This window comes from Rosa chinensis, chromosome 6 (assembly GCF_002994745.2).
Source record: "Rosa chinensis cultivar Old Blush chromosome 6, RchiOBHm-V2, whole genome shotgun sequence".
Classification (NCBI taxonomy): Eukaryota; Viridiplantae; Streptophyta; class Magnoliopsida; order Rosales; family Rosaceae; genus Rosa; species Rosa chinensis.
Window position 1 is genome coordinate 11450607 of NC_037093.1, and position 144179 is coordinate 11594785.

The following is a 144179-nucleotide window of genomic DNA, read 5'->3' on the forward strand; positions in this document are numbered from 1 at the left end:
TCTGTTGTTTTTATCTTGATCAAAGACATGCACGTTGCCTCACTGGAAAACTTGCCTAGTGCCCTACCTAAGAAGGTCATGGCCAGTCGGCCCAAATCCTCAATGCCTTGTCCCTAATAATTCACTTCTTGCAAATCAAAATGCTAAATCCCACATAACTGAAACTTAAAAACATTAGTTCTTATAAATTCTACACCAAATTTAGTAATATACTGATCCTTTTTATTTTTTAAATCAAATAAACGATTCATATATAATGTTAATGTTTAAAGTTCAGCGGTAGCTAAACCTTTACTAACGCTGGTCCGATGGGCGGTCCGCCATCAATGATATTCAGAGTCCCCGCTACCTGTCAAGTAAAATATAGAGGGCGTCAGAGGGAGACCGCGCTAGGCGGTCTTCTCTTCTCCGATGCCTAAGTTAGTCAATGTATTTATGTTGACAAAGTAACAGTAGGTAAGTATTACATGCGTAATTAATGAGGAGAGAGGAGAGACCTTTTATAAGTGAAGAAGGAGCTGATCTTCTTCATGTTTTTGATGTGGGACTGATATGCTTCAGTCCCCAACTCTTGGATCTTCTGATGCTGTCTTGGCGCGGAGCGTGGCGGCGCGTCAACGGTGATCTGGGGGCAAGCCGGGGCTCAAGTGGTAGCCTGCTTGGATGTGTTCCCGTAGGTCACTCCTTTGGCAGGAGTTGGTACCGCTAGCGGTAGCATGAGCGTGGCTCATTATAGCTAATTATGCTTGTGAATGCCTATGTAAGTACAAGTCCCTCAAGTCCTCAGTCAAGGAGGGCAATCTTGGTTGGGGAGTTTCCTAGCGGTTCGAAGCGTTGCTTCCGCCAGTCTTACAAAAGCATAATTAGCGTTAGTGCGTTGTCAACCATGGAGTTACTGAGCAAACGCTTTATACCCTTCCGGGTGGGCCCCTGCTAAGCCCCCTAGGGAGTCCCCCATTCCCCTGCTAAGATAGACCTCCATTTGGCCTGTGTATTGTTTGTTGAGGGGAGCTGCACTGAGCAGAGAGTGTTGGGTAGCGAACCCAATCTTTGATACCCAAGTGGCGAGGGTCAACGTGCCTGATCAGGGTCGTCGGAGACTGTTGATGCATCCCCCTACCTGTCCCGGAGGGCCATGTTTTGACTGCAACGCCGCTTTGCGGTAGTTGTCAAAGTGAGGCGTTGCCTCGAGAATCGCTGCTGGCGGAAGTCCCTCCGCCAATGATAAGTGGTTGGCAATGTCGCGATAACCTGCCTAGCGGTATCCTGGTGTATGGCGTTGCGGTCAGTGGTGACTGTCTTCCCAGGTGTTTGAGGGAGAAGTCTCACTAGCGGTTGTCCTTATTGGAGACTATCTCACTTGTATGATGGAAGGAGAAGTTCCGCTAGCAGAGTTGAGCTTAGCGGAGACTATCTCGCTTGCAAGATGGAGGGAGAAGTTTCGCTAGCGCAGTTGTGCTTAGAGGAGACTATCTCGCTTGCAAGATGGAGGGAGAAGTTCTGCTAGCTGAGTTGCGCTTAGTGGAGACTATCTCGCTTGCAAGATGGAGGGAGAAGTTCCGCTAGCGGAGTTGCGCTTAGCGGAGACTATCTCGCTGAGTGCTTCGATGATTGGCGATTTTCCGTCTCGATGGTTACCTTGGACAGACGCTTCGTGCGCTTGGGTTTGACACGTGGCCTATATGTATTGGGTTAGCGTGTGTGATAATGTCTCTTCAGCATGCCCGTCACCTCGCTATTAATGTGGATAATTATTGATTTTGTAACCGAGACGACGCCTCGGTTAATCAGGAGAGTAAGTGCGCTTGTGAGGCACATGTACGGTTGTAGTGCGATGTCGTTTTTCAGCGGACGGCCTAGATTAGTTTGACATTGACATAAAAGAGAGGGAAACCTTGTGTTTTGGCACTTCGTACTTTTTACATTGTGTTGTCGTCTTCAAGCTTCGCTCTGCGTTTTGAGAAGAGTATTGCTGAGATTCCATGAAGATATCCAGTTTTTGGAAGCACGAAGATCTTCTGCCGTGAAGAGAAGTGTTTTCGATCGCACTCTAGTCTTCATCTTTGAGGTTGGTACTCTGAATCTCATCCCTGTTTTACTGGATTTTTTTGTTTGTTTTTTGTCGGTTTCTGGGTTTTTTTCCGATTTGGGGTACTGTGTTCCTCCCCGGTGTGCTCTGAGGGTGTAAAGCAAGTTTTGGTGATGGGTTTTGGTGTTTGGTAGAGGGTTGGGGTCTGGATGGTCGAATCTGGGTTTTTGAGTATATGGGTACTTTTTGTTCTTGTTTTGGTGTTTTCTGGGCAAGTGTTCTTGATGCTTCTGGATGTAACCGAGAAAGGACTAGCCTAGATCCTGGGCCAACTAATTGGTTTGAGTTTTAGGGTTTTGGGATGGCTAGCATCATAGAGATTTCAAGAGGTGAGGATTCTGGGTCTGACGAGTCGCTCAACGTGGCGGATAGGGTTTTTATTGACTCGTTGCGTCCGTCTACCCCTGCAGGAACTTCCTGGTCTGAACCACTAGACATTGCACCGCTACAAACCATACCTTGGGAAGTTGCCATGGGTCATGCTGGTCGTCCTGAGAGTTCCAGGGCAGGAGAGGATGCCATTACTCTTAAAAGGCAGGAGGATAGGCTGGCGAGTAACAGCGCAGCTAGCGGCTCCGCCGATGGGGTGAGAGAGGCTGGCAGTGAAGAGGTTGAGTCAGCCTGGGCTCTCCGCTACTGTACCGCGGTTGACGAGGCGAGAGGGCTGATGACGGTGGCTGCCGTTGTAACGCCCCAAACTGCACCTCGCCAGCTTGAGCATGTCACAGTGCCGCGAGACTCTAAAACATAAATCGAATGCTCGATTTACATTCTAGAGAATCGCAAGGCATTTTTGTTGATAAACTTTTTCGTAAATCGCACAGCGGAGACTTTAAAATACTTTTGAGGTGAAAGCTTCTTGAAATTACAAAATTCACTTTGTTCGTCTAGAACTTGTCATTTTTGACTGGTCGAGGACTAATAGACTTAACCACACAATGAACACTCAACAACAAGTTTCAGAATGGCGTGGATCAAGAAATAAAGATCAAGAGTACATCAGAAACTCGTTTACCGTCCGGAAAGGTTATCAAATTCCGCGCACCCAGCTCCGTCCGCTACAATCCCGTTACCAGTGCACAGTACCTGCACATACACTGTTGTAGGGGTGAGCTTTCGTCCTCGCTGCTCTATGGGACCTACTCCGGCTAAGTTTGAAAATCAACTAAAACTTTGTAATAATTTGGATTTGGGCCCAGTGTGAAAACAAAGCGAATATATATGTAAGAACGACAAACTTAAAATATCATTAATCTTAAAACTCGATGCATGATTAGAAAACTACGTGCGATTTACCTGATGGCCTGGTTCCGTAGAACCAACATCTGACCTTACCAGTCACAGAGCTCCAAACTTTAACACACTAGCTACACACACGGAACCGGGTCGTCATTGCGATTGCGCACCGTCCGACCGGTGTAGCTAACCCTCCGGAGGTTTAGGGGTGGCTAATCCCCGAGGAAGTCATCGACCACCTTTCCGCTCTCACAAACCGCCATCAACAATCTTATACGCACGTAACTTGAAAACATTTTAAATTTGAACTAACAATACACTTTCATCATGCATCACGTATATAAACAAATATGGAAAACCATTAGCCAATAGAGAGTCCCGAGTCCCCTACCTGGATTCCGATGCTTTCTCTCACGTACTCCGAGAGTCGCGAACCTTCCGTTCCTCGGGTATCTGGAGTCCTAAGTTTCGACATTTCGATAGTTAATATATTTTGAACAATTATTTAAATCTTGACGATTAATAAATCGTCCGACCAACTTTTCCTAGTTTGACTAGGAGTTGACCAGTTTGACCAACCGTAATAGGTTCGATAATTAACCCAAATTACCGAACATTTTACGTGAAATTACGATATCGACCAATTACGACTATGTCGAAGTAAATCAAGCAACGACTTAATTTCAAACATATTAGGTGTACCTGAAATTTGCTAAGGCCACCCAATACTTTCCAATTTTCATACAAGGTGAGCCCAAAACTACTAAGGGCACCCAACCCTAACTTTTCTCCTTAACTGAAATATAATTTCTTCCGATTCACATCAACGCAACCACTAACATAACAAATTGCCTTAGCAACCTTAACTAAATATCAAACTGATAAAACCAACTCCCTTACAAACAGTAAGTACCAACCAGAAACGAACCCATACCAATTCAATCCACCATTCTCAACACAACTTCACAGTAAACTTGTAAACACAGGCATTCAACTTCAGAAGCAAACTATACAAACAAGTTCCCAGAACTGTCAATGGATTCTAACTAACCTTGCCATCAAACTCGATCACAAACAAAATCTCAAATTGCAGGTCGGCTCTCTGTCGAAGAACACAGCAAACCGGAGTCAGCCTAGTCGATTCTGAGTTGATCAACTCAACCCAAGACTGCAGATTTATCTCGACCAAGACCCAAGTGGTGGTTAGGACGCAGAAGTTAAACCGAGGAAGCCAAAACAACCACCGGCAACGTCAATTTCGACGGCGTCCGAAGCATACCCAGAAGCACAATCCATTAATCTCAATCGAATTGAAAAACTAATTAGACTAAGGTGCAGAGCGTGATGAGAGTGAGTTTCATACCACAAGCGGCTCTGTCGGTGGCCCGAGTCGCCGGAGTTTGCAGAAATCGCCGGAGGAGACCCAAGGCTTTCAGTCGTCGAATCCCCGCTTCTAGTCGCTGCATGTATGATCTGGAACCACAGGGACGTAGACGACGCGGAGGTTAAGGGAATGGTGGGTGTGCGCCGTCGTGGGGTGGCCGGATGGTGGCGCAACGGCCGGGTTTCTTCTCGGGTCGTGGAGGCGTCTGGGTCAAAGAACTCTAGTTCTCTCTCTCTCTCTCTCGTGTTTTCTGATTCAATCTCTGTCCTTGATCTAATCAAGGGCCCTATATACCTCAACCAAAATAGAAATCAAGGGCCAGGATGAAGCGGTGATAGATCAACGGCCAGGATTGCCCCGCTGAAAATCTTATTTCTTTAATTTATTTTCTAAAATTCCACAACTTCGGAAAATAGCTATAAATGGCTCGGGTATCCGGAAAATTCCCCGAAAATTTCCACGAACTCGTTGTGACATGTACTTTATTATCCAACTCCTAAATTGAGGATTTCACTTTATGAAAATTTCTGAAAATTTCCTCGAGCATCTTAACCTTTATCGAGATCGTTGAAATTCGCGTACGATCTCCGTTAAGCTCGATACATTTTTCCGGGGCTCACAGCCGTCAACCGTGTGAAGCGGGTGTTCCTCCTGCCAGGCGTTGTGAACTGCGACCACCGCTGAAGGATGAGAGAGCATCGTTCCTGGAAGCGGGGCACGCCGCCATGCACGATGCGATCTTCTGCCAGGGAGTGACACTCCCGCTGTTGCCAAACTTCCAGATTTTGGTTTGTGAGTTTGGCATCGCTTTTGGGCAGATTTGCCCTAATATGTGGCGGTTGCTGATGGCGCTCAACTCACTTTGGCGTTTGTCCGGTTTTGAGGGTCTAACTGCGGCGGAGGTGCTGCACTTCTACGAGTTAGTGTACGTGAAGCGCCAAGGTTGCAGCGGACAAGTTGATCTGAGTCATCGCTAGGGGGCGGCCAAGCTAAACGAGAACTTGAAGGACTCCATGTCACCCTAGGAGGGGACCTTCTGTGTTGGCACCGATGGATGGGAGTACCAAGCGGGGTCGAATGCTGGGGAGCCGACATTCAGGATTAAGTTGGAATTCCAACCTAACCGAGGTTGTCGGTCTGTAGCCGTCTAGAGTTGATTTTTTGTTGCGTGGTTCTTCCTTGTTGTAATGACCGTTTCATTGGTTTTTTTTTTTTTGCAGCGGGCCTGCGGTATAGCCTGTCGCGCGACGAAGAGTGCCGCTTGGCGAGCATCCGCCGTTGCTGGCAGAACAGTAATTTGCTAGATCTCCACCTACTTACCGGCTAGGAGCTGTTGGTCAATCAGCAGTTGACACGAGCCCTTGGTAAGTACCTTCTGTTGATGTGTGCCTTTGTTCGATTGCCGTCAAGCTAACCCGTTGTTTTTGGACAGACTCTCCGCCAGGTAACAAAACGAACCGCGAGGCGTTCGATAAGGCTTTGGACCGTGCCGAGATCAACAACTTCCTGGAGAACATGTACGCCTCTGGACTAGAGGCCCAAAAGACCACCGTCGACCCTCAAACACTGGCGCTGAGCCCATCTGAGGTTCCTGTGGTGCTGCCGATGCCGCATCATTCACATCTCGGCCCTGACGGCTCACCCGTGGTGCAGGCGGGAACTGGCAGAGGCAATGTCCCTACTGCGCCAGTGCAGCAGAAAGAGAGGGTGCCCGCCATTAGGCGTGGGTTGAAGGAGAGGTAGGCTGCCGCAAAGGGGCCAGTGACCATTGCGGAGCTGGAGCCGCAGACGGGAGCGCTCCCCGTCGCCGCTGGTGTGACTCGGGTGGTACACCTAGGGAAGCGGCGACAAAACGATCCTGTCGACGAGGATGACGTGGAGACCATTGGGGTCCAGCAGCAGAAGACGGCAAGGCAGGCCCCCTCGAAGGCGACAGTGACCGTTGGGCCTGAGGTGCGGACGAGCGACCTTGACACGTTTTCCGCATATGCTGAATTTTTGACAGAGCCTGAGCGGGAGTTTATCTTCCACCTATGCGAGCGGCTCGGGTTTGGAAGCTTGGAGGGGATTGTGCGCTCAACCGCAGTTAAACAATCGTCCTTCAGCTCGGCCTTTGGACATCTCTCGGTTGGGCTGCACGAATTGTTCCTGGCGGAGTCGGCACAACCCAGGGTTGAGCGGGAGCTCAGGGAGGAGATCAAGGGCCTCCAGGGGGAGCTGGGGGAGACCAAGGACAGACTGGCGGATGTGGAGCGACGCCTGGCCAAAGTAGACTGTGATGCAGCGGATGCCAGTGGCAAATTGGTCGTCACCGTTGAGCGGGACCTAGAGCGGAAGGACCTCGTCTCCAAGCTAGAGCAAGATATAGCCTTGTTGAGGGATAGCGTGGCGGCAAAGGATAAGAAAGTTGAGATCCTTCAGCGGGAAACTGCCGCCAGGTCCGTTGAGGTGAAGAAGCTGGAGAGCGAGGTTGCTCACCTGGGTGCTGAGGGGGAACGTGCAGCGGCCGCCGCTATGGAAACGTTTAAACAGTCGGCAGAATACAAGAAGGCCATGACCGAGGCGGCGAAGGCCGGTGCCATGGCCAATGTGGAACTGTTGAATCAGAATGACGCTATCAATTGGGTCAAGGCATCCCGGCCCGCTGGGCCAGCAGGTCAAAATGCACCGCCCGCGAGGGATGTGGTTCCCGCTGCGGCTAAGGGTGCCCGCTCAGGTAGCGGCGAGAGCGGTATGCGTTCGGTGGACAATTCTCAGCGAACCCCACCGCCTACTCAGTCAGAGGTCTCCCGTGCTGGCTCTCTTGCTGCCCACACCTGAGAGGACGGTACCATTATAACGCTGAGCCTTACCGCTCGCGGGTCCGATCAGACAAGTCGTCAGTCCTTGCAACAACCGCTGCTGGAGGGCGAGACTTGCTGATGCTCCTCAGCCATGAAGATGACCCCAACCTGGAAGTAGTGCTGCTGATGTCCTTTTTTTTTTGCGCCGCTAAGGCCTATTGTAACTCAACGATATTCTTGGGCGGGAGTCCCAACCCCCAATATAAAGTTGGTATTTTATTTCTGAAATTTTTCCAAGTGTGGGTGCGTTTGCTGATTGCATTGTTTGCATTTTTTTTTTTGAACCGCCAGAGTTTTGACTGCTGTTTTGTGACTCAATGAAACATTAAAGGGATTAAAATTGTTCTAAGTGCACGATGTAGCGGACTTAGTCCGCCGAATATTGTTGGCGTTGCCAGTTGATTCTTGTGCTTGGACTTGGCGACAATGGTTTGAATAATTCCTCATTTCATTGATAACTGATATATCAGCGTTTACAAAAAGCGGGGTTGTACCCGTTGGGTAGCTTCCATTAGCTAAATATTGAGTCAAAAATTTAGCTAAGCCAAGATGCTCTAGGGTAGCGGTATGACTACTTGTAGTAATATCGAAGGTGTTCGGTATTCCAAGGGTGGGTCGTTGTGATGTCATCCTTGTCTATCAGGTAGAAGGTGCCGGGGCTAGCGACTTCCACAATTTTGTATGGACCCTCCCAAGTTGGGCGGAGTGCTGTTGGCGGTGGAATGACTTCTTTCAGTACCTAATCCCCAAGTTGGAGGTTCCAGGCCTTGACCCTGGCGTTGTAGAGACGCGATACCCGCTGCTTGTTTTACAAATTGTGCAAATGGGCCTTGTGTCGTTTTTCCTCTAGGAGGTCTCTGTCGAGGTTGACGCCCTCGCCGTTGGTCTCGGGGCAGTAGCCCTTGACCCTAGCGGTAGGTTTAGTTACCTCAATGGGTAGAACGGCCTCAGTTCCGAACATCATGCAAAATGGTGTTTCACCAGTAACGGAAGTTGGGGTAGTTCTGATGGCCCACAGTACTTCCGGAAGCTTCTCCGCCCACAAACCCTTGGCATTGTCGAGCTTCTTTTTAAGCAGCTTCTTGATTATCTTGTTTGCTGCTTCGACCTGGCCGTTGGTTTAGGGGTGAGCGACAGATGCAAAACTCATCTTGGTGCCCAGGTTAGCGGTGAAAGAAATGAGTTCCTTATTGTTGAACTGTGTGTCGTTGTCTGTGATGATTGTGTGGGGGACACCATAGCGGCAATAGATGTTCTTCTAGAGGAAGTGAGTTACCTTGGCGGTGGTGATTGCCGTCAGTGGCTCCGCCTCTATCCACTTGCTATTATAGTCGATTGCAACAATGATGTATTTGAACTGGCCCTTGGCGGTTTGAAATTGGCCCATGAAGTCCAAATACCACGTGGAGTGAATCCATGGGCCAATGATGATCGACAATGGTTCCGCCGGGGCATGTGGGAGATCAGCATATTGTTGACATTTGTGGCAAGATCTGGATATCCTCTTGGCATCATCGCCGAGCGTGGGCCAAAAGTAGCCTTGTCTCATTGTGCGATTGGCCAAGGACCTGGCGCCCAAGTGGTTGCCACATTCTCCGCCGTGTATCATTGTCAGAACAACCTTCCCCTCCTCTGGGGTTAGACATCGGAGGTTGGGGTGGGTGAATCCCTGGCAGTAAAGCTTGCCATTATGGATGTTGTAGCGGGTTGCTCTCTGTTTGAGTCGTCGTGCTTCGACCTTGTCCTCTGGCAACGTTCCATTGCACTTGTATTCCATGATCTCATTCATTCAACTGGGATTGACCTCAATGTTGAAGATCTCTGCTAGGGTTTTTGTAATGCTAGGTCTGTCAAGACACTCCACCCTTGTGTCCGCTGGACTTTGGTGTGGTTGAGAGGTTACTAGTCTTGCTAGTGAATCAGCTTTGGCGTTCCTTTCCCTGGGGATCTGTGTGATGGTGTGAAATTTGAATTTTTTTAGGAGCGTTTTTACGTACCCCAAGTATGCCGCCAAAACTGTCATTGACCTGGTTGACGACTAACTGGGAGTCGCTGAATATGTTGACGCTGTCAGCCCCCGAGTCGATGGCGAGGAGTAGGCCAGCAATGAGCGCTTCGTACTCTGCCATGTTGTTTAAGGCCTTGAAGTTGAATTTTAACGCGTATTCCACGTTCAATCCCCCTGGCCCTGTCAAGATGACTCTGGCGCTGCTGGCCTTGGCACAAGCGAAGCCGTCCATGTGTAGGTTCTAGTCTGATTGCTGGGGGACTGGTTCCTCGGTGGTTATCATTGCTGTGCTGGGCTCTGCCTCTATGTTAGGTTCATCCTGACGCTTAGTGAATTCAGCAATGAAGTGCGCCACCGCCTGGCCCTTCATGGAGGTTCTTGGTTTGTAGTCAATGTCGAACTAGATGAGCTCGATGGCCCACTTGCTGAGGTGCCTCGAGTGCTCAGGGTTCTGCATTACTTGCCTCAGCGGTTGATTCGTTTAGACATGAATTGTGTGGGCCTGAAAATACTGGTGGAGGCACCTAGCGGCGATGATGAGTACAAAAAACAAGCTGTTCCAGGGGTGGATATCTTATTTCGGCCCCGTTCATGCCTATGCCAGAGTAGAATACGGGGAGCTCATCCTGGCCTTCCCTCCGGACAATGGCGCAGCTTACCGCTGTCTGTGATACCGCTAGGTATATGTATAGTGTCTCCCCCTGTACAGGAATAGAGAGGAGTGGCACTGCCGCCAAGTACTCCTTTAAGCTTTGGAACGTTGCCTCACAGTCCGGGTTCCAGTCGATGACCTTCTTGTGGGTTGTCTTCAGGATTTTGAAAAATGGGAGACATCTGTCAGTGAGTCTGGAGATAAACCGATAGAGGGCGGTTAGTTTGCCCTGGAGACTCTGAACGTGTTTCTTCCATTCTGGAGCCTTCATGTTGAGGATGGCTTGTACCTTGTCAGGGTTGGCCTTTATGCCCCGCTCACTGACTATGTAACCTAGAAATTTGCTGGCGGTGATGCCGAAGAAGCATTTTTCTGGGTTGAGGCGCATACCGTAGGCCAAGAGAATGGCGAATATGATTATGAGGTTTGCTACGTGTCCACTGGCTTTTATGCTTTTTACCAACATATTGTCCACGTAGACCTCGATGATTTTGCCCAGATGTTCAGTAAACATAGCATTCATCAGCCGCTGGTAAGTTGCCCCGGCATTCTTCAAACCGAACGACATGACATTGTACCAGTATAGGCCTTTGTTAGTGGTGTAGGAGGTGCACTCTTGGTCACCAGGGTGCATCATGATCTGATTGTAGCCGGAAAAGGCATCCATCATGCTGAGTAGCTCGTGCCCAGCAGTTGCATCGACCAGTTGGTCTATGCGGGGTAGTGGGAAACTGTCCTTGGGGCATGCCTTGTTGAGGCCTTTGAAGTCGACACACATTCGCCACTTTCCGCTGGGTTTTTTTACCATGACCAAGTTGGAAATCCACTGAGGGTAATTTACCTGGCGGATGAATCCAATGCCCTGGAGCTTGGCAACCTCCTCTCCTATAGCACGGTATCTCTCCTCATCAAAGGCCCTTCGCCGCTGCTTGGTAGGGTAGGCGGATGGTTTGATACTTAATTTGTGAGTGATGATCTCGGGGGAGATGCCTGGCATGTCAGCGTAGGACCATGCAAAGACGGCGGCGTTATCAAGTAGAAACTGGGTGTGTTCAACCGCTACCTCTAGGTCTAGCTGAGCGCCGATGCGGACTGTCCGCTCAGGGTGCTTGTCAGAGATGCTGATAACCCTTAAGGATGTCTTCGGGTTGACAGGCTCCTTTTTGACATAGTTCTTCTCGTCATCTCTGGGGTCTTCGAAGATATCTGGTGCCGCTGCATGATTTCCCACTATTAGGATTTCATCGTGGTGCGTTGATCGTGCCACGGTTGTGGAATAGCACTCTCATGCCAGTTGTTGGCTTCCCCTCACACAGCCTGTTCCGTTAGGAGTGGGGAACTTCATGAGGACCATGTACCCGGCGATAATGCACTTGAGTTTGTTAAGTGCCGGTCGACCAATGATGGCATTTTATGAACTGAAACAGTCCACAATGATGAACTCCATATGGATCTCCGTCGTTCGTGGACTGGCGCTGATGACCAGTCGCATATAGTCAGAACCCAATGGTTGTGTGACATCACCGGAGAAGCTAAGCAATGGCTCATGATCCTGTAGTAGTTTTATGTTCCGCCGGAGTTTGTCGTAGCACCTGTTGAAGATGACATTTTCAGCGGACCCACTGTCGACAAGGATCCTTCCCACTAACCATTTATCAAGTATAGTGTCAATCAAGAATGGATCGTCGTGAGGCATATGTACTCTGCGCTCCTCCTCCTCTAAGAAGGTAATGGGCTCCCAACCTGATTTTGAGAGTTTAGTGGACCTCTTATAACGGATATTGCACAACTCTTTGGGGTGGTTGGCACGCACATAGCTCTTTTTTGCCCTGTGAGACATGTTGGTGATAGGAGCACCACCGTCGATGGTGTTGATGCGACCCAAGGGCTCAATGTTAGCGATCACAGGTGGTGGTTGGTGTATCTTGAATTGGTCCATTTTACCGTCTCGGTACAAGGTTTCAATGGTTGTTTTAAGGGCGTTGCAATTGTTAGTGTTGTGGCCACTGTCTTCGTGATATTTGCACCACTTGCCAGTGTTTCTGGGTTTTCCCACCCTCGGGTATTTCCTTGGGGGTGGTGGCGGTATCTGGTCCTTGCACTAGTCGTATATTTCTTCATACGAGGCTGTGAGGACTATAAACACTGCGTACCGCTGGGATGACTCCTCCTTCTTACAGTTATCCCCATGAGATTAGCGGTTGCCCCTATTGTATTGTTGGTCTTTTTGCCGCATGCTCTGGTAGTTGCCCTGCTGCCACTCTCTCTTTTTATCAGTTGGAGGAGTGGCGGAGGCTTTGCTAGTAGTATCCTGATGGCTGGAGGAGGGTTGGGTGGACTTTACAGGTGTTTGTGGTGGTGGGGGGGGGGGTTTCTCCGTAAGTAATGAATTTTTCCTGTGCATGGATGACAACCTCGCTCATGACATGGTCGTAAGCGGCATTTGGATGGTTGTAATTGAGGTGATAGAGAAATGGTCCTTTGAGGAGTCCCTGCTTGAAAGCTGCGAGAGCTATTATTTTATCAAGATCGCGACACTGGGACGCTGCCGCTCGCCACCTGGTGACAAACGCCTTTAATGTCTCCTCCGCCCCCTGCTTGAGGTTGAATAGCTGAGATGTATTGTGGTGTCCGGCAGCCAATAGGATAAACCTAGAGAGGAAGGCATTTGATAGTGCATTGAACGAGTCGATGGACCCTGGCGGACTCTCAAAAAACCAACTCATTGCCTCAGTATCCAACGTTTCGCTGAACAAGTGGCAGAGAGTAGCGTCATCGAAGCCCTTGTTATTGGTGACTTTTTTGAAGGTGTCCATATGGACAAAGGGGTCAGTCATGCCATTGTAATGTGACATCTTTGGTGTTTTTGCCTGCGCCGAGCGGATGGCATGCAGGATCCTGGCGGTGAGTGGTCCCGGTCTGGACGCAAAGAGTGGATTTGGTATTGGCACCTGCCTCGGCCCGGATTAGCCTTTGCTCTAATTGTTGCATCCACTCTAGTATTAGGGCGGTTGTGTCTCCATCGGGTCCTGCCAGGATGTTCCGCTGAACCAGCTCTCGCCTCGGGACAGGTATATTACCCTCGGTTCTGGCCCTGATTGTTGAGTGGCTGGTGTGTGGCTGTGACTCCGCCTCCTGCTCCAACAATAGTCGGGGTTCTGGCGATGGTCTATTCCTCGTAGCTCTGGTAGGTTCAACGGTACCTGCATCTGTATGATTGGTCCAGGTACCAGTCCGCCTCTGTTGGGCTGATTACTCCTGGTGCTCCCCGATAGCTAGCTTTGCGCTGGGTTGGCGTTTGCTTCCAGCGCCTTCTTTAGCTTGTCAAATCTTGACATCAGTATGGCCACCTGCTTTTGTGCCTCAGCCTTTTCTCTTCGCTCCAGTTCGCGCTCTCGATTTGCCTTGTGAAGGTCCGCTAGTGCCAGCTCATACATAGCAGCGAGGTCCTGCACAGGAGGACAGCTGCAGCTAGGCTGAGCCTCCGCTGTAGTTTGAGTTGGGATCTGCTAGGGTTGATCGGCGTGTTGAATAGTGCACGGTTAACTGCTGGATTGACGTTGATCGTGGGGTTGGTGGGGTGGGGATTGGCGGACTGATCCACTTGCTCCTCAGCATTTCCCCCGCTACCGTTAGTCATAGTGGATGTGGTGGGCTGGCCTTTGTTCAAGGGTTCTCACAGACGGCGTCAATGTTAATGTTTAAAGTTCAGCGGTAGCTAAACCTTTACTAATGCTGGTCCGATGGGCGGACCGCCTTCAATGATATTCATAGTCCCCGCTAACTGTCAAGTAAAATACAGAGGGCGTCAGAGGGAGACCGCGTTGGGCGGTCTTTTCTTCTCTGATGCCTAAGTTAGTTAATGTATTTATGTTGACAAAGTAACAGTAGGTAAGTATTAAATGCGTAATTAATGAGGAGAGAGGAGAGAACCTTTTATAGGTGAAGAAGGAGCTGATCTTCTTCATGTTTGAGATGTGGGACTGATATGCTTCAGTCCCCAGCTCTTGGAGCTTCTGATGCTGTCTTGGTGCGGCGCATGGCGGCGCGTCAGCGGTGATCTGGGGCAAATCGGGGCTCAGGTGGTAGCCTGGTTGGCTGTGTTCCCGTAGGTCACTCATTTGGCGGGAGTTGGTACCGCTAGCGGTAGCATGAGCGTGGTTCATTATAGCTAATTATGCTTGTGAATGCCTATGTAAGTACATATAACAACTAGTATATTGTGAGTTGAACTCACGACCTTCCACTTATAAAAGGGAGACTTATATCACTAAATTAAATAGTACTGAACATCTACCAGTCATTTAGTGTGAGCTTGTAATTGAGTTAGAAAAACATACAAACTATTTTAGAGAATGGGAATTGAGAGAAAATCGCTGTGTATTCTCATTGATAATAGGGGCCTCTTTATATAGAGGATTACAACGCATAGAATCTAAATTGTACAGGAAAAAGGTAATTATACATTGAATAGGAATCTCTAAGATTCTCTAAGATTATCTAATTAAACCCTATAATCACTAGGTCAAGAAACCTAGAGTTTGGGCCAAACACAAAATAGAGATTTACTTGAACACTCCCCCTTGTGTCACCCAAACGTGGTGCTCCTCTCGTTGTCTTGTCAAAAACCTTGCCAAGTAACAAAAACCTTGTGGGACAAAAATAACCTCGGTCGAATGAGAAAAAGAGTACAACACACCATTCACGTTTTGAGATGAACATGTAGACATCTCCCCTGATGTCTACGCCTCCCCTTGATGACTATGATCATGGGAGTTCAGATAACTTCCGCAAGCCAATGTTTGCCACATGTTTCTCGAACGTGGATTTAGGCAATGACTTAGTGAACAAATCTGCCACATTATCCTCAGATCGAACCTGGTTCACTTTGATCTTGAGGAGCTTCTGTTATTGCTAATTGTAGAAGAATTTAGGCGATATGTGCTTGGTGTTGTCGCCTTTGATGTAGCCTTGCTTCATTTGTTCAATGCAAGCAGCATTATCCTCATAAATGCTCGTTGCCTCATCTGTGGTAGACTTCAGACCACAATTACTTCGAACATGCGTGGATCGAAGCCATATACATTCACGAATAGCTTCGTGAAGAGCAATATTCTCTGCATGATTCGAAGTGGTAGAGACTAAGGTCTGCTTTGAAGACCTCCAAGATATCGCGGTCTTTCCCATGGCGAATACATAACCAGTTTGGGAACGACCTTTGTGTGAGTCAGCGAGGTACCTAGTATTAGTAAAACCTTCCAAAACACTTATATCGTTTTGGGATGGGGATAGGGGACGTGAACCACTGTGTATGGCGTCCCTGACATTTGATGGTTCTGAATCCATCATCTCTCTGTAGGGATAGAACAAGCCCATATCAATCGTACCACTTAGGTATCGAAAGATATCTTTAACACCAGTCCAATGGTGTCGTGTTGGCTCAGAGCTATATCTAGCTAACAAGTTCATAGCGAATGAGATGTCCGGTCTTGTGCATTGTGCTAAGTACAATAATGCGCCTATTGCACTTAGGTAGGGCACTTCTACCTCTAGCACTTCTTCATCATCTTCTTTTGGATGAAATAAATCCTTCTTTGGATTAAGACTACAGACGACCATTGGGGTGCTTGAAGGCTTAATTTTGTCAGTATTGAAACGCCTAAGCAGCTTTTGGGTATAAGCTGATTGATGAATCAAGATACCATCTTCACAGTGCTTAAGTTCCAAACCGAGGCAAAACTGTGTTTTCCCAAGATCTTTCATCTCAAACTAAGATTTCAAATATTCAACGGTTTCCCTTAACTCTTTAAGGGTGCCAATTATGTTTATGTCATCGACATAAACCGCTACTATCACAAATCCATAACTTGTCCTTTTTATGAACACACACGGGCATAGTTCATTATTGAGATACCCCTTACCAATCAAGTAGTAACTTAGACGGTTGTACCACATCCGTCCGGATTGTTTTAATCCATATAGTGAGCTTTTCAACCTTATAGCAAATGCGCTCCGTGGTTTAGAGCCACTTGATTTGGGTAACTGAAGTCCATCTAGAACCTTCATGTATATCTCAGTATCTAGATCCCCATATAGATACGCAGTACCCACATCCATAAGCTGCATGTTCAGTTTTTCATAAACTACCAAACTGACAAGGTAGCGGAACGTAATGACGTTGTGAAAAGCCTTGCACCACAAGGCGAGCTTTGTACCTTACAATCTCATTTCTCACATTACTTTTTCTAACGAATACCCATTTATGACCAACTGGTTTGGTGTTGGGTGGTATTGGCACAACCTTTCCAAATACCTTTCTTGTCACTAGAGAATCAAGTTCTGCCTGGATCGCATCTTTCCATTTTGGCCAATCAGCTCTACGTTGACATTCATCAACAGAGCGTGTTTCGATGTCATTGACCTCAATAATCTCATGCGCTACAGAATACGTGAATATATCATCAATGATGATGGAGCTTCTTTCCCATGTCTCATGTACATTAGTGTAATTTACAGAGATCTCTACGTTCTCAAGGATAGGTTCTGACACTGAGGCGTCCCCCAATGATGTCTCTTGGACATAACCATAATCCGGAACATTCTTATGGGATGGATTTTGAGTATCGATGATCAAAGGATTTGTTTGTGCCTCATTCGCTCTCTTCCTAGGGCGAGTATCCTTCGAACCAATCGGTCTACCACACTTCCTTGAGGGACTTGAGGCCGTAGACGCCACATCACTGCCAATATGGACAGTGACGCCATCTCCTGGTACCTCAGGAGAGGCGCTACGTCCAGTATTTGGGACGTCAATCCTTGCAGGCATGTTTGCAGCAGGTATGTGTGATCTCGTCAGAAAACGCATCAGGCAAAGTGTCTGCTACGTTCTGGAGCTCGATAATTCGTCGCACTTCAAGTTCAGACTGTGCGGTACAGGGATCGAGATGAGACATAGTGGGGAAAAATCACGACAATTCCTATCGTTCTTGTTGAACATCAGTGTTCTTATCTCCCCCTAACGATGGGAAAACTGTCTAATCAAAGTGACAATCCACAAATCTAGCAGTAAAGAGATCGCTTGTCAAGGGTTCAAGATAGCGGACGATGGTTGGAGATTAATATCCAACATAGACACCTATTCGTCGTTGTGGACCCATCTTAGTACGTTGTGGAGGCGTAATAGGCACAAAAGTAGCACACCTAAAAATGCGTGAGTGCGAGATATCAGGCTTGTATCCAGTCACTAGCTATAACGCAAAATAAGATTGGGTTGCAGTGGGTCGTAGACCAATTAGCGTCACTGCATGCAATATTGCATATCCCCAAGCAGAAATAGGGAGATTGGTGTGCATCACCAATGTCCGTGCTATCATCTGTAATCATTTAATAGCGGCTTCCACAAGACCATTTTGGGTATGAATATGAGGAACTGGATGCTCTACATCAATCCCCAGTGACATGCAATAGTCATCGAATGTTTTCGATGTAAACTCCCCAATATTATCAAGTCGAATTGACTTAATTGGATGGTCAAGGTAGTGAGCCCGTAGACGGATAATCTAGGCGAGGAGTTTAGCATAAGCAGTATTTCGAGTGGACAACAGTGCGACATGTGACCAGCGTGTCGATGCATCAACCAATACCATAAACTATTTAAAAGGTCTGCATGATGGTTGAATTGGTCCACATATATCCCCTTGGATTCTCTGTAAGAACATAATGAGTATTTTGGGATCCTTTGCGTAGGACGGTCTCGGTCCTAATTTCCTTAAGGAACAGGCTTTGAAAAATGAGCGAGGGGCCTTAGAAGCAACCAATGAGAATTTTGGTTGGGCCTGAGCGTCTGTAGCGCTATTAGAAGCAAAATGTGTGACTACATCACCCATCATGGCGTTGGGGCCATGGAAAGTGGCATCAATGGCGACATGGCCATAGGGAGGAACATCCATGGTGTCATGGCCATGGTTGGCGCCATTTATGGAGGCGTCACAAGGGACGTTTGCAGCCCTACGGTAGCATAAGACTGCGGCAGCGCCAGATGTGGCTGCAGCAGCGATCACACTAAGTCCGGGAATCAATTTTTTATTCTTGCTTTATCCCACTCTAAAGAATGGATGTCCGTGTGAAGTCTTTAGTATACGGATCAACATATCATGACCAGGATGTCCTAGTCGGTCATGTTAAAGCTAGTATGTGTCTGAATCCAAGAGATCTTCTCTTATTAAATTATTGGATTCAATTGGTTGAATTGTAGTGACGAACTAGATTGACACATAAGTTTCTCTAAGATGTGCTTCCGTCCGCAATCATTAGAGGTAATGCAAATGAACTCTTTTCCGTTCTCAGTATGCATTTCCGCATGGAATCCGTTGGCTCTTATATCTTTAAAGCTCAATAAGGTTCGATTTGCCTTTGGAGAGTAGAGAGCTTCTGCAACTTTAATCAAGGTGCCATTTGGCAATAGGAATTGGGCAATTCCATGTCCTTGAACTAAACCTGGTGGCCCAGCCATCGTAGTCACAGAGGAGTATGTAGGCAACATCTCTAAGAATAATTGCCTATGGCGTAGAATGGTGTGCGTAGTCGCACTATCCGCAAGACATTGTGGTTCTCCAGAATCCATTCCTAAAAGAAAAGCTCGTAATTAAAAAGGAGTCATAGAGAAAAGAAATCAACTTTTATTAATAAGTCAAACGAAATTACATCATTGTTTCTTTAGCCAAAGAAAATCTAATCCAATAAACTAGCTAATGCAAAGAAATGGCATTCGTCTAACTTCTTTCAGTAATTCGAACGCAAATGTGACGAAGTGAGTAGAGAGATGTCGGTGGAGCGAGGCTTACTTAAGTACCACTAATCTCAAAACCTTCCTAGACATCACATTTATATTGAGTACGCCTACTTTGAAGAAAGACTAAACCATTGGCATCTACTACAAAAATAATATGGCAATTGCCTACATCTCTTGGAAAATATAAGGACTTAATCAAAATCGCCAGTTTCTTGGCCCTTGAAGTCATCCACCCTAAGAGCGAGATCGTCCTCTTGATCTTCCTGCTACATGTAGTGCGCCTCCCTTGCTTCACGATACGCCTTGTATGTGTCTGTAACATTCTGGGATACTCTATATGTTTTGGCCCAATGTCCGGTTGATCCACATCAAAGACAAACATCATGGTGCTCAGGCTCCCTTTATCGAGGCGCCTTTGGGGCGCATTTTGGATGACCATTACTCTTGGTGGCGTCATCACCATGGCCAGAGGCTCCGCCTCTCTCTCTCTCTCTTCACACGTTGACCACCACGGTTCCATGCACGCCTTTCTTGGCGGTTTCCTTCCTCTTTAGGGTGAGTATATGGACCAGAACATACAAAATTGTCCCTATTCCTAGGGTTTCGCTCGTTGCGTGCTCCCTTGGGGGCGCGACTTTAGACTCCAGAATAGACTTGGTTCCCATAGGTCTAGAGTTATAGTTTTTCACAAGGATATTGTCATGCTTCTCAGCTACATTCATGGCACCAATAAGCTCATAAAACCTTGTGATTCATCCTGCATTCACATCAATCCGATAATTATTAAAAATCATCAGTGCAGAGATGGGGAAGGTAGAGAGAGTCTTCTTAATCAACATCGTATCAATGATGTTCTTTCCACAGAACTCCATCAAAGACTTAATACGAAGGGATTCCGAGTTGTAGTCAAGTACAAACTTAAAATCACAGAAGCGGAGGCTATGCCATCTCACTTCTAAATCAGGAAGCAGGGAGTCACGAACGTTGCCAAATCGTTTCTCAAGTTCCACCCATAGTTTTCTAGGGTCCTCTTTATTAAGGTATTCACTCTGGAGCGCGTCATTCATGTGGCTTGTCATGAGAATTATGGCTTTAGCTTGATTCACTTCAAAAGCGGCAGCTTGCTCAATAGTGAGTATGTTCTGACTTGGCTCTTAGATGGTTTCCAGAAGTTCATCAGCCTTAAGGTGTTGGCGCACATCGTGGACCCACCTACGGTATCCTGCGCCTGTTGTCTCCAGTGGAACAAAGTTCAACTTGTTCAGGTTACTCATCTTGAAAAACAACGAAAAATTAGGGTTAGTTTCTGAGCGAAAAAGGTTACCACGAAAACAATAAAATTTCTGAGCATAGTCACTTCCAAGAAAATAGGGATTTCTGAGCGTAGTCGCTTCCAAGAAATCTGATTCCAAGAGGGGTTTGGATTAGATCGAAACAACAATATATGTGGTCGATCGTTTTCTTCTCAACAAACTCTAAGTTTGTATGACTCTACAAGCTCCAAGCTTGGAGTAAGCACGAACCCCCACAGTTCGGCTATTGGTCTCCCCTATGAAGAAGAAAGGGGGGTAGAAGAAGGGAGCTTGCAAGTCCCCGAGAAAAAGAAGAGAAAAGAATTAAAAAAACTTCAAAAACGGGAACTTTTAGAAAAATTTACCTTGAAAAGTTGCCGGAAATCTTGACCCAAAAAAAGGTTGCTGAAGATGGCCATAAAACGGTCGCCGGAGGAGTGGCCGAAATCTGGTGGCCGGAGCGAGGCTAGGCTGTGCAGGAGCTGCACAGGGGCTGTGCGGGGCTGGCAGGCGGCAGGTGCTCGCCAGGGCTGCGCAGGGGTCTCGGCAAGTGCTCGGCAGGTGTCAGCAGGGGCTTCGTAGGGTTCTCAACAGATGTCGACAGGGGCAGGAACAGGGGTGCATAGGTCTCTGCAGATGTGTGCAGGGCTATCGGCAGGTCTCGACAGCTACTCGACAGATGTCTGCAGGTGTTGTGCAGGGTTCTCGGCAGGGCTCGGCAACTTCTCTGCAAATATGCAGGGGGCAGGCACAAGGTAGGCTCAGGGCAGGCACAAGGCAGGGGTCAGTCTGAATTTTCCTATGGCTGGTTCAAGTGAATTCCGGCCGGTTCTGCCGGTTCTGCCGCCGGTTCTGGGCAACTTGAGGCTGAGGCTTCGATATGTGAGGCGGTGGATGCTGGGATTTGAGGGCTACGAAATTAGGGTTTCAGGGTTAGGGCTTCGTGTTGATAACGTGTTTTAGAGAAACGGGAATTGAGATAAAATTACTGTGTATTCTCATTGATAATATGGGCCTCTTTATATAGATGATTACAAGGGATAGAATCTGAATTGTACAAGAAAATGTAATCATACATTGAATAAGAATCTGTAAGATTCTCTGAGATTATCTAATTAAACCCTATTATCACTAGGTCAAGTAACCTAGAGTTTGGGCCAGACACAAAATAGAGATTTACTTGAACACAAACCACATTATTGGATAAAACCATTTCTAATCTCTCATTTTATTATAAGTTACGGTTAAGGAGAGGGGGACGTACAACCCTTTCTAAACTAAAGAAATTGGAACGTTGTCATAAAAAAAAAATTTAAATAAATAAAAAAATAAAAAATAGAGGTCTTAGACTCTTAGCAAGTAAATTGAATTTTATACAAAAATAGCCTTAAAATGTAAATACCAATTCTAAGGAGTTCCAATTGCAAATAACAAAAATAAATGGAGTCGTTAAGAAAATATGTCACTCTTGATGCCACTCTGTTTACGCGACTTCACTAAATGCGTTTCTAATCCCACCGTGAGAATGATTTACTAAACGCTCATTAAAAGTAACAATTAGGAGAAGGGGGGGAGGACATAGAGCCTTCCAAACTAAAGAAATTGAAATATTGTTATAAACAAAAAAAAAAAACAAACAAACAAGCAACAAAAAAATTAGAGGTCTAAGTAAATTGAATTTTATACAAAATTGGCATTAAAAATGTAAATACCAATTGTAAGTAGTTCCCATTGCAAATAATAAAAAGAAATGGGGTCGGCAGGAAATATTTCACTCTGTTTACGCGTTTCCTAGTCCCATACACTCGGCACTCGCCTCGGTTATATAACCTCCTCTTTCCTTCTGTCCTCACTCTTCTCTGCATTTCTAATTTCTTTTCTACCAGAAAACCCCCAATTTTTTCCGGCGGCGGAGCCCTAATCCCATCGTCCTTGGTTCGCTGTGCTCTTTCAATTCGCCGTATTCTCATCATCGGAATACAATTGACGACGATCTCAAGCCGCGCAGAACCGAACGAAGAAGATCAATCAGAGACTACGACGACGACGGCACAAGGCTTCTTCTTTCCTTGTTTTCTTTCACATTCACTGTGTATGTATTTGATTCAGTTTTCTCTGCTCTCTTGTGTAATATTGAAACCCTAATTTCCATTTGTCACTATTCTTTATCGATTGTTCTTGATTCAATTCTGAAGAATTTGCCGTAAATAAATTCAATTTTTCTTGAATATCATGATGAGTGTGGCTACTGTGTCTCCGATTTTGCATAATATTGATAACCTTGTTGGGTATCTTAAGAGGGGACGAGGGTTAGATTCTGATTACAGTGACCTAGGGTTGATAGATCAGAGGGCAAAGAGGCTTAAGGTAGAGACTGATGTGGGTATTTCAGAAGAGGCTGGATTTGCTTTTGATGAAAAACCCAGGTTTTCTAAAGTGAGATATGGGTATATACCCAAAGGGTTAGCGCTTGGGGATGATGAGATTGATCGATTACGCAACGAAAACACTAGGAATCTATTGTTGAACCATAAGAAACTTCATCTGGTTCTTGATCTAGACCACACCCTGCTGAATACCACTTTCCTTGATGAGATGTCACCCGAAGAAGAATATCTGAAGACCCAAACCCAGTCTGATCATTCTCTGCAGTATGTTCACGTTGTTGACACTCCCAGTAGGCAATTGATGACCAAGTTGAGGCCTTATATTAGGACGTTTTTAGTGCAAGCCAGTCAAATGTTTGAGCTGTCCATATACACAATGGGTAATCGAGATTATGCGCTAGAAATGGCCAAGCTGCTTGATCCAGGAAATCTTATCTTTGGTGGTAGAGTCATGTCGCGTGATGATAGCCCAGAAACAAATAGAAAGAGTCTAGATGTCCTGCTTGCCCGAGATTCTGCTGTTGTGATCCTTGATGATAGGAAAAATGTATGGACAAATGACAACAGGGACAATGTAATAGTGATGCCTAGGTATCATTTCTTTAGATCTAGTTATCAAAAGTCTGGCCTCAGTAAGGGTAAGCCTTATTCTGAGTTGAAGACTGATGAATGTGATCGTTATGGAGGAGCTTATCTTGCAAATGTACTTCAACTTCTTGGATATATTCACACCATATTCTTTAATGAAGTTGAGATACAGGGGTGGGATCTTATGGACAGAGATGTGAGGCTTGTCTTGAAAATCCTGAAGAAGGAAGTCTTGAAAGGCTGTAAAATTGTTTTCAGCCATGTATTCCCCTCAAATGTCGAAGCTAATACTCATCCTTTGTGGAAGATGGCGGAGCAGCTGGGCGCTACTTGTTCAACACAAGTCGATCCATCAGTCACGCATGTAGTTGCAGCAAATGCTCGAACACAGAAATCGTGTTGGGCAGTTAAAGAAGGAAAGTTTTTGGTGAATCCCCAATGGATTCATTCTGCAAATTTTATGTGGCAAAAGCAACCTGAAGATAATTTTCCCTGTCATTAGTTCATTACTAACACTGAGCAACTCTTAATTGGACTGATAATAGTTGCAACTAAACTCTCCAGTTTGCTACACCCTACAAGCAAAAGCCGGTTCCTACAAATGAACATAAAATAGAGAATGAATTGCAAGACCAACACTAGTGGAAGTCTGAGAGAATTTTTGAGTGAAAAAAATTGTAAAATTTCAATCTTATAAAAATCCTTCTCTAGGTTGTAAATTTTGTCTGCTTTGTTCTTGCCTCAACTTTATATTCTCGCCTTAAGAACTTGGTGTACCTATTCATTTCTTTCCAATTTATAAAATCATTTACAAGAACCATGAAAATTGACGTGATAGAAATTATCAAATGACCAGAAATTTTTATTTACTATCTTGAGCCAATTAAAAATTCAATGAAAGGAAATATATGAAAAAAAAAAAAGGAGAAAGAAAAACAAACAACAACAATAAGGGCAATGTCCCATCGCAATAAAATTTGTCGGGACAGGTGCATGCTCCACTATTTTTTTTTTTTTTGTATTTTTGTATTTTTTTTTTTTGAGATCTTTTGTTAAGTTTATCAAATGAATTCCATTTCCCACGCGAATCAATTAGTATGTTGAAAATTGAGTGGGAGCAGGTTATGGCATATTTGTGTGATGTAAAAAAAGATTCAACTGCTGTGTATAGCATAATCAAAAAAGGAAACTCAGACATTATTGAGAATTTGAACAAACAAATCACGTCAATTTTATTTACTTACTTAAGTGAATAAAGATAGAAAATGAACAAAAAATATATGGAAAAAAATAATAATGGAGGAATGACCTATTGTTAGATATCAAAGTAAATTTCATTTCCGTATATTGGTAAATTCTTTGGATTCTAAATGAGTAGGAGCCAGTTATGACATGATTTGTATTATGCAACTAAAAGTTCTTTATCATATCACATATGAATCATTAAAAGTTATAACTAGCTTGAACTTTATCAAGAATATGAACACCTAAACCACCAATGGTGTCAATTTTATAGACCAAGCAATTGTAAGTTTGTTTACCTTTTTTAGTGGAAAAAAAAAAAAACCATAGGGATATGTCAGAGGTGGTGCAATGCTCCATTCAATTTCAGTTTCTTGATTTCTTGTACTGAGAAGAGGTTCAGAAACAGCACACACTAGCACTGAGAAGTCTAGCTTGAACAAATGTTAGCAATACATAAAGGCAGGGAAATTTGTTCCATGGAAAACAAATCTTTAAATTCCAAATTTTGTAGCAACATAAGTATAGGTCTTGCCACTTAACACATGTGATTGATACGTATTTGAAAGAACATGAATTATTGATTTCCGGTTTTGGATCTTCTCAACTCGTAGTGACTGATGGAGAGGTTGTTAATTTTGTTGTTTATTTATATGCTCTGGCAATTTGTGTAACACCACCTGGTGCATTGAGTAAAATATGTCGTTTCCATGCTAATTTCTCATGCAACGAAGTTTGTTTCATATCTTGCACGATTTCTTGATTTGTCTAGTGCCGTCTCGGCTCACTTCTTGTTGAAGGAAAGGCTACAACAATCAGGAGCATGCACTTTGGTTGTACATTTTGAACCTCGCTATGGGCTAACAAACATACTAGTCTACTTGGAATATGTCATTATGGAAAATATACTTCTCTTGTTTCCCAACTACATCTAGTGATCTAGGGACTCTGTTTCTTTATGTATAATCTATTTACATGATTAGCTGTGTGTAGCTATGTTCTGCTACTTAAGGTTGTAGGCATAAAAGCCATTGGAATTCCAATAAAGCTTACTCTTATACTGTAAGAAGGATATGTGAGATTGACTGGCTTGACTCAAAGAACTAGTTGATAGAGTTGGTTGTTGGCCTGCTGTTTTCGATAGGATATAATAGTTTAACCAGTCAATTTTTAACATCATTCAAAATTTATGTTTGCTAAGGTTCTTTACTTCAATAAATTTTTTGAACAAAAGCTTTCGGGAAATGATACTAATTCTTACTTCAATTGGCATCATTTTCTCCCCATTATTATTGTTGTCGTTTGGTTGAAGATTATCACCGTTACATTTATGCTGCCTATACCTCAATGTTGGATTATGATTGCATTGCCTTGTTATTTTATGACTTATAAGACGTTAAATCATAGTCTTTACTCTTTTGCATTGATTTGAACTATACAGATTCATGTAGGATGCCAACAATTTAAATTTCTGGTTGATACAACTTTTGCTTCTCAAAGACCAAAATGTTGGCATTTTGGCTAGAATCAGGTCCCAAGGAACCTCAACTCTTCAATAAGAGCAGTTAAATCGGAAAACGATGAACTGCCTTCTTCAACAGCCTTGCTTCCTATCTCTCCAAGCTCTTTAACTCTGCTTCTCATTTCCTTTGCTTCATCACCCACCATGATTTCAATCACAGCATTCTCTATGGCCTCCATCTTCACGTTGGCTTCGCTCTTCAGACTATCGTCCTCAAATGTATCCCATTTTTCAGCCCCAACAGCAACCCCAATCTCAAGCAACTGAATCACCAACTTCTCATTGTAAAACTGCTCTGCAGACACAGGCCAGGTGATCATTGGCACCCCAGCGGCCACTCCTTCAAGGATAGAGTTCCACCCACAATGAGTCATAAAGGCCCCAACTGCTTCATGTTCAAGAATTAGTAGTTGGGGAGCCCAGCCTCTTATTATCAGTCCCTTATCTTCTAACCTTTGCTCAAATTCTTCATTAGGCAACCACTCTCCTTTAGCATTCTTTTCTTTCCTGACAACCCAAATGAATTGCTGATGAGAAGACTCAAGAGCCAAGGCAATTTCTACAAGCTGAGCGTCACTGAAATTGGTAAGGCTTCCAAAACATATATAAACAACCGAATTGAGTTCCTTAGTATTAAGCCAATCAAAGCATTCATGAACTCCATCAGCAGAGCCTTCCTCTCCCCTCGCTGATTTATCTTCTTCTGCCTTGTTGCATAAAGAAACCTAGTCGATATGCCATGACTTCCTCCCAAACACCTTCCTATAGTGATCTGCATATTCTGGTTCAAGTTTGTAGAAGCTGTTAACAAGAATCCCAAAGCTCCTTTCGTCAACCTCCATAGATGCTTTGACCAGCTTGAAGAGTTCTGTTTTGGAATCCACATTAAGAAAAGCCGGTACTTGGTTTCTTGTGCTCTTGATCTCATGTGGGAGATTAGGAATAACAAAAGATTCTGAATTAGATGAAACATTCATGTGAGGTTGGTACAACATCACACTTAATGAAGCACACAATGGGAAAAAACCAGCTCCATGAAAGACGAGCCTCGGAATCCCAAACTTGGCAGCAACATCTGTAGCCCAATGAAATACAGCATCTGCAACAAGGCAATGAGGACGATGTTGGTCTAGAATTTGATCAACCTTTGGTTCAAGCATAGTGGTAGCTTCCACGAGTTTTCCCTTCATTTCTCGGGTTGTTGCTGAGTTCGAAGTTTCAATACCTTATGGCAACCCTACTTCAGCCGATGGGAATTTGATGACAAGAAATTCAATTCCAGAACCCAAACTTTTGCTTGTTCGGTGTTGTTTGGAGAGAAGTGCAGCACTGACAGGGGTGGTTATTATGGAGGATTTTACACCACGTGACGCAAATATTTTGGCAATGTCTAAGAGGGGTAAACTGTGGCCTGGACCCATAAATGGAAGAAAGAAAATGTGAGGCCGCGTATGAGCTTTCGTTTCCATGGGATTGCAAAAGAGGAGTTGTAATGCACACAGCAAACACTGATAATGATGATGATGAACAACTAGAAATGGAAATGAGAGATCGATCTAAGAGGGATTGAGTATGTGGGTATAAATAATGTAAAGTAGTGATTTCCCTAGCAAAGAAAATAGCAAGATAGAGACTTGGGTGGCAAGACTTTGTTGTTGGGTTCGAACTGAAACAAGATTGCGCTCAATAAATTATTGAAAACGTGAAGATTATTCAGTAATTTATATAGCATAAACGTGAAGATCAAACGGCAGGTTCTGTCTTCGATTAGATAGCTTGCAAATGTCTGCATTACAAAGATATACCAAATTACATATTGCATGCTTCACATGGAATATGCAATTTGGTATTTAGCATAACTCTCTACAACTTGGTCGCATCTTTATGTCATTTAATTTACTAAATTACCCGTAATACTAAAGACGAACCATACATGTCATGATATTTATACTAATCAAACTAGACATCTATTTATAGTTAACGAAACATGCATATCCGAAAGTCTTCTGATCCAAGGGTTGAGTGGCAGCTCATGCACCAAGCTCCTTGAACTTATTTGATCCTCCTCCTTGATTGATTCGGTCATGGAACTCTAATATTTTTATGTGTTGAAAGTGAAATATTTCAAATAATAAAATCTTTACGAATATAAATTACATCTCGTTCTATGTTCTTATCTAGCTCTCAATTATATATATTGCCTAATTATTTTTGAATCTCCTGTTTATAATGGCAACAACTTTTTAATCGGGTGAGCTTATGCGCGTGAAGCAAATAGTTTTGCTATATCTATGAGGGGTAATGTGTGGCCTTGGCCCATAAATGGATCGAAGGATAAAAAATGTGAAGCTGCTGATGAGTTTTGGTTTCCATGGATTAGTTTGGAAGAGAGTATACAGCTCTTATGCACAGAGCTTTGAAAATATGAGATTATAACATGGAAAGACTGGATATTAATAGTGTAATCTTCAGCCATTGCCGTAGCGAAGAAAAATTGCAAGATAAAGACTTGGACTTTATTGTCGGGTATGAAACTTTAGACTTTTTTTTTTCAAACAAACTTAGACATGTTTGTCTTTCATAAATTTAGTGGAAAAGTTGGCCATTATTTAAGTGATTGATTTAGCACAAACGCATCTTGTTTTTTCATAATTGGCAGGTGCATGTTCCAAATAGAATATAAAATTTAGATTTCAGTGACCATGCAATCATAGCCGAAAGAACACAGTGGAAGTTTGAATTTGTTATATGTTATTTAACTTAAAAGATTTACCAATAACATGCAAAAGAGTACAGACAAACCACAAGGTTGCATACAGAATTAAAATAGAGACATAAGTGACTGCAACCCCTATCCGAAAGTCCTGAACTCATCCAACAGTTCCAACTGTCCAGGGTTGACTGGCCAGCTCATGCTCCAATAAATCGAGAAGGATCAATTATTTGGACAGAGACCTCTTACGTGCGTGCTTCAATAGTCGGAGGGAGACTTCCGTAGGGCACCCGCACCACGTGACGCCCCAGCGTCACGTGGTGCGGGTCAATTAGTGTCCAAATAAGGAGGTATTTAATTTTAATTAAAAATCAGAGATAGTTTCAGAAAAAAAAAATTTAAAGGTTTTTGATTGGAGGGCCTGCGGCCCCAACACGTGGCAGCCCCAAGGAAGATTTTTTTCCAATAGTCTTTGAATCTCTTCATTCTAATTGGTCGATCAACTTCGTTTTCCAATGAATGTTTTTGGTGTAGAGATCTGAAAAATATCTTGGTAGGGACGTAAAGGAGGAAAAATTCTTCCAAAAGCAGTTATCCTCTTTATCCTATAAATAACGACCCGTTCCCAATTAACTTCACGACATAAGCAGCTACTAATAGCAAACATGACATGCTCATTTCGACTATGAAATCACAGGGGGCAGAACCCAGAATATGCAAAACATTAAGGTGAGTATTCGAGATCCCTAATATAGCTACTCGCGAAATGCTCAAAACTAATGAAGGTGGGAGCCGAACTTTCCCACACCATTGCCTTTGTTAATCTAAAAGCTAAACTAATTCTTTAAAGAAGGATTATAATTAACTTTAGCACGACCCTCTAAGCTAGAATTAACACTCACAATCCAACTTTTACAGAATGCAACTTTAGATTAATCCAACTTGTACGAAAAAGAATTTTAGAAAATTTGAATCTTAAAACAGAAAGTTTGCATATCTATCGATTGGTTTTTGTAGTGGAAACTGGACTTATGTTTGTTTTACAAAATGACAATTGCAATGTCAGACTGTCTATTTGCTTATATATGTTATTATTAAGAGAATAGACTGAAATTTTTTACTTTTATACTCTCAAAATATTAAATAACTTTATATATCTATCTAATTGTCAGGAATAAAAAAGTTAAAATTTAAATAAATAAATTTAAAAAATATATATTATTTTTCAGAAATTAACTACCTACTTCTAAACATGTAACTACGCATTTCTCCACACTGATAGGGTGTGAGCAGTTTCTAGTGAAATTAAGGGCAAATCTTCACTTTAAAAAGTTGGTTGATAGATTTGACAAAGGATAACAACAACTAATACGTAACATATGCTGCTTGCTATATTCCATGGAGTATAATAGATTAATTAATTTATTAGTCATGAGAATTTGAAACATATAATAGTGTCTTTTTTTTCTTTTTGGTCAAGTAACACTTTCATTAGATGAAACACATATTACAAAGATAATACAGAGAAAATAAGAGGCCTAGGCCCAAAGACCTGATAGACAAACCCAAACCCAAACTGAAACCAAAACCCAAAAGCTCAAAATATCAAAAAAATCTAGACCTAACACCAGACCCTTCACTGCAACACAGAGGCTTGCCACCATCGTAGTACTGGGACCAAAAGAATCCCGACAGAAGCTTGATTTCCAGAGGCCAAGTACTCGCAACCATCATTCTCCACACCGAAATTGCATGCACAGGAAGAACAACAAGAACAAAACAAAGAACTTAGTAAAGGTAGTCATGGAGGTTGAGACCACCATGCATCAATACACCACTGGTCCGGCGATGTCAACAATCTCCGGTGGTTTGCCGGTACTGTTACAATCCTCAAGTGTGAAGTTAAGTGAACAGGTCTCTATCGAGACTCCAAGGGTTGAGTGAAGATGAGGTTGTGGAAAAAGAGAAAATTCGGATGAAGATGAGAGGGTGAGGTGTTTGAGATGGAGGAGAATGGGAGGTTTGATAGTAGATCTCGAAATTTGATGAAAAATTGGGCTAGAACAAGGAGAGATAGAAAGAAAAAAAGACATAAAAAGATCTAAAACTGAGACCAAGTTCAAGAAAACTCACCACAAAAGGGTGGAGACGCACCACAGAGTGTGGAGAAACCAGAGTCTTGCCGACTCTCAAAATGGCAGAGAGGAGGAACTCAATTCCTTCCTAACTAAATATCTTTTGAAAAACAAGTATAGTGTTTATAAGAATGAATACATAAAAGCTTTGGTATATAGGTTGGAATATAGGTCTGATTCTTAATTCAGTTGGCATTATGCTGCTGAAACTAACTTCTTGCATGTTGTCTTTCAGTGGAAATAAAATTGGCACTACCTTGCATGGATGATATTCACCGCATGTTGTCTTTCAGTGGAAATAAAATTGGCACTACCTTGCATGGATGATATTCATGAGGAAAAACCTCTTCTCTTCGATGGGTTCGATCGAAAAATGTAGGTGTGCTAACAATTTAGATTTGTAATAGATGGAGGTTTTTCATAGAGCAGAAAATGTTGCCATTTGTGCTTCTTCAAGACCCAAGGGACCTCAACTCTTCAATTAGAGCAGTTAAATCAGAAAACGATGAACCACCTTCCTCAACTGCCCTCCTTGCCGTCTCTCCAAGCGCAAAAGCTTTTCGTCTCATTCCATCAGCTTCATAACCCTCCATGATTTCAGTTATAGCCATCTTTATAGCCTCCCTCTTCACACTGGCCCTGGCTTCACTTTTTACACCACCATCCTCTGACTTTTGAGAACCCACAGCAACCGCAATCCCAAGTATTTGAGTTACCAACTTCTCATTGTAAAACTGATCTGCAAACACCGGCCAGGTGATCATTAGCACCCCGGCAGTCACTCCTTCAAGGATTGAGTTCCACCCACAATGAGTAAGAAACGCCCCAACTGCTTCATGTTGAAGAATCAGTAGTTGGGGAGCCCAGCCTCTTACAATAAGTCCCCTTCCCTCCATTCTCTGCTCACATCCTTCAGGCAACCACTCTTCTTTATCATTATTTTCCTTCTTGACAACCCAAATGAATTGCTGTTGTGAAGCCTCAAGACCCAAGGCAATTTCTAAGAGCTGACAGTCACTGAAACTGTTTAGGCTGCCAAAGCATACATAAACAACCGAACGGGGTTTCTTGGAATTGAGCCATTGCAAGCATTCCTGTACATCATCAACTGAGCCTTCTCTTCCCCTAGCTGATATATCTTTTTCTGCCTTGTTGCATAATGAAACTGGGCCGATATGCCATGACTTCCTCCCAAACGCTTTTCTATAGTGATCCGCATAATCTGGTTCAAGTTCATAGAAGCTATTAATGACAATCCCATAGCTCCTTTTTTCAGTCTCATTACATTCTCTGAGCAACTTCATGAGCTCTGTCTCACCATTTTGTTTAACAAAATATGGTAGTTTGTTTCTCGTCATCTTGATCTCATGTGGGAGATTAGGAAGAACAAAAGATTCTGAATCAGATGCAACCTTCATGTGAGGTTGGTACCGCGTCACACTCATTGCAGCACACAAGGAGAAAAAACCAGGTCCTTGAAAGATGAGCCTTGGAATCCCAAACTTTGCAGCAACATCCGTAGCCCAATGAAACAAAGAGCTTGCAACAAGACACTGAGGATGATATTGGTCTAAAAGCTGCTCTACCTGTTGTTCAAGCAGTGTTAGAGCTTTGAAGAACTTTTCTGCCATCTCTGCGGTTTTACTACCCCAGTTAGTACTTTCAATCCCTTCAGGCAACCCAACTTCAGTAGATGGGAATTTGATGAGAAGAAGTTCAATTTCTAAACCCGAACTTCTACTTGTTTGGATTGCTTTGGTGAAGAGTGGTGCATTGGCTGGGGTGGTTATTATGGTTGATTTTTCACCACGTGAAGCAAATAGTTTTGCTATGTCTATGAGGGGTACAGTGTGGCCTTGGCCCATAAATGGAAGGAAGAAAATGTGAAGCTGCTGATGAGTTTGGGTTTCCATGGATAAAATTGAAAGAGAGTATATTGCTATTATGCTCACAGCTTTGAAAATATGAGATTAAAAGATGGGAAGATTGGGTATTAATAGTGTAAGGTGCAGCAACTGCTGTAGCTAAGAAAGTTCTTAAGATAAAGACTTGGGCAGCAAGACTTTGTTGTTGTATACGAACTTAGACAATTTTGGTTTGAATCAATATTTTAGTGGGAAAGATGAATATTAATGACTGATTGATAAGCATAAACGCATTTTGTTGTATCATAATTGACACCTGCCTGTTCCAAATAGGGTATGTAATTTAGGATTCACCCTTACCATGGAATCACATATAGCCGAAAGAACACATGCAACGTACTAGAAGTTTAACTTTGTTAAATGGTTTAGTCTTTAACGGACTTCATTTAACTTAATACATTACCAATAACATGCTAAAGAGTACAGACAAACCACAAGGTGTGATAGAGAATTAAAAACAAAAAATTGTGATTAAAACCCCTATCCGAAAGTCTTGAACTCATCCAACTGTCCAGGGGTTGACTAGCTCATAGCCTCATACTCCGATCAATCAAGAAGGTGGATCAAATATTTGAATAGAGAGCTTCAAGTAAAGGATCCAGCCATAATTCAAAATCTAATTAACACCTAGCTAGGTTTACCTACTTACGTGCTTCAATTGTCTTCATTCTAATTGGTCGATTAACTTCGTCTTCCAATGAATGTTTTTGGTGTAGATGTCTGAAAAATATCTTCTTTAAGAATAATAGAAGAATACAGAGGTAGGGACGCAAAGGCAGGACAAAGTTCTTCCCAAAGCATTTTTTGGTTTCCTTTTCCTCTATTTTTTTTTAGCAAAAAAGTTTACGAATTATTGTCCATTCCCAAGGTCACGACAGAAAGCAGCTACTAATAGCAAAAATGACATGCTCATTTCGATTATGAAATCACAGGGGGCAGGAACCCAGAATATGGGTAAAGTAAAGAACTCGAGATCCCTAATTAATCCAGCTACTTACCTACTGCTCAAGATGAAGGTGGAAGCCAAACTTTGGTTAATCTAAAACGCAAAGTAAATCCTTAAGAAATTAAGGACTAGAATTAACTGGAAACTTAGCACAACCTGGAGCCAGAAGTAACTAGAATCTCAAGCAAAAAGTGATGGCTAGCTCTTCCATTGTTTGGACCTTGTGAGATTGGCCGGCCGGGTTTGCTCTCCATATCGCATATGAAATTGAATGGTAATTAAGTCTTGACTCAAAAAAGTTACTTGATAGACTGGTATAAAGAATAATAATATATAGGAACATATGTACGTTGCTTGCTATATTTCATGTAGTACAAATACAATAGATTAATCAGTCATCAGTCAGTTTGAAACATGAACTTCAACCAAAACAAGTATAGTGTTTACGAGAATATATATTTAACACAAAATCTTTGGTACATAGGTCTACTTCTTAATTCGATTTGCATTATGATGCTGAAACTTCTTGAATGTGGCCTTTTGCTGGAAGTAAAATTGGCACTACCTTGCATGGATTATATGTAGTACGTGCACATATATAGGATTATTAATTAAGTTATTAGTGATCATAAGGAAAAAATATTCCGTCTTCGATCTCCAATTTATTTGAAAGTTTAAAGATACATGTAGGTGCGCCAACAATTTAGATTTGTAATAGATGGAATTTTTTCATAGAGCAGAAAATGTTGCCATTTGTGCTTCTTCAAGACCCAAGGGACCTCAACTCTTCAATTAGAGCAGTTAAATCGGAAAACGACGAACCACCTTCCTCAACTGCCCTCTTTGCCGTCTCTCCAAGAGCAAAAGCTTTGCTTCTCATTCCGTCAGCTTCATCACCCTCCATTATTTCAGTTACAGCCTTCTTAATAGCCTCACTCTTCACACTGGCTTCGGTCTTCACACTACCATCCTCCGACTTTTGAGCACCAATAGCAACTCCAATCCTAAGTATCTGAGTCACCAACTTCTCATTGTTAAACTGGTCAGCGAACACCGGCCAGGTGATCATTGGCACCCCGGCTGACACTCCTTCAAGGATAGAGTTCCACCCACAATGAGTGAGAAAGGCCCCAACTGCTTCATGTTGAAGAATCAGTAGTTGGGGAGCCCAACCTCTTATAATAAGTCCCTTTCCCTCCATTCTCTGCTCAAACCCTTCAGGCAACCACTCTTCTTCATCATTCTTTTCTTTCTTAACAACCCAAATGAACTGTTTTCCAGAAGCCTCGAGACCTATAGCAATTTCTACGAGCTGAAAATCACTGAAACTGCTAAGGCTTCCAAAGCATATGTAAACAACCGAATTCGGTTTCTTAGAATTAAGCCAGTTCAAGCACTCATGAACTTCATCAACCGAGCCTTCCCTTCCCCTTCCTGATATATCCTTTTCTGCCTTGTTGCATAAAGAAACTGGGCCGATATGCCATGACTTCCTCCTAAATACCTTCCTATAGTGATCTGCATAATCTGGTTCAAGTTCATAGAAGCTATTAATAATAATCCCGAAGCTCCTTTCTTCAGCCTTTCTACATACTTCGAGCATCTTGTTGAGTCCTGTCTCACCATTTTGAGTAAGAAAAGTTGGTAGTTCGTTTCTTGTCGTCTTGATCTCATGCGGGAGATTAGGAATAACAAAAGATTCTGAATCAGATGAAACCTTCATGTGAGGTTGGTACAACGTCATACTCATTGCAGCACACAAGGGGAAGAAACCAGGTCCATGAAAGATGAGCCTCGGAATTCCAAACTTGGCAGCAACATCCGTAGCCCAATGAAATAATGTGCTTGCAACGAGACAGTGGGGACGATGTTGGTCTAAAAGCTGCTCTACCTGTTTTTGAAGGGCAGTTATCGCTTTATAGAACTTTTCCTTCGTCTCTTGGGTTTTTACCAACTTTGTTCTTTCAATTCCTTCAGGCAACCCAACTTCAGTAGATGGGAACTTGATTACGAGAAGTTCGATTTCTAAACCCAAACTTTTGCTGGTTTCGATTGAGTTGGAGAAGAGTGGTGCATTGACAGGGGTGGTTATTATGGTGGATTTAACACCACGTGAAGCAAATAGTTTGGCTATGTCTAGGAGGGGTAAAGTGTGGCCTTGAACCATATATGGAAGGAAGAAAATGTGAAGCTGTTGATGAGTTTTGGTTTCCATGAGGACTTGCGAGAGAATATCAGTAATGCACACTATGATGTTGGCGAAGATCTAGAAATGGAAATGAGAGATTATACCATGTATGGGATTAAAATTGAGTTTTAATATATCGTCTAATTCCTTATTTGATTAAAAAAAAAACCAAAAACGGGTTTTAATAGTCTAAGGTATCCGCTTCTCTGGCTAAAAAGAAAAATAGCATGACAGAGACTTGGGTGGCAAGATCTGTCTTGTTTCATTTGGAAAAGGTGAATCTGCTGCTTGTCGTTGATTGAGAAGTCTCTTGCGAACATATGTGATCAAAACCTATCCGAAAGTCTTCAACTCATGCAAGGGTTGATTGGCAGCTCATCAGGCTGCAAGTTGGCTCCGAACTTCAAATATCTGATCATCTCTGTGATTGATTCGATCATGGAACTCAAACAACGAACTAGGCTTCAAGAATAAAATTCCAAAATTGAAGAACTCGACCCCACATGTACTTAATTATGTGCTTCACTTTTCCTTAAATCACCGCATTGTTTGACCATTTCACCTTCAGAGTATTCATAGAGATTTGTTGGATACATGCATTTAGAAATACTTCATTAAAAACTATACAAAAATCGGTGGAGATCCAAATAGTAAATGGAAAAGATATTTAATATCCAAAATAGTTGCATTCATTCAGCATGTTTCATAATCTAAACCGTTTGTCTTTTAAATTTAAAGATCTTATATGTAAAAAAAAAAAGAATAAAAAAAAATTATCAATTGTAGGTGAGTAACTCATCTAATTATATCAAACAATTGGACGGTTTTGATGAAAGTCAATATTCCAATGACTAATTTTTAAGCCTTTGAGGTTAACCCAAATGGTAAAGGAGAGTAGATAATTTGATTAGAATTGGAGGAGTGAATTGAAACTGTCCACTTCTTTTCAAGAGAATATCCATGCACCATCAAGAACGAAATAATCTGTAATGAAACCCTCCAAATGATCTGCAATGTAATCTTTCAAGAGATTATATCTAAATTATCCTCCTTGCTTTACATTTGCAGTTGTGCTGGGTTTTCTTTAAACGGGTGAACTCAATACTACTATAAGGCTCTTGAACACCTTACAAGTTAAAACACGTACGTATAAACATGAAGTTGTAAAACACAGAATTGTTCAAAAGTTAAATAAACATATAAATCAAAACAAAAACCACGGACTTATCGTTCCCATCTCGAAAATGATCAAATTTAACTTCAATATTGTAGGTATTGATTTGATTTGCTTTTGTTTTTTTTGGGTAAAACCTTTAGCTTTTTAACTGCTTCTCAGCAGCATATATACGTTACCATCTCACACCCTCTCTCGTATGTCTCTGTCTATCTTCTCTCCCTCTTAATTTCTCTGTAAAATTTACGACTTCTGTACCAGGAAGAATTTTTCTTGTTAAATTGGCCAGTGATGCGACGACTTCGTAGAGAAAGAGTCAGAAAATTAAACTGAGAGACGACACAGCCTACTCTCGTTTTGGCTGATAGAGAGTAAAGCAATGAGGGTAATTTTGGTCTTTTACACTAGAAAAAGTGGAGAGGGGTGTCGTCTGGGTCTAGGTTTGGGCCTACTTGAGGCACCACTCTTACTCTTAGTTTAGTTTAATTTATTTTTGTTTTCTGTAGCTTGAAACAGAGTTGACTTGTGTGATTGTGATGCGTCTCTCACGATATTATACATCGACTATTTGTGATGATGGTTAATCTGCAGCTTATCATGAACATTCACTAGTCGAGAGGTAGAGGTTTGACTCATAACCCAAATGTCATGCCGGTGTTTATGGCATGTTGCCAATTGAGTAGCTATCTTTGTTATCTTATAGTGTACTGGAAATTTGTAGCTAGTTTTTTTTTATTTTTTATTAGACTTAGGATGAATGTCCGGGTCCGCTGATCTGACTTGAGTCAGAAGTAGACCATTATGGCTCCTGCTTTTCATTGTGATCCCGATCGTAACTTTTTTCCTTTACATGAATGTAATTGTCTCCATTTAATCAAAAGAAAGATACTAACAGTTCAATATGTGTTACCCCTAGAACGCAATGGTTGTCCATTTGATTTTTTTTTTTTTTTTGATATAGAAAATAAAAACTACAAAACAAAACCCTTAACACAATCCCCTTCCAACCGATTCAAGCGGACTGCTAGGACACAGAAATGGGGAGGCAATTGAGCCAAACAAAACTAATTCCAGCAGTGAGGCCTAAATCAACAATATAGTCAACAACAAATTTACTTCTTCGTAAATATGCCTCAAGAAGATGAAGAAAATTAAGAGGACACGATTCTGACATCAACTACAAGAGTTTGAATTCTACCGGAAACATCAATTTCCCGTTAATACAGTTCATTCGATTGTTAATTAACACTTTTTTTTTCAACCTCTATGGCTTTCTCTCTTTAGTTTTGTATTCCCCCTTATCTTCTTTTCGTTCTGCATAAGCCTTTCTCTTCTATTCCCAGAGAAGACATGATGGTTGCTTTTTATCTATTAAACAAATAACCAAATTTCTTGCAATTCACCAAATTAGCAAACCACTATAAATCTCAAATTGTATGACTGCATCGTGAAAGACTATTCATATTTGACAAGAGAAGATAGGAAGAGACTTGATATTTTAGATATACATTTTGGTTTATTTTAACCAACCAACGGCTGCAGGTTTGTTTTCTTTTTCATTGAGAATTCCACATCTGGAATTGGAACAATCCATTGTCAGGAAAAGCGGTCAGGTTTAATATTTTGAAAGAAAGAAATTATAGTAAGAAGTTGGTTGTTTTCGCTGTTAGCTTAAAAACTTACGCGGAAAAAAAAAAAAAAAGTACAACAGAAAAATAAGAGTAAGAAAGGCCCTTTCTGTCCCATTGATGTGTTTATAAGTTGTTTGATCTCTTTAAGGATTTTCAAAATGGAATGCTCTCATGTTGTATGACATACTGCAAGTCTTTGATATGTTCCAACGGTCTAAAATTAGAGAGTAATATATAAGGCAAGTAATCACAGGAGAACAATTAACAGATTAAATCTGGAAATAACAAAGCTTGGCAAGAAAACATACCGAGCATCAAGCTCTTCCTTAGACGAGCACAACTCTGTCTCTCCTACTTTCTTATTGGCTTTGAAAATTTATATATCAATCAAAAATTAGGAATGGCTGTCAAATAAAGAGTTGAAGGAAAGGAGACAGCCTGACTGCAAATAAAATCACAGACCTTCAACATAGAAATTGACCTCCACCAGTAATAAGTAAACCTGCAAGAAGAATGAATCAGAACAAATTGCACATCAAAAAAGAAAAATATCATAAGATCGAATGCAAAATCAAACAGACCATGTACATATACCTGATGCCATAGATAGGATTTCAGATTCTCATGGCCTTGACTCTACATCATCTGCAAAGCTTGTAGTACCCAGAGATTCAGATTAAGAAAAGTCTAGTCATCCATTTAGTTTCGCTATTTTATCTGTTTTGGTCTCAGTTGTGTGATTGTGAATCCTTTTAGGTACAGTAGTATAAATGTGTAATATTTGTTGTTCTTTTGACAGATTTGGCTATCATCAAAGCCCTGCAGGCTTGGATTAAACTCAAGATTAACATTAAAATGTTTGAAGTTAATTTATTTTATGCATTTCTTTATTTTCCAAGGCCTTGGAGTGCGTACTTCAGACTCCATTTTCATTGCATGCATTTAGGGGAAAAGATAACAATACAGGAGTGCGTACTAACAAAGAAATCCAGTTCCAACCTTTCTGTAATCCACAGAAAATCTCCGTGAAGAAATTATCAATATCAAAACCCAATAACCAAATTTGCAAACCACCAAAGACAAAGCCCAGATAGCGTATCCCAAATTAAAGCCCCAAACACCCAAAACAAATGGAACCCAGATGAGATTCCAGGTGCAAGCAAGAAACACTTATCAGCAATCAATCGGTACTGGGTTAAATAGCGAGCAAGTAAAGATTTCAAATTGAAGAACAAAGACTCGAAGAGAGTGGCTTCTTACAGTGTATAGAAGCCAACATAATAAAACAATAGGCTGATAGTGAACAGTTGGTGCTCCCATAGAACTCGATCGGAAAAGTTATGGATAGTTGTTGCTCGCTGTGCTGTTGTGAAAATGGGACTCGATATACAGTGATTTCGATGAAGACTGAAGTGTTTGATGAGTTTGGCTTGGTCTGTAGAAGAAATTGATAGTGACAGAGTGAAGCGGTGGATCAGCATATCAATTTTCTTCTTCCCCTGTCGTCTCCCCTCCCTCTTCTTCAGTCCAAACCCACTCCACTCCTTACACACCTCTTCTAGCTAGCTTCATGCCTCCACTGGTTTGGTTTGCAAACAACTATTTTACCTTTTAATAATACTTGTGGGATGGATGAATCTAAACAAGGATCTGGATACTTGGACAGGCCTCTCCCCCATAAGTACGTTCACCACATGTTTTAGTTATTTCTATGGGTATGTAACAGGTATTATGTTTTTTGAGAATGGACTAAATATAATTGAATATATAGCATATATTCATAGTTGAAAACTTGTAATATAAACTAGCAATGGTACCCACGCTTTGCAGCATGGATTTGTTTTTGGTAAAAATTTACAATAATGAAAGATATAATTGAAAAATGGCTTTATTATTGATCAAACTTATAAAATATCATATATTACATTAATAGGAATAATATTTTTGTGAAGAGACGCAAACCGTTCCCGATTGAACTGCTCTAAAAAGTACTTCCATATCATATGATTCCTTCAAGCATTTGATTTCCATCACCACAAACTGTTCTTTGAAAGCAAGGACATGAAATCAAAGTTTGCACCTTCAAAGAAAATAGTTGACAATAAAAGCCATAGTTTCTGGTAAAGCAATAATAAACGATTAGGGTCTGCATCTTCACATTGAAATTTAAACACAAAATGGGATTCAAATTTGCTCACCACCAAAAATATTGGTGGTGATACCACCACTCAATATAAAACTGTCATGTGTTATAAAACACTAGCATTTATCCATACATGCTCTGCAAGTTATTATTATTATTATTATTTTTTCTGAAATAAAAAAGAAAAGAGTTGATTATTACAGAGAAAATATAATGGGAGAGAGAAAAGTAGGTTGTGGGTATTTTTAAATTTTTTTTTTAATAAAAGTACATTTTGTAAATGTCTCAATTATCCTTGTGATTTAATTCATTCTCAATTTATTAATTTTCTAGGTCAATTTTGTCAAAATTTTCGATTTTGACTGACAAATGCTCTTCTCTTAATAATAGTATAGATATAGATAATTATGTTGTAAATATTATTATCTATAAGGATGTCCATGTAATTACTCATTAGTTATGTACTTTGATGTAAACTCTATCTCTATATAAAGGAGGCTAATGAGACTGAATGAGAACACTTCTACTTCCTCCCTACTATTCTCTCTCCATATTCTCTCTACTTTATAACACGTTATCAGCACGCTTTACTCTCATTTTTTTTTCCTGAAAACTCTATGATGATCTACGAGTTTTATTGTGCAACATTGTTGCTCTTAACTATAACTCATGATCTATGATTTTATTTATAATCTATGTCAATTAGGTATATCAGGGTTTATGAAGATATACAACATCATATATATCTAGCCGATGTTTGTTAATTACTAAATTGCACGGACACTATTCCTTATATATGCTATATATGCGTTTTCTTTCACTGGATTCCATTATGAGATAATAGGAATCGCAGCCCACTTTGCCCTTAATCAAATCTTATAATCATAAATGGGTGCCATTGATTCCTGTTTATATATGTTATTTATCTCTAGCACCATGACATTTCGTTTCTTTTGTTTTTGTTTTCAAGTCTGATACGTCTTCTATGAGTATTATCATGTTTATTTTTATATAATATATAACTTGATAATCATGCAGAACAGACTTGTTCTCTCTATCACATATATATATATTTCAATACTACAGCATATCAATTATTTAATTTTTTTTGTTTTTGTTACCCACATGATCATTATCTTTCTTTCTTTCGCACTGGTTAATGATCACGATTAGGACTTGGGATGTTTGATACCATTAAGATTCTGTTTGTTGACCTCCATAATGTCTCTAACTCATGTTAATTGGTTACATAAGTATGCATCAGTTTTCTTTTGCCTATTTCGTTCTCTATTTTTTTTACTGGGCCATTCAATATGAAATAAAATCTCTATTTTTTTCTTCCTTTCGTATTGGATAATTATGCCATGCATGAGTTCAGTTCTACATATAGAAGGAATCGCAGCTTTTATATGGCCACATCCCTTAGTGGTTGCACAATCTCAACTCCTCTTCTGGGTAGAGAAAATATGACATTAACACTGCAGATATCATATAGCCCGGCTACGGTAAGACCATTCCAGACCAAGGTATGTCAATCTCTAAGGAAGAAGGGAAGAGAGGAAATATGAAAGTAACGTTCCTCGTTGAGTTCCCTACTTCTCTAACACAGGAGCAAGATTGGATGTTGTTACTATTTTAGAAGACTCTTAAATGAAAAAGTGCCTCTGTCAGAAGCTCTCATGGCACAATGGATAGAACCCAATACCTCATTGTAAAATGAAATCAGAGTATGTGTTTTTTTAGTTTTTTCTTACGTTTAAGTTCTGGAGTTTGATTTTCTCTTTTTACCATCTATTAGACAATTGAATATAATTAATCCATATTTACATGTGGTTTGAATTTAAAGAGCCAGAAGGAATTTACATGTGAAATGAAGCTCTTTAGAGTTTATACAATTACGAGGGCCAGAAGATCCTCAGAGCTATACAATCGAATTTATAAACTCATCTTAATCCCCAATTATAAGAGGGCCTGAAGTTCCTCTAATTTTTTTTTTCAATAATGGGGTTCAAACCACCTCTAGAAGTTGTAGTTCGAGGATGGACACTAAGTCAATGCCAGAAGCCTCTTGACTATACATTTTTTTATAAAAAGAATTTGTCCAGAAGACAATATTGCTTTCTTGTGCAATTTGAAGAGAGATAGAAGATTTTCATGAACCAGACCAGAAGTTCTGTGTATTCTCTTCATTACTGGAACAAGAAGTTTCCATTATTATTTTATTTATTTTCTTGCATTCTATTAATTTCTTTTCTTTCGTTAAGTATTTTTTTTGTTAATCATACGGACCAACAGTCCTATACCTCGAACATATGAATTTTGAGTGTAATATTTTTGAACCAGAAGTTCAAAATTTCATAGCAGAACTTGAAGTTCTAATAGTAAAACTCAAACTCGAAGCTTTGAGTATAAAATATAAATTAGTTAAAACTGAACTTGAAGCTTCACTTTAGTCACCTCGAGCCTAAAGTTTCGAGCACTAAATTTATTTGAACCCGAAGTTCAAATTATGAAATCTTAGAACTTGCAGTTCATAGAAAAAATATTCGAACCAGAAGCTTCGATTACACATATAATTCATTATAGTTTATTTGACTTTATGTTAACTCAACTAGAAGTTTCGAGTAAATTTTCAGATGTCAATTGATACATTCTTCTTTATGCTTGCTTAAAGCATTCCACCTTAGAACCTGAAGTTCTAATTGTGCAGACTCAAGCCTTAAGTTTCGAATGGATATATAGACAATTTATCATAAAGTTTTAATCTGGGTCAACCTCAAGCCTGAAGATTTGAGGGGATTATTTTGACACCAATTTAAAAGTAAGCAGATATTTAACCGTTGGTTTATGACAAATGAGTATGAGTATACCCCAAATTTGTGATCGTGAATTTTTGTACTTAAAAGAGATTAGAACATGTAGTTCCTTGATCCTTAATTACATGTGGACTTGAAGTTCCTCAATGATCATACTGACTGGATGAGCACCTGAAGTTTCTCACTTATAAGTTATGGTCATGAAGCTTAAACTTGACATTTCGAATATATCATTTTGGCTAGAAGTTCGAAATGCATTTGATGTTAATCTACATCAAACAATAATACAATAATTGAACTCATGTTTTAACTGTAGAACACAGACCAGAAGCTTCGTGTATAACCTATGAGATCCACCGTTCAATTCTTACAAATTTGTTTTGTGTCATCTTCAAACTTATGTTTTGAATGACTTTCAAGCAATGCAATTTTATCCATGGTGTCCAGAAAACATTATTAAGGCTTATGCTTATGAGACTAATATAACAATCATCTCAGATCTTACATATCTGATTGATGGCTCTAGAAGAGCACATATTATTGTCTCTTTGCATCCTGCGTCTCCAATATTACCAGGATGTATAACCTCTCCCTCTCATGGATCTCATTGATAAGAAAGCTGATTGACATGACTATTCCATGAAATGCCACTAGAAGTGGATCATGGGAAGAGAGAAACCATGAGTCAATGTAAATACTGCCCTAACATCCACACATGTGAGAAAATTGTAAATTAGGCTTGTGTCGCGGTACACTATATGGTGGATGATTATCAAACCACTTTTGAAAGGGCACTGGTCAAATTAAAGTGCATTGACTAATAAGAATATTGAGATTCATTTCACATGCCTGATGTCTTTTGCTTACAATAAGCAAGTTGTAAGCATTATTATTGTCTCTTTGCATCCTGCTTCAGCATCTAGCTTGGAAAAAATTGGGATTTCTTGTTATCTTGATTTCATCTGGGGATTAGGAATCACGAAAGATTCTGAGTCAGTTGACAACTTCCTGTGAGGTTGATATATCATCACACTCAATGAAGCACACAAGGGGAAGAAACCAGTTCCATGAAAATATAGCCTTGGAATTCCAAACTTAGCAGCAACATCGGTAGCAACTAGCAAAATGAAAGAAAGCATCAGCAACAAGGCAATGAGGACGATGTCCGTCTAAAATTTGCTCGAGCTGTGGTTCAAGCAAACTGGCGGCAGTGAAGAACTTTCCTTCCATCTCTGGTGTTGTAACTAACTCAGCCTTCTCACATTCTCGTGGCAACCCTACTTCGACAAATGGGAACTTGATGAGAACAAGTTCAATTTCATGATCAAACTCCGAACTTTTGGTTCTTTGAGTTGCTTTGGAAAAGAATGGTGCATTCAGTGGAGTGGTTATTATGGTGGATTTGACACCATGAGAAGAAAATAGTTTGGCTATATTTGCAAGGGGTATGCTATGGCCTTGAGCGTTGTATGGAAAGGAAAAGATGTCAAGCTGCTTACAGGATTTAGTTTCCAAGGGGCTGCTCTACACTAACTGTGATAAAGGCGGCAAAGAATTGAAGATGATAATGAAGAAAAACAAGTAGTGTCGGCTAAGGGCTTAATTGCTACACCGAATACATAATTAGAGCATAGTCTCATCTGGAGGCAATGCAGAATGGTAGGTTTGCATCCTACTGACATATCTAACGTCTTGTACACTTTACAGTTTTTATTTTAATATGTTCAGCATTCTATTGGCTTTGTTAGTTTAGTGCAGTATAACATTATGTTAAGTGGAGCGAATATGATCATGAGCAAGAATAGTTTAATATAACTAATTCTGTTAAGTGAGCAAAATTGTTCTTACCTTCAATGAGTTTCAGGTCCCGAAACAATGCCATTCTCACACAACCACAGTGAGAAGGACTTTGTCAATAATATATGTGTCTAGTGTGTCCTGTACTTCATGTTCAGTTTGATGCTCGTATATATACATATAGAAATAATGCATGGTTGTCTTTTTGCTTAGTTGGAAATTAACTAAACAAAACATCGGTTTATGGTATACTGTGAGCTCGATTATGTTACTTTCTAAAGAAGCAGTTACATGTAGATATGAAATCTTTTCAGAAGACAAATATAATGGCAAGAAACTAATGTAGACAGCTAGGTTGTCGATCTATATGTCTAGCTTTGGCTTGGACATTGAGCTCTTGCATAGGCACGATGAAAGTACTAGTGTTGTTGAAGGAGAAGCAGTAGGGAACTTCTTGTGCTCCTGGCAGGCCATGCTATAAGTTTTATAATGAGCCAATTCTTTATAAGCTGCCTGTACTTCATCGACATCTTCACCTCCACCATTACTCTTTAAGTCTTTATCTGTCTTTGAAGAGGTCGAACTGATCGAGTAGCAGGACTTGTACTATTCTTGAGATTGAAATATTGTGGATGAGGGTAGAGGAAATCATTGGGAAAGTAGTATTGGAGGCCAGACATGTAAAGGCCCTTTACTTCTGTTATTAGTTTGCCTTTATGCATGAGTGATATGAGGCTATTTAGTTGCTTCTCAAATATTTTGCTTCTCCATCTTATGCATCTTTAGGTGTTTATTAGTTAACACCATCAAATTAGCTAGAAAACATAAACCATCAAGTAGTAATAGGAAACACAATCAACATAGTCACTGGAAACATAATCAAACTAGGAAACGTAATATTATCACAGGATAATGTTTCTCAAGAACATCACAGTGGTTTTCCGAGCAAACTGAAATTGGAATAAAACTTCACAGGACCTGAAATCTTCAATTACAGCATTTATATCCTAGAAAGATGAGCCACCTTCTTGAACAGCCCTTGTTGCCATCTCACCATGCGCTTTGGCTTTGCTTCTGATTTTTTCAGCTTCACCATCCACCATGATTCTAGTCAAAGCCTTTTCTATGGCTTTCCTTTTCACACTAGCTTCTCTCTTCACACTATCCTCCTCAAATGTCGACCACTTTTGAGCACCAACAACAACCCCAATCCCAAGTATCTGAGTCACCAACTTCTCATTGTAAAACTACTTCGCAGACACCAGCCAAGTGATCACTGGCACCCCAGCAGACACTGCTTCAAAGATAGAGTTCCATCCACAATGAGTCACAAACCCTCCAATAGCTGCGCGCTCAAGAATCGCTACTTGGGGAGACCAACCTCTTATAATCACTCCCTTACCTTCCGTTCTCTGCTCAAACCTTTTTGGCAACCACTCTTCTTTTTCTTTCTTTTCTTTCTTCACAACCCAAATGAACTCCTGCCCACAGTCAGATATCACAAGATTCAGAGAATGAATTTTCTGATATATTATTACACCCATTCTGTGGTGTATATAAACCAATTACAATCGTACTACAACTATTGTGTACTACTGTACTACACAATATATACAAGGTAAGTAGTTATAACAATATATTCCCTTGTAATCTATTCCTAATAGGGATAGATGACTCACAATAACACTTCCCCTCAAGTTGGCGCATATACAACAACCATGCCCAACTTGCTTAGTGAATCATAAAAGGCCTTCCTGGAAACTCCTTTGGTAAGTACATTTGCAAGTTGCTCTTCGGTTGGAACAAAAGGAAAGCTAATGATTTTGGCATCTAGCTTCTCCTTTATAAAGTGACGATCATGCTGTACTGGATTTTGTGATATGTCAATAGCTGCCTTGTTGTCACAATACAATTGCATGGAATTTTTGAGTATGAAACCCAGATCACGTAACAGATTTCTCAGCCACAACAATTCACACACTCCATGAGCCATACCTCTATACTCGGCCTCAGCACTAGAACATGCCACAACTTTCTGTTTCTTACTCTTCCATGTAACCAAATTACATCCCACAAAGGTAAAGTAACCTGATGTCGACCTCCTGTCTATGATATTTCCAGCCCAATCTGCATCTGTGAAGCCACAAACCTCAAGAATGTTGTTCTGTTTAGAAAATAGTACTCCCCTTCCTGGAGCTGACTTCAAGTACTTCAGAATTCGCATAACAGCATCCATGTGACTCTCACTCGGATTATGCATGAACTGACTCACCACGCTTACTGCATAAGCAACATCTGGTCTGGTATGAGCCAAATAAATCAAGCGCCCAACTAACCTCTGCTAGCGAGCTCGATCAATAGGTACCTGATCTAGATACTCAGCTAAACCATGGTTCTGCTCAATAGGAGTGTCAATAGGTCTGCAATCCAACAAACCTGTCTCTGTCAGCAAGTCAAGAACATACTTTCTCTAGCACAAATAGATTCCTTCTCTCCCCCTGGCTACCTCAATTCCTAAGAAGTACTTAAGCTCACCCAAGTCCTTCATCTCAAACTCAGAGGCTAGCTGTCTCTGCAGTCTATCCATCTCAACAGTGTCATTACCAGTGATTACCATATCATCCACATGGATAATTAGAGCTGTTACCTTCCCCTGTTGATGCTTGGGAAACAAGGTATGGTCCGAGTTGCTCTGCCTGTAACCAACCATCCGCATGAACTGTGAAAATCTTCCAAACTAAGCACGAGGTGACTGTTTGAGACCATACAGAGACTTTCTCAATTTACATACAAACTCACCAGGAGAAGCAACTACATACCCTGGTGGAAGGCTCATGTATACTTCCTCGGCTAACTCTCTATGAAGAAATGCATTCTTGTCATCAAATTGTCGGAGTGGCTAGTTTAAACTAGCAGCGAACGAGAGCAGAACCCGAATAATATTCATCTTGGCAATAGGAGCAAAAGTTTCATCATAGTCTATACCATACGTCTGAGTAAATCCCTTTGCTACAAGACGTGCTTTGTATCGATTCACTGATCCATCTGCATTATGCTTCACGGTAAACACCCAACGACAGCCTACAGCCTTCTTGCCTTGTGGTGGAGGCACAAGTTGCCAAGTACTGTTCTTCTGCAACGCCTCCATCTCTTCATCCATAGCCTTCCTCCACTTTGGATCCCCCAACGCATCTGCACTTTGTTAGGTACTGATACAACAGATATTTGATTCACAAATGATTCATATGACTTAGACAACCTCCTAGTGGACATATAATTGGCTACTGGCCGGATATGTTGATTTGGCAGTAAGAGTAGGTTCATATCTTTTGGCTGATTGACCTCGAGTGGTCCTATGTGGTAACACATATTGCTCAACATTAGACTGACTACTATTAGTATCAGTGGATGGACATACCTCAAATAGATGATCTTCAGTACCAAGAAGCTCTGGGTCAGGGGTAGAAGCGATGGCAGGAGGGGCAGTTGTGTCTTCAACCTCATTTGGGACTATGGGAACTGATGCTTCTGCTGCTGGAGGCGGCGAGCTAATAGTTTCAACCGGATCCGTCAAAATACCTCCAGGTTGTGTGGCTTTTCCTTTTCCCTCTGATTCCTTCCCCTCTCCATGATATAGCTCTTCAAAATATGAATTCTCCCCATGAAGAGCGGTATCTGAAGAGGAGAAATAACTCATGTCTTCAAAGAAAGTAACATCCATAGTGACATAATACTTTCTGGTGGTTGGATGATAGCACTTGTACCCCTTCTGATGACCTCCGTAGCCAACAAACACACACTTAAGGGCCTGGGCATCTAACTTAGACCTCTGATTTTGGGGTACATGGACAAAGGCAACACAACCAAAAACACGAGCTGGAAGATTGTGAAAGGATGGTAAGGAGACATGAGAGGCGAGAACCTCAAATGGAATTTTGCCCTGAAGGACACTGGATGGAAGACGATTGATAAGATGAGAGGAAGCATGGATAGCATCGCCCCAAAGATACTTAGGCATATGAGCACTAAAAAGAAGGGCACGAGCCATATCAAGTAAATGACGGTTTTTCTGTTCGGACACTCCATTCTGTTCTGGTGTTTGTGGACACGTGGTTTGGTGAACAATCCCATGGAGTTTAAAAAACTCTTGGAACACATGATTAACATACTCCCCCCCCCCCCCCCCAATTGTCAGAATGAAGGACTTTAATGGTGCTATGATATTGTGTTTGAACAAGATTACGAAAGGTTTGAAAAGCGGGGAAGACTTCATCTTTGGTTTTAAGAAGAGCAACCCATGACAATCTCGTATAATCATCAATAAATAACACAAAATATCGCATACCCGATACAGTAGGCTCTCTAGAAGGTCCCCAAACATTAGAATGAATCAACTCAAAAGGAATAACACTTTTATGAGAAATACTAGGAGAATAAGTAGCACGATGACTCTTGGCCAAAACACATGTTTCACAATGTAAAACTGACTCATTCATACCAATAAACAGAGTAGGCATGGTTTTCTTCATAAGACTAAAAGATGGATGCCCTAAACGGCGATGCCACAACCAAATCTCACTTAGCTTATCAGAAGTCAAAGTCAAAGCGGTTCGGGATTGTGCTCCTGGTTTCTCTCCTGCGTATGTCTGATCCAGATGGAACAACCTGCCCCTCAGATACCCCTGACCGACTATCTCCCTGGTGAGAAGATCCTGAAAAATCACATACATAGGATAAAAGGTTACAGAGCATTTAGACTCAGTGTTCAATTGTGGGACAGATATCAAGTGATGAGATAAGTCAGGCACATATAACACATTATGAAGTTCTAAAGTGGGAGTAATACGCACGGACCCTAACCCTAACACAGGAAAAGCCTCACCATTGGCATTGGTGACATAGGACACTGATGGGGAAGACAATTCAGTAAAATATGATTTGTCATAAGTCATATGATCGGAGGCACCAGGATCAATAATCCATGTATCAGAACCAACAAAGTTAGAAACTTTTAAAGCCATACCAATTTTACCTCGACCAGCTATAGAGGCTGTAGGGGTAGCTCCACCTGTTGTATGATGATCTTGGCCAGCTACTCCATAGAAATCCGGTTCTTGGACCAAGTGAACCGCAACTGCTTTCCCCTTAGGGCGATAACCTTGCTTTTTAGGTTTAAGGTGTGGGTTCAACTTCCAACAAGTCTCCCGAACATGCCCAAGATCGTTGCAATAAGAACATTGAGGACGAGGACGGTTGGTGAAGCCTTGTGGGAAACCTTGCTGATGAAGCGGGGCTGAACTCTGTTGCTGAAGGAAAGGTGCAGGTGACTTGGCTTGAATGGCTAGGCTAGATACTTCAACCTGTACATGTTTGACACTTTCCTATTGAGACTCATCCTTGCGGATGTATGTAAAAGCTGTGTTTAAACTAGGAGGGTCTGTCATTCTAAGCAATTCTCCCTTGGCACTGCTATGCTTCTCATCAAGCCCTCTCAGGAAGACATGAATCCTTTCTAGTTCCTTCTCCTTCTGGTACCACACAAGATCTTCCTGATTCTTGATCTTGCAAGGACGCTTCTGATCAATTTCTGCCCATACATTCTTCAGCTTGGTAAAATACACAGCTACTGGTTGCCCATTTTGTTGCATACTAGTAGCCTTACACATCAATTCATGAACCTGTATAAAATCAGACTCATTGGTATACAGATCTCCCAATGTCTTCCATATTGTTTCAGCAGTTTCACACTGTTCTACCAACTGTAAAACATCTTCAGTCATGGCTTTGAACAGGAGAGCCATCACAGATCCATCATCATCCTCCCACTTAGCATAGGCATCCACATCTTCCTCACTAGGAGTTTTGATTGTTCCATTCACATGCCCCATCTTGTGTATGCCACGAAGATGGACAGACATAATCTTCTTCCATGTTCGGAAATTGGTACCATTGAGTTTTGGACCACCAAAAGAACCACCATCTGAACTTCGAACAGAAACCTCAATCTTTTGGATCTCATTCATCTTAGAACTCTGTGCTTCACTATCATCTCCACCCATTGCAACAAGACAGCAGGAAAATCACACAATCACAAAGTATGCAGCAGAATAAAAGGGACAAGAAGATTCCAAAAAATAATTAACGTGCAGATTTGAATTTATTTTTTTTATTTTTTTTTGGAACCTGTTACGGGTTGACTTGTTGCTGGTAATCAAGGGAGACTGAAGGACGCCGGAGACTGAAGGATCGAATAGAGGAAGCCGGAGACTAAAGAATCGAATAGACAACCGGACTGGGTTGTTCTCAGAGGTTCGGCGGACAGAAGCAGTCGGCTAGGACGACGGGCTGGTGATCCGGGCGACGGAAGCACGGGACGGGTCGGGTTGCGCGAACTGGGTGGCGCCACAAACTGGTATGAACGGAGCGACCAGCATTCGGGAAGCAGCCCCGAAACTGGAGATCTAGAGAGCTGGGTCTTCGGACGACGGCGTCTTCAGACGCGAAGTCCATCTGGGCAGCTGGGTATTCGGACGCGAAATCGATTTGGCTGAGTTAAAGCTCGTCTGATTCCGCTTTGACTGTTTTGACGTCCGAGTTGAAGCCTTGGTCTGATAGAAGTCGGTCCCTCAAAAGGAGACAAAGACTAGGCTCGGCTTAAAGGCAGAAAACGACAAAACAACCCTAGGGGTTTGGTTTTGTATCAACTCAACTCCTCGGATTGAGGAAAAATTGGACAGCTAAAGAGACAAAGTCCTCTCTGATCTTTGCTCTGATACCAAGTCAGATATCACAAGATTCAGAGAATGAATTTTCTGATATATTATTACAATCGTAAATGAATCTTTGCTCTGTGGTGTATATAAACCAATTACAATCGTACTACAACTATTGTGTACTACTGTACTACACAATATATACAAGGTAAGTAGTTATAACAATATATTCCCTTGTAGTCTATTCCTAATAGGGATAGATGACTCACACTAACACCCACTAGCCTCAAGCCCTACTGCAATTTCTAGAAGCTGAGAATCACTGAAATTGGTCATGCTGCCAAAACATATGTAAATGACTGAACTGGGTTTCTTAGAATTTAGCCAATTGAAGCAGTCATTTTCTTCATCAACTGCTGCCTTGTTGAACAAGGAAACTGGGCCAATATGCCACGCTTCCCTTCCAAAAATATTCCTGTAATGATCTGCATAATTTGATTCGAGTTCATAGAAGCTGTTAACAATAACACCATAGCTCTTTTTTTCACTCTCTATGGATGCTTTGACCAATTTGGTGAATTATGTCTCAACATTTTGATTGAAGAAAGCTGGTAATTGGTTTCTTGTCATCTTGATCTTATCTGGTAAATTAGGAATGACAAAAGATTCTGAATCGATGAAACCTTCTTGTGAGGTTGATACAATAACAGGTTTAGTGAAGCACACATTGGGAAAAAAACAGTTCCATGAAAGATCAGCCTCGGAATACCTAACTTGGCAGCAACATCAGTAGCCCAAGCAAAGAAAGTATCTGTAACAAGGCAGTGAGGTCGATGTTGGTCCGGAATTTTCTCAATTTGTGGTTGAAGCAGAGTGGTAGCTTTAAAGAACTTCTCCTTCATTTCTGGGGTTGTGGTCAAATTTGGCCTTTCAATTCCCTCAGGCAATCCAACCTCAATAGATGGGAATTTGATGATAAGAAGTTTGATATCAAAACCAGAACTTTGGATTGGTTTAGAAAATAGTGGTGCATTGAGGGAGGTGGTTATTATGGTGGTTCTTACGCATGTGAAGCAAATAGCTTGGATATGTTTATGAGGGGTATAGTATGGCCTTGACTCATATATGGAAAGAAAAAAATTTGAAGCTGTTGATGGGATTTAGTTTCCATTGGGTCAACTATCAGGAGCAAACGCAGTGGTGATGGAGAAGAAGGTTAGAAGTGACTTCAATAATGCAAAGATTAGTTATTGTAAAGGTATACTTGGGTGGCAAGGCATTGTTGTTGTTGGCTACGAAATAAACGAGTTTAGTATGCAGTGAAATATTAGAAAAGACCAAGATTGATGAGTGATTGACAAGCATAAACGCGTATTAAGGAAAGGCAAATTGGCATGATGGCATCTTCTCTTCAATTTCATATAGGCTCACGAGTCAGGTCATTTGCTCACAATAACAGATATTTTAGTATTTTGCTAAGGAATGATTTTGAGTTATTTTTGACAGGTTCAATTGTCCCAAAATTGTTTATTTTTGGATTCGTTGAAGACCGGATAATTCTATGTAAGAAAAGTGATAAAGAATGATATAATTCATAAGTGATAGTTTACCACTAATTGCATTGAGCCGTTTTAAATAAAATCTAACACCTAATAAGTGATTAACTTTAGACAATATCGGTGAGGTATTAATCATGTAATGATTCTTTTCACATGCAACATCCAATTTTCACCTCAATAGGTATTAATTTTTGTTTGTTGTGGCTTTTTGAATGTTCAAATTTAATACAACACATTCAAACCATTTGTGATATTTTTACTATTGATTAACCGATCTAGTTATTTTATACTATCTTTGTGCTATATGTAAATCATAAAACTCATCTTTGTTGTTTTTATCTTAATCAAAGACATGTACGTTGCCTCACTGTGAAACTTGCCTAGTGATCTACCTAACAAGGTCATGGCCAATCTGCCCAATCCTTTGTCCCAAATAATTCACTTCTTGCAAATCAAGATGCTAAAATCTCACATTACTAAAACTTAAAAAATACATTAGTTCTTATAAACTCTACGCCAAATTTTGTAATCGAGAAATCTTTGTGTGAGTTTGTAATTGAGTAAGAATAACAGCCAGAATATGATGTTCATAAAGCTAAGTTCTGTTGGGGTGATTTGGAAAATGAAGAACCTTTTGGTAATCATACATATGCTCAGGTTGAGTTAAGTCCTCTGTGTTCCTGGTTTGATGAGGGTGAAGCAACTGTGGAAGATGAGAATCTTCTTAAGTCTCTCCCAAAATCTCACAATAAAAAATTGAAGTCCAAAAGAGATTCACGAGACCCTTACCCTACCCGCAATCGGACGCCTGTTGTGCGTCTTGATCTTTGATTCAACCGGCTTTGCTTAATCATGCTTATGTTTTGGTTGTCTTTCCGTTTTGTTATTTCTTCTAAAGGGTATTGGCTTCATGTCCCCCCCTTTGGTACTATTTTTTTTATTTAATAAATTATTTTAATTGCCAAAAAAAAAGAAAGTAAGAATAACAGCCACAATGTAATGCATCAACTATAAGTTAAAAAAAACATACAGCGTTATTTGATAAAATCATTTCTAATCTCTCATTTTGTTAAAAGTTCCAGTTAAGAAGAGGGGGAAGAAAATTTGGAATATTGTCATAAAAAAGAAAAAAGAAAAAAAAGAAATACAGGTGTAAGTAAATTGCAAAAATGGCCTTAAAAATATAAATACCAATTGTAAGTAGTTCCAGTTGCAAATAATAAAAAGAAATGGGGTCAGTAGTAAAATACGCGACGCGTTCCTAGTCCCAATATGACAAGGATTTACTCTGGCCTCGCCTATATAACTACCTCTTTCCTTTTCTCCTCACTCCTCTGCAATCCTAATTTCTCATTTCCCCAGAAAACCCCTAATTTTTCCCCGCGGCGGAACCCTAACCCATCGTCCTTGGTTCGCTCTACTCTTTCAATTCGCCGTATTCTCATCTTCGGAATACAATTGACGACGATCTCAAGCCGCGCTGAACCGAACGAAGAAGATCAGAGACTACGACGACGGCGGCGGCACAAGGCTTCTTCTTTCCTTGTTTTCTTTCACATTCACTGTGTATGTATTTGATTCAATTTTCTCTGCTCTCTTGTGAAATAGTGAACCCCTGATTTCCATTTGCCATAAATAAATTCAATTTTTCTTGAATATCATGATGAGTGTGGCTACTGTGTCTCCGATTTTACATAATATTGATAACCTTGTTGGGTATCTTAAGAGGGGACGAGGGTTAGATTCTGATTACAGTGACCTAGGGTTGATAGATCAGAGGGCAAAGAGGCTTAAGGTAGAGACTGATGTGGGTATTTCAGAAGAGGCTGGATTTGCTTTTGATGAAAAACCCAGGTTTTCTAAAGTGAGATATGGGTATATACCCAAAGGGTTAGCGCTTGGGGATGATGAGATTGATCGATTACGCAACGAAAACACTAGGAATCTATTGTTGAACCATAAGAAACTTCATCTGGTTCTTGATCTAGACCACACCCTGCTGAATACCACTTTCCTTGATGAGATGTCACCCGAAGAAGAATATCTGAAGACCCAAACCCAGTCTGATCATTCTCTGCAGTATGTTCACGTTGTTGACACTCCCAGTAGGCAATTGATGACCAAGTTGAGGCCTTATATTAGGACGTTTTTAGTGCAAGCCAGTCAAATGTTTGAGCTGTCCATATACACAATGGGTAATCGAGATTATGCGCTAGAAATGGCCAAGCTGCTTGATCCAGGAAATCTTATCTTTGGTGGTAGAGTCATGTCGCGTGATGATAGCCCAGAAACAAATAGAAAGAGTCTAGATGTCCTGCTTGCCCGAGATTCTGCTGTTGTGATCCTTGATGATAGGAAAAATGTATGGACAAATGACAACAGGGACAATGTAATAGTGATGCCTAGGTATCATTTCTTTAGATCTAGTTATCAAAAGTCTGGCCTCAGTAAGGGTAAGCCTTATTCTGAGTTGAAGACTGATGAATGTGATCGTTATGGAGGAGCTTATCTTGCAAATGTACTTCAACTTCTTGGATATATTCACACCATATTCTTTAATGAAGTTGAGATACAGGGGTGGGATCTTATGTACAGAGATGTGAGGCTTGTCTTGAAAATCCTGAAGAAGGAAGTCTTGAAAGGCTGTAAAATTGTTTTCAGCCATGTATTCCCCTCAAATGTCGAAGCTAATACTCATCCTTTGTGGAAGATGGCGGAGCAGCTGGGCGCTACTTGTTCAACACAAGTCGATCCATCAGTCACGCATGTAGTTGCAGCAAATGCTCAACACAGAAATCGTGTTGGGCAGTTAAAGAAGGAAAGTTTTTGGTGAATCCCCAATGGATTCATTCTGCAAATTTTATGTGGCAAAAGCAACCTGAAGATAATTTTCCCTGTCATTAGTTCATTACTAACACTGAGCAACTCTTAATTGGACTGTTGCAACTAAACTCTCCAGTTTGCTACACCCTACAAGCAAAAGCCGGTTCCTACAAATGAACATAAAATAGAGAATGAATTGCAAGACCAACACTTGTGGAAGTCTGAGAGAATTTTTGAGTGAAAAAAATTGTAAAATTTCAATCTTATAAAAATCCTTCTCTAGGTTGTAAATTTTGTCTGCTTTGTTCTTGCCTCAACTTTATATTCTCGCCTTAAGAACTTGGTGTACCTATTCATTTCTTTCCAATTTAAAAATCATTTACAAGAACCATGAAAATTGACGTGATAGAAATTATCAAATGACCAGAAATTTTTATTTACTATCTTGAGCCAATTAAAAATTCAATGAAAGGAAATATATGAAAAAAAAAGGAGAAAGAAAAACAAACAACAACAATAAGGGCAATGTCCCATCGCAATAAAATTTGTCGGGACAGGTGCATGCTCCACTATTTTTTTTTTTTTTGTATTTTTGTATTTTTTTTTTTTGAGATCTTTTGTTAAGTTTATCAAATGAATTCCATTTCCTACGCGAATCAATTAGTATGTTGAAAATTGAGTGGGAGCAGGTTATGGCATATTTGTGTGATGTAAAAAAAGATTCAACTGCTGTGTATAGCATAATCAAAAAAGGAAACTCAGACATTATTGAGAATTTGAACAAACAAATCACGTCAATTTTATTTACTTACTTAAGTGAATAAAGATAGAAAATGAACAAAAAATATATGGAAAAAAATAATAATGGAGGAATGACCTATTGTTAGATATCAAAGTAAATTTCATTTCCGTATATTGGTAAATTCTTTGGATTCTAAATGAGTAGGAGCCAGTTATGACATGATTTGTATTATGCAACTAAAAGTTCTTTATCATATCACATATGAATCATTAAAAGTTATAACTAGCTTGAACTTTATCAAGAATATGAACACCTAAACACCAATGGTGTCAATTTTATAGACCAAGCAATTGTAAGTTTGTTTACCTTTTTAGTGGAAAAAAAAAAAAACCATAGGGATATGTCAGAGGTGGTGCAATGCTCCATTCAATTTCAGTTTCTTGATTTCTTGTACTGAGAAGAGGTTCAGAAACAGCACACACTAGCACTGAGAAGTCTAGCTTGAACAAATGTTAGCAATACATAAAGGCAGGGAAATTTGTTCCATGGAAAACAAATCTTTAAATTCCAAATTTTGTAGCAACATAAGTATAGGTCTTGCCACTTAACACATGTGATTGATACGTATTTGAAAGAACATGAATTATTGATTTCCGGTTTTGGATCTTCTCAACTCGTAGTGACTGATGGAGAGGTTGTTAATTTTGTTGTTTATTTATATGCTCTGGCAATTTGTGTAACACCACCTGGTGCATTGAGTAAAATATGTCATTTCCATGCTAATTTCTCATGCAACGAAGTTTGTTTCATATCTTGCACGATTTCTTGATTTGTCTAGTGCCGTCTCGGCTCACTTCTTGTTGAAGGAAAGGCTACAACAATCAGGAGCATGCACTTTGGTTGTACATTTTGAACCTCGCTATGGGCTAACAAACATACTAGTCTACTTGGAATATGTCATTATGGAAAATATACTTCTCTTGTTTCCCAACTACATCTAGTGATCTAGGGACTCTGTTTCTTTATGTATAATCTATTTACATGATTAGCTGTGTGTAGCTATGTTCTGCTACTTAAGGTTGTAGGCATAAAAGCCATTGGAATTCCAATAAAGCTTACTCTTATACTGTAAGAAGGATATGTGAGATTGACTGGCTTGACTCAAAGAACTAGTTGATAGAGTTGGTTGTTGGCCTGCTGTTTTCGATAGGATATAATAGTTTAACCAGTCAATTTTTAACATCATTCAAAATTTATGTTTGCTAAGGTTCTTTACTTCAATAAATTTTTTGAACAAAAGCTTTCGGAAATGATACTAATTCTTACTTCAATTGGCATCATTTCTCCCCATTATTATTGTTGTCGTTTGGTTGAAGATTATCACCGTTACATTTATGCTGCCTATACCTCAATGTTGGATTATGATTGCATTGCCTTGTTATTTTATGACTTATAAGACGTTAAATCATAGTCTTTACTCTTTTGCATTGATTTGAACTATACAATTCATGTAGGATGCCAACAATTTAAATTTCTGGTTGATACAACTTTTGCTTCTCAAAGACCAAAATGTTGGCATTTTGGCTAGAATCAGGTCCCAAGGAACCTCAACTCTTCAATAAGAGCAGTTAAATCGAAAACGATGAACTGCCTTCTTCAACAGCCTTGCTTCCTATCTCTCCAAGCTCTTTAACTCTGCTTCTCATTTCCTTTGCTTCATCACCCACCATGATTTCAATCACAGCATTCTCTATGGCCTCCATCTTCACGTTGGCTTCGCTCTTCAACTATCGTCCTCAAATGTATCCCATTTTTCAGCCCCAACAGCAACCCCAATCTCAAGCAACTGAATCACCAACTTCTCATTGTAAAACTGCTCTGCAGACACAGGCCAGGTGATCATTGGCACCCCAGCGGCCACTCCTTCAAGGATAGAGTTCCACCCACAATGAGTCATAAAGGCCCCAACTGCTTCATGTTCAAGAATTAGTAGTTGGGGAGCCCAGCCTCTTATTATCAGTCCCTTATCTTCTAACCTCTGCTCAAATTCTTCATTAGGCAACCACTCTCCTTTAGCATTCTTTTCTTTCCTGACAACCCAAATGAATTGCTGATGAGAAGACTCAAGAGCCAAGGCAATTTCTACAAGCTGAGCATCACTGAAATTGGTAAGGCTTCCAAAACATATATAAACAACCGAATTGAGTTCCTTAGTATTAAGCCAATCAAAGCATTCATGAACTCCATCAGCAGAGCCTTCCTCTCCCCTCGCTGATTTATCTTCTTCTGCCTTGTTGCATAAAGAAACCTAGCCGATATGCCATGACTTCCTCCCAAACACCTTCCTATAGTGATCTGCATATTCTGGTTCAAGTTTGTAGAAGCTGTTAACAAGAATCCCAAAGCTCCTTTCGTCAACCTCCATAGATGCTTTGACCAGCTTGAAGAGTTCTGTTTTGGAATCCACATTAAGAAAAGCCGGTACTTGGTTTCTTGTGCTCTTGATCTCATGTGGGAGATTAGGAATAACAAAAGATTCTGAATTAGATGAAACATTCATGTGAGGTTGTACAACATCACACTTAATGAAGCACACAATGGGAAAAAACCAGCTCCATGAAAGACGAGCCTCGGAATCCCAAACTTGGCAGCAACATCTGTAGCCCAATGAAATACAGCATCTGCAACAAGGCAATGAGGACGATGTTGGTCTAGAATTTGATCAACCTTTGGTTCAAGCATAGTGGTAGCTTCCACGAGTTTTCCCTTCATTTCTCGGGTTGTTGCTGAGTTCGAAGTTTCAATACCTTATGGCAACCCTACTTAGCCGATGGGAATTTGATGACAAGAAATTCAATTCCAGAACCCAAACTTTTGCTTGTTCGGTGTTGTTTGGAGAGAAGTGCAGCACTGACAGGGGTGGTTATTATGGAGGATTTTACACCACGTGACGCAAATATTTTGGCAATGTCTAAGAGGGGTAAACTGTGGCCTGGACCCATAAATGGAAGAAAGAAAATGTGAAGCCGCGTATGAGCTTTCGTTTCCATGGGATTGCAAAAGAGGAGTTGTAATGCACACAGCAAACACAATGATAATGATGATGATGAACAACTAGAAATGGAAATGAGAGATCGATCTAAGAGGGATTGAGTATGTGGGTATAAATAATGTAAAGTAGTGATTTCCCTAGCAAAGAAAATAGCAAGATAGAGACTTGGGTGGCAAGACTTTGTTGTTGGGTTCGAACTGAAACAAGATTGCGCTCAATAAATTATTGAAAACGTGAAGATTATTCAGTAATTTATATAGCATAAACGTGAAGATCAAACGGCAGGTTTTGTCTTCGATTAGATAGCTTGCAAATGTCTGCATTACAAAGATATACCAAATTACATATTGCATGCTTCACATGGAATATGCAATTTGGTATTTAGCATAACTCTCTACAACTTGGTCGCATCTTTATGTCATTTAATTTACTAAATTACCCGTAATACTAAAGACGAACCATACATGTCATGATATTTATACTAATCAAACTAGACATCTATTTATAGTTAACAAAACATGCATATCCGAAAGTCTTCTGATCCAAGGGTTGAGTGGCAGCTCATGCACCAAGCTCCTTGAACTTATTTGATCCTCCTCCTTGATTGATTCGGTCATGGAACTCTAATATTTTTATGTGTTGAAAGTGAAATATTTCAAATAATAAAATCTTTACGAATATAAATTACATCTCGTTCTATGTTCTTATCTAGCTCTCAATTATATATATTGCCTAATTATTTTTGAATCTCCTGTTTATAATGGCAACAACTTTTTAATCGGGTGAGCTTATGCGCGTGAAGCGAATAGTTTTGCTATATCTATGAGGGGTAATGTGTGGCCTTGGCCCATAAATGGATCGAAGGATAAAAAATGTGAAGCTGCTGATGAGTTTTGCTTTCCATGGATTAGTTTGGAAGAGAGTATACAGCTCTTATGCACAGAGCTTTGAAAATATGAGATTATAACATGGAAAGACTGGATATTAATAGTGTAATCTTCAGCAATTGCCGTAGCGAAGAAAAATTGCAAGATAAAGACTTGGACTTTATTGTCGGGTATGAAACTTTAGACTTCTTTTTTTCAAACAAACTTAGACATGTTTGTCTTTCATAAATTTAGTGGAAAAGTTGGCCATTATTTAAGTGATTGATTTAGCACAAACGCATCTTGTTTTTTCATAATTGGCAGGTGCATGTTCCAAATAGAATATAAAATTTAGATTTCAGTGACCATGCAATCATAGCCGAAAGAACACAAGTGGAAGTTTGAATTTGTTATATGTTATTTAACTTAAAAGATTTACCAATAACATGCAAAAGAGTACAGACAAACCACAAGGTTGCATACAGAATTAAAATAGAGACATAAGTGACTGCAACCCCTATCCGAAAGTCCTGAACTCATCCAACAGTTCCAACTGTCCAGGGGTTGACTGGCCAGCTCATGCTCCAATAAATCGAGAAGGATCAATTATTTGGACAGAGACCTCTTACGTGCGTGCTTCAATAGTCGGAGGGAGACTTCCGTAGGGCACCCGCACCACATGACGCCCCAGCGTCACGTGGTGCGGGTCAATTAGTGTCCAAATAAGGAGGTATTTTAGATATTTTACATTAAAAATCAGAGATAGTTTCAGAAAAAAAAAATTTCAAAGGTTTTTGATTGGAGGGCCGTGCGGCCCCAACACGTGGCAGCCCCAAGGAAGATTTTTTTCCAATAGTCTTTGAATCTCTTCATTCTAATTGGTCGATCAACTTCGTTTTCCAATGAATGTTTTTGGTGTAGAGATCTGAAAAATATCTTGGTAGGGACGTAAAGGTAGGAAAAAATTCTTCCAAAAGCAGTTATCCTCTTTATCCTATAAATAACGACCCGTTCCCAATTAACTTCACGACATAAGCAGCTACTAATAGCAAACATGACATGCTCATTTCGACTATGAAATCACAGGGGGCAGGAACCCAGAATATGCAAAACATTAAGGTGAGTATTCGAGATCCCTAATATAGCTACTCGCGAAATGCTCAAAACTAATGAAGGTGGGAGCCGAACTTTCCCACACCATTGCCTTTGTTAATCTAAAAGCTAAACTAAATTCTTTAAAGAAGGATTATAATTAACTTTAGCACGACCCTCTAAGCTAGAATTAACACTCACAATCCAACTTTTACAGAATGCAACTTTAGATTAATCCAACTTGTACGAAAAAGAATTTTAGAAAATTTGAATCTTAAAACAGAAAGTTTGCATATCTATCGATTGGTTTTTGTAGTGGAAACTGGACTTATGTTTGTTTTACAAAATGACAATTGCAATGTCAGACTGTCTATTTCGCTTATATATGTTATTATTAAGAGAATAGACTGAAATTTTTTACTTTTATACTCTCAAAATATTAAATAACTTTATATATCTATCTAATTGTCAGGAATAAAAAAGTTAAAATTTAAATAAATAAATTTAAAAAATATATATTATTTTTCAGAAATTAACTACCTACTTCTAAACATGTAACTACGCATTTCTCCACACTGATAGGGTGTGAGCAGTTTCTAGTGAAATTAAGGGCAAATCTTTACTTTAAAAAGTTGGTTGATAGATTTGACAAAGGATAACAACAACTAATGCGTAACATATGTTGCTTGCTATATTCCATGGAGTATAATAGATTAATTAATTTATTAGTCATGAGAATTTGAAACATATAATAGTGTCTTTTTTTTCTTTTTGGTCAAATAACACTTTCATTAGATGAAACACATATTACAAAGATAATACAGAGAAAATAAGAGGCCTAGGCCCAAAGACCCGATAGACAAACCCAAACCCAAACTGAAACCAAAACCCAAAAGCTCAAAATATCAAAAAAATCTAGACCTAACACCAGACCCTTCACTGCAACACAGAGGCTTGCCACCATCGTAGTACTGGGACCAAAAGAATCCCGACAGAAGCTTGATTTCCAGAGGCCAAGTACTCGCAACTATCATTCTCCACACCGAAATTGCATGCACAGGAAGAACAACAAGAAAAAAACAAAGAACTTAGTAAAGGTAGTCATGGAGGTTGAGACCACCATGCATCAATACACCACTGGTCCGGCGATGTCAACAATCTCCGGTGGTTTGCCGGTACTGTTACAATCCTCAAGTGTGAAGTTAAGTGAACAGGTCTCTATCGAGACTCCAAGGGTTGAGTGAAGATGAGGTTGTGGAAAAAGAGAAAATTCGGATGAAGATGAGAGGGTGAGGTGTTTGAGATGGAGGAGAATGGGAGGTTTGATAGTAGATCTCGAAATTTGATGAAAAATTGGGCTAGAACAAGGAGAGATAGAAAGAAAAAAAGACATAAAAAGATCTAAAACTGAGACCAAGTTCAAGAAAACTCACCACAAAAGGGTGGAGACGCACCACAGAGTGTGGAGAAACCAGAGTCTTGCCGACTCTCAAAATGGCAGAGAGGAGGAACTCAATTCCTTCCTAACTAAATATCTTTTGAAAAACAAGTATAGTGTTTGTTTGGCTCCAAAACCAGCTGGTGTGCAAACAGTCTCTTTGAGCGAGTGGTTGCGCAGGCGTGCCAGCACCGCGGGTGCAGTCGTTGGGTAGTCCGTGACCTGACTTCTTTTCAAGCGCTGTGGACGAGGAGAGCACCAACCTCGTCACAGGGTTCTTTTCTTGCCTTTCGGAAAAGGACTTCTTGCCTTACGCGGTAAGGGCTTTGGTTGTGGTCTCTTTGCGTTCACTGAATCGATACTCAACTTGAAAGCCGAGCAGAGCAATCACTGGGAAGTTTGAGAGGAACACGGGTTCGCTAAAGCGTGACTTTAGCTTCGCTGGGTGCGAGGGCGTTACCCTTGCTTCGCTGGAAGTAACAGTGGCGGTTGTGCTCGCAGTCGGCTCCTGGGGAGACTGGGACTGGAAGTACGGTCGCCGGGTTGAACTGGTGAGGCTGACAGTCGGCTCGCGAGGAGACTAGGACTGGCGGACGGTCACCGGGTTTCAACGAGGTTGGGGGTTTGCTCCGGGGAGGCTTTGTAATCGCTGGGATTGATTGATTCGAGAGAGGTCTTTCCTGTATCGTTTTTAGCCTCTATATATAGGCTACTGCAGATTCACTTTCCAAATAGGAATGGAATACTATATTTTAAGCCACAGTTATTGGCCTTGAATCAAATCAAAACTCTTAATAGTTTTGATATTATCGTAGGCGATAATTAATAATTATCCTCCTCCGTCGCTGCTAGAATGTAGGCAAGGATACGCACAGCGATAATTAATAATTATCCTCCTGCATCCAGCCAACTGTACCGGCCACTAGAATGTAGTAAGTATCGCCAGAGAAACATTTGCCTCTTAGAATCCTAGATGTGATCGCTGGATGCGAGCAGTAGGATACGCACGTATTAATTGCAAATATATCCTCACGCCTTCTGAGCGCTCAAATCTTCATGCAATTAATGATGATATCTCCTTATGAGACACGGGATAAGCAGCATCACGACCCAAGTCCATGTAATCCCATTTTGGGCCGCAAGTATCGGCCCACTGGCTCAGACCCACTAAAGGATTTCGCCAAACTTACTTTTGGGCTCAAACAGTGTTTATAAGAATGAATACATAAAAGCTTTGGTATATAGGTTGGAATATAGGTCTGATTCTTAATTCAGTTGGCATTATGCTGCTGAAACTAACTTCTTGCATGTTGTCTTTCAGTGGAAATAAAATTGGCACTACCTTGCATGGATGATATTCACCGCATGTTGTCTTTCAGTGGAAATAAAATTGGCACTACCTTGCATGGATGATATTCATGAGGAAAAACCTCTTCTCTTCGATGGGTTCGATCGAAAAATGTAGGTGTGCTAACAATTTAGATTTGTAATAGATGGAGGTTTTTCATAGAGCAGAAAATGTTGCCATTTGTGCTTCTTCAAGACCCAAGGGACCTCAACTCTTCAATTAGAGCAGTTAAATCAGAAAACGATGAACCACCTTCCTCAACTGCCCTCCTTGCCGTCTCTCCAAGCGCAAAAGCTTTTCGTCTCATTCCATCAGCTTCATAACCCTCCATGATTTCAGTTATAGCCATCTTTATAGCCTCCCTCTTCACACTGGCCCTGGCTTCACTTTTTACACCACCATCCTCTGACTTTTGAGAACCCACAGCAACCGCAATCCCAAGTATTTGAGTTACCAACTTCTCATTGTAAAACTGATCTGCAAACACCGGCCAGGTGATCATTAGCACCCCGGCAGTCACTCCTTCAAGGATTGAGTTCCACCCACAATGAGTAAGAAACGCCCCAACTGCTTCATGTTGAAGAATCAGTAGTTGGGGAGCCCAGCCTCTTACAATAAGTCCCCTTCCCTCCATTCTCTGCTCACATCCTTCAGGCAACCACTCTTCTTTATCATTATTTTCCTTCTTGACAACCCAAATGAATTGCTGTTGTGAAGCCTCAAGACCCAAGGCAATTTCTAAGAGCTGACAGTCACTGAAACTGAGCCTTCTCTTCCCCTAGCTGATAAACAACCGAACGGGGTTTCTTGGAATTGAGCCATTGCAAGCATTCCTGTACATCATCAACTGAGCCTTCTCTTCCCCTAGCTGATATATCTTTTTTTGCCTTGTTGCATAATGAAACTGGGCCGATATGCCATGACTTCCTCCCAAACGCTTTTCTATAGTGATCCGCATAATCTGGTTCAAGTTCATAGAAGCTATTAATGACAATCCCATAGCTCCTTTTTTCAGTCTCATTACATTCTCTGAGCAACTTCATGAGCTCTGTCTCACCATTTTGTTTAACAAAATATGGTAGTTTGTTTCTCGTCATCTTGATCTCATGTGGGAGATTAGGAAGAACAAAAGATTCTGAATCAGATACAACCTTCATGTGAGGTTGGTACCGCGTCACACTCATTGCAGCACACAAGGAGAAAAAACCAGGTCCTTGAAAGATGAGCCTTGGAATCCCAAACTTTGCAGCAACATCCGTAGCCCAATGAAACAAAGAGCTTGCAACAAGACACTGAGGATGATATTGGTCTAAAAGCTGCTCTACCTGTTGTTCAAGCAGTGTTAGAGCTTTGAAGAACTTTTCTGCCATCTCTGCGGTTTTACTACCCCAGTTAGTACTTTCAATCCCTTCAGGCAACCCAACTTCAGTAGATGGGAATTTGATGAGAAGAAGTTCAATTTCTAAACCCGAACTTCTACTTGTTTGGATTGCTTTGGTGAAGAGTGGTGCATTGGCTGGGGTGGTTATTATGGTTGATTTTTCACCACGTGAAGCAAATAGTTTTGCTATGTCTATGAGGGGTACAGTGTGGCCTTGGCCCATAAATGGAAGGAAGAAAATGTGAAGCTGCTGATGAGTATGGGTTTCCATGGATAAAATTGAAAGAGAGTATATTGCTATTATGCTCACAGCTTTGAAAATATGAGATTAAAAGATGGGAAGATTGGGTATTAATAGTGTAAGGTGCAGCAACTGCTGTAGCTAAGAAAGTTCTTAAGATAAAGACTTGGGCGGCAAGACTTTGTTGTTGTATACGAACTTAGACAATTTTGGTTTGAATCAATATTTTAGTGGGAAAGATGAATATTAATGACTGATTGATAAGCATAAACGCATTTTGTTGTATCATAATTGACACCTGCCTGTTCCAAATAGGGTATGTAATTTAGGATTCACCCTTACCATGGAATCACATATAGCCGAAAGAACACATGCAACGTACTAGAAGTTTAACTTTGTTAAATGGTTTAGTCTTTAACGGACTTCATTTAACTTAATACATTACCAATAACATGCTAAAGAGTACAGACAAACCACAAGGTGTGATAGAGAATTAAAAACAAAAAATTGTGATTAAAACCCCTATCCGAAAGTCTTGAACTCATCCAACTGTCCAGGGGTTGACTAGCTCATAGCCTCATACTCCGATCAATCAAGAAGGTGGATCAAATATTTGAATAGAGAGCTTCAAGTAAAGGATCCAGCCATAATTCAAAATCTAATTAACACCTAGCTAGGTTTACCTACTTACGTGCTTCAATTGTCTTCATTCTAATTGGTCGATTAACTTCGTCTTCCAATGAATGTTTTTGGTGTAGATGTCTGAAAAATATCTTCTTTAAGAATAATAGAAGAATACAGAGGTAGGGACGCAAAGGCAGGACAAAGTTCTTCCCAAAGCATTTTTTGGTTTCCTTTTCCTCTATTTTTTTTTAGCAAAAAAGTTTACGAATTATTGTCCATTCCCAAGGTCACGACAGAAAGCAGCTACTAATAGCAAAAATGACATGCTCATTTCGATTATGAAATCACAGGGGGCAGGAACCCAGAATATGGGTAAAGTAAAGAACTCGAGATCCCTAATTAATCCAGCTACTTACCTACTGCTCAAGATGAAGGTGGAAGCCAAACTTTGGTTAATCTAAAACGCAAAGTAAATCCTTAAGAAATTAAGGACTAGAATTAACTGGAAACTTAGCACAACCTGGAGCCAGAAGTAACTAGAATCTCAAGCAAAAAGTGATGGCTAGCTCTTCCATTGTTTGGACCTTGTGAGATTGGCCGGCCGGGTTTGCTCTCCATATCGCATATGAAATTGAATGGTAATTAAGTCTTGACTCAAAAAAGTTACTTGATAGACTGGTATAAAGAATAATAATATATAGGAACATATGTACGTTGCTTGCTATATTTCATGTAGTACAAATACAATAGATTAATCAGTCATCAGTCAGTTTGAAACATGAACTTCAACCAAAACAAGTATAGTGTTTACGAGAATATATATTTAACACAAATTCTTTGGTACATAGGTCCACTTCTTAATTCGATTTGCATTATGATGCTGAAACTTCTTGAATGTGGCCTTTTGCTGGAAGTAAAATTGGCACTACCTTGCATGGATTATATGTAGTACGTGCACATATATAGGATTATTAATTAAGTTATTAGTGATCATAAGGAAAAAATATTCCGTCTTCGATCTCCAATTTATTTGAAAGTTTAAAGATACATGTAGGTGCGCCAACAATTTAGATTTGTAATAGATGGAATTTTTTCATAGAGCAGAAAATGTTGCCATTTGTGCTTCTTCAAGACCCAAGGGACCTCAACTCTTCAATTAGAGCAGTTAAATCGGAAAACGACGAACCACCTTCCTCAACTGCCCTCTTTGCCGTCTCTCCAAGAGCAAAAGCTTTGCTTCTCATTCCGTCAGCTTCATCACCCTCCATTATTTCAGTTACAGCCTTCTTAATAGCCTCACTCTTCACACTGGCTTCGGTCTTCACACTACCATCCTCCGACTTTTGAGCACCAATAGCAACTCCAATCCTAAGTATCTGAGTCACCAACTTCTCATTGTTAAACTGGTCAGCGAACACCGGCCAGGTGATCATTGGCACCCCGGCTGACACTCCTTCAAGGATAGAGTTCCACCCACAATGAGTGAGAAAGGCCCCAACTGCTTCATGTTGAAGAATCAGTAGTTGGGGAGCCCAACCTCTTATAATAAGTCCCTTTCCCTCCATTCTCTGCTCAAACCCTTCAGGCAACCACTCTTCTTCATCATTCTTTTCTTTCTTAACAACCCAAATGAACTGTTTTCCAGAAGCCTCGAGACCTATAGCAATTTCTACGAGCTGAAAATCACTGAAACTGCTAAGGCTTCCAAAGCATATGTAAACAACCGAATTCGGTTTCTTAGAATTAAGCCAGTTCAAGCACTCATGAACTTCATCAACCGAGCCTTCCCTTCCCCTTCCTGATATATCCTTTTCTGCCTTGTTGCATAAAGAAACTGGGCCGATATGCCATGACTTCCTCCTAAATACCTTCCTATAGTGATCTGCATAATCTGGTTCAAGTTCATAGAAGCTATTAATAATAATCCCGAAGCTCCTTTCTTCAGCCTTTCTACATACTTCGAGCATCTTGTTGAGTCCTGTCTCACCATTTTGAGTAAGAAAAGTTGGTAGTTCGTTTCTTGTCGTCTTGATCTCATGCGGGAGATTAGGAATAACAAAAGATTCTGAATCAGATGAAACCTTCATGTGAGGTTGGTACAACGTCATACTCATTGCAGCACACAAGGGGAAGAAACCAGGTCCATGAAAGATGAGCCTCGGAATTCCAAATTTGGCAGCAACATCCGTAGCCCAATGAAATAATGTGCTTGCAACGAGACAGTGGGGACGATGTTGGTCTAAAAGCTGCTCTACCTGTTTTTGAAGGGCAGTTATCGCTTTATAGAACTTTTCCTTCGTCTCTTGGGTTTTTACCAACTTTGTTCTTTCAATTCCTTCAGGCAACCCAACTTCAGTAGATGGGAACTTGATTACGAGAAGTTCGATTTCTAAACCCAAACTTTTGCTGGTTTCGATTGAGTTGGAGAAGAGTGGTGCATTGACAGGGGTGGTTATTATGGTGGATTTAACACCACGTGAAGCAAATAGTTTGGCTATGTCTAGGAGGGGTAAAGTGTGGCCTTGAACCATATATGGAAGGAAGAAAATGTGAAGCTGTTGATGAGTTTTGGTTTCCATGAGGACTTGCGAGAGAATATCAGTAATGCACACTATGATGTTGGCGAAGATCTAGAAATGGAAATGAGAGATTATACCATGTATGGGATTAAAATTGAGTTTTAATATATCGTCTAATTCCTTATTTGATTAAAAAAAAAACCAAAAACGGGTTTTAATAGTCTAAGGTATCCCGTATCCGCTTCTCTGGCTAAAAAGAAAAATAGCATGACAGAGACTTGGGTGGCAAGATCTGTCTTGTTTCATTTGGAAAAGGTGAATCTGCTGCTTGTCGTTGATTGAGAAGTCTCTTGCGAACATATGTGATCAAAACCTATCCGAAAGTCTTCAACTCATGCAAGGGTTGATTGGCAGCTCATCAGGCTGCAAGTTGGCTCCGAACTTCAAATATCTGATCATCTCTGTGATTGATTCGATCATGGAACTCAAACAACGAACTAGGCTTCAAGAATAAAATTCCAAAATTGAAGAACTCGACCCCACATGTACTTAATTATGTGCTTCACTTTTCCTTAAATCACCGCATTGTTTGACCATTTCACCTTCAGAGTATTCATAGAGATTTGTTGGATACATGCATTTAGAAATACTTCATTAAAAACTATACAAAAATCGGTGGAGATCCAAATAGTAAATGGAAAAGATATTTAATATCCAAAATAGTTGCATTCATTCAGCATGTTTCATAATCTAAACCGTTTGTCTTTTAAATTTAAAGATCTTATATGTAAAAAAAAAAAAAAGAATAAAAAAAAATTATCAATTGTAGGTGAGTAACTCATCTAATTATATCAAACAAATGGACGGTTTTGATGAAAGTCAATATTCCAATGACTAATTTTTAAGCCTTTGAGGTTAACCCAAATGGTAAAGGAGAGTAGATAATTTGATTAGAATTGGAGGAGTGAATTGAAACTGTCCACTTCTTTTCAAGAGAATATCCATGCACCATCAAGAACGAAATAATCTGTAATGAAACCCTCCAAATGATCTGCAATGTAATCTTTCAAGAGTAATTATCCTCCTTGCTTTACATTTGCAGTTGTGCTGGGTTTTCTTTAAACGGGTGAACTCAATACTACTATAAGGCTCTTGAACACCTTACAAGTTAAAACACGTACGTATAAACATGAAGTTGTAAAACACAGAATTGTTCAAAAGTTAAAATAAACATATAAATCAAAACAAAAACCACGGACTTATCGTTCCCATCTCGAAAATGATCAAATTTAACTTCAATATTGTAGGTATTGATTTGATTTGCTTTTGTTTTTTTGGGTAAAACCTTTAGCTTTTTAACTGCTTCTCAGCAGCATATATACGTTACCATCTCACACCCTCTCTCGCATGTCTCTGTCTATCTTCTCTCCCTCTTAATTTCTCTGTAAAATTTACGACTTCTGTACCAGGAAGAATTTTTCTTGTTAAATTGGCCAGTGATGCGACGACTTCGTAGAGAAAGAGTCAGAAAATTAAACTGAGAGACGACACAGCCTACTCTCGTTTTGGCTGATAGAGAGTAAAGCAATGAGGGTAATTTTGGTCTTTTACACTAGAAAAAGTGGAGAGGGGTGTCGTCTGGATCTAGGTTTGGGCCTACTTGAGGCACCACTCTTACTCTTAGTTTAGTTTAATTTATTTTTGTTTTCTGTAGCTTGAAACAGAGTTGACTTGTCGTGATTGTGATGCGTCTCTCACGATATTATACCATCGACTATTTGTGATGATGGGTTAATCTGCAACTTATCATGAACATTCACTAGTCGAGAGGTAGAGGTTTGACTCATAACCCAAATGTCATGCCGGTGTTTATGGCATGTTGCCAATTGAGTAGCTATCTTTGTTATCTTATAGTGTACTGGAAATTTGTAGCTAGTTTTTTTTTATTTTTTATTAGACTTAGGATGAATGTCCGGGTCCGCTGATCTGACTTGAGTCAGAAGTAGACCATTATGGCTCCTGCTTTTCATTGTGATCCCGATCGTAACTTTTTTCTTTTACATGAATGTAATTGTCTCCATTTAATCAAAAGAAAGATACTAACAGTTCAATATGTGTTACCCCTAGAACGCAATGGTTGTCCATTTGATTTTTTTTTTTTTTTTTTGATATAGAAAATAAAAACTACAAAACAAAACCCTTAACACAATCCCCTTCCAACCGATTCAAGCGGACTGCTAGGACACAGAAATGGGGAGGCAATTGAGCCAAACAAAACTAATTCCAGCAGTGAGGCCTAAATCAACAATATAGTCAACAACAAAATTTACTTCTTCGTAAATATGCCTCAAGAAGATCGAAGAAAATTAAGAGGACACGATTCTGACATCAACTACAAGAGTTTGAATTCTACCGGAAACATCAATTTTCCTGTTAATACAGTTCATTCGATTGTTAATTAACACTTCTTCTTTTTTCAACCTCTATGGCTTTCTCTCTTTTAGTTTTGTATTCCCCCCTGTATCTTCTTTTCGTTCTGCATAAGCCCTTTCTCTTCTATTCCCCAGAGAAGACATGATGGTTGCTTTTTATCTATTAAACAAATAACCAAATTTCTTGCAATTCACCAAATTAGCAAACCACTATAAATCTCAAATTGTATGACTGCATCGTGAAAGACTATTCATATTTGACAAGAGAAGATAGGAAGAGACTTGATATTTTAGATATACATTTTTGGTTTATTTTAACCAACCAACGGCTGCAGGTTTGTTTTCTTTTTTCATTGAGAATTCCACATCTGGAATTGGAACAATCCATTGTCAGGAAAAGCGGTCAGGTTTAATATTTTGAAAGAAAGAAATTATAGTAAGAAGTTGGTTGTTTTCGCTGTTAGCTTAAAAACTTACGCGGAAAAAAAAAAAAAAAAGTACAACAGAAAAATAAGAGTAAGAAAGGCCCTTTCTGTCCCATTGATGTGTTTATAAGTTGTTTGATCTCTTTAAGGATTTTCAAAATGGAATGCTCTCATGTTGTATGACATACTGCAAGTCTTTGATATGTTCCAACGGTCTAAAATTAGAGAGTAATATATAAGGCAAGTAATCACAGGAGAACAATTAACAGATTAAATCTGGAAATAACAAAGCTTGGCAAGAAAACATACCCGAGCATCAAGCTCTTCCTTAGACGAGCACAACTCTGTCTCTCCTACTTTCTTATTGGCTTTGAAAATTTATATATCAATCAAAAATTAGGAATGGCTGTCAAATAAAGAGTTGAAGGAAAAGGAGACAGCCTGACTGCAAATAAAATCACAGACCTTCAACATAGAAATTGACCTCCACCAGTAATAAGTAAAACCTGCAAGAAGAATGAATCAGAACAAATTGCACATCAAAAAAAGAAAAATATCATAAGATCGAATGCAAAATCAAACAGACCATGTAACATATACCTGATGCCATAGATAGGATTTCAGATTCTCATGGCCTTGACTCTACATCATCTGCAAAGCTTGTAGTACCCAGAGATTCAGATTAAGAAAAGTCTAGTCATCCATTTAGTTTCGCTATTTTTTCTGTTTTGGTCTCAGTTGTGTGATTGTGAATCCTTTTAGGTACAGTAGTATAAATGTGTAATATTTGTTGTTCTTTTGACAGATTTGGCTATCATCAAAGCCCTGCAGGCTTGGATTAAACTCAAGATTAACATTAAAATGTTTGAAGTTAATTTATTTTATGCATTTCTTTATTTTCCAAGGCCTTGGAGTGCGTACTTCAGACTCCATTTTCATTGCATGCATTTAGGGGAAAAGATAACAATACAGGAGTGCGTACTAACAAAGAAATCCAGTTCCAACCTTTCTGTAATCCACAGAAAATCTCCGTGAAGAAATTATCAATATCAAAACCCAATAACCAAATTTGCAAACCACCAAAGACAAAGCCCAGATAGCGTATCCCAAATTAAAGCCCCAAACACCCAAAACAAATGGAACCCAGATGAGATTCCAGGTGCAAGCAAGAAACACTTGTCAGCAATCAATCGGTACTGGGTTAAATAGCGAGCAAGTAAAGATTTCAAATTGAAGAACAAAGACTCGAAGAGAGTGGCTTCTTACAGTGTATAGAAGCCAACATAATAAAACAATAGGCTGATAGTGAACAGTTGGTGCTCCCATAGAACTCGATCGGAAAAGTTATGGATAGTTGTTGCTCGCTGTGCTGTTGTGAAAATGGGACTCGATATACAGTGATTTCGATGAAGAGTGAAGTGTTTGATGAGTTTGGCTTGGTCTGTAGAAGAAATTGATAGTGACAGAGTGAAGCGGTGGATCAGCATATCAATTTTCTTCTTCCCCTGTCGTCTCCCCTCCCTCTTCTTCAGTCCAAACCCACTCCACTCCTTACACACCTCTTCTAGCTAGCTTCATGCCTCCACTGGTTTGGTTTGCAAACAACTATTTTACCTTTTAATAATACTTGTGGGATGGATGAATCTAAACAAGGATCTGGATACTTGGACAGGCCTCTCCCCCATAAGTACGTTCACCACATGTTTTAGTTATTTCTATGGGTATGTAACAGGTATTATGTTTTTTGAGAATGGACTAAATATAATTGAATATAGGGTTAATGCTCATACACCCCAAATTTGGGAAAATACTTCTCATACACCCCAGTGTATTATTTTTGTTCTCTTTTACACAACTTTTTCTCACTTTCTTTCCTACCTACCCGTCTTTTCAAATTCTCTACCATTAGTACCCCTTTGTTGTTTTGGTCTGTTAGAGTCTGCATCTGCATATGTCTCTTTCATAAATCTATATATGTTGTTTTAGAAACGTGGTGGGCCCATCAGAGTTTGTTTCATTTGAATATATGTATGAAGCTGACAGTCATCCTCTAATTCGAAAGGTAAACAGAACAATTTACTATTCATAATTTCAATTGTAGACAGACTTGAGCTTATTGCTATATGCAAACATACTACTAAAGAACTGCAGAAAGAGAGAGAAAAACTGAGAAAATTAAAAACCTATCGGGACAGCCTTGATAGAGAATCTCCCAATTACTGGGATATTATTTATAGACTTCAGACTAGAATCTATAAAATAGAAGAAGAGATAGAAAATCTCCTATATGTTCTGGAAGAGGAACAAAAACCTCTTGATTATTTGAGCATTGGTTAGATCCGCACATCACTGGTATCAGAGCTTGTAAAAGGCTCAAAGGAGAACCCCTCCTTAATGGGGACAATGTCCGAATTGTTACTAGAGAAAATAAATTCTCTACTAAAAGCTTCTGATGAGAAATATCAGAAGATGTTACTAGAAATATCTAGATGTCAGTCGACACTAGAAACAATACCTGCTATAATCCACCAATTAGAGAGATTGGAAAACAAACTGGATTATATCAAAGAACTTCCAAAAACGGAAGAAGAAAGACTGACAAGTGTCAGTAGAAAAATCAAAGAACAGCAAAAAACGCTGGAATCTATACTGAAGGACAAGAAATTGCCTACAGTAAAAAAGAAGACTAATGGGTTCAAACCATTAGAGAAACCAGACTCAAATCGTGTTCCTAACATGATTTTTCTGGAACCATCTACTAGTCATTCTAGTATCCGGTATGAAAACCCGGAAAATACAGAAAAAAGAGAAATGAAGATGTTAAGCATCTTTGGAAAAAAGAAAGGAGTTCAACTCCTAAATTCTGAAGAATTTGAATACAATGAAATCGAGCATGAGGTAAAAAACTCCTCAATTCCAAAGCTAGATTTCAAACAGATCTACCGACGGGGAACATTTGACCTGATGGACAGCCATCATTTCAAAATACTTGAATTCACAACCCCCTCAACAACAGGAGAAACAGATCTCTTGATGATCACCCCTGCTGAAGTTGCCAGAGCACAAGCAAAGCAGTATCAATTTATGCACATTGGAGCAGTCCAAGTCGGCATAAAACTGTTGGCAAGAGAAGGCATCAACTGTTCAGTCCTATGTGTCCTGCAAGACAACAGATTGACAGACTTCCAAGCTAGTCTGTTGGGAACTCTAGAAGCATCACTATGCAACCAAGTAGCATATTTCAACTGCTTCCCCAACTTTTCAACCAGCTTGAAGGATGCAGCCCACTGCCTCAGACTGAGAGTCAAGACAGACGGGATCTCAATGAAAGAAGAAATGCAAGAATTGGCAATAGTATACAGAGTGTACTATAAACTGATGAGCACCACAGTGGAACCAAAGACAAGGATCTCCAACATCCCTGGTCTCACTACTGGATTCCTCACCAGCCAGAAAAACCATTCACAGCAGATTCATAAGGTTGCTTGGAATGAAGTAACTTTTCCTCTTGAATGGAAACTGTCCGGTCCAAAAAAGCTGCCGGAAAGAGCAAAAGCAAAGATCTACGAGAGTAGACGCACTGGAGAAATCAGCCTCAACTTTGAAGATCACAGGAAAAGTGATGTCTGTCCTGAAAACATCAGGATAAACAGCAGTCTTCTAAGAAGAAGCTACAGCACCAGAGAAGCCGGTGTCAGTGGTACAAAACCCACTATTGAAGAACCAATATCAGAAGAAGATCTGGAAGCTGATCTATGCAGACCAGTCCATATGCTCAGAGCTGAGAAGCTCTATGATCTTTACAAAGAAGCTGAGAATTGTGAAAGTCCTGAACGATTAGAAAAACTAATCGAGGAAATGAAAGAATTCAAATGCAGAGAGACAAGAAAAGTTTTTCCTTACCAAGATGTTGAAATGGAAGAAGGAGGAAGCTCCAGAACTTTCATAAAAAAAGAAACAAGGGAAATGAAACTCCCAGTTCAGAAAGCCCCCACGGGTAAAAAAGGAGAAAGAAATTCTCAAAGATTCGTCCCCGAGGACAATCTGCCAAGAGTTCCGATCACGAACTACGGCATCTGGTTGAATCTAGACAAGAGTCTAGACAAAAGAAAAACCATTGACCAATGGGTAGATAGCCTGATGATGGCTTCTGCACTGACCCTTGGCAAATTTGAAGCACCAGATTTGCAGGTGTACTATGAAACTACTCTCACTGGAGTGGCAAAAAAGTACTACCTATCTTTCAAGGAAACTACCAGAGGAAGAGACTGGCTTGAAGAGATAAAAAATTCAAAGTCTCCGTATGATTTTGCAGTACCCCTGTACGATCAATTCTGTGGAGATCTCTCAAATCTGAGTGAGAAAGCCAAAGAAACGGCAAAGTCGAATATCTATGCTCTCAAGATCTGTGACATGAGATATTTCGAAGAATACCTGAATGAATTTCAGGAATATTACTGTACAATTGGTGAACTAGAGAATACTGATCTAGTTAATCTGTTGCACAGAAAGCTCCCTGAACCATGGAGAACAGCTGTGAGAGAAAGCATAGCTGAAAAACCAATTGAAAGATTTTCAGTTGGAGGAATTGCCGACAGAATCCGGCAACTACTGAAGGAGCAATGCAAAGCCAATCTTAGAGCTAAGATGGCCAAGAAGCAACTCAAAGGAGTTGAAAATTTCTGTTACGGAATACTGGATATGCCCACAAACTGGGGATGTCATGAATCCAAATTCCACAGAAAGAAGAAAAAAGAAAAATATTACTCGAAAAAATTCAAAAAGAGTAATCAGAAAAAGAATTGGAGATTCAAGAAAAGCTCCAATAAGCAACAGGATGAAGATCCAAAAAAGAAATTCTTCAAGAAAAAGAAGAATACTCAGCAGCATAAACAACCTAGCAAGAAAGCTTGCAGATGTTGGTTGTGTAAAGCTGAAGGGCACTATGCCAATGAATGCCCGGAAAAGGGTAACAGATCTACTAAAGCTCTCTTTGAAGAATATGAGCAAATAGTAGAGGTAGCAAACATGAAAGGCTACGAAATAGCCTATTCTGATGATGAAGATGACGACAGGTCAGTCTATTCTGCCTGGTCCGAAGAAGAAGAAAGTTCATCAGAAGAGTCTGAGATAGATTCTGAAGTAGAGTACTTCGAATCCAGACAAATGAACGTTTTGAAAGTCAAAAACTGGGAAGAAAGCAAGACAGAATCCTTCATGTCTTCTTATCAGGTCAACCCTGGTTCGTTCGTCTGTGACTACTGTTTATGTCACGAGAAGAATGGTCTCCCTATGTTCTGCGAAGAGTCTAAGAAGACTTATCACAAAGAATGCTTCATAGCTGAAGCAAGAAGAAAAACCAAGAATGGTCTTGTCAGCCAATGGGTTGAGCAAGAATATGAAGAGTATTTTGCTGAGAAAAAAGCGAAAGAAGTTGAAACTCTGTTCCAGGAAACCATGGAACAAACAAAGAATGTTGCAGCAACTGTAGTCCAAGAAACGACTATGGAACAACCATCTTCCTCAGAAATAAAGGAAGAAATCATCGGTGAAGAAACAATCGATGAAGATATTGAACTGGTTGAAATACCAGAAAATGTTCATCTCTTAGAAAGACAAGAGATAGCTGCGGATACTGATACATGGGATCTACTTGGCCAACCTTCCGGCAAGTTTGATTACAAAGTCAGATATGATCCTCCCCCTGGTTCAGTAATCCAGACAGCAAGGAAATAACTCCTACAGATTGGGATGATGATGACAAATCACCCACTCAGGAAAATGTTCCAGAAGAATGTAAACCTTTCATTCCAACGGAACAAGCTCAAGAAAATGAGCCTCACCAATCGAAAGTCGTCTCTACAAGTAGATACAGCAACTACATAGAGATCGGACTCAAGTTCCCTGATCACAGGAAATATCATCTACATGCTTTTGTAGATAATGGATCAGGTTTTACTGTTGCAAAGAGATTTGCAATTCCAGAAGAACTCTGGAACGAAGACAAGAAAAAGTCAGCTACTGGTGTTACATTCGATGGAAGCCATCTCACCATGAAGAAAGTAGCAAAAAATGTTCATATCACCATTGGTGGAGGAACATTTGTCATCCAGAATGTTTGGCAATCTGAAGGCCAAGGATCTGATTTCTTGTTGGGCAATGATTTTATTCTCCAACAACGATTCATTCAGGATGAAGAAGCAATAGGCTTCAGAAAAGGAGAACGGGTGTTCTGGGCTGACCGCCTCCCACATGCATTCAGTGTGACCGGTCCCGGTTTTACTACTCAGTATCAGAGATCGCAACAGAATAGTGGTGATCTTACCCCCTACAAACCCAAATTTCAACCCATACTCCAAATCAAACAACAAGAAGAACTGCTTGTTGAAGAATCTTCAGAAGAAGAAGAAGAAGCTAGTAAAGATGAAGAAGCTAGTTTCATCCACGAGCACAACCTCAAGCACTTTCAGAACAAGCTTGAGTCTCAACAAACTCCCACTCTTGACAAAATCAAGAAACTACTCGAGCAGAATGTGGATACAAATCCTCAGAAGTTTTGGGAAAAAGACCCAGTGGTCTGTGAATTGAGATTGCATGACATGAATGCTATCTGCCATGTCAAAGCCATTCCTCAGTACAAAGAGGAAGATCAAAAAGAATTCAGAAGTGATATTGAAGATCTCCTGAAGAAGAGATTAATTCAACCTTCCACTAGCCCTCATCATGCTCCAGCATTCTACGTGAGAAATCATGCAGAGAATCTAAGAGGAAAAGCTAGAATGGTTATTGACTATAGAGATGTCAATAAGAAGACTGTCAAAGACGGATATCAGATCGCTCAAGTCAGAGTCCTGATCAACCAGCTCAGAGGAGCTAAAGTCTTTTCGAAATTCGATGCAAAGTCGGGTTTCTGGCAGGTCAAGATGCATCCTGAGAGTGTACCTCTCACTGCATTTGGAACACCACAAGGTCATTACGAGTGGCTAGTAATGCCTTTTGGTCTCAAGCAAGCTCCCTCAATCTTTCAAAGAAAGATGGACAACATCTTCAAGCATGTAGCGGAGTTCTGCGTCGTCTACATAGATGACATCCTGGTCTTCTCCAAAAACAGAGAAGAACACATGAAGCACCTCCACGAGGTAGCAAAGCTGATAGTCCAGCATGGAATTATCCTAGGTGAGAAGAAAATCTTCTTTATCCTCGATGAAGTTGATTTCCTAGGAATAAACATCAAGAATGGAGTCATAAAGCTCCAACCTCACATCCTTGAAAAGATCTGGAAGTTCCCAGACAAAATTCCTGATGCTAAGAGTCTAGAGAGATTCCTTGGTGTCATAAATTATGGGAGAGATTTCATCCCTAGAATCTCAGGGTTAACAGCAATGTTATCTCCCAAGACAAGTTCCAAAAGGAAATGGAACTTCACAGAAGACGATGAAAAGATCGTGAAGCAGATAAAAAACCTCTGCAAGAACCTCCCTCCTCTTCAACAACCAGAAGAGAATGATGAAATTATCCTCCAAACAGATGCGAGTGATAATTACTGGTCCGGTGTTGTTCTGGCGAGAGCGCCTGGAACTAACATTGAAAAGATCTGCAAATTTTGTAGTGGCAAGTTCAGCCCTGCAGAACTGAATTATCCCACAGGGGAAAAAGAAATTTTAGCTGTCAAGAAAACAATTTTAAATTCTCCAGCTTATCTGGGAAAAACCTTTACTGTCCGCACCGATTGTGCTAGAGTAAAGAATTTTAAAAATTTTAAACTTGACAAAGCTGCTGATAGAGGAAGATTAGCCAACTGGCAATTGTTTCTTAACCAATATGATTACACTGTTGAATTAATTGCAGGAAACAAGAACTATCTTCCAGACGCATTGACCAGAGAACTGGCAATGTTCAGCCAAAGAGAAGACGACGAAGGTCGTAATCCCAGAAGCAGAAGGACTGGGAAAGAACAGGAATCTGAAGAAGATCCAAAAGAAACCAAGGAGAAAATCCTTAAAAGGTTTCTGCTAAGCTCAAAAGGCTTGGCCTCAACTGATCAATCCCAGGGTAAAGGATTGGCTAGCCCGTCTCAAACGGCAGACGGTAAAGGCACATCAAGACCGTTGACGGCTGCTGCTTTGCCAAAAAGCAGACCAACTCCTAGTGGAGTTATAAATGTTTTTAATTATGAATTAAGAACTTTTGATACTCCTGTGTTCAGAACTGGCAGGAGACTAGCGTATCACCAGAAGGCAATCCTGGACAATCTCTTATTTGCCTTTCAAGAAAGAAGCAGTGGATTAATGTTCCCAGCTTTGTTTGCATTAGCTGAAGAACTCTACGAGAATGGTAGACCACAAGGTGAAGAGCTTCATACACAGCAGAGTGCTGTAAGGAAAGAAAAACTATCCTTCCTTGAAAGTCCAGAAAGTGCTAGGGTCCCTATCATAGCACTCAATGAATCAGATTGGTATGAATTCCATAATCTGATAGGAAGGCACAATCCTGAAAACCTAGTTCCTCCAACCCTCTTTATTGTCTCAGGACCATATGTTGGAAGATACCTGGTAAATGTTCAGAGTGAACATCCTCAAGAACACAAGCTATGGCTTGTTGAAAATGGTTTTGTCCATAATTTATGGACCAAAACTAATGATGATCTAAGAGGCTTGCCGCCTATTATTGTCAACACGGTCAAGAACATCAGAAAAGACAACTGTATGCTTCGTCTGAAGTTCAGATCCACACCTCCTGAATGGATCCAGAAGACAGATGGTGAAGTTGAATATATTCCTCCATATCATTATGTGAGAATTATTCAAAGAAGATATCTTCAACCAGCCTGTGTAGCATACAACGGCCAACCAAATTCTAGCATTCCCTGGATGAAGGCCATGGCTCTTGACTACATCAAAAAGATCATCTCTGAAGACATCAACAACACATTCCTGGCAGCAGGAGAAAAGACAATTATCACTGCTTACGATCATCCTGACGTAGTCAGCAGCGATATATTCCTATCTCTAACCAAGAAAGAGATAGACTCGACAATGGCATGCATGCGTTGGGTGGAAAAACTTGAAAATGACAACCACTACAAGATGTATGTTGATACAGACGTCGAGGATAATGCAACAACAACTCGCATGGCCCAGACAGACAACAACTCCTTTGTCTTTGGCCACCATTCTGAAACGGACGAGAACATGTGAAGCTACAGGTGAAGAATCAGCACCAAAATAGCAACTGTAGAACTTTAGACTTTTCTAAAGCTACTTTTGCTTTTTCCTTTTCAAAAAGAAAAGGTTAAGTGAAAAACATTTCACTTTTTCCTTTTGCTTTTCCCTGACCGACCTCCACCAGCAGGAGCACTACGAAAAGCAGAAGTCACGGAGTTGTCCTGTACATTTTTGTATTTTGAATTCTAGTTTGAGTTCCGCTCCCTATATAAGGAGCTTCAGCTTCTCTTAGAAGGCATTTGAAAATTTCGATATTAGTCTAGATTCGAAGTTTAGATCAGAAAAAACTCCTCTGATAATAAAATAGTAGAATAGCAGTGTGCTTCCTTTCCTGTTTAGGTGTGAAGTAGTGTGCTTCCAATACAAGTAAGTAACTGTTCTCATTCTTATGGATAGCTAAACAGCTTTTGCTGTTTACCTGAGAATGAGGCTCTGATTGTTTAAAGTTTTATATGTATATTTGAATAAATAAATTCAGATGGATGTTCACCCACTTCTTTAATTTATAAAATGTTTATGTCATTATCTTTACATATTGTAATCATCTTTATCATGCATAGTTTACTATGTCAAAGTTTGAACATTCGAATGCATGCATCCCATGGAAAGCTAAAGTTCTAAAGCCTTACTGTTCAGCCAAAAGAATCAGTTTTAAAACAGAAAAATTAGGACAAGCAGCAGTGATTCCGCCCTGTGAGTAGCCGTTTAGACAGGAAGTCGTTAGGCGAAATGTGGCATGTTGAAGGCTAGTCTTGTTTTTGTTTTAATGTTTTTTGTTGTTTCCTTTTGACTGAATAGAACGGTAGAAGAATCTAAGGTCAACATAGGATACAGATGGCATTTGTTTGTTAAAACTATCCCTGTTAGTCTTTGTCTTTCATCAATAGTGAAATACCAAAGTGTTGGGCAGTTGGGAAAAATACCAAGGATTTTTGGGTATGCGGGAATTACCCCTGAATATATAGCATATATTCATAGTTGAAAACTTGTAATATAAACTAGCAATGGTACCCACGCTTTGCAGCATGGATTTGTTTTTGGTAAAAATTTACAATAATGAAAGATATAATTGAAAAATGGCTTTATTATTGATCAAACTTATAAAATATCATATATTACATTAATAGGAATAATATTTTTGTGAAGAGACGCAAACCGTTCCCGATTGAACTGCTCTAAAAAGTACTTCCATATCATATGATTCCTTCAAGCATTTGATTTCCATCACCACAAACTGTTCTTTGAAAGCAAGGACATGAAATCAAAGTTTGCACCTTCAAAGAAAATAGTTGACAATAAAAGCCATAGTTTCTGGTAAAGCAATAATAAACGATTAGGGTCTGCATCTTCACATTGAAATTTAAACACAAAATGGGATTCAAATTTGCTCACCACCAAAAATATTGGTGGTGATACCACCACTCAATATAAAACTGTCATGTGTTATAAAACACTAGCATTTATCCATACATGCTCTGCATGTGCAAGTTATTATTATTATTATTATTTTTTCTGAAATAAAAAAGAAAAGAGTTGATTATTACAGAGAAAATATAATGGGAGAGAGAAAAGTAGGTTGTGGGTATTTTTAAATTTTTTTTTTAATAAAAGTACATTTTGTAAATGTCTCAATTATCCTTGTGATTTAATTCATTCTCAATTTATTAATTTTCTAGGTCAATTTTGTCAAAATTTTCAATTTTGACTGACAAATGCTCTTCTCTTAATAATAGTATAGATATAGATAATTATGTTGTAAATATTATTATCTATAAGGATGTCCATGTAATTACTCATTAGTTATGTACTTTGATGTAAACTCTATCTCTATATAAAGGAGGCTAATGAGACTGAATGAGAACACTTCTACTTCCTCCCTACTATTCTCTCTCCATATTCTCTCTACTTTATAACACGTTATCAGCACGCTTTACTCTCTTTTTTTTTTCCTGAAAACTCTATGATGATCTACGAGTTTTATTGTGCAACATTGTTGCTCTTAACTATAACTCATGATCTATGATTTTATTTATAATCTATGTCAATTAGGTATATCAGGGTTTATGAAGATATACAACATCATATATATCTAGCCGATGTTTGTTAATTACTAAATTGCACGGACACTATTCCTTATATATGCTATATATGCGTTTTCTTTCACTGGATTCCATTATGAGATAATAGGAATCGCAGCCCACTTTGCCCTTAATCAAATCTTATAATCATAAATGGGTGCCATTGATTCCTGTTTCATATATGTTATTTATCTCTAGCACCATGACATTTCGTTTCTTTTGTTTTTGTTTTCAAGTCTGATACGTCTTCTATGAGTATTATCATGTTTATTTTTATATAATATATAACTTGATAATCATGCAGAACAGACTTGTTCTCTCTATCACATATATATATATTTCAATACTACAGCATATCAATTATTTAATTTTTTTTGTTTTTGTTACCCACATGATCATTATCTTTCTTTCTTTCGCACTGGTTAATGATCACGATTAGGACTTGGGATGTTTGATACCATTAAGATTCTGTTTGTTGACCTCCATAATGTCTCTAACTCATGTTAATTGGTTACATAAGTATGCATCAGTTTTCTTTTGCCTATTTCGTTCTCTATTTTTTTTACTGGGCCATTCAATATGAAATAAAATCTCTATTTTTTTCTTCCTTTCGTATTGGATAATTATGCCATGCATGAGTTCAGTTCTACATATAGAAGGAATCGCAGCTTTTATATGGCCACATCCCTTAGTGGTTGCACAATCTCAACTCCTCTTCTGGGTAGAGAAAATATGACATTAACACTGCAGATATCATATAGCCCGGCTACGGTAAGACCATTCCAGACCAAGGTATGTCAATCTCTAAGGAAGAAGGGAAGAGAGGAAATATGAAAGTAACGTTCCTCGTTGAGTTCCCTACTTCTCTAACACAGGAGCAAAGATTGGATGTTGTTACTATTTTAGAAGACTCTTAAATGAAAAAGTGCCTCTGTCAGAAGCTCTCATGGCACAATGGATAGAACCCAATACCTCATTGTAAAATGAAATCAGAGTATGTGTTTTTTTAGTTTTTTCTTACGTTTAAGTTCTGGAGTTTGATTTTCTCTTCTTACCATCTATTAGACAATTGAATATAATTAATCCATATTTACATGTGGTTTGAATTTAAAGAGCCAGAAGGAATTTACATGTGAAATGAAGCTCTTTAGAGTTTATACAATTACGAGGGCCAGAAGATCCTCAGAGCTATACAATCGAATTTATAAACTCATCTTAATCCCCAATTATAAGAGGGCCTGAAGTTCCTCTAATTTTTTTTTCAATAATGGGGTTCAAACCACCTCTAGAAGTTGTAGTTCGAGGATGGACACTAAGTCAATGCCAGAAGCCTCTTGACTATACATTTTTTTATAAAAAGAATTTGTCCAGAAGACAATATTGCTTTCTTGTGCAATTTGAAGAGAGATAGAAGATTTTCATGAACCAGACCAGAAGTTCTGTGTATTCTCTTCATTACTGGAACAAGAAGTTTCCATTATTATTTTATTTATTTTCTTGCATTCTATTAATTTCTTTTCTTTCGTTAAGTATTTTTTTTGTTAATCATACGGACCAACAGTCCTATACCTCGAACATATGAATTTTGAGTGTAATATTTTTGAACCAGAAGTTCAAAATTTCATAGCAGAACTTGAAGTTCTAATAGTAAAACTCAAACTCGAAGCTTTGAGTATAAAATATAAATTAGTTAAAACTGAACTTGAAGCTTCACTTTAGTCACCTCGAGCCTAAAGTTTCGAGCACTAAATTTATTTGAACCCGAAGTTTAAATTATGAAATCTTAGAACTTGCAGTTCATAGAAAAAATATTCGAACCAGAAGCTTCGATTACACATATAATTCATTCATAGTTTATTTGACTTTATGTTAACTCGAACTAGAAGTTTCGAGTAAATTTTCAGATGTCAATTGATACATTCTTCTTTATGCTTGCTTAAAGCATTCCACCTTAGAACCTGAAGTTCTAATTGTGCAGACTCAAGCCTTAAGTTTCGAATGGATATATAGACAATTTATCATAAAGTTTTAATCTGGGTCAACCTCAAGCCTGAAGATTTGAGGGGATTATTTTGACACCAATTTAAAAGTAAGCAGATATTTAACCGTTGGTTTATGACAAATGAGTATGAGTATACCCCAAATTTGTGATCGTGAATTTTTGTACTTAAAAGAGATTAGAACATGTAGTTCCTTGATCCTTAATTACATGTGGACTTGAAGTTCCTCAATGATCATACTGACTGGATGAGCACCTGAAGTTTCTCACTTATAAGTTATGGTCATGAAGCTTAAACTTGACATTTCGAATATATCATTTTGGCTAGAAGTTCGAAATGCATTTGATGTTAATCTACATCAAACAATAATACAATAATTGAACGTCATGTTTTAACTGTAGAACACAGACCAGAAGCTTCGTGTATAACCTATGAGATCCACCGTTCAATTCTTACAAATTTGTTTTGTGTCATCTTCAAACTTATGTTTTGAATGACTTTCAAGCAATGCAATTTTATCCATGGTGTCCAGAAAACATTATTAAGGCTTATGCTTATGAGACTAATATAACAATCATCTCAGATCTTACATATCTGATTGATGGCTCCAGAAGAGCACATATTATTGTCTCTTTGCATCCTGCGTCTCCAATATTACCAGGATGTATAACCTCTCCCTCTCATGGATCTCATTGATAAGAAAGCTGATTGACATGACTATTCCATGAAATGCCACCAGAAGTGGATCATGGGAAGAGAGAAACCATGAGTCAATGTAAATACTGCCCTAACATCCACACATGTGAGAAAATTGTAAATTAGGCTTGTGTCGCGGTACACTATATGGTGGATGATTATCAAACCACTTTTGAAAGGGCACTGGTCAAATTAAAGTGCATTGACTAATAAGAATATTGAGATTCATTTCACATGCCTGATGTCTTTTGCTTACAATAAGCAAGTTGTAAGCATTATTATTCTCTCTTTGCATCCTGCTTCAGCATCTAGCTTGGAAAAAATTGGGATTTCTTGTTATCTTGATTTCATCTGGGGATTAGGAATCACGAAAGATTCTGAGTCAGTTGACAACTTCCTGTGAGGTTGATATATCATCACACTCAATGAAGCACACAAGGGGAAGAAACCAGTTCCATGAAAATATAGCCTTGGAATTCCAAACTTAGCAGCAACATCGGTAGCAACTAGCAAAATGAAAGAAAGCATCAGCAACAAGGCAATGAGGACGATGTCCGTCTAAAATTTGCTCGAGCTGTGGTTCAAGCAAACTGGCGGCAGTGAAGAACTTTCCTTCCATCTCTGGTGTTGTAACTAACTCAGCCTTCTCACATTCTCGTGGCAACCCTACTTCGACAAATGGGAACTTGATGAGAACAAGTTCAATTTCATGATCAAACTCCGAACTTTTGGTTCTTTGAGTTGCTTTGGAAAAGAATGGTGCATTCAGTGGAGTGGTTATTATGGTGGATTTGACACCATGAGAAGAAAATAGTTTGGCTATATTTGCAAGGGGTATGCTATGGCCTTGAGCGTTGTATGGAAAGGAAAAGATGTCAAGCTGCTTACAGGATTTAGTTTCCAAGGGGCTGCTCTACACTAACTGTGATAAAGGCGGCAAAGAATTGAAGATGATAATGAAGAAAAACAAGTAGTGTCGGCTAAGGGCTTAATTGCTACACCGAATACATAATTAGAGGCATAGTCTCATCTGGAGGCAATGCAGAATGGTAGGTTTGCATCCTACTGACATATCTAACGTCTTGTACACTTTACAGTTTTTATTTTAATATGTTCAGCATTCTATTGGCTTTGTTAGTTTAGTGCAGTATAACATTATGTTAAGTGGAGCGAATATGATCATGAGCAAGAATAGTTTAATATAACTAATTCTGTTAAGTGAGCAAAATTGTTCTTACCTTCAATGAGTTTCAGGTCCCGAAACAATGCCATTCTCACACAACCACAGTGAGAAGGACTTTGTCAATAATATATGTGTCTAGTGTGTCCTGTACTTCATGTTCAGTTTGATGCTCGTATATATACATATAGAAATAATGCATGGTTGTCTTTTTGCTTAGTTGGAAATTAACTAAACAAAACATCGGTTTATGGTATACTGTGAGCTCGATTATGTTACTTTCTAAAGAAGCAGTTACATGTAGATATGAAATCTTTTCAGAAGACAAATATAATGGCAAGAAACTAATGCAGACAGCTAGGTTGTCGATCTATATGTCTAGCTTTGGCTTGGACATTGAGCTCTTGCATAGGCATGATGAAAGTACTAGTGTTGTTGAAGGAGAAGCAGTAGGGAACTTCTTGTGCTCCTGGCAGGCCATGCTATAAGTTTTATAATGAGCCAATTCTTTATAAGCTGCCTGTACTTCATCGACATCTTCACCTCCACCATTACTCTTTAAGTCTTTATCTGTCTTTGAAGAGGTCGAACTGATCGAGTAGCAGGACTTGTACTATTCTTGAGATTGAAATATTGTGGATGAGGGTAGAGGAAATCATTGGGAAAGTAGTATTGGAGGCCAGACATGTAAAGGCCCTTTACTTCTGTTATTAGTTTGCCTTTATGCATGAGTGATATGAGGCTATTCAGTTGCTTCTCAAATATTTTGCTTCTCCATCTTATGCATCTTTAGGTGTTTATTAGTTAACACCATCAAATTAGCTAGAAAACATAAACCATCAAGTAGTAATAGGAAACACAATCAACATAGTCACTGGAAACATAATCAAACTAGGAAACGTAATATTATCACAGGATAATGTTTCTCAAGAACATCACAGTGGTTTTCCGAGCAAACTGAAATTGGAATAAAACTTCACAGGACCTGAAATCTTCAATTACAGCATTTATATCCTAGAAAAGATGAGCCACCTTCTTGAACAGCCCTTGTTGCCATCTCACCATGCGCTTTGGCTTTGCTTCTGATTTTTTCAGCTTCACCATCCACCATGATTCTAGTCAAAGCCTTTTCTATGGCTTTCCTTTTCACACTAGCTTCTCTCTTCACACTATCCTCCTCAAATGTCGACCACTTTTGAGCACCAACAACAACCCCAATCCCAAGTATCTGAGTCACCAACTTCTCATTGTAAAACTACTTCGCAGACACCAGCCAAGTGATCACTGGCACCCCAGCAGACACTGCTTCAAAGATAGAGTTCCATCCACAATGAGTCACAAACCCTCCAATAGCTGCGCGCTCAAGAATCGCTACTTGGGGAGACCAACCTCTTATAATCACTCCCTTACCTTCCGTTCTCTGCTCAAACCTTTTTGGCAACCACTCTTCTTTTTCTTTCTTTTCTTTCTTCACAACCCAAATGAACTCCTGCCCACAGTTAGATATCACAAGATTCAGAGAATGAATTTTCTGATATATTATTACACCCATTCTGTGGTGTATATAAACCAATTACAATCGTACTACAACTATTGTGTACTACTGTACTACACAATATATACAAGGTAAGTAGTTATAACAATATATTCCCTTGTAATCTATTCCTAATAGGGATAGATGACTCACAATAACACTTCCCCTCAAGTTGGCGCATATACAACAACCATGCCCAACTTGCTTAGTGAATCATAAAAGGCCTTCCTGGAAACTCCTTTGGTAAGTACATTTGCAAGTTGCTCTTCGGTTGGAACAAAAGGAAAGCTAATGATTTTGGCATCTAGCTTCTCCTTTATAAAGTGACGATCATGCTGTACTGGATTTTGTGATATGTCAATAGCTGCCTTGTTGTCACAATACAATTGCATGGAATTTTTTAGTATGAAACCCAGATCACGTAACAGATTTCTCAGCCACAACAATTCACACACTCCATGAGCCATACCTCTATACTCGGCCTCAGCACTAGAACATGCCACAACTTTCTGTTTCTTACTCTTCCATGTAACCAAATTACATCCCACAAAGGTAAAGTAACCTGATGTCGACCTCCTGTCTATGATATTTCCAGCCCAATCTGCATCTGTGAAGCCACAAACCTCAAGAATATTGTTCTGTTTAGAAAATAGTACTCCCCTTCCTGGAGCTGACTTCAAGTACTTCAGAATTCGCATAACAGCATCCATGTGACTCTCACTCGGATTATGCATGAACTGACTCACCACGCTTACTGCATACGCAACATCTGGTCTGGTATGAGCCAAATAAATCAAGCGCCCAACTAACCTCTGCTAGCGAGCTCGATCAATAGGTACCTGATCTAGATACTCAGCTAAACCATGGTTCTGCTCAATAGGAGTGTCAATAGGTCTGCAATCCAACAAACCTGTCTCTGTCAGCAAGTCAAGAACATACTTTCTCTAGCACAAATAGATTCCTTCTCTCCCCCTAGCTACCTCAATTCCTAAGAAGTACTTAAGTTCATCTCAAACTCAGAGGCTAGCTGTCTCTGCAGTCTATCCATCTCAACAGTGTCATTACCAGTGATTACCATATCATCCACATGGATAATTAGAGCTGTTACCTTCCCCTGTTGATGCTTGGGAAACAAGGTATGGTCCGAGTTGCTCTGCCTGTAACCAACCATCCGCATGAACTGTGAAAATCTTCCAAACTAAGCACGAGGTGACTGTTTGAGACCATACAGAGACTTTCTCAATTTACATACAAACTCACCAGGAGAAGCAACTACATACCCTGGTGGAAGGCTCATGTATACTTCCTCGGCTAACTCTCTATGAAGAAATGCATTCTTGTCATCAAATTGTCGGAGTGGCTAGTTTAAACTAGCAGCGAACGAGAGCAGAACCCGAATAATATTCATCTTGGCAATAGGAGCAAAAGTTTCATCATAGTCTATACCATACGTCTGAGTAAATCCCTTTGCTACAAGACGTGCTTTGTATCGATTCACTGATCCATCTGCATTATGCTTCACGGTAAACACCCAACGACAGCCTACAGCCTTCTTGCCTTGTGGTGGAGGCACAAGTTGCCAAGTACTGTTCTTCTGCAACGCCTCCATCTCTTCATCCATAGCCTTCCTCCACTTTGGATCCCCCAACGCATCCTGCACTTTGTTAGGTACTGATACAACAGATATTTGATTCACAAATGATTCATATGACTTAGACAACCTCCTAGTGGACATATAATTGGCTACTGGCCGGATATGTTGATTTGGCAGTAAGAGTAGATTCATATCTTTTGGCTGATTGACCTCGAGTGGTCCTATGTGGTAACACATATTGCTCAACATTAGACTGACTACTACTAGTATCAGTGGATGGACATACCTCAAATAGATGATCTTCAGTACCAAGAAGCTCTGGGTCAGGGGTAGAAGCGATGGCAGGAGGGGCAGTTGTGTCTTCAACCTCATTTGGGACTATGGGAACTGATGCTTCTGCTGCTGGAGGCGGCGAGCTAATAGTTTCAACCGGATCCGTCAAAATACCTCCAGGTTGTGTGGCTTTTCCTTTTCCCTCTGATTCCTTCCCCTCTCCATGATATAGCTCTTCAAAATATGAATTCTCCCCATGAAGAGCGGTATCTGAAGAGGAGAAATAACTCATGTCTTCAAAGAAAGTAACATCCATAGTGACATAATACTTTCTGGTGGTTGGATGATAGCACTTGTACCCCTTCTGATGACCTCCGTAGCCAACAAACACACACTTAAGGGCCTGGGCATCTAACTTAGACCTCTGATTTTGGGGTACATGGACAAAGGCAACACAACCAAAAACACGAGCTGGAAGATTGTGAAAGGATGGTAAGGAGACATGAGAGGCGAGAACCTCAAATGGAATTTTGCCCTGAAGGACACTGGATGGAAGACGATTGATAAGATGAGAGGAAGCATGGATAGCATTGCCCCAAAGATACTTAGGCATATGAGCACTAAAAAGAAGGGCACGAGCCATATCAAGTAAATGACGGTTTTTCTGTTCGGACACTCCATTCTGTTCTGGTGTTTGTGGACACGTGGTTTGGTGAACAATCCCATGGAGTTTAAAAAACTCTTGGAACACATGATTAACATACTCCCCCCCCCCCCTAATTGTCAGAATGAAGGACTTTAATGGTGCTATGATATTGTGTTTGAACAAGATTACGAAAGGTTTGAAAAGCGGGGAAGACTTCATCTTTGGTTTTAAGAAGAGCAACCCATGACAATCTCGTATAATCATCAATAAATAACACAAAATATCGCATACCCGATACAGTAGGCTCTCTAGAAGGTCCCCAAACATTAGAATGAATCAACTCAAAAGGAATAACACTTTTATGAGAAATACTAGGAGAATAAGTAGCACGATGACTCTTGGCCAAAACACATGTTTCACAATGTAAAACTGACTCATTCATACCAATAAACAGAGTAGGCATGGTTTTCTTCATAAGACTAAAAGATGGATGCCCTAAACGGCGATGCCACAACCAAATCTCACTTAGCTTATCAGAAGTCAAAGTCAAAGCGGTTCGGGATTGTGCTCCTGGTTTCTCTCCTGCGTATGTCTGATCCAGATGGAACAACCTGCCCCTCAGATACCCCTGACCGACTATCTCCCTGGTGAGAAGATCCTGAAAAATCACATACATAGGATAAAAGGTTACAGAGCATTTAGACTCAGTGTTCAATTGTGGGACAGATATCAAGTGATGAGATAAGTCAGGCACATATAACACATTATGAAGTTCTAAAGTGGGAGTAATACGCACGGACCCTAACCCTAACACAGGAAAAGCCTCACCATTGGCATTGGTGACATAGGACACTGATGGGGAAGACAATTCAGTAAAATATGATTTGTCATAAGTCATATGATCGGAGGCACCAAGATCAATAATCCATGTATCAGAACCAACAAAGTTAGAAACTTTTAAAGCCATACCAATTTTACCTCGACCAGCTATAGAGGCTGTAGGGGTAGCTCCACCTGTTGTATGATGATCTTGGCCAGCTACTCCATAGAAATCCGGTTCTTGGACCAAGTGAACCGCAACTGCTTTCCCCTTAGGGCGATAACCTTGCTTTTTAGGTTTAAGGTGTGGGTTCAACTTCCAACAAGTCTCCCGAACATGCCCAAGATCGTTGCAATAAGAACATTGAGGACGAGGACGGTTGGTGAAGCCTTGTGGGAAACCTTGCTGATGAAGCGGGGCTTAACTCTGTTGCTGAAGGAAAGGTGCAGGTGACTTGGCTTGAATGGCTAGGCTAGATACTTCAACCTGTACATGTTTGACACTTTCCTATTGAGACTCATCCTTGCGGATGTATGTAAAAGCTGTGTTCAAACTAGGAGGGTCTGTCATTCTAAGCAATTCTCCCTTGGCACTGCTATGCTTCTCATCAAGCCCTCTCAGGAAGACATGAATCCTTTCTAGTTCCTTCTCCTTCTGGTACCACACAAGATCTTCCTGATTCTTGATCTTGCAAGGACGCTTCTGATCAATTTCTGCCCATACATTCTTCAGCTTGGTAAAATACACAGCTACTGGTTGCCCATTTTGTTGCATACTAGTAGCCTTACACATCAATTCATGAACCTGTATAAAATCAGACTCATTGGTATACAGATCTCCCAATGTCTTCCATATTGTTTCAGCAGTTTCACACTGTTCTACCAACTGTAAAACATCTTCAGTCATGGCTTTGAACAGGAGAGCCATCACAGATCCATCATCATCCTCCCACTTAGCATAGGCATCCACATCTTCCTCACTAGGAGTTTTGATTGTTCCATTCACATGCCCCATCTTGTGTATGCCACGAAGATGGACAGACATAATCTTCTTCCATGTTCGGAAATTGGTACCATTGAGTTTTGGACCACCAAAAGAACCACCATCTGAACTTCGAACAGAAACCTCAATCTTTTGGATCTCATTCATCTTAGAACTCTGTGCTTCACTATCATCTCCACCCATTGCAACAAGACAGCAGGAAAATCACACAATCACAAAGTATGCAGCAGAATAAAAGGGACAAGAAGATTCCAAAAAATAATTAACGTGCAGATTTGAATTTATTTTTTTTATTTTTTTTTGGAACCTGTTACGGGTTGACTTGTTGCTGGTAATCAAGGGAGACTGAAGGACGCCGGAGACTGAAGGATCGAATAGAGGAAGCCGGAGACTGAAGAATCGAATAGACAACCGGACTGGGTTGTTCTCAGAGGTTCGGCGGACAGAAGCAGTCGGCTAGGATGACGGGCTGGTGATCCGGGCGACGGAAGCAAGGGACGGGTCGGGTTACGCGAACTGGGTGGCGCCACAAACTGGTATGAACGGAGCGACCAGCATTCGGGAAGCAGCGCTCGAAACTGGAGATCTAGAGAGCTGGGTCTTCGGACGACGGCGTCTTCAGACGCGAAGTCCATCTGGGCAGCTGGGTATTCGGACGCGAAATCGATTTGGCTGAGTTAAAGCTCGTCTGATTCCGCTTTGACTGTTTTGACGTCCGAGTTGAAGCCTTGGTCTGATAGAAGTCGGTCCCTCAAAAGGAGACAAAGACTAGGCTCGGCTTAAAGGCAGAAAACGACAAAACAACCCTAGGGGTTTGGTTTTGTATCAACTCAACTCCTCGGATTGAGGAAAAATTGGACAGCTAAAGAGACAAAGTCCTCTCTGATCTTTGCTCTGATACCAAGTCAGATATCACAAGATTCAGAGAATGAATTTTCTGATATATTATTACAATCGTAAATGAATCTTTGCTCTGTGGTGTATATAAACCAATTACAATCGTACTACAACTATTGTGTACTACTGTACTACACAATATATACAAGGTAAGTAGTTATAACAATATATTCCCTTGTAGTCTATTCCTAATAGGGATAGATGACTCACACTAACACCCACTAGCCTCAAGCCCTACTGCAATTTCTAGAAGCTGAGAATCACTGAAATTGGTCATGCTGCCAAAACATATGTAAATGACTGAACTGGGTTTCTTAGAATTTAGCCAATTGAAGCAGTCATTTTCTTCATCAACTGCTGCCTTGTTGAACAAGGAAACTGGGCCAATATGCCACGCTTCCCTTCCAAAAATATTCCTGTAATGATCTGCATAATTTGATTCGAGTTCATAGAAGCTGTTAACAATAACACCATAGCTCTTTTTTTCACTCTCTATGGATGCTTTGACCAATTTGGTGAATTATGTCTCAACATTTTGATTGAAGAAAGCTGGTACTTGGTTTCTTGTCATCTTGATCTTATCTGGTAAATTAGGAATGACAAAAGATTCTGAATCGATGAAACCTTCTTGTGAGGTTGATACAATAACAGGTTTAGTGAAGCACACATTGGGAAAAAAACAGTTCCATGAAAGATCAGCCTCGGAATACCTAACTTGGCAGCAACATCAGTAGCCCAAGCAAAGAAAGTATCTGTAACAAGGCAGTGAGGTCGATGTTGGTCCGGAATTTTCTCAATTTGTGGTTGAAGCAGAGTGGTAGCTTTAAAGAACTTCTCCTTCATTTCTGGGGTTGTGGTCAAATTTGGCCTTTCAATTCCCTCAGGCAATCCAACCTCAATAGATGGGAATTTGATGATAAGAAGTTTGATATCAAAACCAGAACTTTGGATTGGTTTAGAAAATAGTGGTGCATTGAGGGAGGTGGTTATTATGGTGGTTCTTACGCATGTGAAGCAAATAGCTTGGATATGTTTATGAGGGGTATAGTATGGCCTTGACTCATATATGGAAAGAAAAAAATTTGAAGCTGTTGATGGGATTTAGTTTCCATTGGGTCAACTATCAGGAGCAAACGCAGTGGTGATGGAGAAGAAGGTTAGAAGTGACTTCAATAATGCAAAGATTAGTTATTGTAAAGGTATACTTGGGTGGCAAGGCATTGTTGTTGTTGGCTACGAAATAAACGAGTTTAGTATGCAGTGAAATATTAGAAAAGACCAAGATTGATGAGTGATTGACAAGCATAAACGCGTATTAAGGAAAGGCAAATTGGCATGATGGCATCTTCTCTTCAATTTCATATAGGCTCACGAGTCAGGTCATTTGCTCACAATAACAGATATTTTAGTATTTTGCTAAGGAATGATTTTGAGTTATTTTTGACAGGTTCAATTGTCCCAAAATTGTTTATTTTTGGATTCGTTGAAGACCGGATAATTCTATGTAAGAAAAGTGATAAAGAATGATATAATTCATAAGTGATAGTTTACCACTAATTGCATTGAGCCGTTTTAAATAAAATCTAACACCTAATAAGTGATTAACTTTAGACAATATCGGTGAGGTATTAATCATGTAATGATTCTTTTCACATGCAACATCCAATTTTCACCTCAATAGGTATTAATTTTTGTCTTGTTGTGGCTTTTTGAATGTTCAAATTTAATACAACACATTCAAACCATTTGTGATATTTTTACTATTGATTAACCGATCTAGTTATTTTATACTATCTTTGTGCTATATGTAAATCATAAAACTCATCTTTGTTGTTTTTATCTTAATCAAAGACATGTACGTTGCCTCACTGTGAAACTTGCCTAGTGATCTACCTAACAAGGTCATGGCCAATCTGCCCAATCCTTTGTCCCAAATAATTCACTTCTTGCAAATCAAGATGCTAAAATCTCACATTACTAAAACTTAAAAAATACATTAGTTCTTATAAACTCTACGCCAAATTTTGTAATCGAGAAATCTTTGTGTGAGTTTGTAATTGAGTAAGAATAACAGCCAGAATATGATGTTCATAAAGCTAAGTTCTGTTGGGGTGATTTGGAAAATGAAGAACCTTTTGGTAATCATACATATGCTCAGGTTGAGTTAAGTCCTCTGTGTTCCTGGTTTGATGAGGGTGAAGCAACTGTGGAAGATGAGAATCTTCTTAAGTCTCTCCCAAAATCTCACAATAAAAAATTGAAGTCCAAAAGAGATTCACGAGACCCTTACCCTACCCGCAATCGGACGCCTGTTGTGCGTCTTGATCTTTGATTCAACCGGCTTTGCTTAATCATGCTTATGTTTTGGTTGTCTTTCCGTTTTGTTATTTCTTCTAAAGGGTATTGGCTTCATGTCCCCCCCTTTGGTACTATTTTTTTATTTAATAAATTATTTTAATTGCCAAAAAAAAAAAAGTAAGAATAACAGCCACAATGTAATGCATCAACTATAAGTTAAAAAAAACATACAGCGTTATTTGATAAAATCATTTCTAATCTCTCATTTTGTTAAAAGTTCCAGTTAAGAAGAGGGGGAAGAAAATTTGGAATATTGTCATAAAAAAGAAAAAAGAAAAAAAAGAAATACAGGTGTAAGTAAATTGCAAAAATGGCCTTAAAAATATAAATACCAATTGTAAGTAGTTCCAGTTGCAAATAATAAAAAGAAATGGGGTCAGTAGTAAAATACGCGACGCGTTCCTAGTCCCAATATGACAAGGATTTACTCTGGCCTCGCCTATATAACTACCTCTTTCCTTTTCTCCTCACTCCTCTGCAATCCTAATTTCTCATTTCCCCAGAAAACCCCTAATTTTTCCCCGCGGCGGAACCCTAACCCATCGTCCTTGGTTCGCTCTACTCTTTCAATTCGCCGTATTCTCATCTTCGGAATACAATTGACGACGATCTCAAGCCGCGCTGAACCGAACGAAGAAGATCAGAGACTACGACGACGGCGGCGGCACAAGGCTTCTTCTTTCCTTGTTTTCTTTCACATTCACTGTGTATGTATTTGATTCAATTTTCTCTGCTCTCTTGTGAAATAGTGAACCCCTGATTTCCATTTGCCATAAATAAATTCAATTTTTCTTGAATATCATGATGAGTGTGGCTACTGTGTCTCCGATTTTACATAATATTGATAACCTTGTTGGGTATCTTAAGAGGGGACGAGGGTTAGATTCTGATTACAGTGACCTAGGGTTGATAGATCAGAGGGCAAAGAGGCTTAAGGTAGAGACTGATGTGGGTATTTCAGAAGAGGCTGGATTTGCTTTTGATGAAAAACCCAGGTTTTCTAAAGTGAGATATGGGTATATACCCAAAGGGTTAGCGCTTGGGGATGATGAGATTGATCGATTACGCAACGAAAACACTAGGAATCTATTGTTGAACCATAAGAAACTTCATCTGGTTCTTGATCTAGACCACACCCTGCTGAATACCACTTTCCTTGATGAGATGTCACCCGAAGAAGAATATCTGAAGACCCAAACCCAGTCTGATCATTCTCTGCAGTATGTTCACGTTGTTGACACTCCCAGTAGGCAATTGATGACCAAGTTGAGGCCTTATATTAGGACGTTTTTAGTGCAAGCCAGTCAAATGTTTGAGCTGTCCATATACACAATGGGTAATCGAGATTATGCGCTAGAAATGGCCAAGCTGCTTGATCCAGGAAATCTTATCTTTGGTGGTAGAGTCATGTCGCGTGATGATAGCCCAGAAACAAATAGAAAGAGTCTAGATGTCCTGCTTGCCCGAGATTCTGCTGTTGTGATCCTTGATGATAGGAAAAATGTATGGACAAATGACAACAGGGACAATGTAATAGTGATGCCTAGGTATCATTTCTTTAGATCTAGTTATCAAAAGTCTGGCCTCAGTAAGGGTAAGCCTTATTCTGAGTTGAAGACTGATGAATGTGATCGTTATGGAGGAGCTTATCTTGCAAATGTACTTCAACTTCTTGGATATATTCACACCATATTCTTTAATGAAGTTGAGATACAGGGGTGGGATCTTATGTACAGAGATGTGAGGCTTGTCTTGAAAATCCTGAAGAAGGAAGTCTTGAAAGGCTGTAAAATTGTTTTCAGCCATGTATTCCCCTCAAATGTCGAAGCTAATACTCATCCTTTGTGGAAGATGGCGGAGCAGCTGGGCGCTACTTGTTCAACACAAGTCGATCCATCAGTCACGCATGTAGTTGCAGCAAATGCTCGAACACAGAAATCGTGTTGGGCAGTTAAAGAAGGAAAGTTTTTGGTGAATCCCCAATGGATTCATTCTGCAAATTTTATGTGGCAAAAGCAACCTGAAGATAATTTTCCCTGTCATTAGTTCATTACTAACACTGAGCAACTCTTAATTGGACTGTTGCAACTAAACTCTCCAGTTTGCTACACCCTACAAGCAAAAGCCGGTTCCTACAAATGAACATAAAATAGAGAATGAATTGCAAGACCAACACTTGTGGAAGTCTGAGAGAATTTTTGAGTGAAAAAAATTGTAAAATTTCAATCTTATAAAAATCCTTCTCTAGGTTGTAAATTTTGTCTGCTTTGTTCTTGCCTCAACTTTATATTCTCGCCCTAAGAACTTGGTGTACCTATTCATTTCTTTCCAATTTATAAAATCATTTACAAGAACCATGAAAATTGACGTGATAGAAATTATCAAAAGACCAGAAATTTTTATTTACTATCTTGAGCCAATTAAAAATTCAATGAAAGGAAATATATGAAAAAAAAGGAGAAAGAAAAACAAACAACAACAATAAGGGCAATGTCCCATCGCAATAAAATTTGTCGGGACAGGTGCATGCTCCACTATTTTTTTTTTTTGTATTTTTGTATTTTTTTTTTTTGAGATCTTTTGTTAAGTTTATCAAATGAATTCCATTTCCTACGCGAATCAATTTAGTATGTTGAAAATTGAGTGGGAGCAGGTTATGGCATATTTGTGTGATATAAAAAAAGATTCAACTGCTGTGTATAGCATAATCAAAAAAGGAAACTCAGACATTATTGAGAATTTGAACAAACAAATCACGTCAATTTTATTTACTTACTTAAGTGAATAAAGATAGAAAATGAACAAAAAATATATGGAAAAAAATAATAATGGAGGAATGACCTATTGTTAGATATCAAAGTAAATTTCATTTCCGTATATTGGTAAATTCTTTGGATTCTAAATGAGTAGGAGCCAGTTATGACATGATTTGTATTATGCAACTAAAAGTTCTTTATCATATCACATATGAATCATTAAAAGTTATAACTAGCTTGAACTTTATCAAGAATATGAACACCTAAACCACCAATGGTGTCAATTTTATAGACCAAGCAATTGTAAGTTTGTTTACCTTTTTTAGTGGAAAAAAAAAAAAAAAACCATAGGGATATGTCAGAGGTGGTGCAATGCTCCATTCAATTTCAGTTTCTTGATTTCTTGTACTGAGAAGAGGTTCAGAATCAGCACACACTAGCACTGAGAAGTCTAGCTTGAACAAATGTTAGCAATACATAAAGGCAGGGAAATTTGTTCCATGGAAAACAAATCTTTAAATTCCAAATTTTGTAGCAACATAAGTATAGGTCTTGCCACTTAACACGTGTGACTGATACGTATTTGAAAGAACATGAATTATTGATTTCCAGTTTTGGATCTTCTCAACTCGTAGTGACTGATGGAGAGGTTGTTAATTTTGTTGTTTATTTATATGCTTTGGCAGTTTGTGTAACACCACCTGGTGCATTGAGTAAAATATGTCATTTCCATGCTAAGTTCTCATGCAACGAAGTTTGTTTCATATCTTGCACGATTTCTTGATTTGTCTAGTGCCGTCTCGGTTCACTTCTTGTTGAAGGAAAGGCTACAACAATCAGGAGCATGCACTTTGGTTGTACATTTTGAACCTCGCTATGGGCTGACAAACATATTAATCTACTTGGAATCTGTCATTACGGAAAATATACTTCTCTTGTTTCCCAACTACATCTAGTGATCTAGGGACTCTGTTTCTTTATGGATAATATGTTTACATGATTAGTTGTGTGTCTTCAATAAATTTTTTAAACAAAAGCTTTAGGGAAATTGATAAAGTTAAACACGCTCCCGCACATGTGGCGAATTTTCAAGCCGTGGACAACTTTTGGGTGACGTGGAGCCTGTGTGGTCATTAGGCATGCACACGTGGGTAACCCGCTTTGATACCATGATAAAGTAATCTGGGGTTCACATCCAAATCCAATTGGCAATGGATGGAGTGGCCCAAACCCTTATAAACTCATAGGCAAGATCCCATTTTTCCCATGTGGGATGTATATATTCTCAACAGATACTAATTCTTACTTCAATTGGCATCATTTGCTCCCCATTATTATTGTTGTCTTTTGGTTGAAGATTATCACCGTTACATTTATGCTGCCTATACCTCAGTGTTGGATTATGATTGCATTGCCTTGTTATTTTATGACTTATAAGACGTTAAATCATAGTCTTTGCTCTTTTGCATTGATTTGAACTATACAGATTTCATGTAGGATGCCAACAATTTAAATTTCTGGTTGATACAACTTTTGCTTCTCAGAGACCAAAATGTTGGCATTTTGGCTAGAATCAGGTCCCAAGGAACCTCAAGTACTCTTCAATAAGAGCAGTTAATCGGAGAACGATGAACCACCTTCTTCAACAGCCTTGCTTCCTATCTCTCCAAGCTCTTTAACTCTGCTTCTCATTTCCTTTGCTTCATCACCCACCATGATTTCAGTCACAGCATTCTTTATGGCCTCCATCTTCACGTTGGCTTCGCTCTTCAGACTATCGTCCTCAAATGTATCCCATTTTTCAGCCCCAACAACAACCCCAATCCTAAGCAACTGAATCACCAACTTCTCATTGTAGAACTGCTCTGCGGACACAGGCCAGGTGATCATTGGCACCCTAGCAGCCACTCCTTCAAGGATAGAGTTCCACCCACAATGAGTCATAAAGGCCCCAACTGCTTCATGTTCAAGAATTAGTAGTTGGGGAGCCCAGCCTCTTATTATCAATCCCTTATCTTCTAACCTCTGCTCAAATCCTTCATCAGGCAACCACTCTCCTTTAGCATTCTTTTCTTTCCTGACAACCCAAATGAATTGCTGATGAGAAGACTCAAGAGCCAAGGCAATTTCTACAAGTTGAGCATCATTGAAATTGGTAAGGCTTCCAAAATAGATATAAACAACCGAATTGTGTTCCTTAGTATTAAGCCAATCAAAGCATTCATGAACTCCATCAGCAGAGCCTTCCTCTCCCCTTGCTAATTTATCTTCTTCTGCCTTGTTGCATAAAGAAACCGGGCTGATATGCCATGACTTCCTCCCAAACACCTTCCTATAGTGATCTGCATACTCTGGTTCAAGTTCGTAGAAGCTGTTAACAAGAATCCCAAAGCTCCTTTCGTCAACCTCCATAGATGCTTTGACCAGCTTGAAGAGTTCTGTTTTGGAATCCACATTAAGAAAAGCCGGTACTTGGTTTCTTGTGCTCTTGATCTCATGTGGGAGATTAGGAATAACAAAAGATTCTGAATCAGATGAAACATTCTTGTGAGGTTGGTACAACATCACACTCAATGAAGCACACAATGGGAAAAAACCAGCTCCATGAAAGACGAGCCTCGGAATCCTAAACTTGGCAGCAACATTTGTAGCCCAATGAAATACAGCATCTGCAACAAGGCAATGGGGACGATGTTGGTCTAGAATTTGCTCAACCTTTGGTTCAAGCAGAGTGGTAGCTTCCATGAGTTTTCCCTTCATTTCTCGGGTTGTTGCTGAGTTCGAAGTTTCAATACCTTCAGGCAACCCTACTTCAGCTGATGGGAATTGCAAAGAAAATAGCAAGATAGAGACTTGGGTGGCAAGACTTTGTTGTTGGGTTCGAACTGAAACAAGATTGCGCTCAATAAATTATTGAAAACGTGAAGATTATTAGTAATTTATATAGCATAAATGTGAAGATCAAACGGCAAGTTTTGTCTTCGATTAGATAGCTTGCAAATGTCTGCATTACAAAGATATACCAAATTACATATTGCATGCTTCACATGGAGTATGCAATTTGGTATTTAGCATAACTCTCTACAACTTGGTCGCATCTTTATGTCATTTCATTTACTAAATTACCCGTAATACTAAAGACGAACCATACATGTCATGATATTTATACAAATCAAACTAGACCTCTATTTATAGTTAATGAAACATGCATATCCAAAAGTCTTCTGATCCAAGGGTTGAGTGGCAGCTCATGCACCAAGCTCCTTGAACTTATTTGATCCTCCTCCTTGATTGATTCGATCATGGAACTCTAATATTTTTATGTGTTGAAAATGAAATATTTCAAATAATAAAATCTTTACGAATATAAATTACATCTCGTTCTATGTTCTTATCTAGCTCTCAATTATATATATTGCCTAATTATTTTTGAATCTCGTGTTTATAATGGCAACAACTTTTTAATCGGGTGAGTTTATGCGCGTGAAGCAAATAGTTTTGCTATATCGATGAGGGGTAATGTGTGGCCTTGGCCCATAAATGGATCCAAGGATAAAAAATGTGAAGCTGCTGATGAGTTTTGGTTTCCATGGATTAGTTTGGAAGAGAGTATACAGCTCTCTTATGCACAGAGCTTTGAAAATATGAGATTATAACATGGAAAGACTGGGTATTAATAGTGTAATCTTCAGCAACTGCCGTAGCGAAGAAAAATTGCAAGATAAAAACTTGGGTGGCAAGACTTTATTGTTGGGTATGAAACTTTAGACTTTTTTTTTTCAAACAAACTTAGACATGTTTGTCTTTCATAAATTTAGTGGAAACGTTGGCCATTATTTAAGTGATCGATTTAGCATAAACGCATCTTGTTTTTTCATAATTGGCAGGTGCATGTTCCAAATAGAATATAAAATTTAGATTTCAGTGACCATGCAATCATAGCCGAAAGAACACAAGTGGAAGTTTATATGTTATTTAACTTAGAGAAAATGTTACAAACAGTACCCGAACTAAGGCTCATTCTTAACTTCAGTACCCGACTATGCAAAACTATCACTTTGGTACTCCAAGTTTGAAGTCCGACCCAAGAATGGTACACGCCGTCCATCACGGCGTTAACTAGCTAACCACGTGGCATATTTTGAGGGCTCTCATGGTTTGCCACGTAGCAAAGACTTAACGTTGTGATGGACGGCGTGTACCATTCTTGAGTCGAGCTTCAAACTTGGGGTACCAAAGTGATAGTTTTGCATAGTCGGGTACTGAAGTTATGAGTCGGCCTTAGTTCGGGTACTGTTTGTAAAATTTTCTCTTTAACTTAAAAGATTTACCAATAACATGCAAAAGAGTACAGACAAACCACAAGGTTGCATACAGAATTAAAATAGAGACATAAGTGACTGCAACCCCTATCCGAAAGTCCTGAACTCATCTAACTGTCCAGGGGTTGACTGGCCAGCTCATGCTCCAATAAATCGAGAAGGATCAATTATTTGAACAGAGACCTTTTTACGTGCGTGCTTCAATAGTCTGAGGGAGACTTCCGTAGGGCACCCGCACCACGTGACAGTGGGGCGGGCCAATTAGTGTCCAAATATGGAGATATTTTAGGTATTTTACATTAAAAATCAGAGATAGTTTTAGAAAAAAAGAAAAAATTTAAGGTTTTTAATTGGAGGGCTGTGCGGCCCCAACACGTGGCAGCCCCCACGGAAGAATTTTTCCAATAATCTTTGAATCTCTTCATTCTAATTGGTCAATCAACTTCGTTTTCCAATGAATGTTTTTGGTGTAGAGATCTGAAAAATATCTTGGTAGGGACGTAAAGGCAGGACAAAATTCTTCCAAAAGCAGTTATCCTCTTTATCCTATAAATAACGACCCGTTCCCAATTATCGTCACGACATAAGCAGCTACTAATAGCAAACATGACATGCTCATTTCGTCTATGAAATCATAGGGGGCAGGAACCCAGAATATGCAAAACATTAAAGTGAGTATTCGAGATCCCTAATATAGCTACTCGCGAAATGCTCAAAACTAATGAAGGTGGGAGCTGAACTTTCCCACACCATTGCCTTTGTTAATCTGAAAGCTAAACTAAATTCTTTAAAGAAGGATTATAATTAACTTTAGCACGACCCTCTGAGCCAGAATTAACACTCACAATCCAACTTTTACAGAATGCAACTTTAGATTAATCCAACTTCTACGAAAAATAATTTTAGAAAATTCGAATCTTAAAACAGAATGTTTGCACATCTATCGATTGGTTTTTGTAGTGGAAACTGGACTTATGGTTGTTTTACAAAATGACAATTGCAATGTCAGACTGTCTATTTCGCTTATATATGCTATTATTAAGAGAATAGACTGAAATTTTTTACTTTTATACCTCAAAATATTAAATAACTTTATATATTTATCTAATTGTCAGGAATAAAAAAGTTAAAATTTAAATAAACAAATTTTAAAAATATATATTATTTTTCAGAAATTAACTACCTACTTCTAAACATGTAACTACACATTTCTCCACACCCATAGGGTGTGAGCAGTTTCTAGTGAAATTAAGGGCAAATCTTCACTTTAAAAAGTTGGTTGATAGATTTGACAAAGGATAACAACAACTAATACGTAACATATGCTGCTTGCTATATTCCATGGAGTATAATAGATTAATTAATTTATTAGTCATGAGAATTTGAAACATATACTTCAATGAAAACAAGCATAGTGTCTTTTTTTTCTTTTTGGTCAAATAACACTTTCATTAGATGAAACACATATTACAAAGATAATACAGTGAAAATAAGAGGCCTAGGCCCAAAGACCCAATAGACAAACCCAAACCCAAACTGAAACCAAAACCCAAAGGCTCAAAATATAAAAAAAATCTAGACCTAACACCAGACTCTTCACTGCAACACAGAGGCTTGCCATCATCGTAGTACAGGGACCAAAGGAATCCCGACAGAAGCTTGACGTCCAGAGACCAAGTAACTCTCAACCATCATCCTCCACACCGAAATTCCATGCACAGGAAGAACAACAAGAAAAAAACAAAGAACTTAGTAAAGGTAGTCATGGAGGTGGAGACCACCATGCATCACAACACCACTGGTCCGGCGATGTCAACAATCTCCAGTGGTTTTCCAGTACTGTAACGATCCTCAAGTGTGAAGTTAAGTGAACAGGTCCCTATCGAGCCTCCAAGGGTTGAGTGTGAAGATGAAGTGGTGGAAAAAGAGAAAATTCGGATGAAGATGAGAGGGTGAGGTGTTTGAGATGGAGGAGAATGGGAGGTTTAATAGTAGATCTCGAAATTTGATGAAAAATTGGGCTAGAACAAGGAGAGAAAGAAAGAAAAAAAGACATAAAAATATCTAAAACTGAGATCAAGCTCAAGAAAACTCACCACAAAAGGGTGGAGACGCACCACAGAGTGTGGAGAAACCAGAGTCTTGCCGACTCTCAAAATGGCAGAGAGGAGGAACTCAATTCCTTCCTAACTAAATATCTTTTGAAAAACAAGTATAGTGTTTATAAGAATGAATATTTAACATAAAATTTTTGGTATATAGGTTGGAATATAGGTCTGATTCTTAATTCAGTTGGCATTATGCTGCTAAAACTAACTTCTTGCATGTTGTCTTTCAGTGGAAATAAAATTGGCACTACCAAGCATGTTTGATATTCATGAGAAAAAACCTCTTCTCTTCGATGAGTTCGATCGAAACATTTAGGTGTGCTAACAATTTAGATTTGTAATAGATGGAGGTTTTTCATAGAGCAGAAAATGTTGCCATTTGTGCTTCTTCAAGACCCAAGGGACCTCAACTCTTCAATTAGAGAAGTTAAATCGGAAAACGATGAACCACCTTCCTCAACTGCCCTCCTTGCCGTCTCTCCAAGCGCAAAAGCTTTTCGTCTCATTCCATCAGCTTCATAACCCTCCATGATTTCAGTTATAGCCATCTTTATAGCCTCCCTCTTCACACTGGCCCTGGCTTCACTTTTTACACCACCATCCTCTGACTTTTGAGAACCCACAGCAACCGCAATCCCAAGTATTTGAGTTACCAACTTCTCATTGTAAAACTGATCTGCAAACACCGGCCAGGTGATCATTGGCACCCCGGCAGTCACTCCTTCAAGGATTGAGTTCCACCCACAGTGAGTAAGAAACGCCCCAACCGCTTCATGTTGAAGAATAAGTAGTTGGGGAGCCCAGCCTCTTACAATAAGTCCCCTTCCCTCCATTCTCTGCTCATATCCTTCAGGCAACCACTCTTCTTCATCATTATTTTCCTTCTTGACAACCCAAATGAATTGCTGTTGTGAAGCCTCAAGACCCAAGGCAATTTCTAAGAGCTGACAGTCACTGAAACTGTTTAGGCTGCCAAAGCATACATAAACAACCGAACGGGGTTTCTTGGAATTGAGCCATTGCAAGCACTCATGTACATCATCAACTGAGCCTTCCCTTCCCCTAGCTGATATATCTTTTTCTGCCTTGTTGCATAATGAAACTGGGCCGATATGCCATGACTTCCTCCCAAACGCTTTTCTATAGTGATCCGCATAATCTGGTTCAAGTTCATAGAAGCTATTAATGACAATCCCATAGCTCCTTTTTTCAGTTTCTCTACATTCTCTAAGCAACTTCATGAGCTCTGTCTCACCATTTTGTTTAACAAAAGATGGTAGTTTGTTTCTCGTCATCTTGATCTCATGTGGGAGATTAGGAAGAACAAAAGATTCTGAATCAGATGCAACCTTCATGTGAGGTTGGTACCGCGTCACACTCATTGCAGCACGCAAGGAGAAAAAACCAGGTCCTTGAAAGATGAGCCTTGGAATCCCAAACTTTGCAGCAACGTCCGTAGCCCAATGAAACAAAGAGCTGGCAACAAGACACTGAGGATGATATTGGTCTAAAAGCTGCTCTACCTGTTGTTCAAGCAGTGTTAGAGCTTTGAAGAACTTTTCTGCCATCTCTGCGGTTTTACTACCCCAGTTAGTACTTTCAATCCCTTCAGGCAACCCAACTTCAGCAGATGGGAATTTGATGAGAAGAAGTTCAATTTCTAAACCCGAACTTCTACTTGTTTGGATTGCTTTGGTGAAGAGTGGTGCATTGGCTGGGGTGGTTATTATGGTTGATTTTTCACCACGTGAAGCAAATAGTTTTGCTATGTCTATGAGGGGTAAAGTGTGGCCTTGGCCCATAAATGGAAGGAAGAAAATGTGAAGCTGCTGATGAGGTTTGGTTTCCATGGATAAAATTGAAAGAGAGTATATAGCTATTATGCTCACAGCTTTGAAAATATGAGATTAAAAGATGGGAAGATTGGGTATTAATAGTGTAAGGTGCAGCAACTTCTGTAGCTAAGAAAGTTCTTAAGATAAAGACTTGGGCGGCAAGACTTTGTTGTTGTATACGAACTTAGACAATTTTGGTTTGAATCAATTTGGTGGGAAAGATGAATATTAATGACTGATTGATAAGCATAAACGCATTTTGTTGTTTCATAATTGATAGGTGCCTGTTCCAAATAGGGTATGTAATTTAGGATTCACCCTAACCATGGAATCACATATTACATATAGCCGAAAGAACACATGCAACGTACTAGAAGTTTAACTTTGTTAAATGGTTTACTCTTTAACGGACTTCATTTAACTTAATACATTACCAATAACATGTTAAAGAGTACAGACAAACCACAAGGTGTGATAGAGAATTAAAAACAAAAAATTGTGATTAAAACCCCTATCCGAAAGTCTTGAACTCATCCAACTGTCTAGGGGTTGACTAGCTCATACTCCAATCAATCAAGAAGGTGGATCAAATATTTGAATTGAGAGCTTCAAGTAAAGGATCCAGCCATAATTCAAAATCTAATTAACTCGTAGCTAGGTTTACCTACTTACGTGCTTCAATTGTCTTCATTCTAATTGGTCGATTAACTTCGTCTTCCAATGAATGTTTTTGGTGTAGATGTCTGAAAAATATCTTCTTTAAGAATAATGGAAGAATACAGAGGTAGGGACGCAAAGGCAGGACAAAGTTCGTCCCAAAGCATTTTTTGGTTTCCTTTTCCTCTATTTTTTTTTTTAGCAAAAAAGTTTACGAATTATTGTCCATTCCCAAGGTCACGACAGAAAGCAGCTACTAATAGCAAAAATGACATGCTCATTTCGACTATGAAATCACAGGGGGCAGGAACCCAGAATATGGATAAAGTAAAGAACTCGAGATCCCTAATTAATCCAGCTACTTACCTACTCCTCAAGATGAAGGTGGAAGCCGAACTTTGGTTAATCTAAAACGCAAAGTAAATCCTTAAGATATTAAGGACTAGAATTAACTGGAAACTTAGCACAACCTGGAGCCAGAAGTAACTAGAATCTCAAGCAAAAAGTGATGGCTAGCTCTTCCATTGTTTGGACCTTGTGAGATTGGCCGGCCGGGTAATTTGCTCTCCATATCGCATATGAAATTGAATGGTAATTAAGTCTTGACTCAAAAAAGTTAGTTGATAGACTGTTATAAAGAATAATAATATATAGGAACATATGTACGTTGCTTGCTATATTTCATGTAGTACAAATACAATAGATTAATCAGTCATCAGTCAGTTTGAAACATAAACTTCAACCAAAACAAGTATAGTGTTTACGAGAATATATGTTTAACACAAAATCTTTGGTACATAGGTCTACTTCTTAATTCGATTTGCATTATGATGCTGAAACTTCTTGAATGTGGCCTTTTGCTGGAAGTAAAATTGGCACTACCTTGCATGGATTATATGTAGTACGTGCACATATATAGGATTATATATTAATTAAGTTATTAGTGATCATAAGGAAAAAATATTCCGTCTTCGATCTCCAATTTATTTGAAAGTTTAAAGATACATGTAGGTGCGCCAACAATTTAGATTTGTAATAGATGGAATTTTTTCATAGAGCAGAAAATGTTGCCATTTGTGCTTCTTCAAGACCCAAGGGACCTCAACTCTTCAATTAGAGCAGTTAAATCGGAAAACGACGAACCACCTTCCTCAACTGCCCTCTTTGCCGTCTCTCCAAGAGCAAAAGCTTTGCTTCTCATTCCGTCAGCTTCATACCCTCCATTATTTCAGTTACAGCCTTCTTAATAGCCTCACTCTTCACACTGGCTTCGGTCTTCACACTACCATCCTCCGACTTTTGAGCACCAATAGCAACTCCAATCCTAAGTATCTGAGTCACCAACTTCTCATTGTTAAACTGGTCAGCGAACACCGGCCAGGTGATCATTGGCACCCCGGCTGACACTCCTTCAAGGATCGAGTTCCACCCACAATGAGTGAGAAAGGCCCCAACTGCTTCATGTTGAAGAATCAGTAGTTGGGGAGCCCAACCTCTTATAATAAGCCCCTTTCCCTCCGTTCTCTGCTCAAACCCTTCAGGCAACCACTCTTCTGTATCGTTCTTTTCTTTCTTAACAACCCAAATGAACTGTTGTCCAGAAGCCTCGAGTCCTATAGCAATTTCTACGAGCTGAACATCACTGAAACTGCTAAGGCTTCCAAAGCATATATAAACAACCGAATTCGCTTTCTTAGAATTAAGCCAGTTCAAGCACTCATGAACTTCATCAACCGAGCCTTCCCTTCCCCTTCCTGATATATCCTCTTCTGTCTTGTTGCATAAAGAAACCGGGCCGATATGCCATGACTTCCTCCTAAATACCTTCCTATAGTGATCTGCATAATCTGGTTCAAGTTCATAGAAACTATTAATAATAATTCCGAAGCTCCTTTCTTCAGCCTTTCTACATACTTCGAGCATCTTGTTGAGTCCTGTCTCATCATTTGGAGTAAGAAAAGTTGGTAGTTCGTTTCTTGTCGTCTTGATCTCATGCGGGAGATTAGGAATAACAAAAGATTCTTAATCAGATGAAACTTTCATGTGAGGTTGGTACAGCGTCATACTCATTCCAGCACACAAGGGGAAGAAACCAGGTCCATGGAAGATGAGCCTCGGAATTCCAAACTTGGCAGCAACATCCGTAGCCCAATGAAATAATGTGCTTGCAACGAGACAGTGGGGACGATGTTGGTCTAAAAGCTGCTCTACCTGTTTTTCAAGCGCAGTTATAGCTTTATAGAACTTTTCCTTCGTCTCTTGGGTTTTCACCAAGTTCGTTCTTTCAATTCCTTCAGGCAACCCAACTTCAGTAGATGGGAACTTGATGACGAGAAGTTCGATTTCTAAACCCAAACTTTTGCTGGTTTCGATTGATTTGGAGAAGAGTGGTGCATTGACAGGGGTGGTTATTATGGTGGATTTAACACCACGTGAAGCAAATAGTTTGGCTATGTCTAGGAGGGGTAAAGTGTGGCCTTGAGCCATATATGGAAGGAAGAAAATGTGAAGCTGTTGATGAGTTTTGGTTTCCATGAGGACTTGCAAGAGAATATCTGTAATGCACACTATGATGTTGGCGAAGAACTAGAAAGGGAAATGAGAGATTATACCATGCATGGGATTAAAATTGAGTTTCAATATATCGTCTAATTCCTTAATTGAATTATAAAAAAAAAAAAAAACAAAAAAAAGGGTTTAAAAGTCTAAGGTAGCCGTTTTTCTGGCTGAAAAGAAAAATAGCATGACAGAGACTTGGGTGGCAAGATTTGTCTTGTTTCATTTGGAAAAGGTGAATCTGCTGCTTGTCGTTGATTGAGAAGTCTCTTGCGAACATATGTGATCAAAACCTATCCGAAAGTCTTCAACTCATGCAAGGGTTGATTGGCAGGTCATCAGGCTGCAAGTTGGCTCCGAACTTCAAATATCTGATCATCTCTGTGATTGATTCGATCATGGAACTCTAACAACGAACTAGGCTTCAAGAATAAAATTCGAAAATTGAAGAACTCGACCCCACATGTACCTAATTATGTGCTTCACTTTTCCTTAAATCACCGCATTGTTTGACCATTTCACTTGCAGAGTATTCATAGAGATTTGTTGGACACATGCATTTAGATTTTAGAAGTACTTCATTAGATTTTAGATATAGTTTTGCTATATCTATGAGGGGTAATGTGTGGCTTTGACCCATAAATGGAAGGAAAAAAATGTGAAGCTACTGATGAGTTAGGGTTTCCATGGATTAATTTGGAAGAGAGTATATAGTCTTATGCACACAGCATGGAAAGTATGAGATTATAACATGGAAAGACTAGGTATTAATGGTGTAAGCTGCAGCAACTACCGTAGCTAAGAAAAATTGCAAGATAAAGAAATAGTTGGGTGGCAAGACTTTATTGTTGGGTACGAAACTTTAGACAATTTTTATTTTTTATTTTTTTCCCATAAAAACTTAGTGATAAACTCATAAATGTACATGATTTTATAGTGATTTCTTCATTTTTTTTCTTAAGCTAGTTTTCCATCTATTTGAGTGACTGACTTTATATTTATGTTTTGTATGTAGGTGTTATGGAGCAAAGTAGAAGAAAGGAAGCTAAATTAGTAAATTTGCCTGTGCAAATTAGTCAATTTCGACATGAAACTGAGAGCAGCTCAGCATGAACTAGATAGTGAGCTTTACATTCTTGGAAAGCCTTGGTATCTAGTTTCTGGAACTTTTAACTGTTCGTTCATATCATTTTTCTACAAGAAGTTATGGCTGATTTAGTACAGCAAGGTCGGGCAGTCCGAAAATCTAACACTTTGACGGAAATCCATGATTTGAGGCCCGAATTCCTTTTAGAAGCCCACCGATGAGTTTTAACTGAATATATCTGTTGATTAGAGATATATGACATATTTTTATGGGTGAAAATATTAGGAATCTAAGAGGAGAAGCTACTTGAATCCTAAAAGGAAAAGAAGTGAAAATCTCCTAACCTAAGCAATAAGGAAGGGACATCTACTCTAGACGTACAGGCTGTTGCACAAGAGAAAGAAAGAACGACATCTTTTGCCATCATCTAGCCATGATCTCACCTCCTCTCATCTCTATTTTTCTTTTCAATTCTCTTGATGTATGCTTTAAGCGAATTCATGACTATGACTAGCTAAATACTTTTGTAGCTAGAGGTGATTTCAAAGCCCCAAACATGTTCAATTCATATTGATGACAATTTCAGTTTTTGGTTTTCTATATTACCAATTGAGTGTTTGTTTCACCGTGTCTATAAGATGAATCTTTACTTGTTTTTTTAGGTGCGCAACTAAATGAATAGGTTAGGTTCTAATGCTAGGAGTAACACTGGATTCGTATATGTTGTGTGTTCATTCCAATTGAGTAGCAAAATATCTTCTTGAATTACATGTGACTCAAACCCTAGGTCTAGATTTATCCAAACCCTTTTCTTGCTTAATGATTTTGATATGTTAAACTTAGTAAGCCTGTGTCTAAGTTGCATAATCGGACATAGATTAAGTAGTGAGCTTGTATTCACTTAACGAGGAACTAATTAAGAAATTAGGGTAATAGGTTAATTAATTCGAGCTTGTGAGCTAATTTCGGGTAAATTCAATTGAGAATTAGGATTTCATAACTGAGTTTTGATATGATTGAGTGTGTTTGGTGGTAGAGAATGAGTCCTTAGTTTTGTTTCTATCAATAGTTTAAGTTCAAAAATCAACAAAGCAGAAACAAACACTGTGTTCAGTTTTACTGAATTATTTTATATATCAAATCAACTCCAATTGTTCTGAAGTTTTGTACAGGTGTTATTCAATGTGTCTTTAGTGTCCTGTAAAGTTTGCAGAAAATTCCATCAAGTCTATGTTAGTTAATTCATTTATTTTCGTTAACTGTTCAGTAGCATAGTTTAGAGTAGTTTGTGACATCTGATTAGTAGTTTAGGAACAATCTTCAACGGCTAATGACCCTTGCTTGATCACTATATTACCAACGATAATATTTGAGTGCAAGGTTTAAATTATGCATCATTTTGACATATCACTTAATAAGTTTGTCTTTAATAAGTTTAGTGCATGGAAAAGTTGGCCATTATTTAAGTGATTGATTAAGCATAAGCGAACGCATTTTGTTGTTTCATAATTGACTGGTACCTGCATGTTCCAAATCGAATATAAAATTTAGGTTTCACTACCATGCAATCATAGCCGAAAGAACAAAACTGGAAGTTTGAATTTGTTATGTTATATGTATAGTCTTTAATTTAGGGGCGTCCCGGTCTTATTTAACTTAATAGATTCTCAATATAACATGCAAAAGAGTATAGACAAACCACAAGTTGTCATAGAGAATTATAGTGACTGCAACCCCTATCCGAAAGTCCTGAACTCATCCAACTGTCCAGGGGTTGACTGGCTAGTTGATGCTCCAATCAATCAAGAAGGATCAATTAATTGAATAGAGACCTTCTTTCGTGCTTCAATAGTCTTCGAATCTCTTCATTCTAATTGGTCGATCAACTTCGTTTTCCAATGAATGTTTTTTGGTGTTGAGATCTGAAAAATATCTTTTTAGAGTCCAAGGGTACAGACGTAAAGGCAGCAAAAAGTTAATAGTTATCCTATAAATAAATGATCCATTCCCAATTAAGGTCACACGACATAAACCAGCTACTAATAGCAGACATGACATGCTCATTTCAACTATGAAATCACAGGGGCAGGAACCCAGAATATGCAAAACATTAAGGTGTGAATAAGAGATACCTAATATAGCTACTTGCGAAATGATCAAAAGTTCAAAACTAATGAAGGTGGGAGCTGAACTTTCCAACACCATTGCCTTTGTTAATCTGAAAGCTAAGCTAAATTCTTTAAAGAAGGATTATAATTAACTTTAGCACGACTCTCTGAGCCAGAATTAACACTCATACACGGTAATTCAACTTTTACAGAAAGCAACTTTAGATTAATCCAACTTCTACGAAAAGCAATTTTAGAAAATTCCGAATCAAAACAGAGAGTTTGCATATCTATTGATTGGTTTTTGTAGTGGAAACTGGAATTGTGACGGTTTTACAAAATGACAATTGCAATGTTAGACTGGCTATATCGCTTATATATACTACTATTAAGAGAATAGCTAGATGTTAGCCAAAACTGAAATTTTTTACTTTTATATCCTCAATATATTAAATAACTTTATATATTTATATAATTGTCAGGGATAAAAAGTTAAAATTTAATAAATAAATTTAAAAATATATATATATTATTTTGTAGAAATTAACTACCTACTTTTAGACAAGTAACTACGCATTTCTCTACACTCATAGAGTGTGAGCAGTTTCTAGTGAAATTAAGGGCAAGTCTTCACTTTAAAAAGTTGGTTGATAGATTTGACAAAGGATAGCAACATATAATACGTAACATATGCTGCTTGCTATATTCCATGGAGTACAATATTAGTCATGAGTCATGCAATTTGAAACATATACTTCAATGAAAACAAGTACAGTGTTTATAAGAATGAATATTTAACATAAAAGCTTTGGTATATAGGTCTGATTCTTAATTCAGTTGGCATTATGCTGCTGAAATTAACTTCTTGCATGTTGTCTTTCAGTGGAAATAAAATTGGCACTACCATGCACGGATGACATTCATGAGGAAAACCTCTTCTCTTCGATGAGTTCGATCAAAACATGTAGGTGGCTAACAACTTAGATTTGTAATAGATGGAGGATTTTCATAGAGCAGAAAATGTTGCCATTTGTGCTTCTTCAAGACCCAAGGGACCTCAACTCTTCAATTAGAGCAGTTAAATCGGAAAACGATGAACCACCTTCCTCAACTGCCCTCCTTGCCGTCTCTCCAAGCGCAAAAGCTTTTCTTCTCATTCCATCAGCTTCATCACCCTCCATGATTTCAGTTACAGCTTTCTTTATGGCCTCCCTCTTCACACTGGCTTCGCTCTTTACACCACCATCCGCTGACTTTTGAGAACCCACAGCAACCGCAATCCCGAGTATCTGAGTAACCAACTTCTCATTGTAAAACTGATCTGCAAACACAGGCCAGGTGATCATTGGCACCCCAGCTGACACTCCTTCAAGGATCGAGTTCCACCCACAATGAGTAAGAAAGGCCCCAACTGCTTCATGTTGAAGAATCAGTAGTTGGGGAGCCCAACCTCTTATAATAAGTCCCTTTCCCTCCATTCTCTGCTCATATCCTTCAGGCACCCACTCTTCTTTATCATTCTTTTCCTTCTTGACAACCCCAATGAATTGCTGTTGTGAAGCCTCAAGACCCAAGGCAATTTCTAAGAGCACATGCATAATCACTGAAACTATTCAGGCTTCCAAAGCATACATAAACAACCGAACTGGGTTTCTTAGAATTAAGCCAGTTCAGGCACTCATGTACCCCGTCATCCGAGCATTCCCTTCCCCGCGCAGATTTATCTCTTTCTGCCTTGTTACATAAAGAAACCGGGCCGATATGCCATGACCTCATCCCAAACGCCTTCCTATAGTGATCCGCATAATCTGGTTCAAGTTCATAGAAGCTATTAATGATAATCCCATAGCTCCTTTTTTCAGTCTCTCTACATTCTCTAAGCAACTTCGTGAGATCTGTCTCAGAATTTTGTTTGAGAAAAGACGGTAGTTCGTTTCTCGTCATCTTGATCTCATGTGGGAGATTAGGAAGAACAAAAAATTCTGAATCAGATGCAACCTTCATGTGAGGTTGGTACAGCGTCACACTCATTGCAGCACACAAGGGGAAAAAACCAGGTCCTTGAAAGATGAGCCTTGGAATCCCAAACTTGGCAGCAAGATCCGTAGACCAATGAAACAAAGAGCTTGCAACAAGACACTGAGGATGATGTTGGTCTAAAAGCTGCTCTACCTGTTGTTCAAGCAATGTTAGAGCTTTGAAGAACTTTTCCGCCATCTCCGCAGTTCAAGCAATGTTAGTACTTTCAATTCCTTCAGGCAACCCGACTTCAGTGGATGGGAATTTGATGAGAAGAAGTTCAATTTCTAAACCCAAATTTCTACTTGTTTGGATTGCTTTGGTGAAGAGTGGTGCATTGGCTGGGGTGGTTATTATGGTTGATTTTTCACCATGTGAAGCAAATAGTTTTGCTATGTCTATGAGGGGTAAAGTGTGGCCTTGGCCCATAAATGGAAGGAAGAAAATGTGAAGCTGCTGATGAGTTTTGGTTTCCATGGATAAAATTGAAAGAGTGCATATAGCTATTATGCTCACAGCTTTAAAAATATGAGATTAAAAGATGGGAAGATTGGGTATTAAATAGTGTAAGGTGCAGCAACTGCTGTAGCTAAGAAAATATTAAAGCTAAAGACTTGGGCGGCAAGACTTTGTTGTTGTATACGAACTTAGACAATTTTGGTTTGAATCAATTTAATGGGAAAGATGAAGATTAATGACTGATTGAGGATAAACGCATTTTGTTGTTTCATAATTGACAGGTGCATGTTCCAAATAGGGTATGTGAATCTAACCATGCAATCACATAGAGCCGAAAGAACACAACGTACTAGAAGTTTAAATTTGTTAAATGGTTTACTCTTTAACGGACTGCATTTAACTTAATAGATTACCAATAACATGCTAAAGAGTACAGACAAACCACAAGGTGTGATAGAGAATTAAAAACAAAAAATTGTGATTAAAACCCCTATCCGAAAGTCTTGAACTCATCCAACTGTCTAGGGGTTGACTAGCTCATACTCCAATCAATCAAGAAGGTGGATCAAATATTTGAATAGAGAGCTTCAAGTAAAGGATCCAGCTATAATTCAAAATCTAATTAACTCCTAGCTAGGTTTACCTACTTACGTGCTTCAATCGTCTTCATTCTAATTGGTCGATTAACTTCGTCTTCCAATGAATGTTTTTGGTGTAGAAGAATACAAAGGTAGGGACGTAAAGGCAGGACAAAGTTCTTCCCAAAGGATTTTTTGGTTTCCTTTTCCAAAAAAGTTTACGAATTATTGTCCATTCCTAAGGTCACGACAGAAAGCAGCTACTAATAGCAAAAATGACATGCTCATTTCGACTATGAAATCACAGGGGGCAGGAACCCAGAATATGGATAAAGTAAAGAACACGAGATCCCTAATTAATCCAGCTTACCTACTGCTCAAGATGAAGGTGGAAGCCAAACTTTGGTTAATCTAAAACGCAAAGTAAATCCTTAAGAAATTAAGGACTAGAATTAACTGGACACTTAGCACAACCTGGAGCCAGAAGTAACTAGAATCTCAATCAAAAAGTGATGGCTAGCTCTTCCATTGTTTGGACCTTGTGAGATTGGCTGGCAGGGTTTGCTCTCCATATCGCATATGAAATTGAATGGTAATTAAGTCTTGAATCAAAAAAGTTAGTTGATAGATTGGTATAAAGAATAATAATATATGTTCCTATATGTACGTTGCTTGCTATATTTCATGTAGTACAAATACAATAGATTAATCAGTCATCAGTCAGTTTGAAACATAAACTTCAACCAAAACAAGTGAAGTGTTTACAGGAATATATATATTTAACACAAAATCTTTGGTACATAGGTCTACTTCGATCTTAATTCGATTTGCATTATGATGCTGAAACTTCTTGAATGTGGCCCTTTACTGGAAGTAAAATTGGCACTACTTTGCATGGATTATATAGTACGTGCACATATATAGGATTATTAATTAAGTTATTCGTAATCATAAGGAAAAAATATTTCGATCTCCAATTTATTTGAACGTTTAAAGATACATGTAGGTGCGTCAACAAATTAGATTTGTAATAGATGGAATTTTTTCATAGAGCAGAAAATGTTGCCATTTGTGCTTCTTCAAGACCCAAGGGACCTCAACTCTTCAATTAGAGCAGTTAAATCGGAAAACGATGAACCGCCTTCCTCAACTGCCCTCTTTGCCGTCTCTCCAAGAGCAAAAGCTTTGCTTCTCATGCCGTCAGCTTCATCACCTTCCATTATTTCAGTTACAGCCTTCTTAATAGCCTCACTCTTCACACTGGCTTCGGTCTTCACACTACCATCCTCCGACTTTTGAGCACCAATAGCAACTCCAATCCTAAGTATCTGAGTCACCAACTTCTCATTGTTAAACTGGTCAGCGAACACCGGCCAGGTGATCATTGGCACCCCGGCTGACACTCCTTCAAGGATCGAGTTCCACCCACAATGAGTGAGAAAGGCCCCAACTGCTTCATGTTGAAGAATCAGTAGTTGGGGAGCCCAACCTCTTATAATAAGTCCCTTTCCCTCCATTCTCTGCTCAAACCCTTCAGGCAACCACTCTTCTTCATCATTCTTTTCTTTCTTAACAACCCAAATGAACTGTTGTCCAGAAGCCTCGAGACCTATAGCAATTTCTAGGAGCTGAACATCACTGAAACTGCCCTGGCTTCCAAAGCATATATAAACAACCGAATTCGCTTTCTTAGAATTAAGCCAGTTCAAGCACTCATGAACTTCATCAACCGAGCCTTCCCTTCCCCTTCCTGATATATCCTTTTCTGCCTTATTGCATAAAGAAACCGGGCCGATATGCCATGACTTCCTCCTAAATACCTTTCTATAGTGATCTGCATAATCTGGTTCAAGTTCATAGAAACTATTAATAATAATCCCGAAGCTCCTTTCTTCAGCCTTTCTACATACTTCGAGCATCTTGTTGAGTCCTGTCTCATCATTTGGAGTAAGAAAAGTTGGTAGTTCGTTTCTTGTCGTCTTGATCTCATGCGGGAGATTAGGAATAACAAAAGATTCTGAATCAGATGAAACTTTCATGTGAGGTTGGTACAGCGTCATACTCATTTCAGCACACAAGGGGAAGAAACCAGGTCCATGGAAGATGAGCCTCGGAATTCCAAACTTGGCAGCAACATCCGTAGCCCAATGAAATAATGTGCTTGCAACGAGACAGTGGGGACGATGTTGGTCTAAAAGCTGCTCTACTTGTTTTTCAAGTGCAGTTATTGCTTTATAGAACTTTTCCTTCGTCTCTTGGGTTTTCACCAAGTTCGTTCTTTCAATTCCTTCAGGCAACCCAACTTCAGTAGATGGGAACTTGATGACGAGAAGTTCGATTTCTAAACCCAAACTTTTGCTGGTTTCGATTGATTTGGAGAAGAGTGGTGCATTGACAGGGGTGGTTATTATGGTGGATTTAACACCACGTGAAGCAATTCGATTAAAATTGAGTTTTAATAATATCGTCTATTTCCTTATCTGATTAACCAAAAAATAAATAAAGGGTTGCAATAATCTAAGGTAGCCGCTTCACTGGCTAAAAAGAAAAATAGCATGACAGAGACTTGGGTGGCAAGATCTATCTTGTTTCATTTGGAAAAGGTGAATCTGCTGCTTGTCGTTGATTGAGAAGTCTCTTGCGAACATATGTGATCAAAACCTATCCGAAAGTCTTCAACTCATGCAAGGGTTGATTGGCAGGTCATCAGGCTGCAAGTTGGCTCCGAACTTCAAATATCTGATCATCTCTGTGTTGATTCGATCATGGAACTCAAACAACGAACTAGGCTTCAAGAATAAAATTCGAAAATTGAAGAACTCGACCCCACATGTACCTAATTATGTGCTTCACTTTTCCTTAAATCACCGCATTGTTTGACCATTTCACCTTCAGAGTATTCATAGAGATTTGTTGGATACATGCATTAGAAGTACTTCATTAAAAACTATACAAAAATCGGTGGAGATCCAAATGTTAAATGGCGAAGATGTTTGATATCCAAAATAGTTGCATTCATTCAGCACGTTTCATAATCTAAACCGTTCGTCTTTTAAATGAATATTTAAAGATCTTATATGTAAAAAAAAAAAAATTATCAATAGTAGGTGAGTAACTCAACGGTTTTGATGAAAGTCAATATTCCAATGACTAATTTTTAAGCCTTTGAGGTTAACCCAAATGGTAAAGGAGAGTAGATAATTTGATTAGAATTGGAGGAGTTAATTGAAACTGTCCACTTCTTTTCAAGAGAAAATATCCATGCACCATCAAGAACGAAATAATCTGTACTGTAATGTAACCCTCCAAATGATCTGCAATGTAATCCTTCAAGAGATTATATCTAAATTATCCTCCTTGCTTTACATTTGCAATTGTGCTGGGTTTTCTTTAAACGGATGAACTCAATACTACTACAAGGCTCTTGAACACCTTACAAGTTAAAACACGTACGTATAAACATGAAGTTGTAAAACACAGAATTGTTGAAAAGTTCAAATAAACATATAAATCAAAACAAAAACCACGGACTTATCGTTCCCATCTCGAAAATGATCAAATTTCACTTCAATATTGTAGGTATTGATTTGATTTGATTTTTTTTTTGGGTAACCTTTAGCTTTTTATCTGCTTCTCAGCAGCATATATACGTCACCATCTCACACCCTCTCTCGTATGTCTCTGTCTATCTTCTCTCCCTCTCAGTTTCTCTGTAAAATTTACGACTTCTGTACCAGGAAGAATTTTTCTTGTTACATTGGCCAGTGATGCGACGACTTCGTAGAGAGAGTTGGACAATTAAACTGAGAGACGACACAGCCTACTCTGGTTTTGGCTGATAGAGAGGATATATGTATGGTAAAGCAATGAGGGTAATTTTGGTCTTTTACACTAGAAAAAGTGGAGAGGGGTGTGGTTTGGGTCTAGGTTTGGGCCTACTTGAGGCACCACTCTTACTCTTAGTTTAGTTTAATTTATTTTTGCTTTCTGTAGTTTGAAACAGAGTTGACTTGTCGTGATTGTGATGCGTCTCGCATGATATTATACCATCGACTATTTGTGGTGATGGGTTAATCTGCAACTTATCATGAACATTCACTAGTTGAGAGGTAGAGGTGGCTCGTTGAGAGGGAGCGGTTTGACTCATAACCCAAATGTCATGCCGGTGTTTATGGCATGTTGCCAATTTAGTAGCTATCTTTGTTATCTCATGGTGTACTGGAGATTTGTAGTTGTTTTTTTTAATTTTTTTTTATTAGACTTACGATAAATGTCCGGATTCACTAATCTGACTTGAGTTAGAAGTAGACCATTATGGCTCCTGCTTTTCATTGTGATCCTGTTCGTAACTTTTTCCTTTTACATGAATGTAATTGTCTACATTTAGTCAAAAGAAAGATACTAACAGTTCAATATGTGTTACCCCTAGAAAGCAATGGTTGTCCATTAGATTTTTTTTTTTTATATAGAAAATAAAAACTACAAAACAAAACCCTTAACGCAACCCCCTCCCAACTGATCCAAGCGGAACGCTAGGGACACAGAAATGGGGAGGCAATTGAGCCAAACAAAACTAATTCCAGCAGCGAGGCCTAAATCAACAATATAATCAACAACAAAATTTACTTCTTCATAAATATGCCTCAAGAAGATCGAAGAAAATTAAGAGGACACGATTCTAACATCAACTACAAAAGCTTGAATTCTACCGGAAACATCAATTTTCTCGTTAATACATTTCATTCGATTGTTAATTAACAATTTTTTTTTAAAACCTCGATGGCTTTCTCTCTTTTAATTTTGTATTCTCCCTGTATCTTCTTTTCGTTCTGCATAAGCCCTTTCTCTTCTATTCCCCCGAGAAGACATGATAGTTGCTTTTTATCTATTAAACAAATAACCAAATTTCTTGCAATTCACCAAATTAGCAAACCACTATAAATCTCAAATTGTATGACTGCATCGTGAAAGACTTCATATTTGACAAGAGAAGATAGGAAGAGACTTGATATTTTAGATATACATTTTTGGTTTATTTTAGCCAACCAACGGCTGCGGGTTTGTTTTCTTTTTTCATTGAGAATTCCACATCTGGAATTGGAACAATCCATTGTCAGGAAAAGCGGTCAGGTTTAATGTGAAAGAAATTATAGTAAGAAGTTGGTTGTTTTTGCTGTTAGCTTAAAAACTTATGGGGAAAAAAAAAGTACAACAAAAAAATAAGAGTAAGAAAGGGCCCCTTTGTCTAGATGAACCATTGATGTGTTTATAAGTTGTTTGATCTCTTTAAGGATTTTCTAAATGGAATGCTCTCACGTTGCATGACATACTGCAAGTCTTTGATATGTTCCAACGGTCTAAAATACTAATATATAAGGCAAGTAATCACAGGAGAACGACTAAGAGATTAAATCTGGAAATAACAAAGCTTGGTAAGAAAACATACCCGAGCATCAAGCTCTTCCTCAGATGAGCACAACTCTGTCTCTCCTACTTTGTTATTGGCTTTGACAATTTATATATCAATCAAAAATTAGGAATGGCTGTCAAATAAAGAGTTGAAGGAAAAGGAGACAGCCTGACTACAAATAAAACCACAGATCTTCAACATAGAAATTGACCTCCACCAGTAATAAGCAAAACCTGCAAGAAGAATGAATCATAACAAATTGCACATCGAAAAAAGAAAAATATCATAAGATTGAATGCAAAATCAAAAAGACCTTGTAACATATACCTGATGCTATAGATAGGATTTCATTAGATTCTCATGGCCTTGACTATATGGAAAATTCTATTGTACATACCAATATCTCATACACACATTTACAAATGTGACAACAAATTTGTTGTCAGAGTGGTAATGTTGAGTCCTATTTTGTATAATCTTAGTTCTAATAATGGTAATTACACCTCCTACGACATTGTTACAAGCTTTTGAACAAATTCATTGTCAATGTTGTAATTTTTGTTTAAATATATGTAAATAGTGTAAATGAATATGGAAACTTTTGTTCTCAATGTTGTAATTTTGATTCAAATAATTGTAATTTTTTGTTCAAATAGATGTAAAATGAGTGTATGAGATACTAGTATGTACCATAGATTGTCTCTGACTCTACATCATGTTCAAAGCTTGTAGTACCCAGAGATTCAGATTAAGAAAAGTCTAGCCATCCATTTAGTTACACTATTTTATATGTTTTGGTCTCAGTTGTGTGATTGTGAATCCTTTTGGGTACAGTAGTATAAATGTGTAATATTTGTTGTTCTTTTGACAGATTTGGCTTTCATGAGTTCATCAAAGCCCTGCAGGCTTGGATTAAACTCAAGATTAACATTAAAATGTTTGAAGTTAATTTATTTTATGCATTTCTTTATTTTCAAAGGCCTTGGAGTGTGTAATTCAGACTCCATTTTCATTGCATGCATTTAGGGGAAACGGATAATAATACAGGAGTGCATACTAACAAAGAAATCCAGTTCCAACCTTTCTGTAATCAATAGAAAATCTCCGTGCAGAAATTATCAATATCAAAACCCAATAACCAAATTTACAAACCACCAAAGACAAAGCCCAGATACGCAATCCCAAATTAAAGCTCCAAACACCCAAAACAAATGGAACCCAGATGAGATTCCAGGTGAAAGCAAGAAACACTTATCAGCAATCAATCGGTATTGGGTTAAATAGCGAGCAAGTAAAGATTTCATATTGAAGAACAAAGACTCAAAGAGAGTGGCTTCTTACAATGTATAGAAGCTAACATAATAAAACAATAGGCTGATAGTGAACAGTAGGTGCTCCCATAAAACTCGATCAGAAAAGTTACGGATAGGAGTTGTTCGCTGTGTTGTTGTGAAAATGGGACTCGATATACAGTGATTATCGATGAAGAGTGAAGTTTTTGATGAGTTTGACTTGGTCTGTAGAAGATATTGATAGTGACAGTGAAGCGGTGGATCAGTATATCAATTTTCTTCTTCCCCTGTCAGGGAGGGGAGACCTTCTTCAGTCCAAACCCACTCCGCTCCTTGTCTTTTTTTTTTTTTGGTCGAAGAAAATAAAGTTTGTATTAGATGTCTCGAATGATACACCACAATATAAGAGGTACAAAAGACCCCAGCAAATAGAGGCACGTAGGCCCAGCAAATAAGGCACGTAGGCTCAGCAAAAGAGAATTAAAGCCCCTGACAGGCTTAGCCCAAATACAATTTGAAAGCCCATAACTGAAAATGAAAAACCCTAGAACTAATGCTAGCAGCCACCAAGAGAATAGCAGCTTTTTCCCTAGAATACTACCGCCGCCACCTCCATGTCGTTGCTTGAAAAGTATCAGCCACCAAAGCATCATCCTGCTTCCTTCTACACTGGTTGGGACACTACACACAGGGCTCAAAGATGCCCAAGAAAAACCAAGTAACCTAGTAGAGTGTGATTGCAAAAATCGAGCCACTCACTGATGGGGAACAAAAATTCACCAACGGGCGTAAGTTCGTTTAGCGGTGGTAGAGAACGAAGCAAAACCAGAAGCACTAGCAACCAATTCCATCCAAATAGGACATGGACAGTTTCGAAGGTAGATCTGGACTAGAGGAGTAGAAAATCGGTGACAAATGAGCATAACTGGGTTGTAGGGATGGGGAAAGTAAGGGGTGGAGATGGGGTGGAGGCGGTGAAGATGAGAGCTGTTCTCATCAATATAAAGCCTGTAAGAGCAGTATGGCGTGGAGAGGTAGAGAAATGGTAGATGGTTGAAGTGGGTGGAGAAGAGAGAGGAACAAGAAGGTGATTGAAGGGGTGGAGGGGATGGACGGGATTGAAGGGGTGAGGTTGGAGATGGAGGTAGAGAAGGGGGTCGGTAGACTCTCAAAATAGTGGCTGAGTTAGAGAAAATTTCTAGAGAGAAGGTAGACCCTCTCTCTCTCTAGAAACTTTCTTTTTGCTCCTATGCTCACAAAGACCCTACTTACCCACTCCGCTCCTTACAAACCTCTTCTAGCTAGGTTCATGCCTTCACTGGTTTGGTTTGCAAACAACTATTTTACCTTTTAATAATACTTGTGGGATAGATTGAATCTAAACAAGGATCTGGATAGGCGTCTCCCACATAAGTACGTTCCCCACATGTTAGTTATTTATATAGAAAATTATACATAAGTGTCATTTTGAAACTTTATTCATAAGGTCATCTAATTTTTTTTTGTACACATAAGGCCACTTAGAGCTACAAAAACCAGCTGTTTTGTATTTTATATGCCCATTTTGCCCCTAGCCCCAAAACAGATCAAAACTCTCTCGAAATTGATTTCAATTGATCCAAAGACGAGGACGAGGACGCCACCATGCCTGAAGACGACGATGAAGAAGCTCCGATCTGATCAAAATCTCTCTCTCTCTCTCTCTCTCTCTCTCTCTCTCTCTCTCTCTCTCTCTCTCTCTCTCTCTCTCTCTCTCTCTCTCTCTCTCTCTCTCTCTCTCTCTCTCTCTCTCTCTCTCTCTCTCTCAGTGAGATTCCAACGATCCAAAGACAAGGACGAAGAAGCTCTAATCGGAGCTAGCTCTGGGGAGGCGAACTGAGATCTCTCCGATTCTCTACTCGTCTCAGAAACCGAAAGCTCGCATTCTCTGTGAACTCAACCTCGTGCTCATACTTCGACAGTGAAATTTCATGCGAGTCGAGGAGATGGCCACCGAAGAAGGTGAAACGAGGAGATGGCCGACGTTTACTGCTGGTTTCGAACCTGACCTGAAGAGAATTGGGCTGTGGTGAACTGAGTAATTGATTGCTGTCATGGAGGTGGATGATGGGTGCAGCGTGGTCGCCGGAGGCTAGTGAGGATGACCGATAGTGTTGGGTTCGCTGGTTTAAGCAAAGAAGAAGGTGGTGGGTAACCGGAATTTTTTTTTTTTGGTCACTTGCTTAAAAAAAAAAAAAAAAAGTGTTGGTCAAAGCACCATTTTGCATTTGGCATCATTGAATTTTGAAATCCAATCAAGAGTCTTGTGCCCTAGATGAAATTGTATCAACTGGTTTTGAAATTCAAATTCCTTCGATTTGTCACTGGTTTGTGTTTTGTGATGACCGATGAGGTTTAGTGATTTCAAAGAAGAAATGAGAATTTTCCTTTCCTAATTGACGAGTTGCTCTTAGTTTCGAACGATTCGGCTGAAGTTGTGCTTACTTTGAGTTGTGCTCGGTTGAAATTGGAGTCTTTTAATTGAAGCATTTGATATTGTAAATTTTTAGTTATTTTGATGTTTTGGAGTAGTGTTTGTATTGGTTGGTAATAGCTTTCTTACACGTTAGGAGTAGCTTCATTAGTCTTACGTAATAGCCTTTTCAATTTCTGAAAGTAATTTTTATTTTGCTTGGTAATAACTTGGTGTTGGTGAGAGCAGTTTTTATTGTTGGTGAGAGTAGCTTTAAGTGCTGGTGAAGGTAGTTTTTGATGTTGGTAAGAGTAGCTTTTTGCTATTAGTCTGCTGTTGGCCAGAGTGGTTTTTTTTTTTGTGTTGGTGACAGTAACTTTTGTTGTTGGTGAGAGTAGCTTTTGTCATTTGTGACAGTAACTTTTTGGTGTTGGTGGGAGTAGTTTTTGTCATTGGTAAGAGTAGTTTTTAGTGTTGGACTTTTTGTTGTTGGTGACACTGTGATAGTAGCTTTTGTTGCTGGTGACAGCAGCTTTTGTGACATTGCTAGAGGTTACCGAAAATCTCACCAAAGTAGTTTTCGTTGCTAGGTACAGTAGTTTTTTGTGACAATATCTTTTGGTTTTGGAGAGCGTAGTTTTTGTTTGTGACAGTAGCTTTTGTTGCTGATGATAGTAACTTTTGTGACCTCGTCGGAGGTTGCCAGAAATCTCATCAGAAACTACTTGAATGATAGCATATATTCATAGTTGAAAACTTGTAATATAAACTAGCAATGGTACCTGCGCTTTGCCGCAAGGATTTGTTTTTGGCAAAAATTTACAACAATGAAAGATATAATTGAAAAATGACTTTAGTATTGATCAAACTGATAAAATATCATATATTACATTAATCAGAATAATATTTTTGTGAAGAGCAAATTGTTCCCAATTGAACTGCTCTAAAAAGTACTTCCATATATATCATATGATTCCTCCAAGCATTTGATTTCCATCACCACAAACTGTTCTTTGATACCAAGGACATGAAATCAAAGTTTACACCTTCAAAGAAAATAGCTGACAATAAAAGCCATAGTTTATGGTAAAGCAATAATAAACAATTAGGGTCAGCATCTTCACATTGAAATTTAAACACAAAATGAGATTCAAATTTGCTCACCACCAAAAATATAGGTGGTGATACCACCACTCAATATAAAACTGCCATGTGTTATAAAACATAATTATAGTTCATGATGTTTTATTAAAAAAATAAATTTTAAGTATTAAATTAATTTTACATGATGTAGCAAGTTTTAATAGAGTGGTAATATCACCACAAAATAAAAATGGTGAGCAAATTTGAATCCCACAAAATGAAGTTTGATATTTGAAAGGTGTACATTGTAAGTAAAGGAGGCAATATACTTGACTCTGATATAAATAATGAAACTGAAAATGAAGGGTTTAAAAATGGTGAGCAAATTTGAATCCCACAAAATGGAGTTTGATATTTGAAAGGTGTACATTGTAAGTAAAGGAGGCAATATACTTGACTCTGATATAAATAATGAAACTGAAAATGAAGGGTTTAATGGTTTGAAGGGTTTAATTCATTGCTATCTGATGGTCCTTTAACCTGGAAGACAACCACCAGCATCCAAAATTAGGATGTAGATAAAGTGATATACAGAACCACCATGAAAGTAAGAGATATAAGTGATACACAGAACCACCATTCACCACATCTACTTGGAAACACTAATCAGAACAGGAAACACAATGACATATTAAATTGGTCTCATACCAAGACTTAACTAATTTATGTTTTAGCAAAGTACCTAACTCAAACGAATGCCCCAGCAAAATGAAACGAAAACCTAAAACCTTTATAGCTAAGTTCATTTCCCCTATATAGTTAGTAGTTACTCATAAACTTAAGGTAATCAATGCCACAAAATGTGGCAGCAGTCCAGCAACAAAAGTATCTTCCACAAAACAAAATAATGTGCTTAACAATCCAGAAACAATAAAGTTAACTCCTTTATACACTTTGCATATGCAAGTGCTTTTTTCATAGAACCATTTTAGCAAACACATGATGGGCAATTCTAAGCTATTACAAACCATGGGACACCAAAATTTCAATAACCAATTTCATAGAACAACAACAACTTGCTTAACATGAATAAACAGAAATAGCCTCAAAATTTCACAGAATTGGGAGATAGTTGCAGGTAAAATAGAATTAAAAAATTCTAAAATAATCAAAACCCAGAAGTACAAATGATCAAAGACTAAACTCTAAAGGCCAGTTTGGTAGCTCGACATATAAGTTGAAAACTAAATGTATGCATATATATGATCATTGTGCTCAATATAAGAATACATAAATTTTCCTGGAGCTGCAGCCATTGTTGAAGAAATTAGTTTGAACTTGTGAGCTAGTGTACTTGGTTTGTTCTCCTTTGAGCAATCCTTTAGTGAGAGTCTCCAATGGGCAGAGATTATTAATTCTCAGTTGCTGGTTGTTGCTGATAGCTAGAGTAGGGACCAAGTAGTCCTATATATAGGCTTTGGTTTAGGCTCCTTCCCATAAAGGTTTTCCTAAATTATTAGCAATAGGACATTATTCCTGATTCATGTACAGATTCTTTATTGAACCTAATGTATTGAGGAATGGCCAATCATGTAAGTTTCTCTTAATAAGCTAGGAATCCTAATTGAAAGATCACTGTCAAGTCCAATTGCTTCTTCTGCACTAAGAGCAACAAGTTGTTGTGACTTCAGCTGACATTGACAAGTCCACTGAATCTTATAGTCTCCCACTTGGACTATCAATGTTCAATACAACAAGAATGTTACTAAAATCAGATATAGCAATTTATGAGGTGCGCGCTGGACTAACCATGAACTCCAATTTATTCCTAAGGTCAGTCAACCTGCAATTGACTTCAGCAGACTATGAGAAAACTAGGAAACGCTACTGGTAAAGAAGTGGGATTTCAGGCCAACTTTTAAGCTTCGCTTCATTACACGAACTTCATATGTTGGTAAGTTACTTAGTTACAGTTGACCTTAATTCCATCAAGTTTATGCTATTGCTTCGAGGTCAAGCTGGATATACATTAATGAACTAAAATTGACATTTCGTTGCAGCAATTACCATGTTTGTCGGAATCACATTCCCTTTCTTCAGTGGTCTCCTTGGATTTTTCGGAGGATTTGCTTTTGCCCCAACAACATATTTTGTAAGCTCACAAACTATTCCATTAAATTCTAATGAAATAAATTGACATTCTGATTTTCCTTTTCACATGTTTAATGAACTTGTTAATATCTTCAGCTCCCTTGCATAATGTGGCTCGCCATCTACAAACCAAAGAGATTCGGCTTATCCTGGTGGTGCAACTATGTATGTTGAGTTTGGTCAATTTAAACTTTATTGTTCTTAAGCATGCGTTTGATTTCTGTTTGATTGCATATATTTGAGTTAATCTTATTTTGACTTGCTAATTTCAGATCTGCATCTTCTTTGGTGTTCTTTTGATGGTTCTATCACCAATTGGGGGGCTGAGATTAATCATAGTTCAAGCCAAGACCTACGAATTCTACTCTTAAGCCATTGATCATCATCCCTTCCAAGCGAAAATCCTGGAAGGGGTAGTAGTAGCTAGTTTTTAAAGTGCATTCATAGCTATTACTGAAATTGTACCTCCAAGTAGTTCTTCCCATAAAAGTAATTTATTTCAAGTGCTTGACCAAATGAGGCATGCTTTCTTTCCCACTCTGCTTAACAATCCATCAACCCTGGGGACATAACCATCAATTCTCATGACCCAAATCATATCATACTGAGGGATGGAATTTTATGATGGAAAAAAAAAAAAAAAAAAAGACGAGAGAGGCAGAATGGCAGTGAATCTGTTTCACCAATAAGATGTATTTCATATTCAAGATCATTAAGAGGCAGAAAAGGAGATAGAGATGATGTAAGTTTCAAACTTGGATCTAGATACTTTATAAAATTCTCTAAAAATGGAGATAGAGATGATATAAGTTTCCCCGTTAATAAAATTCTCCAGCAAGGGTGCATCTTCAACCAGAGAACTCATCATATAGTATAGCTTTAGACTATATGTGGTTGAACCTGGAACCTGATTTATAGAACAGATAGTTTGGTGAATTCAACGTTTGCCTAATATATGAACCAAATGCCTATATATGAATTGCACCTTTGTAGCTGTTCCACACTTGCCTGGCTACAAACCACATGAAGAAGGCTGACCATAAAGTAGGTGATACTAAAGCAAATACATTAGTCCACAGCAGGATTATTGAACACTCATTCTCTCCTGCTCCGAACAATTTGGTGATGGTTCCTGCCATTTACATAAGGATAACTGGATAAGTGTTGTCAGGAGACGTTTATAATACAACTTGTTAGCAGAGTGTGTCTGAGGCTAAAATTGCAGAAACTTTGCCAATTGAATTCATTAAGGTTACCTATGTTCATTGCAGGTGGGAGTGCAGACTCAGGATAACAAATAGATACAATGGATCAGAGTGCACTAAGAAAAATTTAAGCGCCCCTTTAATGATCAATATGCCTGTAAGAGGCAGGAACACATAATGAACGATTATGATCCCAACAATGATAGATTTCTGTATCCTTGACCCTCTCAAACCTGAAAGAACAATGTAAACTAAGTTATACCCAATAGCCTTAAGCATGAATCTGGGAAATGTAGACTTTGATATATAAATGGCATTGTATACCTTTAGGGAGGTTTCCTTCAATTGTCAAAGTGAGACCGGGGATAGCTCCATCTCTGCAATCATAAACACAAATTTACAAAACCAAGTAGTAATCCAAACAATAGTTGTAGGTCCTTCTTGATGTGAATGGACTTCAGTGAAGTCATTATGCTAAATGAGAAGTAATCTCATTTGAATGCATAATAATAGAAGCAAATATCGTCTCTGGAATCATATAATAGAAGTTAGGAGCTATTTAAGAGAGTAGCATACTCCTTGTTGATGAAAAATCTCAATAAAAACCCATTCTTTCCCACTACACAAATCAACCAAGCATCAAACTTCAAAACCCCGCTATAAATCTGAAAACAGCAAATCATACCTTGCTTTTTTTTTTTTCCTTTCACTGCCTACAAAAAGAAATACTCATTCAGGCCAAAATATTGTAGTTGCATGTCAAGAGATCAATCAAAAGGGAAGTTTTGTTCGACTCAACAAAAAGATGGCTCATGATTTCAGATCCCTACATTCGAAAGCATAATATGAACAAACTGGTGAGGACCCATGGTTTCAGATCTTCCCAGATATAGCTTTTCTTCTTATTTCTTTGTGTTCATATCCAACAGGGCAGCCAGAATTTGGTTATAAATGCATATTACATGGAACATTAGTCCTAGGTATGTAGGAAATTAAACAAACATCCACTCTGTAATGACCAATTGTGTTTTAAAATGCATGCTTTTCAAGAACTAAAGGAAACCAAGTCCTTCTAAAGACAATAATGTCTATAAACACTTGGTGCCATGGAAGAAGTGGTCAAAAACTCAAAACCAATAAATTGAAATGGCCTGTTCTCAGAATAGCTAACATCGCATGTCTTGGAAAATATGGCCCTATATACATACGCTGCAAGCTTAGAATTATGGGTTAAATTCATGAAGCATGTAATTCCATCTCTTCTCTGTTTCATTCAGAAACAAAAATATCCCCATCTACTTACCAACTTTGTTCAGTTTGGACCCTCTCCATGATGTTAAATGAAATTAAATTGATGAATGGGTATGTATGTAATCCTTGCTTGCAGTTTCCATGTACTTGGCTCCTTTTGGTTTAGAAATCTACTAAACAATATTCTACATTCTATTACTAATCACCAGTTATGAAAAACGTTGAGGACAGTATTGTATAATTGAGGAGAAAGACATAGGGTCCAATCATGTAACTCCATATGGAGGTAGAAGTTTGAAGCTGAAAACCAAGATATTTTTATGCCTGACAATCAATCACAAACCAAATAAACAGAGGAAACCACCTCACAAAGAATCAAAAGCAGAGAGACCCATGCAATAATTCTACTACCCTAAAGGTTAGTTTTTTCTTTCAAATACGTACTTTGATCAAGTAGAGAATGGACTGATTGATCACTCAAATGACTTTAATTTAATAGTTCACGCTTTGACCCCCAAATTCCAGCCACCATTGGACCTATTTTTCAGAAGGAGAGGTTCCCAACCAAATAATCCTGAAAAGATTTCCTACTCTTTCTTTCAGCAGATTAAGAACATCAGAGGGAATTACTTTCAAGTTTCAACTGCAATCAAACCAATGAATCAACACAAACATTATTGACGATGAAAAATTACCAGCTAAGGAATCCTTGCGCTCCAACCAAATAGTAGAGAGTAGCCAACTACAAGACAGCCATAACATTCACAAATCAGATAAATTGAAACTCTTCAGAGCCAATGAAGACAAAAGAAAATCTGACTCCACGCCCAAAACTAATTATCTTTGCTGCCTGATCAAAACCCAACCTCGTCAGCAACCGACAACCAAAATCTCTGCGCCACAAAAGCTCAAATCTCCAGCCATGCAAACTCCTCGCCCTCTCTCTATCTCTCTGGATCAAAACGGTACTCTACCCCTCTCGCTCTCCCTCTCTGTTTTAGGCTACCGATCTCACCCTCTCTCTTCGTGGCAACAGAACAACACGGCAGATGGCCAAAATGGAAGAACCATAGGACATGCCACATGTGTCACATACCCTCGGATTTGCACTACATCACAAGATAAAAGTTTTATGGGCCGGAAGACATATTTTGTGGGTCGCAATTACACTCCGGTGAATCATACAGAAAGGTATATAGTTCTAATTAGAGCGCAATGGTATGGTATCCAGTCCCAATTCCTATATCAAATCCTTGTACGATGATGATCCACCTTCCTCCACACTCCTCTCTCTTTCTTGGCCCTGCTTCTTGTTTCACTACCTTCTCTATCACCTCACTCTTCACTCTGTCCCTCCAAATCTTGCCCATTTTGCAGCACCAACACCGACCCCAATCCCAAGTTCCATCCACAATGGGTCACCAAGCCTCCGACCACTTCTCTTTACTTTCTTGATCATTATTTTCATCTCTTTTGAAAACCCAATTGAATTGCTGCCCAGAAGCTTCAAGACCCAAAGCAATTTCCATAAGCTGGGCATCATCAAACTTGATCACACTTCCAAAGGCTTACAAATTTCTGCATTACTTCAGTGAATTCTAAAGAAGGTAAATTTTATGTTTACTAAGGTGATTACTTCAAAGAATTTTGTGAAGTAACACATGTTTGAAGAACAGTGCTTTCTCTTTTGCCATTATTTTGAACTTTTACAGGTTACATGTAAAAATTGATTCAACTTTGGTAGACAAATGTTGGCATTTGGGTTGCTTCAACAGAATCATGACCCAAGGGACTTCAACTCTTCAATTAGAGCAGTTAAATCGGAGAATGATGAACCATCTTCTTCAACAGCCCTGCTTGCCACCTCTCTAAGCGCTTTAGCTCTGCTTCTCATTTCCTCTGCTTCATCACCCACCATGATTTCAGTGACAGCCTTCTCTATGGCCTCCCTCTTCACACTGGCTTCGCTCTTCGCACTTTCCTCCTCAAATGTAGCCCACTTTTCGGCACCAACAGCAACCCCAATCCTAAGTAACTCAGTCACCAGCTTCTCATTGTAAAACTGCTCTCCGGTCACCGGCCACGTGATCATTGGAACCCCAGCAGACACTCCTTCAAGGATCGAGTTCCACCCGCAATGAGTGACAAAGGCCCCAGTTGCCTCATGTTCAAGAATTAGTAGTTGGGGAGCCCAACCTCTTATAAGGAGTCCCTTACCTTCCATTCTCTGCTCAAACTCTTTAGGCAACCACTTTTCTTTATCATTATTTTCATTCCTCACAACCCAGATGAATTGCTGCTGAGAAGCCTCAAGAGCCAAGGCAATCTCTATGAGCTGACAATCATTGAAAATGGTGAGGCTTCCAAAACAGATATAAACAACTGAATTTGGTTCCTTGGAATTAAGCCAATTCATGCACTCATGTACTTCATCAGCAGATCCTCCCCTTCCCCTCTCTGATTTATCTGTTTCTGCCTTGTTGCATAGAGAAACTGGGCCAATGTGCCATGATTTCCTGCCCAAAACTTTCCTATAATGATCTGCATAATCCGGTTCAAGTTCATAGAAGCTGTTGACAATAATCCCATAGCTCCTCTTCTCAGCCTCTATGGATGCTTTGACCAACTTGATGAGTTCTGTTTTGCCATTTAGATTGAGAAATGCTGGTACTTGGTTTCTTGTGGTCTTGATCTCATCTGGAAGATTAGGAATAATAAAAGATTCTGAATCAGATGAAACCTTCAAGTGAGGTTGGTAGAGTATCACACTCATTGAAGCACACAAGGCGAAAAAACTAACTCCATGAAAGATGAGCCTTGGAATCCCAAACTTGGCAGCAAGATCCGTAGCCCAATGATATAAACTGTCTGCAACAAGGCAGTGAGGATGATATTGTTCTAAAATCTGCTCTACCTGTGGTGCAAGCAGGGTGCAGGCTTTGTAGAGCTTTTCCTTCATCTCTCGGGTTGTAGCCAAGTTAGCACTTTCAATTCCTTCAGGCAACCCAGCCTCAATTGATGGAAATTTGATGACAAGAAGGTCAATTTCTAAACCCAAACTTTTGCTTGATTGGATTGATTTAGAGATGAGTGGTGCATTCAGAGGGGTGGTTATGATGGTGGACTTGGAACCATGGGAAGCGAATAGTTTGGCTATGTCTATGAGGGGTAAAGTGTGGCCATGAGCCATGTATGGAAGGAAGAAAATGTGAAGCTGCTGATCTGTTTTGGTTTCCATGGGAACTTGTTAGAGAGTAGCTGCTATTGCAGAAGCAAAGCAATGATGGTGGTGAAGAAGTTGAAATGGAAAGATTGAGAATTAATAATGTAAGGTATGGACTTCACGAGCCAAAGGAAAATTCCAAGATCGAGACTTGGGATGAGAGACTGTGTTGTTAGGTACCCAACTGGTTTAAGTTTGGACTGCAACAAGCTATTGGAGAAATTAATAAGACTGTTGCTGAAGATTATTAGGTGATTGATGATCACACACTTGTCTTTAGAAAGAGGAATGTGCATCTCTCTCTCTCTCTCTCTCTCACATTAGAAAAATGTGAAGATTTTTTTTTCCCTATAAGGACATTGAAGGTAATAAACTAGTTTGCACTTTGGACCTCTCTCTCTCTCTCTCTCTCATTTAAAAATGCAAAGTTGAAGGTGATAAACTAGTTTGTATTTTGGACTTTTGGTGCATGGGGAGGTTTATTACATATTTTGATTGAATTACATTTATTGTCAGCTCCCTTGTGTAGTGAACCACTGGTGATGAAGAGCCAAGGCTCTTCACTCACGTCTTCTGCAGATTAAATAGATTATTGCAGTCATCTTCATCTGATTCAGGTCAAATGGACTTCAGGTATTTACATCAGCTCAATCTTTCCCCTGCATACAATGTTTCTATGAAAAGATCAAGAGAAAAAGAGGTCGGTTTATTTTAATTATTACAACCTGTTTCTTCCAAACTATCAAGTCCTCATTCATTCACACTATTTTTTTCAAAGTGTTTTAGTATTACTTCCTGACAGAAGTGTCTTGATGGAAAAGTAAGTGAACTCGTAAGGTTTGACTGACAGAACTACGAGACTGACTGGTTTTCCTCTCTCTATATTTGCTTCTAAAAGATTAGCGGCAATGAAGAAGGAATTGAACTGGTAAGGCTTTACGGAAAGGACTAGTTGATAGTGTTGGTATATAAATTTGTGTGGTTGTTGTTAGATGGGACACAATAGTTTAATTATCCAATTTTGAACATAAACTTGGAAGAAAACAACGTTTTTTGTTTGTTGAGGTGATTACATCAAAGGATTTTTTAAACAAAAATTCCTACTTCAGTTAGCATTATGCTGCTGAAACATATTTTTGATATCTTTGGTGTGTTCATTTTGGCACTTGCATTCTTACATATATACAATCATCATTCGATTGATGACTAATGTTCTTCAGCATTAGATTAGGATTTTATTGGCTTACTGCCTGAAAACAAAGAGAGAGAAAATCTATGCACTTATTAGTTATCACATATGCTGAAATACAATAATTACTCTTTTTCTATTTATTTTAACTTTTACAAATTATATGTAGCTGTGCCAACAATTCAAATTACAATTCATCTTTGCTGATTCAAGAGAATCAAAACCTGAGAGACTTCAACTCTTCAATTAGAGCAGTTAAATCCAAGAATGATGAACCACCTTCTTCAACTGCCCTCCTTGCGAGGTCTCTGAGTTCAAGAATTTTGCTTCTCATTTCCTCTTTTTCATGACTGACCATGAATTCAGTCACGGCCTTCTCTATGGTCTCCTTCTTCATACTGGCTTCACTCTTCACACTATCATCCTCCCATTTTTCAACACCAACAGCAACCCCAATCCCTAATATCTGAGTCACCAATTTCTCATTGTAAAACTGATCTGCGGACACTGGCCATGTGATCATTGGGATCCCAGCACACACTGCTTCAAGGGTTGAGTTCCACCCACAATAAGTGAGAAAGGCCCCAACTGCTTCATGTTGAAGAATCAGTAGTTGGGGTGCCCAACCTCTTATAATCAATCCCTTTCCCTCCACTCTCTGCTCAAATCCTTCAGGCAGCCACTCTTCTTTATCATTATTTTCTTTCTTCACAACCCAAATGAATTGCTGTCGAGACGCTTCAAGAGCCAAGGCGATTTCTAAGAGCTGACAATCACTGAAATTGGTGAGGCTTCCAAAACATATATAAACAACAGAATTGGGTTTCTTAGAATTAAGCCAGTTCAAACACTCATGTATTTCATCAACCGAGCCTTCCTTCCCCTCTGTAATTTATCTTTTTCTGTCTCGCATAAAGAAGCTGGTCCTATATGCCATGCTTTCCTGCCAAACACCTTCCTATAATGATCTGCATAGGCTGGTTCAAGTTCATAGAAGCTGTTAACTATAATCCCATAGCTTGTTTCATTGGCCAATTGAGATGCTGTGACCACTTTGATGAGTTCTGACTCACCATCTAAAGTAAGAAAAGGAGCTAGTTTGTTTTTTGTCATCTTGATCTCATCTGGGAGACCAGGAACGACAAAAGATTCTGAATCAGATGAAACCTCCCTCTGAGGTTGGTACCGCATCACACTAGTTGAAGCGCACAAGGGGAAAAAACCGGGTCCATGAAAGATGATCCTTGGAATCCCAAACTTGGCAGCAACATCTGTAGCCCAAGGAAACAGAGAGTCTGCAACAAGACAGTGAGGACGATGTTGGTCTAAAATTGGCTCAACCTGTTGCTCAAGCAGATTGGTGGCTCTGAAGTACTTATCCGCCTGCTCTTGCTTTTTACGCAAGTTAGTTCTTTCAATTCCTTCAGGCAACCCGACTTCAGTAGATGGGAATTTGATGACAAGAAGTTCGATTTCGAAACCCAAACTTTTGCTAGTTTGGATTGCTTTGGAGAAAAGTGGTGCATTGACGAGGGTGGTTATTAAGGTGGATTTTACACCACGTGAAGCAAATAGTTTGGCTATATCTATAAGGGGTAAAGTGTGGCCTTGAGCCATAAAGGGAAGGAAGAAAATGTGAAGCTGCTGCTCAGTTTTGGTTTCCATGGGGACTCGCAAGAGATTAGCTATAATGCACACAGAAAACACAATGATGATGATGATGAAGAACTAGAACTGGAAATGAAAGCTTATAACGTGGAAATATTGGTGTTTTAATAATGTGAAGGTAGTGATTTCCCTAGCTAAGAAAAATCCTAGATAGAAACTTGGGTGGCGAGACATTGTTGTTGGGTACGAACAGAAACAAGTTTGGCTGCAATAAATTATTGAGTGATTGACTTTTGCCATAAAAGCATCTTATGGCAAGAAGAAATCGGCAAGTTCTGTCTAATATTAAATAGCGTCTTGCAAATGCCAACATTACAATTTTGTTTTACTTTTTTCTTCTGCTTCTGGTGGCTTTTGACTGAATCTGACATTGAACTTGCCTACATCTGTTGTTTCCAATGTAGTTATTTGTAATTCATATCTGCTTTAAACTACCTATTGGTTATATTTTTATTTAGTTAATTTTGCAGGAACCTTTCAAAGACTTGGTTCAGGAAATAAACTGTTATAATTTAGGGCTGTTTGAGTCATATTTTGTCCAGGAAATTGGCCAAATTATGGTAGATTGTTGTCGTGCGCACTCTGTAATCTGCATATTTTGAACTACCACTACTTCACCTGTTGAAAATAATTGAATTATCTTTGCATTTTACTATGAACTTGGACTCGAAAAACCTTCATTTTGCACCATAATCGTCAATTTTTGTAAACTGCACCGGAAGCCTTTAGAGTTGGAAGTTGCCACTTCAACTTCTTACATAACAGCATATATGATTCATAGGCAGTATTCATGGTGTTTGTGGGTTTTGATATTGGGACAAGTGTGAAATGATGGTCTGCCCCTTGTAAAAGGCATTGTAGGATGTCAGAATAGGAATAAGGTTATATATGGTGATCAACTAGCTTGTATTTTGGTATATGGGGAAGTTTATTACATATTTTGATTTTAATTGTATTTACATTTATCCTCAGGCTTTGTGTAGTGAGGTGATAAAAATCCAAAGCTCTTCACTCACATCTTCTGCAGATTAACTAGATTACTGCAGTCATCTTCATCTGGTTCAGGTCAAATGTATCTTCAGGTATTTGCATAAGCTCAATCTTACCCCTGCGTACAATGTTTCCATGAAAAGATCATGAGAAAAAGATATCGGTTTATGTTTAATATTATAACCTGTTTCTTCCAAACTATGTAGTCCTCATTCTTCACACTATTTGTTTCAAAGTTGTTTATTATTCCTTCCTGAAAGAAGTGTGATGATGGAGAAGGAATTGAACTGGTAAGTAAGACTTGACTCAAAGGACTAGTTGATAGAGTTGGTATATAAAAAAGTGCGTTGATTGCTGTTCTATGTCTGATCATTCAATTTTGAATATAAATATTGAAGCAGACAACATATTTGTTTTTTTTGTTTGCTGAGGTGATTACAAAAGGATTTTTTAAACAAAAACTTTGGCAGATTGGATTTATTCTTACTTCAGTTGGCATTATGCTGCTGAAACTTATTGCTGTTGTCTTTTGGTGGGTTCATTTGGCACTTGCATTCTTACATATATACAATCATCATTCAATTGATGACTCCCGGAAACAAAGAGAAAAAGAAAAGATTCTAGGTAGTTATCACACATGTTGTAACACAATAATTACTCTTTTTCCAGTTATTTGAACTTTTACAAATTATATGCAAGTGTTCCAACATTTCAAATTAGTGAATGGAACTTTTCCTTCTTAAAGCAGAAAATGTTGGCATCTTTGCTGCTTCAAAAGAATCAAGACCCGAGAGACTTCAACTCTTCAATTAGAGCAGTTAAATCTGAGAACGATGAACCACCATCTTCAACTGCCCTCCTTGCGAGCTCTCTGAGCACAAGAACTTTGCTTCTGATTTCCTCTTTTTCATCACCGACCATGAATCCAGTCAAAGCCTTCTCTATGGTCTCCTTCACACTGGCTTTGCTTTTCACACTAACATGCTCCCACTTTTGAACACCAATAGCAACTCCAATCCCAAGTATCTCAGTCACCAACTTCTCATTGTAAAACTGATCTGCGTTTACTGGCCACGTGATCATTGGCACCCCAGCACACACTCCTTCAAGGGTTGAGTTCCACCCACAATGAGTGAGAAAGGCCCCAACTGCTTCATGTTGTAGAATCAGTAGTTGGGGAGCCCAACCTCTTATAATCAATCCCTTTCCTTCCACTCTCTGCTCAAATCCTTCAGGCAACCACTCTTCTTTATCATTCTTTTCTGTCTTCACAACCCAAATGAATTGCTGTCGAGAAGCTTGAAGAGCCAAGGCAATTTCTAAGAGCTGACAATCACCAAACTTGGTGAGGCTTCCAAAACATATATAAACAACAGAATTGGCTTTCTTAGAATTAAGCCAGTTCATGCACTCATGTACTTCATCAACTGAGCCTTCCCTTCCCCTCTCTGCTTTATCTTTTTCTGTTTCGCCTAAAGAAACCGGGCTGATATGCCATGACTTCTTCCCCAGCACCTTCCTATAGTGTTCTGCATAATCAGGTTCAAGTTCATAGTAGCTGTTTACAATAATCCCGTAGCTCCTTTCCTCTGCCTCTCTGGATGCTTTGACCAACTTGATGAGTTCTGACTCACCATCTAGAGTAAGAAAAGGAGCTAATTTGTTTTTTGTCATCTTGATCTCATCTGGGAGACCAGGAATAACAAATGATTCTGAATCAGATAAAACCTCCCTCTGAGGTTGGTACTGCATCACAGTAGTTGAAGCACACAAGAAAAAAAACCCGGGTCCATGAAAGATGATCCTTGGAATCCCAAACTTGGCGGCAACATCTGTAGCCCAAGGAAACATAGAGTCTGCAACAAGACAGTGAGGACGATGTTCGTCTAAAATCGGCTCAACGTGTTGCTCAAGCAAGGTAATGGCTTTGAAGTACTTTTCCACCTGCTCTTGGTTTTTACGACAGTTAGTTCTTTCAATTCCTTCAGGCAACCCGACTTCAGTAGATGGAAATTTGATGACAAGAAGTTCGATTTCGAAACCGAAACTTTTGCTAGTTTGGATTGCTTTGGAGAAAAGTGGTGCATTGACAGGGGTGGTTATTAAGGTGGATTTTACACCACACGTGAAGCAAATAGTTTGGCTATGTCTATCATGGGTAAGATGTGGCCTTGAGCCATAAAGGGAAGGAAGAAAATGTGAAGCTGCTGATCAGTTTTGGTTTCCATGGGGACTTGCAAGAGGGTAGCTATAATGCAGGCAGAAAACACAACGATAATGATGAACTAGAACTGGAAATGAGAGCTTATAACGTGGAACGACTGGGTTTTAATAATATAAGGTAGCGGTTTCCGTAGCTAAGAAAATAATGCTAGATAGAGACTTGGGTGGCAAGACATTGTTGTTGGGTACGAACAGAAACAAGTTTGGCTGCAATAAATGATTGAGTAGAGCATCACAGCATCTTATTGCAAGAAAAATCGGCAGATTCTGTCTATTATTAAATAGCTTCTTGCAAATGCCCACATTGCAAATCTGTTTTAACTTTTTTCTTTTGCTTCTGGTGACTTTTGACTGAATCTGACATTGAACATGCCTGCATCCGTTGTTTCCAATATTGTTATTTTTGTAGTTCACATGTGCTTTAAGCTATCTATTGGCTACATATATAATTTATTTAGTTTATTTTGCAGAAACCTTTTGAAGACTTGGTTCAGGAAATAAACTGTCATAATTCAGGGCCGTTTGAGTCGTATTTTGTCCAGGGAATTGGCAGAATGGTGGTAGATTGTTGTCGTGGGCACTTGCAGTTGAAATCCGCAGATTGAACTATCGTGAAGTGTTGGCAAATGGCAATGGTTGAATTATCTTTGCACTTTACTATGAACCTGGCTGGAAGCTTTTAGAGTTGGAAGTTGCCACTTCAACTTCTTACATAACAGCATATATGATTCATAGGCAGTGTTCATGGTGTTTGTGGGTTTTGATATTGAGATTCTTCTTTGAGACAAGTGTGAATGATGGTCTGCCCATGTACAAGGTACCGTAGGATGTCGGAATAGGAATTAGGTTATATAGGGAAGCATATGCAGATGCGGTTAGATCTGTATATCTGGTGTTTTGTATTATATTGTGATGAACTCCATTTTGAAAACTTCATTTATTTATGTTTGTAAATAATTATTGGAACTGAAAAAACAAAAGTTCCTATCTAACTTAAGCCGTGAGTAGTTGCTAAATAAGTTTTGGGATCAAAAATTACAAACTAAAACTCCCAACACATCCCACCTCAACTGATCAAAGCAGCAGAGGCGGAGAGAGGGAATAGAGATATCAAGAGAGTGGCTTGGATTCTGTAGCATTAGCAACAACGGAGTCGGCAACTCTGTTGCTTTCCTTTAGCATTCATCTCTCTATAGGTGATTGTACATAATCACTACTTTTCGTTCCCACTACACTTCTAAAAAATAGTGTACTTATGACTCAATTGATTATTGTTTTCAAACCAGAATTGTTAGAGCATCAGTGAGGACTCATTTTTTTGGACTTAAATTTGGGGGCAAATTTCATTTTACCTCCTGATCTTTACACCTTAAATCATTTGTGCCCCTATACTTTTAATTTCTCACGCGTGCCCCTGTACGTACAAATTTCAATCAATCTTGTCTAACCCTTAGCTTTTTTGCCAAATATTGTGTGATGTATTTTGAAATTGTAGTCACATACGATATAATTTTGCATGCCACATTATTGAATCTTCATCATACAAGGGAGCCCATTAGAGCCACATTTTCAATTTACAAAATACTTGACAAAAAAATGAATTATTGGACATGATTGATTAAATTGAAAAGCATAGGGATACATGTGATGAAATTAAAAGTGCAGGGCCACAACTGATTTAACATGTAAATGTTAGGGAAGTAAAATGAAATTAGCTCTAAATTTGGGCTCAAACCGGCTGGAATAGTAATTTGAGTCTATTTGAATAATGTATAAAATGACTTACTTTTATTGGGTGTTGCGGTGATGCGAGACTTAGTTTTAGACTCATTATTTGTGGTCTGATACATGCAAGATCAGATTTTTTGCCACACGTGGGGCCCGTGAAATTTAGGTCCTTCCTTGGACCAAATTTGATCCAACTTCTAAGTGTCAAGTATATATGGGCCCTTTTTTTTCCGATCACCCAAATTTGGGCCTCCACTACTGATGCTTTAAGTCTTTTTAGCAAGAGGACATCGATACCCTTATAGTTTCAATTTTTAACTAAAGTACAAAGAATCATATGAAAAGGTCTATGCTAGAATTCTTAAGAATGAATTCTCACTCAAAACCCATCTAATTAATGTCTAAAAATGCTGCTCTACGAGTAAGGAGCGAGAGAGCTGTGGTGCTGTCAGAATTATTAACCAGAAAGTCTTGATTGTGTTAACGTAGCCCACTGATCAAAATCTTTTATGTCACCAATGTATAAGCTAAAAAAGGTCATTTCTTATGTCACCAGTACTATTTTTCTTTTTAATAAAGGGCTGGTGCGGCTGCCCTTAAGCCTTGATTAATGAAACTGTCGAATACAAGGGGGGGGGGGGGACATTGAGCCTAAACCCCTGATTACAATAAGCATCTAGAGTATTTTCCGAAATAATATCAGAAATCTCTACAGGAAACTTGTATTCTAACAAGCACCAACTCTTATATAAGATTGACCTTTTCAAAAT

General features: G+C 39.3%; 10 protein-coding genes, 1 long non-coding RNA gene and 10 pseudogenes across 11 annotated transcripts; 4 read left to right on the forward strand and 17 right to left on the reverse strand.

The window, feature by feature from the left end:
• The first annotated feature begins 22124 nt into the window (after positions 1-22124).
• Positions 22125-23957, forward strand: LOC112173058 (RNA polymerase II C-terminal domain phosphatase-like 4). Its single transcript, XM_024310601.2, has one exon. The coding sequence runs from the start codon at positions 22528-22530 to the stop codon at positions 23770-23772; it is 1245 nt and encodes a 414-aa protein (XP_024166369.1). The 5' UTR covers positions 22125-22527; the 3' UTR covers positions 23773-23957.
• Positions 23958-25974: 2017 nt separating this feature from the next.
• On the reverse strand, positions 25975-27503 carry LOC112168793 (annotated as a pseudogene).
• Positions 27504-31211: 3708 nt separating this feature from the next.
• On the reverse strand, positions 31212-32865 carry LOC112173616 (UDP-glucose flavonoid 3-O-glucosyltransferase 7). The gene has a single exon (XM_024311299.2). It carries the CDS (start codon positions 32793-32795, stop codon positions 31335-31337), a length of 1461 nt encoding a protein of 486 aa, XP_024167067.1. The 5' UTR covers positions 32796-32865; the 3' UTR covers positions 31212-31334.
• Positions 32866-34382: 1517 nt separating this feature from the next.
• Positions 34383-36092, reverse strand: LOC112171381 (UDP-glucose flavonoid 3-O-glucosyltransferase 7). The gene has a single exon (XM_024308576.2). The coding sequence runs from the start codon at positions 35966-35968 to the stop codon at positions 34517-34519; it is 1452 nt and encodes a 483-aa protein (XP_024164344.1). The 5' UTR covers positions 35969-36092; the 3' UTR covers positions 34383-34516.
• A 10312-nt stretch (positions 36093-46404) lies between these two features.
• On the reverse strand, positions 46405-53386 carry LOC112170811 (annotated as a pseudogene).
• Positions 53387-55059: 1673 nt separating this feature from the next.
• On the forward strand, positions 55060-56928 carry LOC112173922 (annotated as a pseudogene).
• A 2039-nt stretch (positions 56929-58967) lies between these two features.
• On the reverse strand, positions 58968-60389 carry LOC112170812 (annotated as a pseudogene).
• A 4813-nt stretch (positions 60390-65202) lies between these two features.
• LOC112173912 lies at positions 65203-66804 on the reverse strand (annotated as a pseudogene).
• A 1570-nt stretch (positions 66805-68374) lies between these two features.
• Positions 68375-70083, reverse strand: LOC112173916 (UDP-glucose flavonoid 3-O-glucosyltransferase 7). The gene has a single exon (XM_024311605.2). The coding sequence runs from the start codon at positions 69958-69960 to the stop codon at positions 68509-68511; it is 1452 nt and encodes a 483-aa protein (XP_024167373.1). The 5' UTR covers positions 69961-70083; the 3' UTR covers positions 68375-68508.
• Positions 70084-70735: 652 nt separating this feature from the next.
• On the reverse strand, positions 70736-74467 carry LOC112173923. The gene is made up of 3 exons (XR_002925773.2): positions 74024-74467; positions 73358-73408; positions 70736-73263 (listed from the first exon to the last, which is right to left on the reverse strand). It is a non-coding gene; the product is annotated as an uncharacterized LOC112173923 (long non-coding RNA).
• A 14377-nt stretch (positions 74468-88844) lies between these two features.
• LOC112170813 lies at positions 88845-95774 on the reverse strand (annotated as a pseudogene).
• A 1712-nt stretch (positions 95775-97486) lies between these two features.
• LOC112173920 (RNA polymerase II C-terminal domain phosphatase-like 4) lies at positions 97487-99376 on the forward strand. The gene has a single exon (XM_024311607.2). It carries the CDS (start codon positions 97861-97863, stop codon positions 99103-99105), a length of 1245 nt encoding a protein of 414 aa, XP_024167375.1. The 5' UTR covers positions 97487-97860; the 3' UTR covers positions 99106-99376.
• Positions 99377-101429: 2053 nt separating this feature from the next.
• On the reverse strand, positions 101430-102968 carry LOC112170815 (UDP-glucose flavonoid 3-O-glucosyltransferase 7). The gene is made up of 2 exons (XM_024308105.1): positions 102962-102968; positions 101430-102700 (listed from the first exon to the last, which is right to left on the reverse strand). Exons 1-2 carry the CDS (start codon positions 102966-102968, stop codon positions 101430-101432), a joined length of 1278 nt encoding a protein of 425 aa, XP_024163873.1.
• A 2586-nt stretch (positions 102969-105554) lies between these two features.
• Positions 105555-108181, reverse strand: LOC112173913 (UDP-glucose flavonoid 3-O-glucosyltransferase 7). The gene has a single exon (XM_024311603.2). It carries the CDS (start codon positions 108093-108095, stop codon positions 106635-106637), a length of 1461 nt encoding a protein of 486 aa, XP_024167371.1. The 5' UTR covers positions 108096-108181; the 3' UTR covers positions 105555-106634.
• A 1506-nt stretch (positions 108182-109687) lies between these two features.
• LOC112173917 lies at positions 109688-111443 on the reverse strand (annotated as a pseudogene).
• Positions 111444-115221: 3778 nt separating this feature from the next.
• On the reverse strand, positions 115222-117151 carry LOC112173915 (annotated as a pseudogene).
• Positions 117152-118470: 1319 nt separating this feature from the next.
• LOC112173918 (UDP-glucose flavonoid 3-O-glucosyltransferase 7) lies at positions 118471-120448 on the reverse strand. Its single transcript, XM_040508424.1, has 2 exons — positions 120413-120448; positions 118471-120012 (listed from the first exon to the last, which is right to left on the reverse strand). Exons 1-2 carry the CDS (start codon positions 120446-120448, stop codon positions 118624-118626), a joined length of 1425 nt encoding a protein of 474 aa, XP_040364358.1. The 3' UTR covers positions 118471-118623.
• Positions 120449-129664: 9216 nt separating this feature from the next.
• On the forward strand, positions 129665-130303 carry LOC121049839 (lysine histidine transporter 1-like). The gene is made up of 4 exons (XM_040508058.1): positions 129665-129735; positions 129842-129933; positions 130029-130097; positions 130205-130303. Exons 2-4 carry the CDS (start codon positions 129850-129852, stop codon positions 130301-130303), a joined length of 252 nt encoding a protein of 83 aa, XP_040363992.1. The 5' UTR covers positions 129665-129735; positions 129842-129849.
• Positions 130304-134052: 3749 nt separating this feature from the next.
• Positions 134053-136767, reverse strand: LOC112173914 (UDP-glucose flavonoid 3-O-glucosyltransferase 7). Its single transcript, XM_024311604.2, has one exon. It carries the CDS (start codon positions 135624-135626, stop codon positions 134166-134168), a length of 1461 nt encoding a protein of 486 aa, XP_024167372.1. The 5' UTR covers positions 135627-136767; the 3' UTR covers positions 134053-134165.
• Positions 136768-136917: 150 nt separating this feature from the next.
• On the reverse strand, positions 136918-138498 carry LOC121050076 (annotated as a pseudogene).
• A 166-nt stretch (positions 138499-138664) lies between these two features.
• Positions 138665-142144, reverse strand: LOC112173919 (annotated as a pseudogene).
• Between the last annotated feature and the right edge of the window lie 2035 nt (positions 142145-144179).

Coding starts and splice junctions, on each gene's coding strand:
- LOC112171381 (XM_024308576.2), bottom strand. CDS start 35,968: ATGGAAACCAAAACTCATCAACAGCTTCACATTTTCTTCCTTCCATAT.
- LOC112173918 (XM_040508424.1), bottom strand. CDS start 120,448: ATGAATACTCTGAAGGTGAAATGGTCAAACAATGCG. Junction 120,013..120,412: donor TGAAATGGTCAAACAATGCG/GTGATTTAAGGA, acceptor ATAAGGAAATAG/ACGATATTATTAAAACTCAA.
- LOC112173058 (XM_024310601.2), top strand. CDS start 22,528: ATGATGAGTGTGGCTACTGTGTCTCCGATTTTGCATAATATTGATAAC.
- LOC112173920 (XM_024311607.2), top strand. CDS start 97,861: ATGATGAGTGTGGCTACTGTGTCTCCGATTTTACATAATATTGATAAC.
- LOC112173916 (XM_024311605.2), bottom strand. CDS start 69,960: ATGGAAACCAAAACTCATCAACAGCTTCACATTTTCTTCCTTCCATAT.
- LOC121049839 (XM_040508058.1), top strand. CDS start 129,850: ATGTTTGTCGGAATCACATTCCCTTTCTTCAGTGGTCTCCTTGGATTT. Junction 129,934..130,028: donor TTGCCCCAACAACATATTTT/GTAAGCTCACAA, acceptor TAATATCTTCAG/CTCCCTTGCATAATGTGGCT. Junction 130,098..130,204: donor TATCCTGGTGGTGCAACTAT/GTATGTTGAGTT, acceptor TGCTAATTTCAG/ATCTGCATCTTCTTTGGTGT.
- LOC112173616 (XM_024311299.2), bottom strand. CDS start 32,795: ATGGAAACCCAAACTCATCAGCAGCTTCACATTTTCTTCCTTCCATTT.
- LOC112173913 (XM_024311603.2), bottom strand. CDS start 108,095: ATGGAAACCAAACCTCATCAGCAGCTTCACATTTTCTTCCTTCCATTT.
- LOC112173914 (XM_024311604.2), bottom strand. CDS start 135,626: ATGGAAACCAAAACAGATCAGCAGCTTCACATTTTCTTCCTTCCATAC.